General features: G+C 44.4%; 2 protein-coding genes across 4 annotated transcripts; one reads left to right on the top strand and one right to left on the bottom strand.

Moving 5' to 3' along the window:
- Positions 1 to 3,237: 3,237 nt before the first annotated feature.
- Positions 3,238 to 8,796, top strand: LOC138383157 (putative ankyrin repeat domain-containing protein 19). Its single transcript, XM_069467834.1, has 3 exons — positions 3,238 to 3,295; positions 3,689 to 4,328; positions 8,667 to 8,796. The coding sequence occupies exons 1-3, from the start codon at positions 3,238 to 3,240 to the stop codon at positions 8,794 to 8,796; spliced, it is 828 nt and encodes a 275-aa protein (XP_069323935.1).
- Positions 8,797 to 57,359: 48,563 nt separating this feature from the next.
- Positions 57,360 to 125,142, bottom strand: RNF152 (ring finger protein 152). 3 transcript variants are annotated; one of them, XM_069467928.1, is made up of 2 exons: positions 125,033 to 125,142; positions 57,360 to 59,474 (listed from the first exon to the last, which is right to left on the bottom strand). In XM_069467928.1, the coding sequence occupies exon 2, from the start codon at positions 59,350 to 59,352 to the stop codon at positions 58,741 to 58,743; it is 612 nt and encodes a 203-aa protein (XP_069324029.1). In that variant the 5' UTR covers positions 59,353 to 59,474; positions 125,033 to 125,142; the 3' UTR covers positions 57,360 to 58,740. The 3 variants fall into 3 exon arrangements, with proteins under 3 accessions (XP_069324029.1, XP_069324030.1, XP_069324031.1); XM_069467929.1 differs by lacking the exon at positions 125,033 to 125,142 and adding an exon at positions 123,739 to 123,776; XM_069467930.1 differs by lacking the exon at positions 125,033 to 125,142 and adding an exon at positions 110,941 to 111,080.
- Positions 125,143 to 144,179: the final 19,037 nt, after the last annotated feature.

Genomic DNA, 144,179 nt, shown 5'->3' with positions numbered 1-144,179 from the left:
AAAAACATAAAGACTTTAAGGAATTGGAGACACATCTGTATCCATTCTGCCAAGACTTTCACGTGAAACATTTCCCAAAGCACATGTGAGCCCAGGCCCCCAAGTCGTCAGCCTACAGTGTGTACATCTGCCTCAGTGCCCCGTGCCCTCCCCACAGCCAGGCAAAGCTGCTGAAGAGCCGGTGGCTTTCCAGCTGCCAACCACCTGCCGGGCTGCCTTTCTTTCCCAAACATCATTCTCTCTTTCTTTCCCAAACATCATTCTCTCTTTCTTTCCCAGTTTCAGGAGAGGATCTAATATACTCATTCACGCTGAGGTGTAAGGGCCTCAGAAGACTGACACAGCCCACCCAGGGATATTGATATTTACGTTTCACCTGGAAGCTAATTTTTTAGCAAGAAGAATTAAAATACAGAAATGGGAATAGAGTTTGCAACCTCTCCATCTCTTTTCTCCAAGCTGCATTTTTCAGGGCTCAAAAGCACGTAAGGCTTCTAATCAGATCCTGCCTGCGCTTTTCAGACAAACTTAGAAATTTCTTTCCCAAAGTCTCTTCCCCTGGTCAGTTTCTCCATCATGCACCGCTTTCAGAAGCCCAGACCTGACTCTTGCCCAGAGTCCCATGCCAAGTTAAGTTATTCCTTGGGCACAGAAATGTCTCCAAGGCACCTTCTAAATCTGTCAAGGCCAATTTAAGAACAGAAGGCTGAAGCCAAACGGAGAAGTTGGGGAAGCGCTGATGGGGAACAGAGCTAGCCCAGGCCTGAAGGCAAATTGTTACAAATCTGATGAGTGACTCCAACCAAAAGAGACCACGTGGACGTTGGCAAAGGGCACAAGGAAAGTTCTATCTTCACTCAAGCCTGTAGCCTGTCCTAGAACAAAGGAGCAAAGGTTCCTTAAACATAAACACAGCCGGCTCTCTGGAGGAAAACAGTCTCTCTTTTATATTATCTACAAAATCAGAACCAGCAGGGGCCAGACCCAGGAATCTGTATTTTAAAAAGGCTCCCAGGAGGTTGGGAACCAGTGGTCTAAATTAAAAAGTGGTAACAAATAAAAAGCCAATGTAGAGTGTTTTGTGTTAGCTTTTGTTCTACGCTGTTGTGGACATCAACAGAGAATGTGATATTTATCTTATTTACTTATTTTTCAAAACAGCAGAAAGACGCTGAGATAGGAGATTATGCTCAACAAGGCAGCTCTAATGACCATAAAGGGTCTGTAGTATCACACTCAGATGAATCACCAAGTGTCAGCAGTGACAAACCCGGCAGAAATATGTTCCGTGCCTTTGGTTTTCTTCTTCTCCTGGACGCATGAAAACTCTTTTTCCCAAGCTGAGTTTAGGGGCAAGAGGTCCTTTTTCTTTCTGAATGGGGGCAGTTTGGGGGCGACACAGGGGGCCCCAAACAGAAGGGAGGGCCCAAGGAAGTCTGCTATCTAGAGGATGAGCCATAGTGGCACCATGGACTCCTGTGCAGAACTGTCCTCAGATTGAGGGAACAGCCAGGCGAGGCTGACTCTCAGCGCACAGGGAAGCTGTGCCTCTCTCATGGGGAGTCGACGTCAGCACCCACACGTGGGGGAAGGGGCACATCCTTCCTCCATCTGAGGGAGCTACCCCACCATCTCCCACAGCCTGCTTCCTCCCACTGCTCCCCTGTGCCTTGGCCTCAGTTCTCTTTGCTCCCTCTCCCAACCTCTCTGTTTCTCCCAGTCATCCAGCCTTGAAATCTTTGCATCTGGGAGGTATAAGGAAAAGAGAGATGGACTCGGGGCCTGAAAATCTGAGTCCAGATCCCAACACTCTGACTTCTTCTTGGTCATCTGACTTTGAGCACATCACCAACACTTTTGTATAGCTCTGTACCTCTGTTCCTAATAACAATCCACCCCGGGGCTGTTGTGAGGCTCAGATAAGCTATGCGGAGTATACTTAGTAAGTGTATCAATCTCTACACAGATGCACACATATGTCTTGGTTTGGACAGATCCTCTTGCTTGCCGCCATATAATCAGCCCCCAGATCTTGCTGACTCTGGTCTCCTTTGGGTCCTTCCCACCCATTCCGGCTTTTCCTTATTCATTCATTGCTACCACTGTCCTCCAAACCTACTCCCTCCAGTTGGCCTGCACTGGGTGTTCACTGTTACAGGATGAGCTTGTTAATCTTCTGGTAGCCATCAGCGGCCAGAGGGGTCTCCTCTCCCACCGCTCACCCAGGCAGCCCATTACAATGAAAGCAAGTCTCAGACCGAATTCGGACACACAGACGTGCCTGTCAGCCGGCAGGAACGAAAACTTCAGACCACCTGCTTTGTAAGCTCAGCAAACATCAGACCACCTGGTTTGTCCCCGCTCTCTGTCCTTTCACTTGAAGCAGATGTGACAAGGAGCTAGCAGCAGGATTCAGTTAATTGGTCAAATGACAGAATTCTCCTTAAGCAGATGGACACAGAATCTAATGGAATTCTAAGGCCCCGGACCCTGCTCAGCAGGCTACCTCCACTCATCCTCAGGGCTTCTGCAGTGGACCAAAGTTGATTCTCCCTTTTATTTTTAAGGGGTGAGGAGGTGAAGGGGGAATTTCATACAAGCTTTTCTCCCACAGTCAAGCTTTAAAAAACACCGCCACACCCACGCTCCAGCCGCAGGCCAAGGAGGAGCGAGCCAGGGACCAGACGCTGGGCGACCCTAGGGACCACAGCAACCAGCCCCGGTAGCCCGCGCTGGAGCCAGAGCTGCAGGCAGGACCCGCAGGTTGAGCGCGAGCAGCGGAGGCTTGGAACTCCCAATGTCCTGTGACCCCCAGCAGCCTGGACCCCGGGATCAGGGGCCCCAGCTTTGGCCAAGCCAGGGTTGGCAGCGGCACACAGGGGCAGGAAGCGGCTGTTCAGCCTAGATAGCAGGAGGGCCAGCACCTGTGAACCTCGCGCTCCACGTGCGAGTGAAGAGCAGACGCTGACCTGCGTCGTCCGCCCGCCCCGCCCGTCCGCGCCCGGGGCCGCTCCTCCCGGTGCAGACAGAGCGAGCGTGGAGAGGCGCCTGCCTGCGCTGAGGGTGGAGAAGGACTTCCCGGAACCCTCCTCGCGTGCCCTGCGGCTGGTGTCTCGGGCCTGGAGGGCAGCGCGTGGGGGACCCCGAGGCAGCAAGCGGAGAGCCCGGCAATCCCGCGCTGCAGCCGCCACCTGCTCGCGCCGCCACCTGCCAAAGAGAATTCCTTAGCCTCGGTGCATGGATCTCTGTGCCAACCTCAGCCGCTGCGCGTGGGTCTCTGCCGGCACGCACAGTGGTAACGCGGGCTGGGGTGCCCACGCGCACTAACGGTTGGCTGTGCCTTTACCGGTGTGACTGGAGGGAAGGCGCGGAGCTTGCTCCTTGGAGGTTTCGGCCAGACCGGGTTGGCCAGCCAGCCTTGGGCTGTGGAGGCGGAGAACAAGTGAGGAGGAGCTGAGGTGTCCACGGACCCGGAAGGCTCTACCCGAAAGAAGCTTTTGGCTTGAGCGGCCAGATGGGGTCCACCCCCTCTGCCCCTTCTACGACAACACAAACTCCCCTGCGTGAGAAAGGCGGCAACTTGTACCGACCCCGGGGATATGTCGTCCTGGGGGAAGATCTGGGGAAGTTCCACAGAGCTGTCTAGGGGGGGCAAACTGGAAATGCAGAAGATCTTTTACTGTAACAGGGCTGCTGAATAAGACAGACAAGAACAGGACTGCTCTCCATTTGGCCTGTGCCAAAGGCTATGCACAGGTGGTAACTTTCCTTCTGGACAGAAAATGTGAGCTTAACCCCTGTGACGGCGACAACAGGACACCTCTGAAGAAGGCCGTACTGGCAAAGGAATGTGTCATTATGCTCTTAGAACGCGGTGCCGATCCCCATGTGGTGGATGCCTGCAGCAACACCGCTCGCCACTGTGCTGCGTTTAATAGTGATTTATCAATAGCAGCAAAGCTACGCTCTCATGGTGCCACTATGGAAACAACAAACAAGGCAAAAATCACACCACCTTTGTTTGTTAAAGTGGCAGAATTTTTAATAAAGGAAAAAGCAAATGTAAATGTAGTTGATGGCATGCAAAGAACACCACTCATGCTTGCTATACGTTGTGGATCAAGTATAGTCAGTCTTATTGTCCAGCAAAATATTGATATCTTTGTTAAAGATTACCTTGACCAGACTGCAGAAGATTATACTGTTACTACTAGTTATCATATGTTTCACAAGCAAATTTTGGAATATAAAGAAAAAATGAAAGCTACAAATCCTCCTCAAAATAGCGATCCAGGGTCTCACCATATTGCCCAGGCTGGAGTGCAGTGGTGTGATCATAGCTCACTGCAGCCTCAAACTCCTGGGCTCAAGCCATCCTCCTGCGTCTGCCTCCCAAAGTGCTGGCATTACAGCCGTGAGCTGCCACGCCCAGCCTGTTTTTTGTAAATAAAGTGTTATTGGTACAGGGCCACATGCATTCATTTAAAAAAAAAAAAAAACAGTAGATGGATGCTGGGAATTTTGTAAATGAAAGAATGTTTTTAGCTTTCCAGTTTTGTTGTGTGTTCCAGTGCTTTTCCATTCATTTATTCAGCAAACACTCAAACTCCTAACACAATCAAACATTGTGTAAGCCAGGAAGAAAGTAAGTTAAATGGTGTCGTGACTTCAGGGACTCTCCGTCTGGAGAAGAGGACCTAGCATCAGAACTGACAATAATAACTCAAGGACGTATGTGCAGAGGCTACAGTGGAAGCACAGGAGAGGCCTTCCTGAGAGGGAAACTATCCAAAGATGCTTCATTCTAGAGGATAGTATTGTGCCAGCCAGACTGAGCCCTGGGGGATGAGTGGCGAGTTAGGCTGTGGTAGAGGGAGCATTCCAGACAGAGAAGACAAAAAAAAAATATATATATATATATATATATATATATCTCCAACAATAATAGCTAAATCTATTAAACTCCTACTCTGTTCTAGGCCCTTTTTGAGAAATGCCATGTATGTGATAAATGAAATCTGAAATCATGTACATTATTTCTTTCTCCCTCATAACCACACCCTGAGATAGATACTATTATTATCTTACATTTTACAGAAAAACTGAGCCCGAGAGCATTCAAGAGGACTTGCCTAAGACCACACTGCTAGGAAGTGGCAGAGCCAGGATTTGAACTCAGGTCTCTCTGATTCCTAAGCTGTTAAATTATAGTCTTTTCAGCTATGCCATACAAACAGCTGAATTGGGCTGAGGCTGAAGTTCAGTTGAAGACAGAATGGTGTGCAGTCAGGTTGCAGAGGTAGGTCAGCCCGAACGTGGGTTCATGGTTCATTTTCTCATCCCGAGCGTGACTACCTGAATCCATCACATTGCTCTGTTTTTACCATGGGATTAAATATACCATAGGGGCTTGATAGAATTGAGTTACTGAGTTTAGAGGGAAAGAAGTTCCAAAAAAGATGATTGAGCCAACTACTACCTGGGTGGGTAGTGATTCATCCCTTCTTTATAAAATGAGCTGATTTCCCTTTTAAAATAGGGTTTCCAACATACCCAACATCAACAGATATTTGAGCATCTTCCATGAGGCACACACTGTTACGGGCAGTGGGAATTCAGCAGGGAAGAAAATAGACAAGGTCTCTTCTGTTAAAGAGCTTAAAACAACCTTCCCCTGAGGTGACCTCTTATTCTGAAAAAACACCAGGGAAGTAACAAGCAACCAATGACCCTCGCAATGGGCATATCTAGAGGTGGGCCCTGCATTCGCAAGGTTTCCCCATGCTTGGGCCCACCTGGCCACGGCCAATCCCGCAGCCCGATCATCACTGCAAGATCCGCACCCCCCAGGGGCCCAGGCTCTTATGTGGCCACCAAAAACTTCTTCAGGGGACATCTTGTGACTCTCTGAGGAGGCCCAGAGCAAGCAGGACCTGCTGGGTCAGCTCTGCCCCCCAGAGCTCTGCATGCTTTGGCCTAAGAGCCCAGCCTCAGGCCAGGCCGGGGATTTTTCCCCTAAGAAGAATGTACCTCTGTTCGAACTCCACTCTGCAGGAATGCCCATGGTGCCAAAAAGGAACAGGAAAAAAAAAAAAAAAAAGGATTCAAAACAAAGCGTGTGATGTGGAGTCTAATTTTCAGATCTCATTTTCTTTCTTACTCTGAACCCAAACATGCTGAATGGGGCGCCTAGAAACATCTGGTTGTATCTGAACAGAGGTGGCAGGGGGATGGCAGGCCCCCGAGGCTGGCTGGGCAAAGGGTGGGGTGGGGGGAGGTAAGCCAGGCGCTCAGGCGGAAGGTGGGGCAGAGGTCGCTTGCGCGGTGTCTCCCGTGGCAGATTGCAGGATCGTCCTGACCGGAAGCTCAGGTTTCCTCAGGGAGTAGCCCCTCTTCTCAGTGCCTCTGAGGGACCAGCTTGTTGAGTTGACAGAGGCCTGGCCCCCTGCACCAAGCTCTCCTCGGAGTCCTCTCCCACCCTGACCCTGTTCCCACCTCCTGCCTCCCTCACAGACTGTGACCTTGTCCCCAAGTTGCCCCACTCATGCCCCGCCCCCAGGGCTGAAACAACTGACCCTGCCAGAGGCTCCCTCCTGGGGCTTCTGGGGGCAGCGGAGGTTGTGTATCTGCAGCGTCAGCGTCTCCCAGCCTCCGCCCTGAGCCCTGGGGCATGAGGCATGTTTCGAGAAGCATTAGTGTACACTTACCTACCTTTTCCTCAGTCACAAGTTGCCCTGCCCGTATACAAGGTTGGGAAACAGACATTTCAATTTTCTTAGGAAGTTCTTGTATATATCAAAATTGAAAATGATCATTTCTTTGGCAACTAGAAACCTTTAATATAAAGCCTGGAATCAGAAAATTCTCAGCTTCTACTGGGAACAATTGGCTCAAGCACCTGTATCTCTTCCTATATAAAAAAATTTTAACACACACATTGAGACATACAGTTGACCCTTGAACACCACGAGTTTAAACTTATATGCTGACTTTTTTCCACCTCTGCCACCTGAGACAGCAAGACCAAGCCCTCCTCTTCCTCTTCTTCCTCAGCCTACTCAACCTGAAGATGAGGATAAAGACCTTTATGATGGTCCACTTCCACTTAATGAACAGTAAATATATTTTCTCTTCCTTATGATTTTCTTAACATTTTCTTTTTTCTAGCTTACTTTATTGTAAGACTACAGTATATAATACATATACAAAATATGTGTTATACTTAACAGAATTTCAATCCAAAACTTTCTAAGAAGCTCAGAACAGATGCAGAGAATGTTCAGAGTTCATGTTCTAGTTCCTACTCAAGAAAGCATGTGTAGCAATATGTTTCCTTACCCAAAAATATGCTGGGGTCCACCTGGAAGTCAAATGCTTCTTTGGCTTTCTGGGCAGATTATTGCATGGTCTTTATCTAGGTCTACTTAACAACCAGTGCAAAGGCACAGATTTTGCAAAACCCTGACAATAGTCATTCGTTCTGAATAGAAGACAAATGTCTTTGCCTGAGTAATAATTTTCTAGCATCTGTGGGAAAGTCTTACATTCAGAGAAACGCCACAGTTCTGGCACCAAAAGAGAAGGAGCCATCTGGCCCCTCTTGGGTTCCTTGGCTTGAGTTCCCGGGGCCATTGTTACTCTCGTTTGGGAGGCCTAATGCAAAGGCGTTTCCTAAGTGAATGGGGACAAGAGGAGACAGGTAATAAGCTGGAGCTTGTGACAGGAGGAAACACGTGAGCATTGAAAACCCTCCCTTTGAAAGAACTGACTACAGCTGTGCACCACCAGTGCCAGGGGATGTAGAAGGTGGGGAGGTAGGAAATCTGGTCATTGTCGTGCGGTGGGGAAACTGCAGTGTTTATATAAAGATTGCTCTGTGTGCTCTCTTGACAAATGGTGGCCCACGTGCAAGTTTTAGGAGCTATATTTAACACATTAACTGCCATGTGTGTTGTATTTAACTCATGCTGGTTTTGAGCCCGGGGCCTCATGAAGCATATGTAACTCACACGTCTCTTCACCTTGGGAGCTGCGTGAACTAATTTTCAAGTTGCATATAACTCATGCACAGAAAACAATAAACAATAACAAACTTTTCATTAAATTAGAAAGGATCGTTTTGTTTTCAAAGTCTTTATTCTATTTTCATAATAAAACACAGTGGACCCAAAGGAAAAAAATTTTTTTCTAGTGCAGCAGTCACGGTGTTAAAGAGGCAACTTTTTTCCCAATAGGGGAAGCAGAGAATAAATTTCTATGAGAAAGAGGCAGAAAAGACATTTTTGGAAAAAAATGCTTTTGTAGAAGCCAGGTCCTCTGGGGCGGGGTGTCCACAGATAATTGGTTTAGTGCCTCAGTAATTAGCCACTACAGAAAAACACTGCTGTAGGGGACGGCATTCCACAGCACACGTAAGTGGTGCAGTTTCGGGGTGTCAGTTCTACGTTCCTTGAACCCTGGGAACCCCCTGTGTGCCTTGACAGCTGGGGTCCCAAGCAGTAGAGAGACGAAGCCCCTCCTCCCAGTAACGCCTGGAGTGCAGGGAAACCAGTGTAGACTTTTCTTCCATTTGCTTTCTTTTGGTTTTTTCTTTTTTTCCCCCAACACTAAGTTGGTACCAGAATTTTTCCATTTTCTTTGATGAGGTTTGTCCGTGGGCTTTCCAGCCTCGGCTCTGGCGAGGCCTCGGTGGCTCCAGGCAGAAGTAATAACAAGCAGACGGCGTCTGCTGTGCCCCTGGGACAAGCAGCCACCGGAGCCAAAGGCGCCTCCCGATCCAGGGTGTTGGACACCTGACGGGGCAACTTCTTGAAGCAAAGAGAACTGGCAAAGAGAAAATTCTCTGCCCGAGGACACGGTTCTGGAACATGGACAATGAATGAAACATTTCTTAGCCTCGGTGGTCTAATTTTATTTATGAAATCGTATCATGTGCAGTTCCCTCCTCGTCGCTCATTGACTGAACTTATAAACAGTTGCCATCATGGCAGGGCACAGAGGGGGAAGCCCTGCCACAGCTGTAGGAACAGTCAAGGCTGGTAAACAGGTCGGAAGAGCAACGGATGGGAACATAGCTCTATGGAGCATCTGGAATATGCCGGGTGAGCACTTTATGAGCATGATGTCATTGAATCCTCAGCACAACCCCTCGCACCCCCACAACACAGGCACAAATTCAAGGACACCCAGGAATAAGAACGGAGGAAACAGAATTCCAGTCCCCTTTCTGGACAGATAGAAAAATACCTTTGCCAAATGTACTGTAAAAGCACTTATCAGTTCCTGCATTCTCAGAAAGTTTACAATGGAGCAGGAGGTATTTAGAAAGAAGAACAAAAAATGTGCAAACATTTATGAAAAGAAGTTCCTTAAACGTCATTCTGTGGGCATGGCAGATGGCAGGTGGGGACTGCAGACCAAACCACGCTTTGTTCCTCTGACAATAGTGACTTCTCCAGCTATTTGCCAAAAGTGACTTTAAAAGCAGGAAAGGATGACAAATACTTGGAAAACATGAACTGAAATAAAGCTAATACTTCTCAAGTACTTACAATGTTCCCAGCACAACTCCAAGCACGTGGCATTGTTGACTCATTGAACCTTTGCAACAAGGCTATGAGGTAAGTGCTCCTAACAGTCCTATTTCACAGTTGAGGAAACTGAGGCACAGAGAGTTAGGCAGCTGCCAGAGCTCCTAAGGCCAGTGAGCACAACAGTCAGGATTCAAACCCAATCTGACTCTAGGGTCCCTACTCTTAGTAATTACACTGCTTTGCCCTGGGACATAACTAAGCAATTACACCACACAGAAACACAAAGCTCACGCGACAGGCCAAAGGGCTAGAAAAGGCAGATTTGGCTTCATTCACTGCCCATGTCATGGCCAAGAAAACCTACAGTGACTGCTGTCAGCACCAGGCGACATGGGAGACATATGTCTAATTAAAACAAAACATATCTTGTAAACCCAGCACACAATTCTCTTTGAGTTCTAAATATAGCTGGGCAAGGGTTCAGATTTTAGTTGGAAATGGCCAGAGGCGAAGCAACTGTTAAAAGTAGCTTGAATGGGGCAAGTTGGTGTTCTGGTTTCTGTTTCGGTGGTATTTCCCCTTTTAAGTAATACAAGAGACATGCCTGAAGTCAAGTGTTTGAGTAAACGTTGATGATATTTGCTCACCCTCCCTTGTCAAGGGGAGGGTGCCCACGTGGAGCACGAGGCATCCTTAGCAAGACACTGAGCACCCAGGGGGGTCCAAGGGTGTTTCCTCGAGACTGGAGACTTGATCCAGAGATGGAGGCTCGCTGCCTGGCCGTGGCGCCCCCTGGAGTCTGGGCCTGCATATGCAGGGGTGACTGGCAGCCAGCCCAGAGGAGGGCCTGGCAATTCTAACGCATCCCCACTCCACCACCCTGCTAACCTGTAACCTGGAATGATCTCCCTTCTTTCCATCTTGGGCAGGGCAGTGGGTTTGAGTGAGCCCTGGAAGATGCTTCAAGAGGGGGTACTCAGGGAAGACTCGGGGTGTTTCACTCATTCCTTGTCTTTTTCCTCCCTCTCTGAGGTAGGTGCAAGCTCCTGACATAGACAGCAGAGGCCTCCTTGCCACAGATCACCTCGTCACACTGCTGGGGCCACCCAGCAGCTGCCACGGGGCGGAAGGCAGATGCTCAGAGCAGTGGCCAGTGGGCTGTCACTGCCCAGAAGCCGCTGCCCCTCTCTGCAGGCTCCTCTTCCTCCCTCCTTCCCTGTTCTCCCTGCAGGGAACTTCCAGCCATGCCACACGCTGACATGGATGCAGCTTCTGCCCCAGTTAATTTTACAACCATGTTCAGCAGCATCTCTGCCCAGGTGCCCAGAAAGGGGTCCTGGGAAGGCCTCTCGGAGCCTAAGGCTTTGGGGCAACATCCAGTGTCATCCACGAGGTTCCCATCAAAAGGAAGCACAGAATAACCAAGCTGTCAACATATCCCTTCCACCGCCTGCTACTGTCCCCAAATCCTCCACATGGGAAGGCTTAGACCATCTATAGGACAAAGCTGTCTAAAGTCTGAGGACCACTCACACAAAAACATTGAAAAGCTGGTTAAAAAAGGCAAATCCCAGGCCATACCCCGGATCCCCTGAAGCAGAATCCCTGGGGGTAGGCCTCAGGAATCTGCAATTTTAGTAAAAAGTCCCACTAAACTTGGAGAACCACTACTCTAAACAGCCTCGATCCCAGCAGGAGCATCTTACAGAGCAGGTGACACAGTGATGGAGGTGGGAACTGAGGGGTAGGACCTACCCCAGGGTGGCCTGTGAGGGGAGCAGGAAGCCCAGCCCCGCCCCTAGGGAGCTGCTGTGCCCTGAGGACCCAGGGGCCTCTGCCTGGAGCCCCGGCTCCTGGGAGCACATCAGGAGGTGAAACCCCTCGCCCTCCATCCAGCCTCCTCAGTGCAGGGCCTTGCTGGTGTCAAGGACAGAGGCCTCCAGGGTATGTGCATTCAGGTGCCCTTGGTGGCGAGTGCCAGGATTGTACATTCAGAAGAGGACGTCTTGCTGGACTCCTTCCAGATGGGTCACATGGGGCCAGATGGAGGGGGGCGCCGTGGGTGGCAATGAAGGACTAGGCAGGGACAGGCTGGGCTCCTGCAAGGGCACAGACCTGTCCCGGAGGTGGAAGGAGGGGAGACGCCTGGGGCATCTGCATGATCCCCTGCAGTCTACCAGGGTAGGCTCAGAGAGCGTCATGGGGCAGAGCCCCTGTGAGTTTAGGATGTTGCACCATGGGGCAACCCCGAGCCAGGACTCAGGCCGGAACAGCTTCAGGCCCCATACGGGGGGCAGCCACAGCACCCGGCCCGATCCTGCTCCTCTACCCTGTCCCCCGGAGTCCCCTGGCACCTCTCCACATTTGCTCAGGCCTCACAGTTAACCTAGCACGTGTAGAAGGTGAACCCGTCTGTGGATCCAGGCTCTACGGGGAGCCAGCCAGTGTGGCCGTGGACGCCGCCGTATTTCTAGGGAGGTTCTATGCTTGGCACGTGCCTGCTCCCCTCAGCCTGCTGCAGGAGTCTGCTAGAGCTGCTGTACCAAGTGTGAGGCTGAAACAACAGCACTGTGTTCTCTCACAGCTCCGGAGGCCAAAATGTTGGCAGGGGTGGTTCCTTCTGGAGGCTCTGAGGGAGTCTGTTCCCTGCCTCCTCCAGCTTCTGGTGGCTGCTGGCAGTTGCTGGCAGTTGCTGGCGCTCCCTGGCTCACAAACGCATCACTCCATCTCTGCCTCTGTCGGCTTGTGGGCTCCCTCCCTGTGTGACTGTGGCTCTTGTCCTCTTCTTCTAAGGACACCGGTCATTGGATTAGGGACCCAGCTACTCCAGGATGACCTCATCTTAACTCAATTGCATCTACAAAGACCCCATTTCCAAACAAGGTCGCATTCACGGGTACCTATATTTGTCTGGTGGGGGCGGGTGGGGGGGCACCCACAACACTAGGTTTGGAGAAGACTCAGTGACCTAAGATGTCATTTAACCTCCCTGGGCTGCAGCTCGCTCACTTGTGAAGGAAGGGGTTAAATTAGACTGTGCCTTCCAGGTTTAATGGTCTCTGAACCTGCCTTCTCCTGCTTACTCTGCTTCCCCCTCGGATTGGGAACGGGCTGGTGTCCGTCACCTGCCCTCCCCTCCCTCTCAGTCCCACTTGCGAGTCTTATGATACCACAGGCCCGACACTCAGTTTCTGGTGCGACAACAGAGTAAGAGGTTTTCACGTGCACACAAATCCCCGCAGCTCCCTCCTGGCCTGGGGGCCACTCACCAACCAGCTCGTAGCAGGCCCTCCCGCAGGCTCCTGTGGCTGGTTCCTTTCATTTGTTTTCGTTCCCCACTCTCATCCCTTGCCTACACAGCCCCGTTCCAGGCTCTCTTTCCGCCCATTGTTTAGCTGCCAGCCAGCCTGAGCGCTCTGTTTGCCGCCTTTCTCCCCACAAGCACCTTTGTTTATACAGAACACGGAGTTTGGCATCTTGTCTACAAACTGTCCACGGCCGCAGGTGCAGTGGGGCCAGCTCCAGGCCGAGACAGCAGGCCCGTGTTTTTACCAAGATGTGCTGCTAACTGGCCTGGTGTGATTCCCTCCCCCGCCCCGTGCCTCAGTTTCTCTCATGGATAATGAAGGAGTGAGACTCTCTGGGACTAACAGGCTCCAAGAGCATGAATGAGGGTGAGCAGGGGACCCCAAACGCACCCTCTTTCCAGCTCGTGTTTGACCCACTCAACTCCAAAACAACAGACACAACTTTCCCAAATCTGTGGCTCCTCGAGCTGCGAGGATAAGGCCAGGGCTGGCTTCTGCTCGTGCAGCCCACCCCCCAGGTATTGAGATAAAAGCTGCTCAGGATGGCCCCCTAAAATACGGTTCTAGGGATCAAAACCCCAGGCTTCAGGGGCTCTGAGTAAGCACAGATGCCTGCATTAAAGGCAGAGCCCTGGTCATCTATTTTGAGTCTAAATGTTCAGAGGAATGCAGTGAGCTGTTTTGTAAACTGCGCTGACGCAAAGCTGTGTCATGGCAACTGGTGCAGGCAAGCTCTCTGGGGAGAGGCCGTGTTTACCCTCATCACAGAGACTAGAGGTCAACAAAAATGTTACAGAGACTGAAGGTCAAGAGCAGGAGCAGCAAGTGGAGGGGGGGGGGGAAGGTGGCAGGTTCCACCACTTTTCAACAAAGGAGGCCATGAAATGAGGAATCCTCGGGACCTCCCTGTTCTTTGCCACGTCCTTTGCTGGGCACTTGCATGCACGACTTCCTTTCAGCTTCATAACTCTCGCAGCATGGCGACCACCGTTCACCGTTTCTGTTGCTGTTTTAGCTGAGGGGAGGGAGGGTAAATCATCCCCCAGATACACACAGTGAAAGAGAAAGTGAAGATTTGGGCCGACATGCCTCGCTCTCCGTGTGGTGTGAGGGGAGGGGCGGCAATACGGCTGTCCTGAAGGAGTAACAGGTTTCAGGAAATGATTTTTTTTATGTTAGGTGAGAGGCACGCATGCTTGTCAAGGGGGAAAAGGAGCTAGCAGCAAGGGCAAGAGGAAGGACTCCAAGACCAAAATGAAGGTCAAAGCCAAGAGGAGGGTTGTTCATCCCTTCTTCCCAGAGTTGAGGAGGGGAGGTTGGGAGGGAGGTAAAAATCAGAGATCTTTCTCCATTTGAAACAGTTTGCAAATAGCCTCACACTTGCACCTTCCCACTGCCTCGGACAGGCCTCTTCACTAACAGGGGTAAACCAGCAAGGGCTTCCTGTGGCATCTTTGCTGAGTCATGGCCAAGTTTGCCTAGAAAAGCTCGGATATTTCTGATTCGGTATTCAGTCCTCTTACTTCTGGCCTTCAATACCCCGGATGAGGTCTTCAGTAGGAAAGGGCGGAGACCAACAACGTGAAAACAGAGAGAGGGCATCACCTGGGTCAAGTCTGGTATTTAAAAACCTAGAAAAAAATGACATTTTTAATTTCTCTGTCATCAGAGTGAGTCTTTGTTATTATTACAGAACTTTAGCACTCCAAGATGACACCTTTTATTCCTAAGTCTCCTACACACAATGCTAGAACCTGGCTGAACACCACAAGCTCCACTTCAGAGGGGGAGAAACTGAGTCAGAGAGCGAGCACCAGACCTGTCCGAGCTCAGCGGAGTCAGAGACTCAATTGAATAACAGTCTCAGAGAAAGGGTGAAGTTCAGTCTTCCAGCAATGGGCTAAGGTGTCTTATTTTGTGTCAAGTAATAAAAATTCAGGATTTTAAAGTACATTCCCTTACTTACCCTGCAGGGCTCAAGCACTCTATCTTCTCACTTTTTATGACTCTGTTTTACCTATAGACGTAAGTGGCACTATAAATCCTGAATAGCTTCCTACCTGCTGTTCCCTAGCGAGGCTTGCAGTGATTACTAGATATAGTTCCAGGCTCTGCAAAATGATAGGAAACTTAGAGAGTTTGCTTTCTGCTCAGGTTTACCAGGAGGAGAGGGTAATTTAAACAGCATTTCATTATCTCAGAAGAGGTGGCAGTAAATATGTTCTTCTGTTACCGAGGACAGGTACTTAACTAATTGCTATTACTAGAAATGTTTACATTGGAATTAGAGTAAAACTTTCAAGTTCGAACACTTTGCCTTTCCTTATTAGACAATCCTGTACTAAAATGTCACTCTTTAAGACCAGTTGCAGTTGGAACTCAGCATTTCCTTGAACAATGGGGGGAAATAGGGAAGGGAGGATTGCAGCATCTCACCTGCTCCAACTCCCATGAGGCCCCACGGCCCCACTCACGCTGGACCACTATCCAAACTGCCTCCTCGCTTCCAGATGGGAAGAAATTGGTTGACAATCTGCAAGTTGTCTTTTAAAGAGGACAACACCTGCTCCAGGCCCCAAGTTATTAAGAAGTACACATTAAACCAGAATCTCATTACAGCTGTCAGAATTGCAATGATTGACAGCTGGGAAATCTCATTATGCATTTCCGCAGGATTGCAGCAAAGCTTTGATTAGTACTTAGGTATTCACACTTGCAAAAGCAGTTCTTTTATTTGCTCTTAAAGAATTGTTGGTAATGCTCAGGCCCAGCGTTGAAACTCTACAGTGTGCTGAGGAGGAGGCCGGTGATGCACAAAAAACCAAGATGTGTTTTGTTTTGTTTCTCAATTTTAACCTGGCTGGCTCACCTCTGATTTTCCCTCTCTTGCACAAAGAAGGAGCTGAACAGAAGTTATTCAGTCTGTGATTTGTGCCAGGAGATGACACAGACTTGCTCTTGACCTCTGAAAATCATTTCCAAATTTCTATATGTAAGGAATGAATGGCCAAGCAGGCCATTTGAAGATGAATAAATCGAAGTGCCATCTTTATCTGCAACCAAGAAGGATCACATCCATACATTTGGTTAAATAAAACTCCACAGTTACAAGAAAATTAGCATGTGGTCAGTAAAGATATTTTCACAGAACCTTGACTTAATATTTAAAGTCATTGGTGACTAATGGTGAAAAATGAGATTTTCACTATTCCTACCCCTTTTGGCAGAGCGTATGGCACTGTTGTACCATAAGGGTTGTAAGTTCCACTTACTGGAATAGTTTTTGGAAACAGTGATTGTGTTGGTTTTTGAGCTGTCGTTTCTCCACCCCACATCCACTATTCCATGCTCTGCTTTGCGATTCTGGAGTTGGGATGCTGTAAATCTCATTTCTACTTTTTACTGCTCTGTTAAAATAACCGTTATCTGATGTAGAGAGTTTTATTTTACTAAACCTATTCCGAATAAAAAGAAATTTTTGAAATCCAATATTCAGAGCGTTTCATTCCCATCACAACTCTCCCACCTGGGGCGCTTTATGGAAATGGAAGGCTTGCTGAGGCTTCTAGGGTCAGGGACCGCCCGGTAGATTAGACTCTCATCAGCAATAAGGAGCCCAGACCAGATGTGCTCGCCGCAGCTCTATCCGAGAAAGACCTGCTCATCCTACGAATCTTGTCATACACAGATCATTACAGAAAACCGTAGCAAATTGCCAAGGCCACATGAGACTCTCTATCCCCTGCAATACCCACCCCAGCTAACTAACCACTCTGAACATGGAAGAAGTAACCACTGGGAGCAGTGGAGCCTGCAGGGCCCTGAGCTGTCTGTGTGTAGGTCTTGCACAACAGGACACAATCACTCAAGTTCCCTTGCAAAGCACCACAAACCCAAGCCCTGTGCAGCCTTCCTGCCCAGCGGGAAGGGCAGAAAAGAGGCTCTGATGAGCCGAGCGGCCAAGGAGTTCTCACCAGGAACATCAAATTCCACCTCCGAATCCCCAAACCGAACTTAATAATTTCCATGGTAGCCATTTGTAATATATTGACAGCCAGTCTCTGGACAACTCCAGAGACTTTCTCTTGAAATTTCAATATTCATAAACGCTATTGATAACTGTAGCATTTTCCCTGTAAAACACATAAAACAAAACACGATGCAACAGTTGCAGACGCTAGGTAAGTCACTACGAATGTGAGTGACCGGCCCCCGCTCCCCGGCCCAGCCTCTTAGGGCAAGAGATTCAGATCATGTCTCAGGAAATTAAATTCCTAAGTCACGGCTCTTCTAGGTCATTTGCTAATGGTGCCCAAGAATAGTCTAGCAAATAGCCAAAGCCGGGAAAGTTAAATCTACAAATGCCAGGGGTCTAGTCTGTGTATTTACATTAGTTGGTCTATTTTGATTAAAATCTAGTAACTAAAGCTCATATGAAGTGAGCATGCAGCACGATGCATTGAAAATAGAAGGAAATTTGGAGGTAAGCTTTACATATAAGTCCTTTGGCACAGGGTTTGACCTCCCAAAGCCTTGGTTCCTTCATCAGTAAAATAATGGTATCTACTTCCACATGCTGTCGTGAGGAGAAATGCAACATTTTATGCTGAAACACTCTACCACAAGGAGAACCGCTAAGTCCAGGAACCACTTTATGGCCCCGGATACCTCCATGGCTAACACAGTGTCAGGCATGTAACACATGTTCAATAAATGTTTGGTGATTGACTGACTGACTGAATGACATGATTTACTGAAATGTCCTGACAGCATTGTTGTGCTCTGAAGGAGTTTGCATTGATCTTAAAGGAGCCGCTGTCAGGAGAGAAGCAACCCAGACACTGGAAGGAGTTGAACCACTTAGAGTCTTAGACTGTGTTGTAATTCGTTTCAATATGATCTTTCTCCTGAGAAGCCTTAAAGAATTTTCCAGGAATTATATCATTAATCATGAGTCCTGATAAGAAAGAGAGCAAGAAAACAGCATCCCAGCTACAGCAGCTGCGTTGCAGGGAAAGAAACCAAGGGACAAGCCGGCTTATCTTGATCCACTGTCCCCTGCCCTTGGCCTCGTGGGACTCAGAGGTTGGTGGCTGTTTCCAGAAGTCAGGGAAAAAGAACGGCAAACACCTGTCTTTGGGCTAGAAGTAACCCACCTGCATTTCTGCTGGCAGACTATAGTCTTGTTTCTTCTTCACTCTTCTGGAATGGAGAAAAGCCATGGATGTTCCCCACTGACCCTTGATATGGTGTAGCCCAATGGTGGAATTTGCTCAGTAAATATCGTTGCAGGTTCTGGTTTCTCTATAAAATAGACTCAGTACGAGATGAAACAGGGCGTGGAGATCATTTGGCCAATACCCATTCGATCCTCTTATTAACATGTCTGGCCTCAGCTTCATGCTTCTGATGAAAACAAGACCCCACAGCTTACACTGCGGCAAGGGAAGGTGCTGTCCCCTGTCCCCCGCCAGCACTGTTTCACGGCCACTGCAAATCTGTCACAGGCCAGATGAATTTCCCAAACACTATCAGTAAAAATGTTGTTGCTTCAAGGAATCCAAAGATGCTGTTTATGTTGCTCAGAGCACTGGGCATTACACTTAAATGTTAGGCAAAGCTATAAATAAAACTCAGGCCTGTTCACATGTGGCCATATTCCTTCCAAATCTCCTCAGTAAGACACCAAAGATAACAGCAAGGATAGAGGCCCCTAACAGCACCCTGAAAGGGCAATCCGGTAGCACCACCACCAGCAGCTACTTAGGAGCATGGAATGTCATATCAAGGTGATTAGTTATTGGAAACAAAAAGCAGTAACCTGTGATAAATGGCAAAAAACAATTTTTTTTCCCAGAGCAGTCAGACATCAGGGATGTCAAAAAAAATAGTTTGGGAGTTAAGTTCTGTAATCTTAAGAGATTCTACCAATGTTCAATGGTTCTAAATAACATACTAAATCTGTGGCTGAATGTACTTTGTAAGGCACATTTCAGTGAATTGTCTAGAAGCCTGTCCTTTCCCCTTGACCATGAGTTCCTTGGAGGCCTCACATAGAGTAGATACAGGAAGAATAAAAGGAAGGAAAGGAAAATGTGAGTCACTGCTGAAAGGGGCATACTACAGAAGACCCCAGAAATCTCCATAGGAGCCCCTCTTCTGAGGATATAAAGGGCCATCTGACAGATGGGAGGAGAGGACTCTGGGAGGGACAAAGCAGAGCCATGGATGGGATACATTTTCAAAGTTGACCAGCTCCTTGAGTTGAGCTCAGAGGTCTCCCCAAGCAGAGGCAATACATGACAACAAATACATATTTATGTTCACCTAACATCACTTTCACCATCTTTTCAGGACTTGCCCATTGATAACCAATTTCCTCGGGCTTTCTGGATGCTTCTTTCAGTCCCTGTTAGGCAGAGCCCTGGAGGACGGAATCCCAGATCTGCCATTTGCTAACTCTTGGCATCTCCTTAAACTACAGTTCTTCAACTGAAAATAAAGATAATAAAAACTACCTGGGAATACTGTGAAGATTAAGTGTCCAAGGAAGTAACTATCATAGTTTGTGATAGCACTTGATTGAAAAAAAAAAAAAAACTACTGGATATGTGCTATGTTCTAGCAACCTCCTATTGCTATGGGCTGACAGCTGTCAGATTCTATAACACACTTGGGAGGAGTGAGAAGATGGGTGGCCCAGAAGCGTTAAACAGTAGGGATTATTACAGGAGAGTACTCATCCAAATACCCACACAGCACCATCGTTATCGCTCCATGAATATTATTGCTCCTTCTTCAATTACAATAAATGATTGTTGTCAACTATGACTTTTCAGAGTCACAGAGTGGAGATTCAACAGAGCAGAAGACTTATGGGCACACAAAGACCCTGTCTCTCCTGTGATAATTCAGACCAAAACATCACCAGCTTCATCTTGGATAGGCAAATAAAAAACTATATGCACAGGAAGCCTTTCTCATCTGTATGTTCATCACTTAACTGAATCATCTCAGAGGCCTGTTCAGGAGCACTGGGAAAGCACAGCAAGGATATGAATTCTTATGTCGGAAGCAGCGGAAGCAGTGTGGTACAGCCGCATGGGCGCTGGAGAGCCAGCAAGGCGGGTCTTAGTCTTACTGGTCACATAGCTGTAGGCAGGTTCCTTAACTTCGCCAAGACTTGGTTTCTGTCTCTGTAAAATGGGGCCATTAATGTATACTTTGCAAGGTTGCTGGGAGAATTAAATGAAATGAGGTCTACCAAGCCTATGGCACATAAATATTCATTTTTCCTCCTCTTGAATTCCTCTTAAAATGACATATCAGGTTTATACCATATCATCAATCATTAGCTTATTCCGTTCATTATAATATAGGCTGACAATCTGTATTCTTACTTAAGGGCACATATATCATCATAAAGTAAGTACTTTGCCTAAGAGAATTAAAGAGATCTGGCAGCAGTTTCAATTACCCTTCTGTGATGCAAGCTTCCGGTGGACAAGGAATGTGTCTTACTCATCTTTTTATCCCACAAGGTGTCAGACACAGTGCTGGTCACATAGCACTGCTCAGTAAATATTTGTGGAAAGTGCACCATTTGTCTCAAAATATTTAGATGTTCCATTTTATTGGTTCTACATGGCATTTCCAAAATAAACCACGGAGAACCTCAAGACACATCTTATTCAGTGGTTCGTTTCCACCTTGAGTTTTTCAACTCTTGGGTTTCCAAAGAGACCTATAGAGTTGAGAAATTTGGGAATCATGTCATTTATTCATTCATATTTTCCTTTCTCCCTGTTGGGCAAGGCAGTGAGTAGAGCCACCAGCTAGGGTGATAGGATCCCAGATCTGTTGTTGGCTCCTCGTGGGACTGCAGACAAACTTCGTCACCTCCTCAAAACTAGATTATTATTCTGATCGTACCTGAATTTATTTAAATGAAACAAAAGGGATGGATCTATTATTCCAGGGATAACTATTGTAGCTTCTGCTTCTGGTTATATTCAGCCTGGCAGAACCATTTATAATTGCAGATAGAAAAAGTGGTGACCACAGGTATTTGAAGTGTTCCCCCCAATTCAACTCACAAAAAGAATTTTTTTTTTATTCTCACTAGCTTGCCCAGGCTACCAAAATCCCCTGTACTAGAGAGAGATTCATTCTCTGGGGTTAAGGCATTGTCCATCTGCCATCCTCTTTCTCAAAGTCAACAGTCAGACTATTTGCTTATGAGTTTAAAAATAAGAGGCTGATTCCTCAAAAGATTAAACATAGAATTACCATATGATCCAGCAATTCCACTCCTAGATTTATACCCAAAGAATTGAAAGCAGGGATTCAAACAGATACCTTTACACTAATGTTCATAGCAGCATTATTCACAATAGCCAAAAGGTGGAAACAACCCAAGTGTCCATCAACAGATGGATGGATAAAAATGTGGTATATACATACAATTCAATATTATCTATCCATAAAAAGGAATGAAATTCTGATGCATGCTACAATAAGGATGAACCTTCAAAACATTATGCTAAGGGAAATAAGCCAAACACAAAGGACAAATATTACATGATCCCATTTAAGTGAGGCACCTAGAATAGTCAAATTCATGGAAAGAAAGTAGAATGGTGTTGCCAGGGACTGGGAGGAGAGGGAATGAGGAGTTATTGTTTAGTAGGCACAGAGATTCTGTTTGGAATGATGAAAAAGTTCTGGAAATAGTGGAAATCGTTGCAAAACATCATAAATGTACTTAATGCCACCGAATTGATACAGTTCCATTGTATTTTACTCTCTAAATTCTTGAAGTATGGCAATTGCTATTATACCACAATGAAATTATTTTTGGTTGATTGATGGTAATGATTAAATTTCAAATTCTAATAAGAGAAAAAAAAGGAAACTGGATTCACCCACTAAGTTCACCTCAACCTCAAAAAGGGAGGGGTGGGAAATGAAGTCAGATGACCGAGACAAAATGATTCTGACCCTCAGAAGCCACAGCTGTCTCAGAGCACTTTAATTTCTCCATTGATTGATTGACTGCAAACCACAGCTAAATGTCTGAGGTGCAACTTCTCATCCAGAAAGTTCAATTATATAGTGTGAAGTTAAGGGAAGGAGTGTTTTCTGTTGGGGGGATGATGGCGAGAAGAATCGGTTTTAAATGGGGTTTTGGAAGGAGGAAGAGCACGAGGAGTGAGGCTCACAGACTGAAACACTGAGACTGCCACTGAGCAGCCACCTCGGATCTGGGGGACCTGGAAGATGAAAGGGTCATTTTATTTTGAAGGCACTTTCAGCAGACAATGGAAATGACATCAGAGGCCTAACCACAGGAACTTGAGGTTTTACTGCCCAGATAATGTAGGCAACCAGCTGCTGAGATGACCTTAACACTGAATATTTCACAAGTCTCATTTCAACACCTAAGTGTGTTAAGGTCATGATCTTGTGAAATGTCACACCTTCGCTCCTTAGCACAAAGTTTAGAAGAGGTGGTTATTGGAAGTCAGATGGGCCACAGAGGGAGAGTAAAAACTGTAGACGTCTGACAATGGTTCGTATAGAATGAGGCCTGTCCATAGGAAAGAGTATTTGCTGTGTTTTTAGTAAACACACCATAACAGAAATCTCTGCTTCTTGCTAAATTCTTGAGCCCTAAATCGCCTCTGCGAAGTTGTTTTCATCCCGGCTCACTATTGAAAGATGAAATTCTGAGAAAAGGTTTTCTTCTCCATGAGTCATGTTAATTGGCCTCCTCTGAAAGTAAGGGGGCGCCTGCGTTGATGAACAGCCTTATCTGCGCAGAGCAGCCTCGCAGGACAGCAGGCAGAATTTGTGGTCGGTGCGTTTGCAGCGTCAGCTGGGCTTCGCCTGGTACTGAGTCCGGCACCTCGCACGGGCCGTGCAAACGGCCTTCCCCACCATCGCTCACCGTGGAAGCTTCCCATCGCCCTTTTGTTTTCACGTCCACTTCCACGCCTGCGGACCGTGCTGTAGTCTATTCATATTTTCCACAGGTTCTCTTCTCGGGGCTGCATGTACCTTTTGGGACTGAAATGGCTCCGTTTTCCTGACTCCTGTCTTCTGTCTCCCTTGGCAACCTGCCGTTTGCGGCGGCTGCGGTGACGGGGTTTATGTCGGGCCTCTCTGTTGATAAAAAGAGGCCCCGGTTCCAGCCTGCCGAAAGGAGAGCCAAATCTCAATTTTCCCCACCTGACTTAGCCTTTAATAAGATTTTGGAACACACATTTGGAGTAAAAGAGAGTTGGATTTGAATTCCCATTCCATCATTTACGACTTACCTCGGTCAAGTTCCTTAACCTCACTATGCTTCAATGTCCCTTTTCTATAAAATAGGGCTAATAAGGCCTATCTCAAGGGATTTTTGTAAGAACTTAATAAAATGTCATATGTCAAAATGCAAAACTAGCTGAATACCTAAGTGGTAGTTCAACCTCCTCATTAGTTGGAGCCTGCTGGTATGATATATTGCCTGCCTTAGCAGTTATTTCAAAGATTTTACTCTTGTTGTTTATTGTTTGGTTTTTCATTGTTTTTAGTTGTTTAATTAAATATACATATTTTTGGTATACGCAAGATATGTTTAAGGTATAAATAATAACACAATAACCCATGAACCTGCTTTAGAAAAACAGTGTTGCTAGTACCTATGACACAACTGAGTCCCCCCATCTCGTCCCCTCTCTCAGATAAACAACTATTTTTAATTTGAGGATCACTCCCTTGCTTTTTTGTTTATGGTTTTAACTTCATATTTGTATCCTTATTATTTTGTAATTTTTGACTGTGCACTCGTGTTCCTTAGGACTGTATCTTGGGGATTTTTTTCAGATCTGCACGAAAGACAGTTTTCTCCAGAGAGGATTTCTATTTCTTTTGCCAGATGCCTGGGGCACCAATTGACCCTGGCCTACTCTTGCCTTAAGGTTCAAGGAGTCACCAAATGTTGTAAATTTTTGGCAACAAATATGTATGAAAGTAGGCTTATAATTCTGAATTCTCAAGAAAGATTCATTTTCCCTGTACTCAGCTCCAAGATTCCAGACGGGCAGTTTCCTGGTAGCTTCCCCTCCTCCTTCAGCGCAGGTGTAGATTTATTTCCAGTTCACCCTTTGAGTCTCAGCTTTATGCACAAGACCTTTAATCAGACACACCATAGGTGGGTCCTGGGTTTTGTCAAATGTTCCCGTCCCTACTAGGCTTTGAAAGCCAAGCTCGAGTTGACTGGGTTTCAGTAAATACACTCACGGTGAGAGGCCGATCCAGTGCTCTATCTACCTCCATAGGTTAAAGCTTTACTTGGCTTTTGATATCCGAGTATCTCTACCTATCTTGCTCGCCCATTGATGCATTTGAAAATAATTTTTCAATAATTTCAGGGGCAGAGTCAGTATGGTATCCAGCCTAGCATGTTACCAGAAATGGAAAGATACCTTTAATTTTGGCAGGTTTCTAATGAAGTGTGAATTAATTTGACAATGTCCAACCACATGTCCAGTAAAATAATTTAAAAGGCTTATTTTTTTCCCAACATTTATATGGCTTGATGTGAAGCAGCTGCATGTGTAGCTTTAAGTCAAGGAGATGGGAAGGGCAGTAGGGAGGTCGTGTACTTTCTTGTCACCTCAAGTAAACTTTCAGCAAGATAATTTGTCCTACTCCTCACACCTCGTCTCATGTCCATCTCCACACAGATGGACTAGTAAAATATTTTCAGACACCCCTAATGGAGATGAAATGACTTGGAATCCCTCTGCTTTGCTAAAGCTGAATGTACCTAGGAAAATATAAAAATATTAGCCTAGATATTTTTAGGCAACTTTTCAAGACGCCTGGCTATGCACATCATCCTCATAACCCTCATAGGTTATAGAATCAGGGGGGTTTAGAGCTGGAGGTCATTACTCCAACATCATGTTCACTAGCTAAAGAAGTGAGGTCCAAAGACCTCAGCTAGAGCTAAACCTGCACCTTATACATTGTCTAGCTCATAGGAAACAACTGGGTTTAACTCAAGTGGCCTGAATCCCAATCCAGTTCTCCCTCCACGCAGCCCCACTGCTAACGGCGCTATTCATACAACCCAAGTCTTGTTCTCCAAAACAATCTTAGGGGTTTTGTAGTGTACACGTTCACCTAGAGAAACTTTTTCCATAGCCTAATAAAGCACACAGAAGTATGGTTAATTTATGATTTAAAGTGAATTTCAGCTTCTATTTTAGGTCACATCTTTGATTTGGCCACTCATAATTTTTAAGTGCTTCTCATGCACTTTATAGCCCATTGGGAGCCTCTTATATAACGTGCATAGTACATTCATGACCAATTTATAGGGATTACTACTTTAATTAATTGAAGAGGTTAACAGTTTTGTATATTTGATTTTATGGCACATATTTCACATAGCCATTATTTATTTGATCTTGCATTCTGGATCAGAACTGCAACCGCCAGCCATAGCACAGTTCCCATGGGAAAATATAGCTTGCTTTATGACAGTCACTTTGTGACAACATTTTCTGGAAATGAATGATGGTCTACATATAATTTGTAGCATTAAATTTATGGGTAATGGGATTAGAGCGCGTGGTCCGTGTGTTATAATTTGAGGGGTAGTGTGAATAGCACAGAATTTTGACAATTTTCCATGGGAAAGTCAAGATTTGATAACTTGGTGGAGGAGAGGGAAGTAAAGCATTTAAAGAAAGATTACACATTAACTAATGTGACATACAATGATCTCATGCCACTAGACAAGAATGCTGAATTTGTTATTTTATAGCAGGCTGTCTCCAGGTATATTGGTTATATACTTTTCATGGCTGGATGGAAAATTTTGCTTACATGTATGATTTGCGATGTTACTTTAGACAAGGAACAATAATGACTCAGATGTGAATTGGTTTTGACAGTTTTAAGAGAAGGTACAGTAGAGATTTAGGGTGTTGGAAAATGTCAGACATGAGTTATGGTGGGAAAGGAGGCAACATGAACATAAGGAGAATCATTTGTTCGAGGGAATTAAGTTAAATGTTGACTCAGCATTAAATACTTCCAGAGGTTCGCATTGATTTTGTGTCTTTTATAGTATTCACAATGGTGACTTCTGTCACCATTTACTGTTAACAAATCATTGGACACACATAGTGACCTGCTATGGGAGCTCAGGTTTGCTCCATCACTGCAAACTCCTTCCCTCACGGCGTCACCAAGAGCACGAGGTTGTGGGTGAGCTCTGTCCCATGAGGAACAACGTGGCTTCCAATAGCGATCAGCTATTCAGCAATGGGTATTCATCTCAGCATGAATGATTAAAACCTAGTCTCATTATCTAATGATCACTTAATCTGACTATCTCTGCTCACCACACTCTTAAAACAAGTCCTATGAGACTTTCTAATTTAAACCCAGTTGGTAACTAACATTATTCATAAGGTGGCCACGTAGGTTTATCTGCCTTCTTAAGACCATAGGCTTCCCAGCAATGGGGGTTTCCAAGAAGAAGCTGGAGGATCTCTAGGGCCACTTTCAAGACTGTGCTTCCCATTTCCCGAAGGAAGGTGAACATGACCATAAGGGAGAGTTGGAGGTGCTCAGATGCCTGGGGAACGTGGGACACAAAGAGCAGTTGTGAACTTGCCACTTCAAGTTAAAGCAAATTCAGCCTGAAATTCGCCTGTGCAAAACATTTACCCATGTGGTATAAGGAGAAAAGTATGTGTCCGAAAGTCAGGAATTCTAAGTTAAAGTCCTAGCTGTGTCACCGAATAAGTGTATGATCTTACGCGAGCTTCCTCACCTTTCTGGGCTGACACAAGACTGAGTAATCCCTTCCAACTCAACCTTCTGCCCATTACCTGTTTGGACTGAACTAATCCATTTTCCATTTCTCAAGGAGATATTTGTCCACATCAAGGTTCCGCATCTCTCTCGGCTGCCCCAGGGATGGCCAGGAATGCAGGAGAGGCATCAAGAGACACGGGACCTGCCCTCAAGGACTTTATAATCTACCCTAGATCAGACGGTTCTCACCCCTAGCAAAGCAGGAATTAACCTGTGCAGTGCTAGGTGTAATAGATACCAGAGAAAAGAACGTGGCGAAATCTTGGGACAACTTCATGCAAGTGCAGAAGAAACAGGGCTTGGATAACGCTTGAGTTGGGCCGCCTAGGCCGGGCAGGGTTTGTTGGGGCCGGGGACACAAGGGAGGTTATTTCAAAGTGAGAGAGCAGCATGAATGGAGTCAGAGCGGTAGGATGTGCAGGGCTTCTGGAGGGAACAGTGACTCACTCGTATGGGGGCAAAGGTGAACGCTGGGGTGTAAGACTGACTGGAAAGTTAGTAATGAATCTGATAATGAAGACGTTGAAAATATTAATAACGCAAAGAGTTCACACTCAATGCAGGAAGAACGCGGGCATTGGGAAAGCTTGAGTAGGTGGGTATGGCAGGGATTGGTGTATGGTGAGCTCTGCCAGGGGAAGGTTAGACAGGTATCCCTTTGTAAACTGGAGTTACTAATAGAAGGGGAGGGGAACAATAAGAAAAAACAAGATCAGAAGAGCAGAGGGGAAGGAGAAGAGGAGGAGGGAAAGAGGAGGCCTCTTGGCAAACACCCAGGTGGTTCCTTAAGTGAGGCCGGAGTGCAGGAGAGTTGTCAGGCTGAGCCTGGACATGGGAGGAAACTGTTTTTCTTTTGTTTTGTTTGTTTTTGTTTTTAGAAATAAGGTCTCTCTTTGTTGCCCTGGCTAGAGTGCAGTGGTGTCATCATAGCTCACTGCAACCTTGAACTCCTGGGCTCAAACGATCTTCCTGCCTCCGCCTCCCGAGTAGCTGGGACTACAGACGTGCACCACCACACCTGGCTCGTTTTTCTATTTTTAGTAGAGATGGGGTCTCACTTTTCCTGAGGCTGGTCTTGAACTCTTGAGCTCAAGCGATCTTCCCCCCTTTGCCTCCCAGAGTGCTAGCATTACAAGCCTCAGTCACTGTACCTGACCCGGGAGGTGCCTTTTCATGAAAATAAGAAGTGCCCTTCCTTGGTCCAAGGCATTGGATCCCAACAGTTCTTGGGAACTTCGCTCCACTTCTCATCCTGTCCCTTTCTCTCTCCTAGACCCCCGAGCCTGCCTTTTCTCCTGGTTTTCTCCCATCTGCACGTGAACATGCTTAAGCCTCAACCATCTAAGAGAAAACAAAAAATTCTACATCCACTTCCAGCAACTGCTCTCTCTCTTTCTTTCTCTTACCCCTTTGCAGCCGATTTTCTATACTTTGTGTAATCTATTTCTTCATCTCTCAGCCATTGCCTTCAGACTTGCATTCTTTCCACTCTACCAACCACCCCGTTCTCCTAAAATTCAACAGATGCTTTTTAGTGCTTATCCTGCCGGACAACCCAGCAGCAGTTTATCCTGCGGACAACCCAGCCCTTTTTCAAATAGGCAATTTTCTCTGTCCCTCTCCTGTCACACCAGGCTCCATGTTCACCTCCCACCACTCTGTCCCTGCCGTCCCCGCCCCACCGGCTTCCTCCCGGCTGCTCCCCTCCCACACCCGCTTCCGTCCTGGCTCCAACTTAGTTCTCGCTCCGCACACGCTCTGCGTGCCCAGACCCACCCCTTGGCCTCACGGACGGGCATAAGCTGATGATCCCGAGTTAACACCCACGGGAGAGGTCCCACTGCAGAACTTTAGACCCACAGAGCCACTGGTCCCCTGGGCACCTCCCCTGGGTGTCCCACATACATTTCAAACTCTACATGTTCAAGTCTGAACTCATTTTGGCCTCTCCACACCTGTGATGATCTGCTCTATAGACAATGGTTTCGCCCAGGGTTCCCAGCTCCTAATTCCCATGGCCCTCATTAGAGTGACTAAAACAATAAGCGTACCTTTGGTTAAAGCATTTGGCCTTGTGTCCCTCGTTCCTGAAGCAGCTTCTGAAGGGCCTCAGACAGCAGAATCTCTCCCTCTCTGACCTTCTCCTGCCCTCCTTTCACCTGTTCCCTTTTCTCCCCAAACAGATCACAGAAACTAAAATATGCTTTACTCTTCCCCTGCCTTTCTGTCTTGGAGCAGGCCATAAAAGAAAGTCTCTGATCTGCCCTGTCTGACTGTAGGTCACAGGACGCTCGTTTCAGAGGGGTCCTGCCCCACACCCTGGAGGAAGCACGCAGCACAGAGAGGCCAAGAGGAATCTGAACACACAGGCCCTGCGCTCAGTCCATTCGCGTTAGATCACAGCCTTTTCATCCAGCCACAGCGCTGTGCACTGTGTGCCTCCAGCAGTCCCACCCAGTGAAGTCTCCACAACAGGCCCAAGAGGACCAGGTGTGGAGAGCTGGACACGTGGGGGCTCCTGGTGGGTGGCATTTCGGGGTGGGGGGCACGGTGCCCCTTCACATGCCTTGCCCTGTGCATCTCTTCCTCTGTATCCTTTGTCAGATCCTTTGTAATAAACTGGTGAACGTAAGTGTTTCCCTGAATTCTGTGAGCCTCTCTAGCAAATTAACTGAACCCAAGACGGGTTCAGTCAGTCAGAAACTCAGGTGACAGCCTGGGGCTTGGGATTGGCATCTCCAGGGAGATAGTGTCGGAACCGCGCAAGAGGGCCCAGCTGGAATCTGCTGCAGCAATGATTGCTTGCTTGGTGTGTGGGGGGAACTCCCTACGCATTGTGTAGTGAGAGCAGAGGAAAACAGTTTGCTTTCTCCACACACCGTCACACGCAGACCAACTCCTCCTCCAATGTGCCATTTGTTGAAATGGCAGAAATGTCATAAAATACCCACACCAGGAAGTTCCCCCTTTCATGCCCACTTCCCATCAGTAACAATCATGTTGATTATAGCCCTCCTGGGGCCTTAACAAATCCTCAGGTAGGCCAGTGCCCCCGAGAAGAAACTTGGTAACGTTCTGCCCGTCTGGGAGGCCACTGACAAGCTCAGTAGTGTGCAAAAAGGAAAATGTTTAATGGTGGTCTGATCTTTGTATTAGGAAAAATAATTTGAATATTCAAACGAATTGCCATTCACCCGTAATAAAGAAATACTTAGGGATGATGTCGTTACTCTGGTGTTGAGCATGTTCTTGGAAGTCTGCTTTGGAAGCATTTGAATTATATTTGTTATAAAAGTGTATGTTTAACATTAGTGAATGTGATAAGTCACTTCTAGAAGTCCCAAGAATAACACCTGTTGTTAGGTGACAAGGCATCGGTTTGAGAGCCTCAGAGCCCTGATAAGGAGGCCAGGTCAGCTGGCGCTGGCCTGTGAGGGCTGGTTAAGGGCGGGCCGTGTCTGTCGCCTCCTCCAGAGCCTGTGGGAGGCTGATGTAGGTTTACAGCCTCCCTCTGATGCTCAGACACTTGGCTAACCTGGAGGGAGTGCAAATCCCAAGGAGGGTTGCGTAGTCTTACCTGCCAAGACCCTCCTTCCCAGCCTACGTGGGGCAGAGAAGGTATCTGGAGGGTGGTGGCAATAAAACCATGCCAGTGGCTGCTGAATTGTCTTTGTTGTGACCAAAACCTCTTAAGGGGTATTGTAGGCAAGTTGACCGTGTCCCTGTCCCACCCCCCAAAAATGTTCAAGTCCTAACCTCCAGGTCCTGTGAATGTGACCTTATTTGGAAAAAGGGTCTCCGCAGATGTAATCAAGTTAAGATGAGGTTATATTGGAGTAGGGTACGTCTAATCCAATGCCTTGTGTCCTTATCAGAAGAGAGAAGTCTGGACCCAGAGACACACAGGGAAGGAGGCCAAGTGACGATAGAGGCAGAGACTGCAGTGATACATCTCCAAGCCAAAGGATGCCACGTATTGCCAGAAGATACCAGAAGCTAGGAGAGAAGTAAGGGACAGATTTTTCCCTGGAACCTCACAGGGAGCCTTGATTTCAGACTTCTGGCCTCCAGAACTGTGAGACAATACATTTCTGTTGTTCTAAGCCACGGGGTCCACAGTGCTGTGTTGTAGCAGCTCAACGAAACAAGCACAATGGGTCATCCCTAGAGGGGCAGAAACAGGAGCCAAAAGGGACGCCCAGACACCTCCGCCCTGGATTAACCGGCAGCTGAAGCAACACACCGCATTTCAAACGGCTCTGAGGTCCACCTACTTCTCTGAATGAGGCCTCCGTGCATCTTGCCTGGTTCTGTAACCGTCCCCTAACTGGTCTCCCTACTCCAGTACCAAGGGAAGGGGAAAGCTTAACAGTCACAATAGTCACTGTCATACGGCGTTCGCATAGTATGCAAAGTGCAGGCAGAATCCTAATGAGGATGCTCCTCTACCTTAACATTCTGCAACAGCCCTGTGCAATGAGTAGCAGGATAAACCTCATTTTGGGCCATGGGGGGACCGAAGCCCAGGGGAGTTGAGTCATTAGCCTGAGGCCGCACAGCTGGAATCTGAACCCTGGCCAGTACTACCTGGGGGCAAGCACTATCTGGGGCTTGAAAGAGCATTTGATGCCTGTGAAAGAGACAGAGACCCCCTCTCAAGACAATCCTTTGGAGCTGGGAAGAAGCAGCATTATCCTTACTTCTCAATGGAGATGCTGGAATCTGAGATTTACCTACGATCTCAATGTGAGCCAGAAGGTCTGGTGACCAGAAACACCACATTCTGCACTTTCTCTTCCCCGCCTAACCACTGCTGTTCCTCCCTCCAGCCTCCTGCAGGCCAGCGGTGAGCGGAAACATCCCAGCGCCAGCGGCAAGCAGCCAGATCTCGGGAGTGATCCCAGGCTAGAGCTTTCACGTGTTATCAGTAACTTTCCCAAGAGTGCAGTGAGAGCTAATGTTTATAAAGTGCTCTGAGAGCCACTGATAAAAGATGTTAACTGGCATTAATAGAACACCTTCTGCGGGCCCCAAGTCTCCTGCGGGATTGATGGATACGCGTCTCTCCTGCACAGTAGGTGGGCTCTTTGCTTCAGATGAATGGAGCTCATTAATTAGGATCCTGCCTGCAGTTTATCTCCAAGGATGCTCGGTTATTACCATAATTAGGACCCTGAGCCAACCCTGAGACTATCTCACTGTAAACATATGAGCAGAGGGGGGCTGTCTCCTTGAACCCATTGTGCTCACAGTCGCTGAATTCAAGCCCACTGTCTTGCATGGACAGGCAGCAGAGGTTGTCATACAGTAAGGAGAGCGCTGATTTCAACGTGGCTTCTTCTTAGATGATTCCTTAGTGATCAATGCATTGCTTAATAGTGCTTTCCTATTTCCAGACATGAGCACAACTCTGGACCTGTAGCACTTCTATACGTCATTTCCGCTAGCATTTAATAGACATTTTAAGGCATAATCAAACTCCTTTACCCATTTGCCATCAAGGGGCTACTTCCATTAGCCAGAAAAGCTGCAGCACCTTTAAGGTAATCCTGCTCAAACCTGGATGCACATTCAAAGCCACTGGGGAGCATTAAAAAATTCTGATGCCCAGACCCCAGCCTCAGAAATTTGGATTCATTTGGTTTGGAGTGGGGACCAGGCATTAGCATTTATGTGTGTGTATGTGTTGGCATCTTTCTTTTTTCTTTTTCTCTCTCTTTTTTTTAATTAGTAGACTTTATTCTTTACAGCAGTTTTAGGTTCACATAAAAATTGACAGAGAATATACAGAGTTCCTATGTACCCATACCCATGTATCACATAGAATATTTTTAAAAATACCCTGAGTCATTCAAGTGTGCAGGCAGAGCTAAGAACTCAGTTTTAGTGCAACCATTGCCTACACTGCTGGAATCCACCAGCCTTTGTTTTGTTCTGTTTTCAAGACAAGGTCTTGCTATGATGCCCAGGCTGGTCTGGAACTCCTGGGCTCAAGCGATCCTTCCGCCCCAGCCTTGGGAGTAGCTGAGATCACAGGTGCACGCCACTGTGCCCAGCTCAGTAGCCTTTTTAAAAATAATATCTGATTAAACTACAGCCCAAACTCTTCTAGGCTTTCTCAATAGTTTTGCTTAATGTAACAGCTCAGGCTTGAGAACAGAACATGATTGGCATTCATTCAAATGAAAATGACTCCGCTCACCATCGCGGTTCGTGCCTTCGAATTGCGTAATGAATGGTCTTATCAATTATTACAGGTCATGGAGAGTTCTCTTCCTTATTAGATTAAAAGGAATATAAATAGAGATAATACAAACAGTAGCAGTGTAGAGCTCTTTCGGAATGATTGATCATTTGCAGAACTTAAGGAAAATTAACATATTACTTCCAAAAAGGAATTATTGGAATTTTTTTAACATTAGGAATCATGTTGGAAAGATAATTAAACAGAGTGAAGGCAGCAATCCAGCTGATAAAATAATAGAACATGTGAACAAATGTTTTATAGTATCCCAAAGGAGCTATACACTTAACCAAGTCTTTTGAGTCCATAATCATCGTTCATTCATTAACCAAATATTTATTGAGCACCTACTATGTTCCAGATTCTAGGTGCTGTGGAAAAACAATAAACCAAATAGACAATAGGGCTGCTCTTATAAAGCTTATATTCTGGTGGCATATTAGAATATATACTCTCCCACTTATCAAAATACTGCTGGAATTGCCTAACAACAGTTGGGTGTTTTGAAAAATGTAAACTACCATGTCAATTCTAAACATTATTAACGTTAACATCACCATGGCCTTTCATCACACCAACATCAAGGTACAAAAGAAACTCCATAATTCACTATGAAACAACCACCCTTAATTGTTGAATTTTGACTTTGGAGAAAGTTAGCATGCTTTGATATTAGTGTGTTATAACAACTGGATTGTTAAACATAAATCATATAAATATACAAAAGAAATAAATTCAAGTTCCTTTCATAGGTGAACAGCTTGTGGGTATGTTGGGTCTATTTAAGTTGATAGACGTCCATTTTAGAAACTTGCTGGGAGGAAACGGTATCTTTATTTAGTGAAGAGTGGTGGTGTTTATCAGCTAGCTTTTGCTGCATAACAAATCTCTGTTAAATGAAGTAGCTTAAAACAACTACCATTTTATTTAGCTCGCAATTCTGTAGGTCAGTTGGGAGTTTCTTCTGGAATGGCTAAGCTAGTCTCTGCCAAGCATTCTCATGTGCTATGGTCAAATGATGGGAAGGCCCCACTTGTATGACTGGCAGTTGGCAGAGTGACTGGTCCAGGGCCCTCACTGAGATGAACCATCTCTGTTCCACGTGGCCTCCCATCCTCCAGTAGGCTAGCCTGGGCCTCTTCACATGTTGGTCTCAGGGTTCCAAAAAACAGACAGAGCAAGAGTCCCAGTGCTCATTTATTTTTCAAGTCTCTGATTATGTCACATTTGCTATTATCTTGTTGACCAAAGCAACTCGCACGGCCAAGCCCAGTGTCAGTGTGAGAGGGGACTACCCCAGGGCAGAGAAGGAAATTACTGTGGCCATTTGTGCAAACAATTTACCCCCGTATCCCCTTGCTAGGGTACAGGTTTTTAGGGAAGAATCTCCCAGGAGTTGCTATTTTATAAGAGAAGTTCCCACCTTGGTCTGGGCCCTGTATCTACTCAGTTCTAATGGTTCCCAGTGAATATAGCCCAAGGAAGGTGGCACCTCGCTGCATCACTGCCCTTCGTGCCGTTCTAGGATCTGGAGGTGCACGCCTCCTGCATTCCCTAGACAGTGCTACGTTCCAACCCAGGAGGTGAGGCTTTCCTAACTTAAAATGGCTTTATAAATGTCATACACACTCCTGATCTCCAAGGGGAGACCAAGCCCCTGTGTCTTTAACATAAGAGAAAGATGTTTGTGATACTGCTGTGAATGTCTCTCTCCCAGGACTCAAACCCAAACTGTCTTCCTCTTTCTTTAGCCAAAAGTCTGAGTCACTGTTAGAACCACCTGTAGGGGACAGAACATGCAGAATTCACAGGGACCGCGCCAAGCGAGAGGCTTGGAAAAAAGAGAAGACCACACCTCTTGGCAGACTGAGATTGGCGGTCTCCCCTCCAGGAGGAAGCATAGTCAGGAGAAGCAGCCCAGAAGAGTCTCCTCTAGCATCTACATCTTCTTATTTGGAATTTAATAGAATTCATTTAAAAATTTGCTTTGTCTGGGATTTGGATATCAAGTTTGAATATAATAGCCACGAGTCACTCGCTTTCCTTGTGCAGGAGGTAGCACAGTCTAGCAGCGAGGAGACCAGGCTCTCGCAAACAAGTCCCTCAAGTCCTGCTGCCACCACTTATGACCTGTGTGACCTTGAACAAGGTAGCCTGTGCAGGCCTCAGTTTCCTCATCTGTACTAGTCAGGGTTCTCCAGAGAAACAGAACCAATAGAAGACAGATAGATGGATGGACAGGTACACACACAGCGGGGTGGGGGGGAGAGGGAGGGAGAGAGAGAGATTCGTTTCAAGGAATTGGCTTACATAACTACGGGACCTGGCAAGTCTAAAATCTGTAGGACAGACTAGCAGGTGAGAAATTCAGGTAACAGTTGATGTTGCAGTCTTCTAGAGTCTGAGTTCCTCAAGACAGCAGGTTGGAACCTCAAGGCAGGGTTTCTATGTTGCAGTCTTGAGGAGAATTCTTTCTTTTTCGAGAAACTTTAATCTCTGCTCTTAGGGCCTTCAGCTGGTTGCGTGAGACCCACCCACATTATGGAGAGTAATCTGCTTTACTCAAAGGTTACTGATTTAAATTTTGTTTCTTTTTTTTGTTTTTTTGGAGACAAAGTCTCTCTCTGTTGCTGGAGCTGGAGTGCAGTGGCATCAGCCTAGCTCACAGCAACCTCAAATTGTTGGGCTCAAGTGATCGTCCTGCCTCAGCCTCCCAATGAGCTGGGACTACAGGAGTGCATCACCACACCTGGCTAATTTTTTCCATTTTTAGTTATCCAGCTAATTTCTTTCTATTTTTAGTAGAGATGGGGTCTCACTCTTGCTGAGGCTGGTCTCAAACTCCTGAGCTCAAGGGATCTTCCCACCTTGGCCTCCCAGAGTGCTAGGATTATAGGCGTGAGCCACCGCGCCAGGCCTGATTTAAATGTTACACCCATAACGTGCCTCCTCAGCAGTATCTAGACTAGCGTTTGACCAAACAACTGGGTACCATAGTCTAGCCAAGTTGACACATAAAATTAACTATCATACTATCATTAAAGGGAAGAAAAATAGTACCTATGCCATAGAATTGTGATGCAACAACACACACAAAGCAACGAGAATGGCTCCTAGCATTAATCTAAGTTGTCATTGTTATTGCCTGTCCCCTATAGATACAGTAAGTGCTGCTTGTCCATGTAAATTTGGGGTGAGCAGGTTCGGTAGACCCATGGCAGGGAAGCTGTCTTATTCCCTTATAGAACCAGAACTGAGCATTTGGGGTTGGTTTTAAACGGATGTTTGTTTTCGAAAGAAAAGGAATTTTAAAAGAGGTCTGATCCTTTAAGACTGAACGATTGCTTTAGAGACCCATCACCTAGCAACAGGAAGATAATAGGTCTCTCTTCCAACAGGTAAACCTCTGGCTTATCTAATTGAAATTTCAGGCTTCCTGCCACACTCCTGAAAAACTATCGCTTTAAAGGGATCAAACCGTACAAGCCAAAGTCCTATCTGAATGTGCTAGGTTTCCAATGGTAGGCTAATAAGATTTTCATTGAAAGAATAGATTTGAAGTTTTACAGCTCATAATTTAAGTAGCTTTGTTCCATTGGTATTCACTGACTCTCTCAAAAGGAATCTGCAGTAAAATTCCTATTTGGCTCCTGCCTGGGGATCAAAGATAAATGTTAAAGCAGAAACAAAGTGTAAATTGCAAGAAAATGAAGAAGTATCTAGACTTTTCACCAGGTTATCTTTTAGTCCTCCTCCCCCTCCCCGGGCCCCTCGCCTCCCGCCTCCCGCAGTCCATCACAAATGCTACATCACAAATGCTACCTGTTCTGCTGCCCAGCGACGGCTCATTTCATGCCTGCCGTCCCCCTGCCACTGCCCTTTTCAGAGCTGCTAACTGGTCTCCGACCAGACCGTCCTGATCTAATCCACCTTTCACATACTTGGCCCATTTACTCATTACCAGACACAGCTTTTCCTCATACAACTTCTCTGCTCAAAGATTTCAAAAGCTACTATTGCTTTTCTCCAACCAAGCTCAAACTGGTTTGGCATTTAAGCCTTCTTGTGATCTGACCTCAAATTTTCTTTCCAACCTTACTTCCATCTTTACTGGTCACCAATTCCAGCCAAAAACAAATTTCTTGTCCTCCCCAAACACACTCAGCTTTCTTGATTCCTGCCTCTGTTTATACTAGAACCTCTTCAAACGTCCTCTCCTCAAATCCTAGTAATTCATCTAGGTCGAGGTCAAATGCCACTTCCTCCAAGAAGCCTTAATTTCTTGTCTCCTAAGTACAAGTAGACTCTTGTCTTTCAGTTATACTTATGTTGTGAGGTTCGAGACCCAGTTCTGCTGCTTTCTAGCTGTGTTACTTTGGACAAATCACTTACCATCTCTGAGTCACAGCTTGTGTTGGTCTGTTTTGCAAAATGAGGTACCCAGTGATTGTGAAAGTTAAATAAGTTCAATCCTGGAAAGCGCTTAGCCCAGCGCCTGGCACATAGCTGATAGTCAGTAAATATTAACTCATTTAAAAAAAAATCATATTTAACGTGTATTATAGTCCTTTTGTATAGTTGCCATCTTGTTTCTCCATTGTAAAATCCTTTGGGGGCAGAATCTACTATCGTAATCCCACCTGTTCCTACTCTCCACAGTGCCTTCCACACATTGGATCTCAAAAACATTTTGAATGAAAAAAAAAATTTTTTTCGAAATCACATTCATCATGGCCACGCAAAGCAAGCATTGCCTGCATTTGATTTTACTAGAAAATATTAAACTACGCAGAAGCAAGACATTGAAACTCAATTTCCCAACCATTTGTCTTAGTCCATTTGCATTACTATAAAGGAACGCCTGAGGCTGTAATTTATAAAGAAAAGAGGTTTGTGTGGCTCACAGTTTTGCAGGCTGTGTGAGAAGCACGGCCCAGCATCTGCTTCTGGTGAGGGCCTCAGGAAGCTTCCAGTCATGGTGGAAGGTGAAGGGGGAGCAGGTGTGCCACCCAGCGAGACAGGAAGCAAGAGAGGAGGCGAGGAGGTGCCAGGCTTTTTAAACGATCAGATCTCGCGGGAACTCATAGAGCAAGAACTCACTCATTACCTACCACAGGAGGGCACCAAGCCATTCACGAGGGATCTGCCCCCATGACCCAAACACCTCCCGTTAGGCCCCACCTCTGACATTGGGGATCAAATTTCAACATGCGATTTGGAGGGGACAACTATCCAAACTATAGCACCATTTTCTTTGGTTTCTTTTTTTTCTCTCCTTTAAAGATCAAGAATGTTTTTTCTATAAATGACTGTGACTTCTCAATAACAAAGAACTTCTTTCAGTCTGTCTTAACATTGCCGGTTGTCATGGTCTTCTTTCTTTGTCTCCAAAGCACCACTCTTCCTAACACATAAGCCACATCAGTTATTGAGTTTTAATCTTTAATTCAACATCAGTTCACACAAAACACCGTAGCACGAATCTAAAAAGAAACAGCTGATTTGTTTTGGTAAAAATGCCTTTGCCATCTTGGGTACAGCCTCCTTGTGCAAAGATAATCAAACCAATGCAGGAGCCATGAATTCCTCCCCAGGGCTGAGAGGTAGATTTGCACGAGTCTGTCACACCTTCTGCCCTTTGAGCAAGGACAGGTACTGGCCAGAGGATGAGACATGGTCCAATGCAACAGGATATGGCAAACGCTTCGACTTTCCAAGGGATGAAGTCCATTTCTTGGCTGTGTTCGCACGATGCTCTAACCAACTGGATTCATGAGTCAGTTTTGTTCTCGATGGGACTCCCTCTTTGTAGCTCTGACCTCCGTTGGACAAACAAACTGCCGGAGGAAAGTTCTTCCTTTTCCTCTCACACCCAGCTCTTTGCATTTCAAATGACCCTAGTTCTACTGTGTGCAGAATTAGTTACATTGATATTAGATATCGTGCATTTACTTTGCATAATTCCTTAATTTTGCAGAGGAAATCTAAGAGATTTGTCTCCTCTCCAGATAATTTTGCTCTGTCAACAGTGGTTGTCCTGAGCCTCTGGGTGCAGGGGAGAGCCGTTGCAGGAGGGTGGCCCTGATTAATTAAACTCTGTTTGCTGAGAGCCAGGGGCAGCCCCCACGCGCTCCCCGCCCCCTCGGCCAATGCAGGAGGCAGCGCTGGTCTGGGATTACGACATTGCGAGCCTTCCTGTCCATTCACTTTTTTAATTTTAATTTTTACTTTTTTATTGGGAAAAAATACATCTAATATTTTCCACTTTAACCATTTCTGAGTGTACAAATCAGTGGCATTAAGTATTCACAGTGCTGTGTAACCATCACCACCATCTATTTCCAGAACATTCCAAACAGACACTTGGCACCCATTATACAGTGACTCCCCAATCCCCCCCCTAGGTAACATCTATGCTGCATTCTGTCTCTATGAATTTGCTGACTCTAGACACCTCATAAAGGTGGAATCGTTCAAATTTGTCCTTCTGTCTGGCCGATCCCACGAAGCATGACGTCCTCAAGGTCATCCATGTTGTAGCTCGCGTCCCATTTATTTTTTATTTTGTTCCTTTCCCCCATGCTTCCCTCAGCCTGTGTGCTATTTTAGTTATAAATATATACAAAAGGGATAATGCTTTTCACATTAAAACTGCCTAATTATACATCATTCGAAGCTTCAATTCTCTTAAAAGGAAAGGATCCCGATACATCAAAATCCATGACTTTCACACTGCTTAGATTTTAACCCTCCCACCACTAACTGCCTGTGTGCCCTGAGAAAGTTACCTAACGTGTCTGTGCCTCAGCATCCTTATCACAGCTAACGGGTCTTAGGGACGCTCATGTCTGATGTTCTTATAACATGCATATACATGAACAGCATAGCACCCATTTATTCAGAAAACGGTTAGTAATTTCATTCCATGTCAGGGACTGGTTGTAGATAAAGGACTATCTACCTTTTTAAGTATGTAAGTATGTTTACGTAATCTAAACAACTTATTTAAGTTAGTCCTCGTTCGCTAACCCAGACTGTTGACTGGCCAGGGACTGATCGCTGGTGAAGGACTGTCCGCGGTCAGAAAGGGCCGCCCTGAGCCCACCATGTTCCCCTGCGAGACACACAACGGCCTCCGCCTCAGCCTCCACGCAAGTCGGAACCGAGAGCACACTACACAACAGGACCACAGTGACAACGCTCAGTGGGGAAGCTGAAAGAAATATCTGGAAAGAAAGCAGAAAAGGAAGAGGAAGGAACAGGGAGGAAGAGGGGATAAAAGAAGTAATCCCAGCAGAACAACGTGGGCCATCTGGTGGAGGCCCAGGAATCCTGACATTCCTTTCAGTGACCCCTGAGAGCAGCAACCTTTTTGTTTTTTGAGACAAGGTCTCACTCTGTCACCCTGGCTAGAAGGCAGTGGCGTCATCATAGCTCACCACAGCCTCAAACTCCTGGGCTCAAGTGATCCTCCTGCCTCAGCCTCCCAAGTAGCTGGGACTACAGGCATGCGCCAGGCTGATTTTCCTGTTTTTAGTAGAGACGTGGGCTCACTCTTGCTCAGGCTAGTCTTGAACTCCTGACCTCAAGCAAACTTCCTGCCTCTGCCTCCAACAGTGCTAGGATTACAGGCGTGAGCCACCGCGCCCGGCCAGTGTAAACACTTTTGATAGGCAAACACTGTAAAAGGTGGTACAAGTAGGAAAAGATATATAAGTTCAGATCCTGGCCTTGTACAGGCAGATCACAATCTCGTAGGGGCTGGAGGCACATAAGCCATTGAGTGTGATAAGACAAGAAGCACAAGAATAGATGTCCTTACAATACGGGGCACCACAGGGAAGGGACGGCTGAGCCTCTTCTCGTAGGGTCCTGAGAAGCTTCCCAGTGTATAATAAATAAACACAGTGCTTCTCTGATTAGTCTTTATGGTCATTCATTCAACAGGTATTTAATGAGCATCTACTGTTAACTGAAATGCTTCCCTAACCCTAACCCTAACCCTTCCCAGACACGGGCACTGGATTTTTGAAAACTGAGTGGCAGTTTCCCAGTTAGACTGGGCTGACAGGGAGGGAGAGATAGCGTGCGTGGACAAATGCATCCAGGGAACATTTAGCGTCATTTAACACTGCTGGGGCTCAGAAATAGACTGGAGAGGTAGGTGGGGGGGCTCCCGAGAAGCCCAGGGCGTTGTGCTCAGCTACCGGGACCAGGGTCTTATTGACAAGAAGGAGCCAGAAAAGCGAGTAATGAGGAGAGGGCATGCTCAGAGGCCTGTGGTTTTGAAAGAAGGCCCTCACTGGCTTTGGTAAAAAGCAGATGGTAGAGAGAGAGCAGAAGTCAGGGACATTAGTGAAGAAGTGATTAGAACCTCCTGAGAAGCATCTAAATCAAGGCAGTGGCCATAAGGAAATTGCAGAAAAATAAATGAAAACAGGGCTTCTTCTATTAGTCTTTACAGTCATTCATTCAACAGGTATTTAATGAGCGTTCACTGTTAGCTGAAGCGTTTCGTTAATGTGCGTTAGACTTTTAAGCTTTTTGAAGCATTTTCATAAGCTTCATTACCTGGCTTGATTCCCAGAGTTATTATGTGAGGCAGGTAGAGCAGGTTTTATCATGCCCATTTTGCAGATGAAGAAACTGAGATTCAGAGAGATGAGCTCATTTCTCCTGAGGCGATACAGACAGCAAGGCGCAAGGCCCGGGTCAGACTCAAATCTGCTCATTCTGCGTACCTTCCACTCCCACCCTATGGTCCCATCAGCTCAAAACCATTTCCCTATTTATGCAAGCCTGGGACATAAAAGTTTGCTCAACAATCGACTCTCAGTCATAAAAATGAAAAATTTCAAAGAAAGCTGAAGCTCTTAGCAGATTGTAGAATTCTCGGAGTTACTGATCTGGACACAAATGGCCTGGCACGTGGGAAGAAATGCAGAACTGGCTTTGGTTTGATTTTTTTGCTTTTTTCTTAAAAATAAGCAGCGAATCCACTTGTATCTACACATGGCGCAGTGACTAAGGAGGATTTATGAGGTGCTGACAGGATGCTTTTGTCTCCTCTCTGCTGCCAGGGCACCATCTCTACATGAGATGGAAAGGCTAGCAGGGCCGTGAAGATCCGTCTCCATCAGTAAGAAAACCCAAAAGTGCTTGCTGACCTATTTAGGCTTAATTTGCTTTTAGGCGACTCGGCCATCCATGGGAGCTGAGAGGGGCACTGTCGTTCAGCCCGTTAACATGCACTAATTTTGTTTGCTGTCCCCATTCTCCTGCGCCCCAAACACGAGTGTCTTCAAAAAGCCAAGGCCACATCTTCCACCTCTTGCTAAGCACATCGCTTATTTGTTGCTCCCAGACCTGCTTGTCGGAAAACATTTTCCATTCAGTTAAACCTAGCCGATTTCACTAATGTATTAACATGACTGGGTCTGTGTTTTATTGCCGTGAAAAGAGATTAGTCCTGCTGTGATAAAATTTTCCATTTACAGAGAACTTTGGGCTAAGAGGACCATTCAAAGTTTTGAAGCTGCCTTTTAAAAATCAGGCACCATATCCCCTCAGACTTGGCGAAGGCATCAAAGGGGATCTGGCCCACCTGGTAGAGGGAACAGCCTTAAAAAGAAAGAAGGGCTGTGTCGCCAACTTGTTTCCCGGACCCTCATGAGGGAGGCTGCCAAAACCCTTGAAAATGTTTACTACAGGGCAGTTCCTCATCTTTCAGATAAGAAAACAGAGGTCTGGAGAGTTAGGTGACTAGCTTAGAGGCCAAGAGCAAGTGACAGGGACAGCAAGTGTCCCCACAGGTCTGCTCAGCCCAGGAAGAAGCATTCCAGTTTGCTTTTGATTGTTTTGGTGTCAGTGCTTTTCTCCAGAGTGGGAATCTCCAGAGGATCTTCAACTCTGGTTCCTCTGTTTTGTTCCTTCCTGCCCCGCCCCGCATCAGTGAGGACTAGCATCATTTCTTTTTTTCTCCTTGAACCCAGGTTGAAATTACCAGAGACTTTCCGTGGACACAAGAGCATCAGCCTTAGAGACTTCTCCTTATTGGATCATAACATAAAGAGCCCTCGGGGGAAAGAACCCAGGCCTCTGCAGAGGTCACCTCCCAGGTCCCCTGCACGGACCCCTCTCTGAGAGCTCCACCCTTATCCTGGGGCTTAGCCACACTTTCCTTGTTGTGTATATCAATACAAAGACAAGCGGTGTGAGCCTAAAATGCCAAGATCCAAGGAAACTGCAAGACCGGCTTGCTCACCCAAGCATTTCTAGAAGGGAAGAGCCCTTTTGACTGCTGTTTCAGACTGTTTGCTACCCACCTATCACCCGCGCTTGCTTGCCAATCTCCGGCAGATCATTTATATGTGCCCAGAATCCGTGGGTAATGGGCGTGTGATAAAAATAAATGGAATAAATAAATTAGTTCCTGAGCTTCTCAAATAAATCCAGTTGAATTAGATGTATCTAAAATCACTCAGTCTTGAAGAGTAAAGTCGAGACGGTAATGAAATGAGAAACAGGCTTTTTATTTGAAGAAAAGAGAGAAAAGGGGGGAAAACTCTCAAAAGGCATGAACAATTCAAAAAAGAGAGTCTTATTTGCACAGAGAATCAGTCATTGTTATTTGGTGGGAGGGGTTTAGAGCCCTCCGTTGAGATTTGAATGCAGGTCTTTTCAAGTGGAATCAGTAAGAGTTTGCTACTCGACAAATACTGTGCATGCTCAGAGAGAAGGTAAGTTTCCTTCCCCTCAAAATATTACGCTTCAGAAAGGAGGAAGTAGCCTGGATTCACTTTGTTATCACCTTTTCTATTATGAGGTTCAGATACTAGGACTAGGATGTATAACCCAAGTATTAATAGAACAACGAAGTTCTACTTGGGTTACACACATGGGCTAGGAACAAACCACACACACACACACACACACACACACACACACTGTAGCAATCCTTTGCTGAGACCTCACAATATACCCGGCACTGTCCTAAGTCCTTTATTTGCATTAACTGCTTTATTCCTCACAACAATCCTATAAATCAGTTATTATCAATATTATTATCCCCATCGTGATATGAGGAAATTGCTGGTTTTAGATCCTTATAGAGGTCACCTGATAGAATTGGGTTTTTTTAAAGAGGCAAATAGAAAAAAAAATAAGATTTAAAATGTATTGCATAATTAAGGTGAATTCTATTCAAACTAGACATTTCACCTCTACGTCTATAAAAGTTTATATATTCAAGTTGGCCTAAATCTCATTTTTCCTTTTTAGATCTTCTCACTGGGAAGATAAGGTATCGCTTTGTAATTTGGATTATTTGATGCTCTGGCATGTGCAGTATTTACTGAGCACCTACTATGTATGGAAGACTGCTTTGGCAACTGCTGGGGAAACCAATGATGTGTGTTTGATCTTACCTTCCATCCAGTTACGGTGAAGACTAACACACGCTCACACTCACTCATGTCCTCCCTCCCCCTCCCAGAGCCAGGATGGGGGTTAGGCAAGGGGGGCTTGAGCGCCCCCTATAATATTCTACCCCAGGCGCCTTCCCTGCCCCACAGCCCTGCCGCCTCCCTCCGAAACCCACACCACACACCACAACTAAACACAACAGAATGGTGTGTGATAATGTATTCAGAGTAATGAACTATGGCGAGAACACTCAATATCTGCAGTGGTCGAAGTAGGAGGGGCTGGTGGAGACCTGACATTAGTTAATTCTGATTAACAATCGAAGTTGCCAAGCTGGTCAGCCTTGGGCATGAACATTTTGAGGAAAAGGAAATGACTTTATTGCAAGAAGACAGGTGAACAGGAATAGCTCATTAAAATGGGTTTGATGGGCAGGAAGGAGAAAGTGAACTATTCCCCACAGCAATAGCAAGAATCTAAGTGCAGAAAATGATGAGATCCGCAAAGAAGAGAGTCCCAACCACCCGAGTGTTCCAAAACTGTCAGTGCCTCCAAAGCCTGATGTTACTCGGTTGTCTCAGCAGACAAGATGACTCACACACTGGTTCATTCAGCAAATGCTTACTGAGCAGCGATTCCTCTCCTGGGCGTGTGGGGGACGCCATGGCGAGTGCCAAGCATGGGCAGGGCTACCCCAGGCTGCAGCAACATGCTCTCCTCTGTCAGTGGTGCCTAGTTCAGAATCTCTCAAAGAAATCTGCCCCATCGGACCCCACATTTATTAATTCTGCTTCTCTGCAAAATTTACATATTCAGCCTATCCTATTTTTTTTAAGCCAAACACCATTTTCCATTTTATATAAACAGAAGTCATTGTAAAACAATAGCTATCTCCATATAAATCAAAACCATCAATGTCTTCTTTGAGAAAGGTTGGAGGAGGTGGGCTGAGGCTTAAAGAGATGCAAACATTTCACTTAGGAATGAATTTTACCTTGCCGGATGTTAGGTGATAAGGCAGAACGGTATGGGATAAACTCTGAACTATTTCTTGGTGTCTGACATAAAGCTAGGAAGGAGGTGTGATTTGTCCTAAATGGTCAGAGTGGGGGGATGTAATTTAATAGGGAACTTAACCCATACACGATCGGAGCTCCTGTGTTTAAAGTACATAAAAACCAATAGAAATTTATGGAAGCACAGATAGTCCTTGTCTTGCCTATATATTGAGCATATTTGAAAGTAAATATTATAACCATTGACTTCATTCCATGAAATTTATATTTCTATTAAATTGTTTTATGATATGGAAAATTGCTTTATTTTTCATTTATGTGTCTTGTCCATGTTCATAAATTCCTTTATTTATTTGCCTAATCCTCTAGACAGTGGTTCTCAAAGCATGGCCTTCTACCCACAGAGGGCCAACAGGTTTTCTTAGCAGGTGGCCCACCAAGCCCAAAGCTTTTTCTTAAATGCCTGAATGAGATCAACTCATTAATAACTGCCTACAGATGTTTTGCTAAATGTGGCATTTTAAAACTTAAATGAGTGTTTTTCAGAGCTTAGAGAGGTTCCAATTCAGTATTTTACTAATTCAGAATTTTACTAACATTGCAAGGCTCCTACTGCACAAGTGCATGTGCAAAAGAGTTGAAATTCCTACAATTTGGGGGCAGGATACTTATTATCAGTACTGCCTTAAATTGATCATGTTTTTAAATTGCTGTTCTGCTGGCTTCTTAATAGCAAATTATTGTCAGTTTTGCTCATCATTATCAATTTAGTTTGTTGTGGGCTGTTTTCAACCCCACAATATGTAGTAATGAATATTTATGAATTTTTAGCCTATAATTTTCCACAACTAGATTCTGATATGTATGCACTGCATTCAAGGATGATTCATCCGTACCCTTGCTGCTAAAGCGGATGTACACATATTTCCCCCAAAATCTGTTCATTGGTGATGTGTGTAGTACGTGATTTTAGCATGCAAATTACTTAAACTATACATATCATCAAGGTAAGTCTAATATAATTATTGGGTTTTTTTTTGTTTTTTTTTTTTATTGGAGACAGAGTCTCGCTCTGTTGCCTGGGCTAGAGTGCCATGGCGTCAGCCTGGCTCACAGCAACCTCAAACTCCTGGGCTCAAGCAATCCTTCTGCCTCAGCCTCCCGAGTAGCTGGGACTACAGGCATGTGCCACCATGCCTGGCTAATTTTTTTCTATATAGATTTTTTAGCTGTCCAGATAGTTTCTTTCTATTTTTAGTAGAGACGGGGTCTCCCTCTTGCTCAGGCTGGTCTAGAACTCCTGACCTCAAGCGACCCTCCCGCCTCGGCCTCCCAGAGTGCTAGGATTACAGGCGTGAGCCACCGCGCCCAGCCCAATTATTGGGTTTCTTTATGTTTGCATGGTATTATTTTAAAATAAAAAAGCAAACATGAGCTAATGGTTTAATCTTCTAACATAAATAATAGGCACTTAACGTATAGTGTTTTTTTATTTGTTTGTTTTGGGCCAGTTTTTATCACTTCAACACAGAAATGAATGGGGTAAATGAAAATCTTGAATCATTTTTCAAGGCCAGCATTCCCCTGTGTTCTACCAGAGGTTAACAGACATTCTGGAAATGATGGGTTCTCTACCCAAATGAACTGGGAGAAAGGGACCCAGATTATGTCCCCCTTTTAGACAGTCACAAGGTCCTTTAGCATATTGTGATGGTTAATTTTACGTGTCAACTTGGCTAGACAATGATACCACAATATTTGGTCAAATACTTGTCCGAATGTTGTTGTGAAGGCATTCTTTAGATGAGATTTACATTTAAATCAGTAGACTTTGAGTAAAATAGATTGTCCTCCAGAGTGTGGGTGGGCCTCATCCAACCAGTTGATGGCCTTAAAAGTAAAAAGACTGACATACCCTGAGGAAAAGGGAATTCCTCCAGAGGACTGCCTTTGAACTCAAGCTGTGGCATCATTTTTCCCTGAGTCACCAGCCTGCGGACCTACCCTGCAGACTTTGGACTTGCCAGGCTCTTGTCTCTCTCTATCTCAACACCCACCCTCGCCCCCCCACACACACACACCTTATTGGTTCTGTTTCTCTAGAGAACCCTAAAACACATATTAAAGGTTCTGAAAAGTTCTGTAATTTAAAAATCCTGTTTAACCCAGTATTTCCCCCAGTTCATTTAACCACAAAACACTTCTTCATGTAACACCTGTTAATACTAATATCTCAAAACATAACTTGGAAAATGCTTTTCTCAAGATTATACCTTAGACAGAGGTTTATCGGTAGCCTGTCAGCAATATTGGATTCTAAATCTGAGTCATAAACTAACAGCACAAGTGTTGGAACAAAAGATTCCACACATATTTTCTTCTGCACAGGGCACAGGCAGAAGAAAATAACTACATGTTATATGAACACAATGAGGCAAATGTCCATTGTAGATCCAGTTTCACATATAATTATGTCTTATGAAAAAATATATACCTGTGAGACAGACCCCATAGCTGTGCTTTCATAGAATGCTCTTTTATCGATGTCTTGGTCTGTTTGGGCTGCTATAACAAAATACTATAGACTGGTGTCTTATAAACAAAAATTTATTTCTGACAATTCTAGAGGCTGGGAAGTCCAAGGTGTAGGCCTAGGCAGAGGCGGTGTCTGGTGAGGCCCATTTCCTGGTTCACAGATGATACCTTCCAGCTGTGTCCTCACTTGGTGGAAGAGGCAAGGCCTTTATAGAATAGACTCTTGGGTCTATTTTATAAGGTCACTAATCCCATTCATAAGGGCTCCACCCCCATGACCTAACCACCTTCCAAATGCCTTCCCTTTCTGATATTATATCACTTTGGGGGTTAGGATTTCAGCACATAAATTTGGGGAGGACACAAACATGCAGATCACAGCAATGGATATTTCTGGGGCCTGGGGAGTCACACTGAACTATTGGCAATTGCAGCGTAACTGGCACACTGGCACAGACGATGCCATGGAGAAGTCCCCATGGAGAAGTTTCCTCTTTTTCCTCTCTTGTCCCTTCTTGAGTATGTTCCCAGAAATGGCCCTCACTAACCCCAGTTCATCCTTCAGATCTTATCCGAGAAGCCACTTCCTCCAGGAACCCTTCTACTATATCCCCACCCCAAACCCGCCAGGCAAGGCTGCTCTCTTCCCTGTCACATGCAAACACCCACACCCCTGCACTAGACTTAAACATTATTGATGATCAATGTCTATCTTTCCCGTAAGACTGTAAGATCCACATGAATGTTGGGGCTCAGAACATCATATCCCAAAATATGGCACCTTGGATACTGAGTATTTTAAGCAGAAGGAAATTAAGAAAACTGCAGAAGCAGGAAGGTCTCTCTGACCTTCTCCCCACCTCCTCTCTCCTGAAGTGGGCCACAGAAACCAGAAATCCCCTCGCTCCTTCCCTGAAGCAGGCCTTAGAACCTAGGAAGGTCACACTCTGGCTTTCTCCCTCCTTTCTCCCCTGCAGACCCTGCAGCGACACATGTCCTGCCCAGTACCCAGAGGGAATAAATGCCACTCGGAGACTCCAGGAGGAATCGGATCAAACAGGCCGTGCGAAGTTCCCCCAGTTCATCCCCATCAGAGCACATCCTTCCATCTCCAGCCCTGCGTCCGCATGACTGTCCGTCAAAATACAGCTGCCCCTGGGTCTGTGGGTCTTCATTTCTGAAGGCTCCTGGGTCACGTAAAGCTTATATTAAATACATTTGCCATGCTTTTCTGTTGTGAATCTGTCTCTGGTTGCAGGGGTGTCAGCCATGAGCTGTGGGCCGGGTGAGGGAAGACACTATTTATCTCCCCTCCGTGGACAAGCTGCTCCTGTCTCGCTCATCTCAGCAGCCCCTGAACCTGGCAGCCAGTGGGGACTCCAAGGGAAGGGACAAAGGACTGAAAGGAGCGTCCTTCTGCCTAATTTTCCTCATACTTCCATAGAAATAGCTTTCTTTAGAGCTAAATCAGAATGTTTTACCATTACTCTGATCTTTTCTTAAAGATCTTCAGTCTCCTAACCTTAAAAGAAAAATCTCTGCCAAGAGTCCATGAAATGTTCATGGGTGTGTATGTGTGTATACATGCACACACCTATACACATCCACATGCATGTGTCCACACACACACATCCACACATTCCCTTACTCTTGCAAAGAATAATAACAAAAACAAATAATCATGCACCAAGCACAACAGTGTGAAGAGAGACGGGGACACAGGGAGCGGTAGGTTTGGACAGTGAGAGAGGCTGAATCCAACCGTAGCTGTATCATTTTCTGGGTCAAACAAAATTGTGCGGAAGTTTTCAAACCTATAAAAAGAAAAGCAGAGGCTCGGTCTTCACTCTAGAATTGCTTCCTCTTCCCGCCTCTGCCACTCACCCAGCCTAGTGCTACATTGTGTACACGGAAAGTGGGTTTCTCTTCCAAGAATTATCACTGGAAACAAAAGCATTAAGAAAAATAATGCATTGGCAGATAGACAGGCTTTTGCTTCAGGAAATTTGGCCTAGTACTGGAGGGCTTGAGTGTGTGTGGAAGGACCTAGGGTGAGGGTGGCATGCAGTGAATGCCCGTCCTGGGGACACACGCTGTGTCCCTCTGCCAGACCTGCAGCTACTCCTCACACACACTCCTCCTCTGCAGGCAGGGCCAGAACTGGAGCTGACACGGCCTCAACCTCTCCTTCCAGCCCTAGAGGCAGAAAACCTGTGCCACCAACAGTGTCATCTGAGGAGGTTGCCAATGTGGGCATCTCCAGGCCAGATGCAAATGTAGGGCTCCCCCGTGGTCCCTGCTCCTTCCCCCTGCCCCACTCAGGTCTACAGATGGGTCTCTGGATAAGGCTATAGACACCATCACTCCTGCACGGGGGATCTGGGAGGAGCTAAGCCCCGGAGAAGGCCGTTCTGCCTTCTTCCAGGAAAGCCCTTCTCTAGGGTAGAGAAGAGCACACACGAGCAAGCAGCTGTAACAAAACGGGAATTCCTACCCACCCGCCCACCTCTGCCCTACGCTACTTGCGACCAGGGAAATTCACACAAGAAGTGTTTAAATATGCTAGATATGCAGAACCATCTTTAAGCCAGGAAAAAATAGAAAAACAGGAAAGAAGAAAAATAAATGAATCTGCTAAATAAATTTCACACTTTCAAAAATCTAGACTCCCTAATACAATACTTCTTGCTTTTGTGGTTCAAGAAGTGGGTATCGAATCACAGTAACATCTCATTTTTAAAACTATGGAGATTATTTTTTCATTTCCCAGAGAGCGCCAGAGCATGCCTACGCCAGCACCCTTGCATGTCACATCACTGACAACCCTTAATTAGGATTAGGCCACCTGCTAAACTGAATTGAAAGTCATTGATGTGATCCAGTTATCGAAGGCCAAGATGCTTTTTAGCAAAAAAGGCTCTCGGAGATGCCTTCTTCCTGTTGATGAAAATATTTATTGAACGATAGCTTTCAGGACCCAGAGCCAAGAGGCCAGGCCAGTCTGCCTCAGACTGCAGAGAGGCTGCATGATGTGGTTCTCTACACAGTACAGAGTGGTGGCCCACCTGCAGCCTGAGGCCTGCCATGTCATTTCTAAACAATGGAGGAAAAAGGGAGGGGCACCAGAAGCCATGCAAACCCAAGCTGCAAAAACAAGCTTGGCTTACTCATTAAAGATGCGTTCTCCCACCTCTCAGAGGAGCCACTTGAAAGTCACCTCCACTTAAAATCCTTGGCTCAGGAACACCTTATTGGGTAACTTGCTTTGTTACCCAAATCTATAAAACTCTTAGAATAACTGATGATGAAAATCCTAGCCAATTTTTTTTTCTCTTTATGGGGTAGGAGAGAAAAAAACCCAATGCATGAGTCTATTTGAAATCATTTTATGAATTTTAATCATAGCAAATGTGTTTTAACAGTAGTCATAAAATCAACATTACCACATATACAAAGGACAAGACACCAGTTTGGCATACAAAAATACCATATATTAAAATTGGGTTCATTGGAAAAAACTCAGGACTGGCTAAGACACCATCTATAACAGAGAGAGCAAGCAAGGATGCTTTTAAGACATTCAGATTTATAAACAGCAGCTTGATATCCCCTTTACGAAGTCAATATTTGGCAACATTTGGACAATATTTTCTACACAGCCCAGCAGCTCATTTATCTGTAGGGCTATTTGGCCCTTAAAAAAAAAAAAAGCTCCTAAAATAAATAATCCACATAATTGTAAATGAAACATGTCAAGGACTCGAGTTAACAGCCTCTGAGCAGCATTCATCTAGCCATTTGACTGGAGTATTTGTTGTCAAGAGGGCAAGGAACCCACCAGTGGAGCTGTCCGCATGGAAGGAACCTGGGCAGCAGCTACAAGGCTTAGGTTGGGAGTTTGTAACCGCCCTAAGCTGAAACCAGCTTCCACACCTGTAACTGTCAAGTGAGGCAAACACGAACAAGGGGGTGGAATAAAAACAAATAATAATAATAAATGACAACAACCAGGATATTTTCCCAGCAGTATTAACACACTCAAGTCAGGATAGATCCACACACCGAAAAGGCATCGCATCCCACAGTTAAGAGGACGCTGGAGTTTGTACCAACTCGGCAACCAACGCTAGAGCAAGCTCTGAAATTGTCCAGTGTGCCGACGACCCAAGCCAAGAGCATAGCATAGGATGGTGGGAAAAACGGGGCCCCCTTGGACCTTCTCGTCAGCCTAGCACATTCCCCAGGTCTTCAGCTTAAGCGCCCTGACTTGCAATTGGTAGTCCACACCGGAATGACAGGGTTTGCTTGACTAAGTTACTCCAGCTGTCCTGTGCTTCTTGTTCCAGCTGGTTTCTGCCAGCTCCTATGCTGCTATAATCCCATCTGCAGCTATAATCCCGTTACAGATTTTCCTTCCTTTATTACGTAGTTCCTTACTCTCTGGGCACGTCTGCCTGTCTGTGGCTACAGACCCAGGGCTGTATCTACCTCTCCCACAGGTCTACTTAATGGCTGGGTTGTCTCTCAGTGTAAGATGTCCACTTGCTGTTCTCCCACTATTTAAATAGAGGTAACCAAGAGATCAATTTGTTCCTTTTTAAAAGGCCTCTGCTGTACCTATTTCCTTCGTTCTACAGCCTATATTCCTCCACCACCATCCTATTCAACCATCTACTTCTGGATTCTCAAAAAGCAAATGTTGAATTAAAAACTGACCATCCCTTTGGAAAACTCTTGTTAGAATAACCCAATAACTAACACCCAGGGAGATGACAGAAGACTTCACATGGGCTACTAGCCCTTCATCCTGTAGTGCTGAATTTTGTTCTAGAAGAACAAAGACAGTTACAGGGGACACCCCTACAAAAACAAAGAAAATGCATGCTGTTTCAGACTTCAAGAGGCCCCTCAGCACTGTGCCCCAAATATTACTCACTGTCCCTAAAAATATCGTAATATTAGTATCAAAACCCTTAGATCAGAATAATAAAATCCAGCTAACGAGATGAGTGTTTTAAGCACCACTACATCATAAGTGAGATATACACAGTGGGATACCCCAGGCAGTGAATCCTGAAAATAAAAAAATCATTGGCTCGACTAAGCAAGGAAACGTGTGCAGAAAAACGGGAACCACACTGCAGGAGTTCAGGAATAATGGTGCACTATCCCTGACCATTGAGCAGAGCCAAAAAAATAAAGATATTTGGAAGAAATTAAATGCCCCACCTGCATATATTCCTCAATGGTCAATGGCTTTCCAATAAAGTGTATACAGTAGAACCCACTTCTTCATATATTTGAAAACTCTCAAGTGTTTATACAGACACTCCCAAAGGTAGCTGGTTTGACATAATATATGCAGCCCATAGCAACTGTTAAGAAATTAACATCTAAATTCAACATTGTATAACTACAAACTGAAACATGACTGACATTTTTTTACTTTATTTTTAATTCCAATTATAGCTAAATCGTGTATGTGTGTAGCTAATCGTAGTGTGTGTGTGTGTGTGTGTGTATGTGTGTAGTAAGTCAATTTTGTCAGAAGAATCAATGGCTTGAATTTCCACTTTTTTTTTAGAAGTGTTTCATGTTGAACAAAATCCAGCAACTGATCATAATTGCTTTTGAAACAGACCACTACCTTCAAAACAGTTGCAGAATCATCTTGGCTATCCCATTCTTCCCTAGAGTTTCTGTTTTGGTAAGGACTACCTTGTGGTTGACAATTTACTGAGAATGATGGCAATGTCAAGGAACAGCTTCTCCATCTAGGTCAAGGATGACAGATCTACTGATAGATACTTCTCAAGTGGAAACAAAATGCTGACTGGTTGGTAGCATCATTTTTCTAAGGGAAGATACAAATTGAAGTCTTTTGCATATCACTCCTCTTTTAACAATTACCTTTGGACCACTAACTTCCTTTGACATCTAAAGAAAAACTACCATTTTGGAAAAACTTTTAAAATAATTTTTGAAGCTAAAAACAACAGTCTTGCCCATTGATGAGTCCTAGGGGGAAAAAAAAAAAACAATCCCAATCCTGCTAAATTGAAGTAAATGCATTTGGTTTACATTCCATTTGGAAAACAAAGAAAAACCAGACTAACCAATTTTGACACAGGATAGGTTTTCAGATCAAGGGATGGGAAACTCTACAAATCAAAATCTACACTGGAATAAATGCCAGACTATCGGTAAGAGTCTGATCTCTACACAAACATGTCTGACGGTGAATTTTCTGCTTCCTTTTATTCACTTAAAAAGTAATTCTAATAGCTTTAGTAACCTTCAAATCTTTAAATTTCATGGACAATGTTTTTCACTGTTAAAAAAAGTGCTTTTGTGCAAAGCTTCAAATCTTTTAGTTATTACTAAAATTAAAAAAAAAGAGAGAGAGACTAAAACAATGTCAAATCTGGCTCTAAAAATAGTACCTCCATTTCAGTCTGGCATCTGAAAAATGACGCCCACATATGCCCACACCAAATAGAATGACAAGCTGGCAGACTTCAAGGGCACACAAAAACACTCTGCACCACGCAAAACATGCTTGCTCTTGTGTTCCGCACCTTACTAATGCAGCAGTGACGTTCGGGTGCGATACTGGAAGTGAATGGGGATTTCATTCGGCTTTTTTTTTTTCTGTAACATTTACTTTTTGGCCACAAGACCCTAAACACAATTTTCACGGAACAGATCATGCATAGCTTGCAAGACAAACATTTTACAGCTACTTTCTAACTACTATTTTTGGACAATAGCTTCACATGCAGCTAATGATCCCAGAAAAGGGGCTTAATAAAGCACTCTTTTAGCTTCTCTGATCATTCCTTGGCCCAAAGTATTTAACATATCAGTAAGTAACCCCGAAGGGCAGTCAATACATTTTTACTGTCATACTTGAGATCACACACTTTTTAAGGCCAGAAAGAAATTTTTTTCTTTTTGCCAACTGCATGTTACTAGCCCACAAACTCCCCTCTCAGCCTCACTGTTACTCCATTAATACCTTGATGCTGGATCCCCATGCAAACCATTCAGACTGTGCTGTTCAGTATGGTAGCCACTAGCCACATTGGGCTATTTAAATTACTTAAAATTAAATAAAATTTAAAATCCAGTTCCTCCCTCATACAAACCCCATTTTAACTGCCTAACAGCCAATGTGGCCAGTGGCTACTGTAGTGGACAGCACAGGTTATAGAGTTTTTCCAGCATCACAGAAAGTTCTATTAAACAGTGTCGATCTAGAAGATCCCATGGGCTGTACCTGCACGTAGTTTAACCTTCCAGGGACCCGCTCTGTAAGCCATGTACAACATTAAATTTAATTATATTTTTAAAGAAAATACCTTAGAGCTTGCTGATCATTAAGTATGACTGGAACTGAAACCAATTTGCCTTTTCATCACAACTTATGCCCCAGGTCATTACACAAAAAATTTTCCAAAGACAATGCTTTTTGGTAGCAAACTTGGCTCTACTTAACATGTTAAGCATTCTCTTGCTTATGTCAAGATCATTAATAAAGATGAAAATTCATGCTTCTTATAGATTACTATTTACACAACACTCATTGTCCTTTACACATAAAGGGGGAGGGTGTGGACACCAACGTTTTGCAATTTTAAAAATTCAGATCACACGGTTTGATAGTTTTCTTTCAATGTCTATACTCATCCCTAAGTCAACCCTCCTTTCCTTTTCCAGAGAGGTAGATGCTAACTGAAATGAATACATAAACCTACAAAATATCCCTTAAAGCAATAGTTGAGCTAGTAAAGGGTATTCATCAACCCCGAAAAAGGTCAGAGCCAGGCAGAGATATCAACAGATCTAGGAAGGAACGAGAGGACATTGCAAGGCGAAGTTCTCCTCCCACTTTTGCTGCAGAATTACAAGCTGCCACTCACCTCTGCGGGCCTTGGTGGACTCATCTGTACAATGAAGCCATGAGAGGTTACTTCAGCTCTAACTTTCTGTGCTTTCTAGTTGTGACTTTTCATTGATGTGCAAATATGAATTCTGGCTGCTTGTGTCACTGGACTTGCATCACATGGGGTAGATGGTTTGTTAGTGTCATTGGTAAAAGCCAGAAGAGGCCAGAGCAATGGGATTGCAAATCACATTAAAACATCGTTCGGCCTATAAAAATTCTATCTGGCAGGCTGAGACATCTCTCTCTCTCTCTCTCTCTCTCACACACACACACACACACACACACACACGAATGCACATCCTAACAAGCAAGTACACAAATAACTGCAGGCAGAATCCATTTAAACAATGTGTCTTATGTCAGTAAGACTCACATAAAAAATTCTGATTTTGGTCGTTATTGTTAAGATAAATTGTAAGGTCAAGAATCTACCATACAGCTGATTAATTCTGCACTGCTTAATTGCAGTTCTAGCACAGGACTGGTTTTTAGGTAAAAGTTCTGTGGACATTTTTACTCTACAGTTTTGCACTAAGAAACACAGGACTGTATCATCACACACATTAGTGTCTATATATAACCTACTTTAACAAGTAGAACTCTATCACATACTACACTACAGGGTCGGTCATTTCATACTATACACAAACGTATGCAGATATCACTCATAAAATTAGTTTGACTATGGCACAGCTTAAAATTGCAAGGGTAAAGTCCGTTTGAAATGTAGCATTCTTCATACAACATTTCTGTGTGTGTGGTTTTTTTTTTTTCCTCCAAGAGAAATAGAAATTAGGTCAGACATGCATTACAGCAGCCTGGGAGAGTTTGAGAAATTGACACTAACCCAACAGTATATTATGTTACATAATAGAGGATAGTATTCAGCTAATATGATACCTAAATTATTAATACCAAATAAATCCTAGATTATTGTTGTATAATGCCCAATAGCTTACACAATAAAATGGCATTTTAACCTAATTTCTAGTTTGAGCTTTCAAATACATTTCCTAAAGGTCTTATTTGACAAATCTGAAAACTTTGAAAAACCAGAGCTCATAATTTTATATTGAGTTCTCATGCCAATTAACAGTGTTAGCTTTGTATTCTAGCCACTATATTTTTGTTTTATTTCACATTAATTCCATCATTTTAATATGACTATTTTGTGCTGCTTGAAGATAACAGTTAGCATGTAAGGAAATGAAACTGTCTCGATCTCACAGGGCTACTTTCTAGCCTTGCTTTTTGGAACCAGTAACACTATTTATCTTGCCTTCACTTCCCCTCGCCCTCCCCACCATTTTCATGGAATCAATGACACATAAAAACAGTTATATTTCGGTGGAGTCCTTGTCACATACCACTTGTTTCACGAATTCCACAAAATGAAAACTGTAAAGCTCACGGCTTGTTGTGAATTGCATGTGCAATTTCTGGATGCACATGCACCCAGACATATGAATTTATCACTTAATACTAGCAGATCTTTCTTCATGATCATCTATAAACCGTTGCACATTTAAGAATATTTGACAGTTGATGAGGAACTGGTCCACTTACATTGGGAACGTGAGTTGTCAGTTTACCTTACCACTGTTCTCAATAAAAACACATCTTGAAATATAAGAGATTTTCTCACGTAGTCCCACAAGAGAAAAACTGGAATTCTAGCTGGTTTAAATCACATGGAAAAACATCTTCCAAGAAATAATCACAGACCATCTATTAAAATGCTCATCTAGTTTTGCCATCAATTAATGACACTCATGGCCATTCTAGTACTCCAAAACTAGGAGAAAAGAGAGACTCTTCCGTTATCCTCCATTTATGTGTTACACAATACAAGACTTAAATACACAGAAGAGGAGCAAGTGTTGGAGGGAACAGGTAGGGACCCCTCACTGGGAGGGTTCAGGTGTCCATGAGAGGGCCACCATAGCAGAGACACGATTCATTCATGCCCACGACGTCTTAATCCGAGGATTCTTCTGAAAAGACTCAACAACCTGAGGTAAATCAAATTAGACACACACACACACACACACACACAAATACACAATATTTACATTTTAAATTCTCATTTTGTGAGATGGCTTGAGAAAAATTGGCATACAGGTTTCCTGTGGGATTAGGCATTTCTCATTATTTCTCTGTTTATTGCTCCCCTGTTGGGCTTTCTGTTCAAGAAACACGTAGCGAGCTCTAATTACAAGTGAGGAGAAACGAAGGTGCATGACAAAATACAACACATTGGAGACATTTGCTCAAATATTTTCTCTAAAAAATGATTGTCCACTTAACTTATTTTGATCTTGGTGCCATTTAAAGTGTATAAAAAGCCTCAGCAACTAAATGAAGACTGGATTTCATTTAAAAAAAAAAAAAAGTAAAGAAGCCAGCACTGCATGTCTTCACTGAATTTTTACATGGATTCGCAGGTTTGATTCTACTTGTATACACAGCATCTTTGTTTTAATCTACCACATTTAGAGAAGATCACATTGTATGCACTTGTACAGTTTGACGTCTAAGTAGAATATGTCTATCTTGTAACATGATTTTGAAAAATCATAAATTACAGTCCATTTAATACATGATTATGAGGATGCATGCAATCATCTTCAAAGCTGTTGCCATTAAAACTCAGCACAATTCTCCTGGCGTCTTGCTGAAACCTCACCTTCCGCCCTTCGTGTCTGTCTTGGGGTGAATCAAGTGGCAACCCAGAGGCCAGCACTCGGCACCAAATGGTCAGTGTCGCCCCCCAACTTCTCCCCGGGATCCCGTCACCAACACCTGCTCAACCCTAAGTTGGCACCCACAAGAGACTTCCCGGTGGCCCTCTTCAGCCACAGGATATCACAGTGAAGCGCTTAGAAATGCAAGACATGTTGTGGAGCACGATGCCCAGAAGGAAAACCAAGACGCAGGCCACCAAGATGACAGTGCACACCCCCGACCAGGTGGAGCTTTTCACCACGCCCCGCCGGTCCTGCTCCTCCTCCACTGCCTCGGGGGCGGCCCCGCCCTGCAGAGGCTGCTGGTCAGCGGGGATGGTCACCACGGTGACAGGCTTCTGCTGGCTCCCAGGCAGCAGGCGGCAGCCCATGTCTCCGGGCAGCAGCGCGCGCTCCTTGGAGATGGGCAAGGGCAGCATGTAGCACCCATTGCTGGGAAGTTTGATGAAGACCGGGGTGTGCTCAGAAGTGTGCGGAATGGCGATGACCGCCAGGACCTCGGGGTCGTCAGGGAGCTGTGACACGGAGAAGCCCGGGGGCAGCTTGGTGATGCCGCGGCACCAGGGGCACCTCACGTCCTTCTGGCTTGTCCTCATCTGCTGGAGGCACACGGAGCAGCAGGTGTGCTTGCAATCCAGCAACTTGGGCCTTCGCCGGGGGCTGTAGTAATTGAAACAGATCTGACATTCCAGCAAGGAGTCCTGGGAGAGCGTCTCCATGGCGGACTGCGAGCTGAAGGGCAAGGTCAAGGTGAAGGAGCTGGTCCTTGGAGGCCACCGCTCTGCGCCTTCCCGATGCCGGCAAGCTTACAGGCTTCTAGCATTCACAGGTGCATTCATGTCTAAGGGAGACAAAGAATGCAAACAAAATTAATTATTTCAAATAAGCTGAGATGTCAACACATCCCAATTGCTCAAAAGTCTTGACACTGGGGTCAAAAGCATAAAAATTTCCCACTCATGAGGCCGTAGGATTCCTGCAATGTCCGGAGAAAGGTGAATGAAAATTGTCTTGGATAGCAAACAAATATTTTGCTCAATGATAAAGAAATAAATATCTCCAACAGGTGCAGATGATGCTTCCATATTTCATACAGAGGGAATCAGTTGTCTCTGTTTTGTACATTTCACCAAAGCCCTGGCTGTCCTTCTAAAATAGACTGGAGAACGTCTCTTGCTTCCATTGAGTCTGTAGCATTTGCTAGAAGTAAATTTCTTTCCTTAGATCGTCTGACCTTCTTTCCCTGTCTCTACTTACCCTCCTGTAACCTTAATTGCCAGATTCAGACGACTTCACAAACCTAAATACAACTTGTAACTAGCGTGCTCGTTTTACATAGATGGGTTAGGACTGTTCATCTCTCATAAGTAATTCAAACAACTTCATATGCATGAGAAGCACATGAAGGCATCTTTTACCTTCCCCATCAAATCATTTGAACCAAGGTAATTTGTATCTATTGGTTTTAAAAGAGACAAAAACAGAACAAAACAAAAAACCCAAAACAACAACAAAACCAGCAGCAGTGAACCTTAAGGCAGCGAGGGTCCCACAGGCCCACTCATCACAAAAACGTCACGAATATTTTCCAGTCATTACTATTTAAGCTCACTCCAAGGAACGTGACTAAAAGCTGGTACAGCTGACCCTTGAACACCACTGCTTTGAACTGTGCAGGTCCACTTAAACGCAGATTTTCAAAATAAATACAGTCGGCCCTCCCTACTGGTGGGTTCCACATCTGCAACTAAAGGCAGATCAAAAATACAGTATGCATGAGACGTGAAGTCCACGTACATGGGAAATTGACTTTTTATATGCTCAGGTTCGGCAGAGCCAAGTGGAGACTTAGGTATTTGCAGATTTTGGTATTCACAGGCCGTTCTGAAACCATTCCCCCAGAGATACAGAAGGACGACTGTACTATTGATTCACTAATCGAAATCAGAAATTATATAGTGAAAGGTTGTCAAGGAAGACTGGCAAACAGCCCTCACTGTGAAAAATATGAGCAGTGTTAGCTTGGGGCAGAGGCAGAGTCACTTAGCCCCACTTAACTGAGGTGTGGGAACCCCCCTGCCACTCTAGTGGCCTTTCAATAAAGGGTGCCCAGCTCTGTTTCCTATTGAAAGCATCCAAGTCATGTGTCTCTGGATAGAGCCACGATGACTTTGGGAAGAACTATTCAACCACTGCTGTAGAAATAATTGCTAGTCCTAGAACCACACCTATACCCAGAGGTGGAGCTAATAACCAATAGAAAAGCTCCTTCACAGTTTTCTTAAAAATGAACCTTCTTTTTTCTTTCTAACTTTCTTTGTGAAGTTAAGGAAGCACCTCCTCCCCATGATATACAATTTGTCAAAATAAAAATTAAGAATGCAAAAAATGCAAACCAGTTTAAAGACAAAAAAATAATCACTGATAAAAACTAGGTGACCATCAAAAGATCTACATATCTTAAAATATTTCAGCTGTATTCAAAGCACCCAAATTAAGTTATTGAGAGTAAAATATGGTAATGTAGCATTCAGAAAGTTCATATCAGAATCAGCTACATCTCTATCCACCAATTCAAGAACTGTTTATTATCTATCATGCACAAAGGACAATGCTAAATACTGTGGGGCAGTGATCCCCAACCTTACTGGCACCAGGGACTGGTTTCATGGAAGACAATTTTTCCATGGATGGGGCGGCGGGGGGAAGGAGGCAGAGCTTAGGCAGTGATGCGAGTGATGGGGAGCTCACTTGCCCGCCGCTTGCCTCCTGCTGTGTTAGGGGAGGGAGGCCCTTTCCTAAGTTTCATGGAAGACAATTCATGGACATGGGGTGGGAGCAGCAAAGCTCTGCGGCCCAGTCCCTAACAGGCAGTCTGCAGCCTGGGGGTTGGGGACTGCAGCTGTAGGATAGAACTCAGACCCTGATTCTACTCAGAAACAATTTAAAGTTAGGTAAGAATGAACATGAGAATATATTGTCATTACATTCATTTATTCATTCAAATTCTCACTGAATATCTACTATGTGTCAAGAATTATAGTATTTATTTTTGTCCCTTGTAACTAAACCTTGTCACTGCCCATAAGAAAGTCCCAGCCTTGAGATTGGACCTCTAAGTACTTAAGCAATTGTCACATAAACACACAGTGTCCCAAAGGAGCTGGAGGAATCTGGGATGGTTTAGAAAAAATCTGGATTATGGACAGGAATTAGACATGTAAAATCAAGGGACAGGCTATTCAGGTTAAGAAATCAGCATGGGCAAAGGAAAAGAGGTGAGCGGCTACAGAATTATTTCTATACTCTAGCTGTGACACTGGCTTGAGGACTTTTTTCTAACACTAGAGTAACGTATAGATGTCTTCTCTAAGAGTTTCCTATTTTTAGGCCTTATGTTTAGGTCTTTGATACAGATGTCTTTCAAAGAAATAAAACTCTCAGAGAACCTATAAGCACACTCCCCACCCAGCCAGGGACAGCAGATTCTACAGGGAGGGAAAAAATGAGCTTAGTCAGGCGCAGTCCATGATCTGGGGAGCATGGACAGCCTCGAATGCCAGGCCAAAGGGACTTTAGCATGGGCAAGGGAAAACACCAGAAAGGTTAAGAGTAGGAGAACGATTTATTCAGGATATTCTGGAAAGACCTGTTGGGAGTCCATTATAACACTGGCCAAGAGGTAAAGAGCCGGAGGGAATACTAGCTCTCAGGATGAGCAGATGAGACCCGAGGAGAGGTCTCTAGGGGATGGAGTGTGGTGTAAAGAGTAGGATGGTCACTCAGAGGGAGGAGAATCAAGGCGCACTTCTTTTTACTTTTAGAATAGAGAAATTTGAGTAAAGAGGGGTAGAGGAGGTGAGTTGAGGTGCTCAAAGCCAGAGAGCCTGGTCTGTGCCGTCCAGTACGGTGACCACTAGGCACGGGTGCAGGCGGAAGTTAGCGTGCAGGGCTTAGACAGGGGAGAGCGTAGGGATCGCTACCCAGGGGAATGTGGCATGGCGGCAGAAATCCCCAACGTGCCAGTGAATAGGGTGGCAGTCTTCTAACTGTATACCCAAGATCAAGATAGTGCATTTATTTTTTTCTTAAAAACAAAAACAAAACACAGGGTTTGTTGATGAATCTTGCTCTCCTTAGTGTTCAAGCTCATTGGCAGAGGTCAGGTGATCATACAGACTCTTGGGAGATGTGCATGTGTAGGGTGGGGGGAAGGTAGCAGAAACAACAAAATTGGGGATGGGTATGAAAGAAAGTACAGATTCTTGCAGTCTTATGAATTTGGAGAGACCTTTCCTCAACAATCACGCCCAGTACAAATTATTCTCAATGTAAATGCAGTCAGGGACAAAAATGTTTCATCACATCAATATCAAAACAGTGACCACCAGTTTATATATTAACCTTCCTTCCATATTACTTATCTTGCCTTCTGTATAACAATGTGGGAAGCAGCGTAGCAGAGTGGGAAGAAAAGGGGTTCTGGCCACAAAGAATACTGGGCTCAAATCCTAGCTGTCACTAACCAGCCGTGACACCAGAGCAAGTCAATTAACTGCTCTGAGCCTGCTTCCTCACCGGCGAAGCAGGGATGACAGACGGAGTTGTGGCTGAAGGTCAAGTGGGTTCGGAGAGTCCACGAGACACAGTGAAGGGCTCAGGAGGGCAGTACTGGCCCTCCCCTTCCTCTCCACTGGTACAGCGCTGTGTGCGATCTGCCCGGCGGCACTTCTTGGCTATCAAAGAGCTGCCACTTGGAACAGCTTGGGAGGAGGGACGCAAGTGTTCTTGGCCCTGCCCCAAGACCTACGCACCATCATTTTTTCACCAAAACCAACAAGCAATTTTATTCATGAATTTATGTTCCAAGTAATGTCTTCTTAATTTGTGTTAAGCTCCCTTAAAATTAGATTATATGACTCAATTCCCAACTCCATTCAAGTAAGTTCTAGGCCTTACGACACAGGCTGAGCATAAAGGCAGAATGGGAAAACAGTTCCTATTTTCAATGCCTAGCCACTCAAGCCATTTTGACAGCAGCGTCTCTGATTTATACACTGATTTGTTTTACACGAAGCCAGCCTGTACTGCATTCTAGTTTATTTTCTGGAGCATAATTAGTAATGATGATGATTAGTTAGGTAAAGAAGTGGAAAATTTATGAGGCTATGGACCGAAGCTAATGATGAATCATTCTTTTCCCCTCTCATCAGAAAGTCTGAAGATGTGAGTCAAAAACAGAAGAATGGGAATGGAAACAAAGTCCACGTAAGCCAGAAAAGGAATTCAGAGTTCTCTGTCAAGCGTGTTATACACAAACTCATGCTGGTTATTGCTTTAGGAACCTGAGTTTGGCATTGCTTTCCTTACAGGAAGAGCAAGATGTGATACTCAAATAAAATACTCATTAAGTTTTAAAAGGAAAGAGTACTTTGGTAGAATGTATAAGCACAAGTATATACGGAAATATATGCGAGCAATTTTTAAATGTCATTACAATTTATTTTAAAAGAACCTAAAGTAAAGATCAAAGAGAAAAACATCACAAGGAGAGGAACAGAGAGGCCCAGGGAGGGCATTCTCCAAAAAATTATGGCTCACAAGGTAGAACTTATTTTCAAACCCACCTTTATAAAACAGTACTTAGTTACATAAATAATATCAACTGTACAATATTTAGATAAACCAAAGCAGGGTATGTCTGTGTTACTGTTGTTTTGGGTCCATGGTCGTTTGGTGTTTTGGAGATACTTTACAGTATCAATATATTTTCATACAATAAAATTTCTTCTTTAAATTATATATAATTTTATGCATCTTCATAAATGATGTAGGTGTGGTGAACTGCTCCCATAAATACGGTGGGTGGTAAAACAGCTACGGTCTACAACATTGAATTTTTATAATCCCAGTTGCTTTTAGAAGTCCAGGCATATGAGCCTGAGGATAAAAAAGCCAGTGAAGTAAATAATCCAGATAGTTTTACTCCGCTTATGCTGTTAAGAATGTTCATACATTCTGCGACAGCGGGATTAATTATGAAGCCTCTCTGTGAGACTGTGGCATGATCTTGTATTGATTACATCTGGCTGACCTTGAATTGTTCCATTCCATGGTCTCTATGAGGACCTTAAATTCAATGGTTGTGTTGAGAAAAATCTCCAATTCAGAGATTAAACCAGGAAGTATACTCCTTTTCTCTTTCCACTGAAATAGCCCATCTTTCTGATATAGGCCATCCATTTAAATCCTCAAGAAAATATAAATATTTGAAATGAGATTAAACAAAATAATGACAATTCCATTTCATCCATTATTTCAGCTGGCAAGACCACTTAGTTATATTGGATCTTAGCAAACACTCCAATTAGTGGCAAGAATGGGAATGCCCGGTGACAGATGTGTCATTGACTTTTAGTCCTCTGGGAGCAGAGAGCAGTCCTCCCAGGACACAATTGCTGTGCCCACGTAGAATCCAACTGGTGTAACTACAGTCGCTTTGACGGAACAGGACAGTGGATTCCAGGACTTTGACAAATCTCAACTGAGAATTCCATCGGCCCGAGCTCCGCTACTTGCGCCATTTTCTCCTATGTGCATCCTGGCTTGCTGTATGTGACAAAGCAAAGAATCCAGAAAGTGAAAACTGTGATTTAAACACCTTGGATGTCCAAGGCAGGGGCTGACACTGCTGGAGGCCGCCTGGATGAAAAGAAGAAAGCAGCAGACCAGCCAGAATGCAAAAGTCACCCCAGGGACTCACCACGCAGTCGAAGGCCCGGCCCTGCCAGCACTGCCCAGTGGGACAACTGCGGGCCCGACAGGCCTGACCACAGCCTAGGTGCTGTCCCCATCTGCACGGGCCACGGAGCCGTGGGCATGCCACGCCAGAAGACGCTGCTGGGGTGCCTGCCAATTCTGTCGTCACAAACACAACCGACTAACCAAGCAGTCACGGTCGCCAGAGAGGCGGTTACTCAGCCACAGGTGCATTTATTTCATTCAGGTCAAGTTAGCAAAAGATGAATGACTTGGACCCCGCCACAGTTTGGAGGGGTGTATTTAAAATCAAAGTATACTGGAATCAAGACACTTTTAGGAATTAAAGCCACATGTCGGTATTGTAATGAGTGATGATAACCACTGATTTCCGTTTGAATATCTACCAACCATTACTACTAGGGATCGGGAGACACGGCTTTGGGCTCTTGCCCTGTCCTGACGTAGGTGGGTTGCCTTAAGCAAACGACCTCTCCATGAGCCGCCCGTGTCCTCACCTGCAAAATTAGGACTCTGGACTAGATGGTCCCCTCAAGTACCTTCTAGTAAAAATATTCTATGACCTAAATAATTGCTGAATACACGGGCGAGTTTCCAACTGCATGATGGCACTGCCAGGCTGCTGGTTCTGGGCTTCTCATACCTCAGAAATAATTTACAAATATTGCCTGCCAATGATCTCGCGAGAATGCATTTACATGACATAGGGGGAGTGGGCATCTAAACTATTCTAAATGGGCAGCAGCTCACATTAGAAAGTTCTTCTTTTGTGCCTTTGGTTTAATGAAAGTGTCTAGTTAGAGCTAATGCCCTAACAGAAGCAGCCGTAGCTTCGATTTTTAGCAACAACCAAAAGAAGAATTCTTTTATGTCTAATCAATATCCTTCCCAGATCAAGTAAGATATCCCTATCACTCAAACTTGTTACCAGATGAAGGTGGTCCCAACCCTCCCTTGAAAAGGAGCCGCACAGCTGTCCAGCCCACGCAGGAGGCCAAGGTTAACTCTGGCATCCATCAAACACGCTGCTTTATCTTCACTTGTTCCGACCACCCAGCGACAGCCTAGAAAAACCTGCTGATGCTCGTTTTAAAGCAGAGAAGAGCTACACAAGACTGTGGGGGAGTCACCGGCTCCCTGGAGAGACGGAGTGATAAAAGATGCCATCAGACAGACAGACAGGCAGAGCAAATAAAAATGATCGACTACCACGCCTGCTAGGATTCTGTGTAGAGTTGAAGTAACTGACAAGTCAGGCACACAGGTGAAGCCAAAGAGATGAAAAACAAACCTAAGTCTTACCAACAGTTGTACATCTATAAGACACGAGGTGGTGAGTAAACAAATATTTACTGGGAACCCACCGTGTACATTATTCAAGGTACTGGGGATACCATGAAAAACAACAGTCCTGTTACAGAAAGTTCGGTACTTGTCACCAAGGCTGCGTCAGAAGAGGACAAGTGGGTTGAGGAGAAGGAAAGAGGAGTTTATAATTTGCCGGCAAATGAGGAGGTTGGCAGACTCCTGTCTCAAAGTACCAACCTCTCGTTTCCGAGCAGAAGTACTGAGTTTTTAAAGGTTCTGATCAATCCCATAATCCCATTTCAGGCTAAGGTGATCTCCTGACCTCTGCCGGGGCAATTCCCTTGAGCCACTAAAAAGAACAAAGGACACTCTCCTGCCTCTTCCGAGCGCTGGCCTGAGGCAGGGATGTAGGTTTTAGTTCTCAAAAAGGGTGAGGGGGGTTGGAAAAGACAGAAACCATTTTTGCCCTTTTTCAGGCCATTCTTTCTGTCACCGTCCTGCCCTCAAACAACCAGAAGAGAAGAACGATGCAAAGAGAGCCACGGAGAAGGGGGAGGGTAGACAGAGCACTGAAAAGAGACGCTTCCTCAGCTGATCGTGTGTCATCAATCGATCATGCATAGGGATTAGACAAACCACCAAAGAACCATCACTGCCTGCCGGAACCCGCCGGACACTGGAATTCAAGGAGCCTACAGGCCCACTGTTCTTTCCATTCCAGAGACAATAGAAAGAGCAAGAAAAGTCAAGGGAAGGACACTGAAATTTCCTTTATTTGATTAAACATCACAGCTGACCTTGTCTGCATCCCCCGGGAGCAAAACAGGCTGTGAGCCTGTCAGATGCAAGAGTTTAAGGTGTTATCTCAAGGTGGGTCTAAAGACAGCCCGGGCAAGGGGAGCAGCTAGTCATTGCTGGGCGCTAAGGGCGGAGGGCTAGGAGCTGTGCATGCAGGACAGCAGGGGCAGGCAAGCCCCCTGGAGAGCAAGGCCTCTCTCTGCTGCAGACCTCCAGTGCCCCCACTCTCCATGCGCAGGACACAGAGGCCCAAACAACTTCCCATACATCAATTCACATTTTTATAAAATGAACCATACATGTGCATTCCCCCCTCCTAATTTTTTTCCCCCAATCACAAATTCCAGAACAAACTGAAACCTTAAGTCAGTATTTTTTTTAAATGTTTTCCCATTATATTTTATTTACATCAGGGACCCACAGCCTTTTCCTATAAAGGGGCAGGTAGCAATTTCAGCTTCTAAACATTGAGGATGGTACAGTTTTCTTTTGTAGATACTCAGCTCTGCCACGGAAGTGTGAGAGCAGTCACGATAAGCCAAGGAATGGGCAGGCAAGGCTCTGTTCCGTGGGGACCCACTGGGAACCCCAGAGCTGACACAAAGATTATTTTAATCCAAAGACATTTGAGATTCAATAGATACAGAAAGAGCTTCCCTTACTTGACTAAAAGAAGAAACATCCGAGAAATGAGACCATCACCAGGGCCCTTTTGTTAGGACAGGGGAGGGCACGTTCATCGTCTGTGGTAAACGTATCTTGCTCTTGCTCTGCAAACCTGTTTTGTCCTTCCTCAATCAACTTCGTTTCATGCTTAACCTTGCCTTTGGTGTGTCTGGTCATTCTTCGGCTGAGAGCACACCAAGAACCAAGAACAGACAACTATGACCCGGCAATTATAATAGCTCCAGATTAAAGGCAAGTCCTTATTTGATGGAACTTCACAAAGACATGATGATAAATTACTCCGGATAGCCTGAACTTTGGACACAATTCTGATGTTCATTTGCAGCTGAACACATTAGATTCAGCCAGGTTAATCTCAGCTCTGCACAGCAGTATTTTAGGGTGGTTCACCTTTACCATCTAGAAGGGACATTAGGTGAACCCTCCCAACACATGGAGCATGCCTTCGGAGTGCCAAAGTTCACGTGTGATTTATGATGGGTGGAGCGCCATTAATTTGAGGCGTCTGCGGCTGAAAGGAGCTGCAGGGAAGGATAGTCTTGTCTCATTTAAAAAACAAACGACAAAAACAAAAACACCTAATTGCTAAGACTTATTTACTTTCACACATTACAAAAATATATACTTCTTAAAATTTCTATCAATGACTCAGAGAACATTCTATACTCAACATTTGAAAACGATGGCAAATTAAAAAGCTGGTGGGTTTTACAGAGATTTTCTTAAATAAGTCTATTATTCCAAAGCCATTCATAACATTATTTTCTTTGAGCAGAGAGTGTTTATTGCTGCAATCTCCTTACCTACTCTCAATATTGATGATTCATCCCCTGAGTTAAGCCTCACACTGAAGTTGCAAAGAATTCCTACAGGCATGGGCACTAAAATTAAGCACCACAGGGAGTCAGCCGTCAGTCTGCTCATTACTTCTGCTTTTTCTTACTTCCAGCTGCAGTAACTCAATGAAGGTTGATTTTCCATTTAGGCAAGGTAAGGAAGAAAGAATAAAGAACAAGCCCCGAAACTAGATACTGAACGGTGGTGCAACCAAACGCCATCCATCATTAATCCATCTTTCCTAATCTAACAATAAATCCAGATTCCTCCTCTTGCTTTCTTAAATTTATTTTTAAGTTAACTTGGAGGCAAAGTCTATCAACAATAAAATGCATATATTTTAAGTGCACAGTTCAATGAGCTTTGACAAATGTACTCCCGTGTAACCAGTATGCCAAGCAAGATATTTCTACCACCCCAAAGGGTCGCCATGTGCCTCCTCCAGTTCATCCATCCTTCTTGCCCGACTTCTGTCCCACCCCTGCCCTACTCCTGCTCCCAGAAGCCACTGCTCTGCTCTCCACCTTGGATTTGTGCATTTAAAACCCAATCTAGGCTAGGCATGGTGGCTCACACCTATATTCCCAGCATTGTGGGAGGCTTAGGTGGGAGAATTGCTTGAGGACAAGAGTTCAAGAACAGCCTGGGCAACATAGCAAGATCCTCCGTGTTTACAAAAAAAAATTTTTTTAATTAGCTGGGCATGGTAGCCCACAACTATAGTCCTAGCTACTCAAGAGGTTGAGGTGGGAGGATCACTGGAGCCCAGGACTTGGAGGCTGCAGTGAGCTATCACTGTGCCACTGTACTCCAGCCTGGGCAACAGAGCAAGACTCCATCAAAAAAACAAACAACAACAACAACAACAAAACCCCACCCAATCCATAGGTATTGGTCTAGGAAAAAATGGTAATATTAATATTCTGAGTGTACTTTTAGATGACAGCACTGTTTTTGGAAATAGCGTCTTCATTTAACTTCACAGTCATATTTGCCAGAGAAAACCCTAGAGTAACAAATACTATTAATGCATTCATTCAAATACATATTGAGGATGCAGCACTATTCTAGGTTTGGGGGATCTAAAGAGAAAAAGTTGGGGTCCTCCCCTGCTAAGGCCAGTGGGGAACACAGATGTCCCTGTGAGACATGAAGACAACTGCAGTTTAATGTGACCTCGGCTTCAGGTAGGAGTATCAGGTAGAGCTGGAAGAGGAACCTGTGTCTGTCTGGGGCAGCCAGGAAAGGTTTTTCAAGAAAATACATAATTTTAACTTCAAGGATGAGAGCTCAGCACGTGCAAAGGCACAGGGCCCAAATTAGGCAGGTCAGCCTGGTGGATACAAAGAGGGACCAGGCCTGTGGCCTCCAGGAGGCAACGCAAATATCTCCGCACCAGGGCAATGATAGCAGCTTCTGCTCCACAGGCTGTCAAGGCAAACGTGTGGGACCACATGGTAAGCACCCAGACAGGACCCAGCACGTGGTTAGCTCATCCTGGTAAAACCGCTATTAGGTGAGGTGGAAAAGGGATGTCTGGGCAGAGCAGAAGGACGGTCTGCCCAGCAGGGTGGGCTTCAAGCAGTCCTAACTGCATTATTATTTTTTTTTTTTTTTTGAGACAGAGTCTCACTCTGTTGCCCAGGCTAGAGTGAGTGCCGTGGCGTCAGCCTAGCTCACAGCAACCTCAAACTCCTGGGCTCAAGCGATCCTCCTGTCTCAGCCTCCCGAGTAGCTGGGACTACAGGCATGCACCACCATGCCCGGCTAATTTTTTCTATATATATTTTTAGCTGTCCATATAATTTCTTTCTATTTTTAGTAGAGATGGGGTCTCACTCTTGCTCAGGCTGGTCTCGAACTCCTGAGCTCAAACGATCCGCCCACCTCGGCCTCCCAGAGTGCTAGGATTACAGGCGTGAGCCACCGCGCCCGGCCCTAACTGCATTATTATGACCACTATGGTTAGTACCATTTTAACCCTTTGGAAGTGTCCAATTCAGTGGCATTAAGTAACTGTACTGTGTAACCATCACCACTATGTATCTCCAGAGCTTTGTCATCATCCCCAGCAGAGCTCTGTCCCCACTCAACACTAACCCCCTGTCCCCTTCCTCTGGCCCCTGGGAACCTCTATTCTACTTTCTGTCTCTATGAATTTGCCTACTCTAGGGACCTCGTAAAAGCAGAGCCATACAATATTAGTCCTTCTATCATTGTCCTAATATTTGCCCGGCTTATTTGATTAGGCATGTCATCAAGGTCCACGCATGCTGTAGCATGTATCAGAACGGCCTTCCTTTTTATGGCTGAGTAATAGTCGTGCGTTATTCAGAGCTCCTCTGACGGCAGAGTGGGCACGCACTGGGTGCCACTGACGGGAGAGACATCGAGGCTGGAAGGAAGCGTAGGGACGGAGGGAAGGGGAAGAGCAAACCAAGAGGGTTTGGAGAGCGAGGGAGGAACGCGGCAAGATCCCCAGGTTTCTCCTTGAGGCAAGTGGACGGAGGTGGCATTTTTGAGGGGCACAGCTCTGACAAAATGCAGTGAGGAGAAGGGTCTGAAGGTGACTGAGATGGCCAATGTGCTCTGGATCTTGAAATTTTGAAACTACCGAAGTCCTGACTTCTACATGAAATTTAGACAACTATGGAGACACTAACTTCACCACATGATTTTACTTATAAGAAGTTTATATTTCATCAAGTCGATTATTAGGCAATAAAGAAATAGATATCATCATTAAGAGGCCTTCTATAATAGGAAAAAAAAAAAACCGGGGGAGGCAGAAGAGACGATGAATCACAAATGTTTAAGTTTATAGAGATTAAACTTTAATAGCATTCGGATTCTTCTCATCTCTGAAAAGCTGCAGCAAAACACTCGTGAGAGGTTCTGTGTACCAGGCCGGAGCCCGGAAACTCAACCAAGCTCAGGCTGCCGACTAACGGCTGGCTCTAGGCCACAGCCCTTTCTGGTCTTGCAAATTCCTTTCTCTCTCAACAGCGGGCTGTGATTACAGAATCGACGGGGGAAATGCTAGGATCATTCTCTCTCCCTTCGTGAGCTCCTGCTTCCTCTTCAGGCAGACACGTCTTCACAGATGAATGAAGCTTACCTCATTTATCAAATAGTGCCAGGATGAAAGAGCATGCCTGGCTCTCAAGTACTCTCTTATCACAAATAATAAGAATATTCAACTTTTTAAGGAGCGAGAAATGGAAATGTGAGTTTAATGAATTATTCAAATTTTTATATCCAGGGCCACATGCAAAGTATTTAAACTGTAAGAAAAAAAAATGAAGCAATTTAGGACACAAGGCTCACCCTCTACTGGCACCACCTACCCTCAAAGCAAAAAACATTGTAAAAATACAATTTCTATGTCAGATAGATAGCAATGAATCATTTTACTCAAAACCTTTACACGTAAATGACTTCTATAAAGAAGTAGTTGTCCTGTTAAATGAGAAAGAAACAATTGACTTCCAAAACATTTTTTAAAATTATGTAACCTACTTAGAATGTAAATAATATTCTAAACATAGTAAGTATGTGTGGGTATACATGTGTCATGATCTATAAGTATATTTATCTATATTTATACTACTTATAGATCATTTTCTTGAAACTAAGAGACACAATTCCTAAGCCTTAAGCTGGTTTTGTTAAAGTCATTACAATTATCCTTCATAACATCAAATGTATTCAATTTTAGGGGAAGTAAAACATTCAAGTCATGTTTTTAAACTATAAGACTCACTCAAACATCTGAATTAATTGGTAATGATCAACAACTTAATAATAAAATTTCTATCAACACAAAAGGATTTTTGTTGTTGTCGTTAGAGTGAATTCATGCTAAAGCATTTTGGATTCCTACAAGTAGGAAAGTCTGTATTATTTGTTCACATTAAATGAATATTTTATTTTTGCTTTCTGTGCATATGTATACATATACTACTTAGCTAAAACTACTTAAAACATAAAAATATCTATTTTTACAGAACAAAATATTTATTTGCCCTAGGCTAATAATGTTAGTTAAGAAATTGAGTCTCATTTGGTGAAAACTGCTATCCCATTCAGTAAAGCAAAAAATATTTCCCACATAGTCATGCATACCCTCTTGAATTAATCTTGCTTAATCTACCAATAACTTATTGAGTTTCAGCTTTCATTTGTGAAAAATATTCTAACTTATCTTTCTCGGAACAGTCACAAAAAGTATCTAAAAACAGTAAGTTAATGTTTTTTAAATTACTCAAATTCTACCTATGAATTTAAAAAAACAGCCTGACTTAACAAGCATGTATTTTGTAAGTAGAAAATCATTTAAAAAAATTGATAGGATTTTAGAAGCCACCCTATATTTAGAGGCCACCTGTATCATTAGGTCTTGCCAGATACCAAGAGTGTGTTTTTAATCACCAAATAGTAATCTGATGATAATACTTTTTGCCACTTGGTATATCATTACCTTCACTCCATACGGAGATATTGCTGTGGCTTTTGTCAGCTGTTCCCATTTTATGAGTATCTGTAACAACATGATACATCTATATCTGCTTAATTCAAGATACTTATCAAAGCAGAAGAAATGGTAAGGCATGTTTTCTGTCACTGCAATTAAGCAATGACAGCATACTTCTTCCCATTCCTGAGTCTATGCTTCTACCAACAGAGAAAATAATTATTTCCCTGCTTTATGCATATTCTGCTGCCTTTCATAGAGATGTGGCAATAATGGAAGTAAAAACAACAAACACAGATTTAAATGAAAATAGATTTCTCACAAACCATTAGCTGATGTAGGTCACAAGAATGAGATTAAATTGGTTTATCGAGACAGCCAGTCTATTTCAGAAAATAATTCTCTAATGCTCTCAAGTTATTGAGTAATGTAAAATAAAACAAGGTCAAATTTAACCTGCATCAAAAAGAGGGAGGAGGTCGCAAAGCCTCAAAGAGATTCAAACCTAAGGTGATTGACAGTGCCCCATTGCTAGGGCTGCAAATCCAATTCCAGCTTCCGCCAAGAAGCCCTGCCCTTCAAATGATCATTTTAATTGTTGAAACGCCTCTGTATTTCCATCTAATGAAATATCAATGAGACCGCAGAGCCACAGACACACACACAAACACGGTTTCCGAGGAAGTGATTCTGGAGCTAGTATAACTGAACACCAGGGTCGTCTGTTAGTCTCATCTGTTTGTTTTTCTTTAGCTGATGGGAATCATCACGAGGGCTCTCAGGGCCAAAGGGACTATGCATTTTTAAAATGTCATCTATCCCTGAAGCTGGATTATAATAAGCAGATAAACAGACAAGAACATCGTGACAACAATTTGAAGAGATTTTTCTTTCTGTGCCTAAATCTAGAATGGGGCAATACAACACTGAAGGTCACCTCTCTCAATTACAGCTACTTTCATAATCTGATTGTGTAAAAAAAAAAAAAAAATCAGTTTTATCCACAAGATAAAATTATCAAATACACTGGGAACACCAACTTCTTTAATTAGGAGTGTGGTCAGCAAACAGCTAATGCAAAACTGCTCTATTCCACAGATCAGCAAGTCATCATTCATTCAATCAACCGCCCAATGATTTATGGAGTCCCTAGCAGGCACCAGACAGTGGAGCAAAAGATGAGGCCACTGGTTAGTTGTCCAGTCTTATTTTTGTTATGTCCTGGCTTGAATCCCACACTCCAGGCACTCTGAATCGCTTGCACTCTCTAAAAGCAACATGCCTCTCTCATCCCTAAGCTTTTCATTCTCTTAGCTTGGGATGCTGTCCTTCCCTTCTTTGGTCTAGAGAAATTCAGCCCCAGTGTCTTATCACCTCCTCCAAGAAGCCTTCCTTTGTCCCTCCAGCCGGGTTAGATGTTGCTTCCATGTTCTCCTAAGACTCGGATTGCTTATTAAATGATAAAGAGAAAAGTTATCTTTAAAATGGAGGGATCTGGCAGAGATCACCTTAACCCAAGATCAAGTTTAGCATCCTCAACAGTGTAAGAGACTGACGTCATACTTCGTGAGATGATGCAACGGGAAGAACACAACATCCCTTACGAGGTATCATGTCTGAATATTTATCTTGCATCGAGTCATGAGGGGATGAGACATGTCAGACTGTTGTTGGCTCCTCAAAACTGTCAACGTCATGGAAAGGAAAACAAAAAGCAAAAGATTTGTTGTAGATTATGAGAGACTAAAGAGACAAGGAAACCAAAAGTAATGCACAAACCACAATGAGATCCAGGATTGGGTGGCGGGGCAGGGGCGGGGGGTGGGGGGAAGCCCACAGCAAAAGACATTTTAAAAGACATTTTTGAATACGAACTGTATATCAGCTGATATTATTGAATTAATGGTGAATTTCCTGGGTGTGATAATGATGTTGTGATCACATAGGAGAATGTTCTTGTTCTCAGGAGATACATGCTGGACATATTCCGGGATGAAGTGCCATGATGTCTGAAAATGTGGCAAAATGTTAAGACTGATGACTTCGTACCACTCTCTCCACTTTTGTGTAGATTTACTACAGGCTCATCTGCATTCCCACATAACAAAATAACCCAGACAGCTCTCCATCCCACCTGCTCAGTTGTTCCTTTTATTTCTAAGATTCTTGGTTGGAGAAAGCCTCAAAACAGGGTTAGTAAGCCTCTCACATTTCTAGAAAAGCTGCCAATCACCCTTTAAACAACATGTGTGAGGATCCACAAAAATAAAGCTTCCTAACTTTGTGCTTTTCTTGATTAAAATTCTATTTTGCACAAGTGAAGTGTCTAGCAGACGTCCTGGCTCACAGCACGCAAACACTCTTTCCTCCAGAATTTTCGGGGGTGGCACACAGGGTCCTTGGAGATCTGGCCCTGACAGTACGCAAGCCCCTTCTCCCACTCCCACGTGCTCCAGGCTCTGCACACCCTCCAACCTCTGGTTCCTCCCCTCTGTGCCTGTCTTTGAAGGAACGCGTACACAGTTCCTTCGACTTGAAGGCTTCCCTCCCCGCTATACAAAGTTGGAGGCTCCTTCTTCACCCACAAATTCCCCAGCCCTTCATCAGCCCCTATTAAACGATTCCCATGCTGCCTTATAATTACTTGTTCATTCGCAATTCTCATCCCCACCAGACTTTGTTTCCTCTAGAACAGGAAACACATGTTCTTTATCTTTGTAAACTGCAGCATCTAAGCACATGCTAGGCATTCATATCCTTTGGTGAATTAAATTAATATGAAACACAAACAATCCTATAATTCAATTTTAGACTCCTCTTTCGGCTTCTCATTTGCTTTGGCGTGCTCAAGGGACCAGAGCAGCAATCACAAAAGACTCCAAAGATCAGCCTTATAGCCAACGACAGAGGAGTCATACTTAAATCCTCACATTTTGGACCTGTACTTGGAGCCAGCCTGATTTGCATTAGCAGAAATGAATCACAGAGAACCAAGATTCAATGAAATGGACCTCACTGTGAGCTTAAACCAATCTCCCTTTTTACAATGAACTGTTGTAATCCTTCTGAAGTCCCTGGCAGCCACCCCCAACGTGGCCCCAAAGCATCTCCAAATAGCCACAGAGTGTCTCCAGGTAGCACTGGCATCCACGCTGGGAAGAGAGGGAAGAGCTGCCGCTCACCTGGATGGCACTGGAGGGCCGGCAAAGGGCAGAGCACGATCAATCGATGCACGTCTGCCTTTCCAGCCCCACCCGAGGCCCAGCTTGCACCTCCACATTCAGATCTGTCAAAGTCTTCCCCAGCCTTTTCTCACGACTCCACTTCTGGACTCCCAGGTACTCCTTCCTTTTGTGGGTTGATGCTCCTTTACCCTATGCTGATGACAGCACATCCCATCTGTTCTCTCTCCCTCCTTGTCCCTACTGGAACCTGCTTCTCTGCAAAATATATTACAATCTGCCAGGTCACTCTCACCTTCCTCATACTTATCCAACCTGAGCAGAACTTTGCCGTCATCACCGAGACTTCCATAAACATAATGATTACCCACTGGACCCCACTTTGTTGCAAAAAACAAATAACTTTCCCCCTCCAACCATTCGATAGGAAGCTGCAGATCCGAGGTCCCATTACCTCCATATGCTAAGAGTATTTCCTACATAACTGCAGTACGACCATTAAAATGAGGAAATTAACCTTGGTGCACCACAGATCCCATCCAAATTTCACTAAATGTCCTTCTCATCATGCAATGGAACAGTCCAAGATCAGATCACATGTTGCATTTACTAGTTACGTTCCTTTAGTCTTCTGCAATCTGAGTTACTTAGCCTTTCCTTGACTTTTATAACCTTGATAGTTGTGAGGATTACCAGAAGTTATTTCATAAACTATCCCTCAATGTCTGTGTGTTTGATGTTTTCACATGAATAGTTTCAGGTTATACTTTGGTGTTTTTTGGGTGGGGGGTGGGGGGAAAGGGAGGAAGATATTACAGAAGCGATGTTGTAATTTTCCCATTCCATCCTAGCAGGTGGTTGTGTTAACTTTGATCATTGTGGCTCTTTGGTTTCTCCTCTTCCCTTTGTATTTTATAAGTATTTTGTGGAGTAATATCCTGAGCTATATAAATATCCTATTCCTCATCAAACTTTTGCCCACTAATTTTAGCATTCTTCAAAATTTCTTGCCTGTGATGATTGCCAAATGATGATTTTTTTTAAGTTAAAATTCTCCATATCTTCATTAACCTGTTTGCTAAAGTTACATAAGGTCTAACTCTCTTTTTTTGAGACAAAGTCTCACTCTGTCACCCTGAGTAGAGTGCAGTGGCATCATCATAGCTCACTGCATCCTCAAACTCCTGGGCTCCAGTGATCCTCCTGGCTCAGCCTCCCCAGTAACTGGGACTACAGGCATGTGCCACCTTGCCCAGCTAATTTTTCTATTTTTAGTGGAGACTGGGTCTCGCTCTTGCTCAGGCTGGTTTTGAACTCCTGAGCTCCAGCGATCCTCCTACCTCGGCCTCTCTGAGTGCTTGGATTACAGGCATGAGCCACCGTGCCCAGACAATGATTTTTCTTTAAATCCCATTCTTTCCTCTACATTTATTAGTTGGCATTCTTTTAAAGGTAGAATATTCTCATTTATTTATTTATCATTTGTTCACAGTGACATGGACTCATGGATTTTATATTGCTCAGGGAGTTATAACCTAGGATCCTGGTCTGTCTTTTCCTCATATCCCCCAACCGCAGGGCTGTGGCTACAGAGCAGGGGAGGGGGGAGGGGTGCTCTGGCTCTCAGAGGTCCTTCTCTTCTTCCAAAGCCTAGTTCCATCCGAGTGCGTCATCCTTGCCATACCACTCTGTGTGTCTGCTTCTAACTTGGGGCTTCATAGATGGCCTTTCAGAGTCCCTGGGCCCCAGGCAGCCTGAGAAGCATCCTGCCCCCTGCACAATTCTATTCCAGCTCCCAGGACCCGGGACCCAGAACGACACAGCCTTAGCGCCCAGGGACCTATCTGTTTCAACCTATTTGTTTTAGAGGAGAATTCTCCCATTGGAAAATAGCACCAAAAACGATTTACATTTTTAATAGTGACAGTCCATCTTTCCCTACATTAATCTCTAATAGATAGTACAGCAAAGTGACATGTACCTTTTTAGGTTTGTGGGGGTGACATTTTGATCCCAAGGTCCGTTCTCCTCAGTTAGTCCTCCGTTTCTGAGCTTCTTTCCTTTCTCTACCTCTCAAACCCCAGTTTCCTAAAAGCACCGTTGTTACTCCTCCCTCTATTGTTCTGCGCAGCTTCCATCTCCAGAAGCACCTGTCCACCTGGGTAACATGAGATCACATATAAATCTTCCGGTTCCTACTACCTCCTGCAGGACACTGGTGAGGGGTGAGAAAGACCCATGGGGTACATGGAACAGACACTCATGGGAAAGGTGATCAGAAGTCACACTCAACCCGTTTTAGATTCTGTCTTCTGCTTTTTAGAAATTCCTACGCAGTTCCATACACGATGGATGTTTAATAATATTGTCAGGCTAACTAGCGGTGATTTCTAGTTTCCCATAAAAAGACACCACAAGGCCTAAAACTTTGGCTATCACAGCGTTCACTTTTCCAAGGTGGGAGAGGCACATAATAAATATCTCCAGGCCCGCGATGTGATTTGACACTAGCTATTAAGGCTCAAGGAACCAATATCCATGAAATAGTCCTTTATCCATTAATAATAGTTACAAAGTGACACATTCCACCACTGTGCTGTGCTGCAAATCCATATTCTTTATTTAAGAATAATAAATAAATGAGCTTGAGCTGGCTCTGACTATTTTTGGCACAGAGAAGCGAGGTCTTCGTGACCGTTGTTTCAGACATGAATCCATTCTCAGTCAGAGCTTCCCTTTCTAGCCTAGTAATTCTTAACTCTTTGAAATTACGAATCACTCTTGAGACAGTGATGAGTGGTACAGACCCCTCTCCCCCTGAGGGGGTAGAGCTGCAGAGAAATACACATTTGTGCACAAACAGAATTGTGTACATAATTTCACGAAGTCCAATCACTGAAGCCCCAGGTGAAGAACTGGTCTTAGGCCAATGTGCCAATGAATCACCAATGCTGTTTTTAGTGGCAAGGTTCTAAAATGGGGTCAACCACTTTTTTATATAGAAACAGATGGTTGGCCGGGCGCGGTGGCTCACGCCTGTAATCCTAGCACTCTGGGAGGCCGAGGCGGGTGGATCGCTGGAGGTCAGGAGTTCGAGACCAGCCTGAGCAAGAGCGAGACCCCGTCTCTACTAAAAAAACAGAAAGAAATTATATGGACAACTAAAATATATATATACAAAAAATTAGCCGGGCATGGTGGCGCATGCCTGTAGTCCCAGCTACTCGGGAGGCTGAGGCAGTAGGATCGCTTAAGCCCAGGAGTTTGAGGTTGTTGTGAGCTAGGCTGACGCCACGGCACTCACTCTAGCCTGGGCAACAGAGTGAGACTCTGTCTCAAAAAAAAAAAAAAAAAAAAAAAAAGATGGTAATATTTTAGGATTCTGTGGGCCATACAGTTATCTGTTACACCTACCCAACTCTGCCATTATAGCAGGGTGCAGCTTAGACAATACATAATAAATGGACACGCTTATATTCCAATAAAAACTTATTTATAAAAACAAGAGGTGGGTTGCATTTGACTCCACGGCTACACTAAAGATTTCACCTTAAAGCTAGCACAAGGAATATGATAGCCAATCACAAAACTAAAGTCAGTTCTGAATTTTTTAAGGATGCACATTTATTTTCACCACAAGTTTATAGCATTCACTTTGTTATTTTCTTAACCAGCAATTTCACTTACTACATTTTTTCCTACTGAACAATTTGTTATCAACAACCCCTTGTTCCATTTTCCAGCCAACACGAGAGTCAGAATAATTCCACATTATACACATTTCCTGAAAGACCCTTTGTGGCCTACTTTTCTAACTCGCAGTTCTATTAATTGACAACTGACCACATACCACATACCACAAAGCTGAACACATTCTTTTGCATCCCCAGTGGCCCATTTCTCTTCTGGAGGCCGCTGTCATTGCTTGAACAAGCCTGGCAGCTGTCACACTCATGCCAATAGTCATAAGGGCTTTGTTTCCCTGGAGACTTGTTTTCACAGAAATTAGGACCCGCACAAGGCTCTTCTCTGGCCTCTCCCTTCATGGCAAGAGGTCAAATGCTTGACTACTGAGCGCCGTCGCGGATGAGCTTCGCCGAGTCTCTTCCTGTTTCATGACTGGGGTTGGCAACCCCTTCAACCACAGCAACCCGACCCACAGAATGGAAGCGGTTTACCTGGAGTTCCTTCCCCAGCGTCCTGAATTTGAAAGTTCAGACCTGCCCAGGTGCTTGCCAACCTACTCTGGGGGAAAGATTTGAGCATGCCGCTCAGGTACCAAGAGTACCTCAACAACCGTTGCTGAGTGACTGAGAAAACCATTTTCTTTTCTAATCACGGGCACCCTACAGAAAAGCCAGCTCTCACCAGAAATGACTTAGGTCGATAGTGTGTTTCTAGCCACTTTCACTGGTTTCTCAAAGCTCACCAAATTAGATATTAACATTTTTTAGGATTGTTGACTATTGTTTAAACACCTGTAGTACCAACCATTGTGGAAAACAGTATGGCGGTTCCTCAAAAAATTAAAAAGAGAATTACCACGTGATCCAGCAATTCCACTTCTGGGTTTATACCCAAAAGAATTGAAAGCAGGGTCTTGAAGAGATATTTGTACATCCACGTTCATAGGAACATTATTTATAATAGCAAAAACATGAAGACACACAAGTATCCACAGGTAAGTGAATGGATAAGCAAAATGTTGTATTATCCATATAATGGAATATTATTCAGCCTTAAAACAGCAGAAAATTTTGACACATTACAACATGGATGAATCTTGAGGGCATTATGCTAAGTGAAACAAGCCAGTCACAAAAAGTCAAATACTTTATGAATCCACTTATATGAGGTACGGAGTCACGATCATAGAGACAGAAAATAGAACGATAGTTGCAGCGGCTGGGGGTGGGGGGATAATGAGGAATTATTATTTAATGTGTATGGAGTTTAAATTTTACAAGATGAAAACGTTATGGAGATGGATGGTAGTGATGGTTGTACAACATTATGAAAGTATTTACTACCATGAACTGTGTACTTAAAAGTGGTTAAGATGTCTAATTTTATGTTGTATGTATTTTACCACAATAAATAAACAAGGAAAAAAATAAACAATAAAGAGAAAAAAACTCTATAGCATCTAGGTGGCTAAAAAGCAAAAGTTTAAAACTCTGCAAGGCACAAATGATGCTCATCATTTTATATGAAAGCCAAAGTCAAATTCATGAACAAATCTCCTTGATAAAATCTCACACAACTAACCTGAGAGGAGTTATGAGAAACAGAATTTTGGGGACTCATAAAAACCAAACCCTACTGCCATCCTTGGCCATGGCCAAAGGGAACCATTCATTCCCTCCACCTGGGAGGACGAGTGCACCGGCTTTGGTGCTTTCATGTGCTTGCTGGTGTCATTTGTGTGCAAGAAACATATCTGGGACTATGGGATACTCACAGTAGCATTTCTGATCTAAAAGATAAGCTTACTTTTTGAAATCATGAGCACAAATAGGCTAATGTATTATTCACCTTTTATCTACTCAATAACTCCAGGGGTTATGAGAGAGTAAAAGCAATAAGAACATGGGTCTATAGGTCGTACGTGCTGAAAATCTGTATTTATAATGAGGGCAATAAGATGCAATGAAACCTGATTTATCAAGGGAATGTGCAAAATGCATTTTAATCTAGTTTTTAAAGGCTCTGATGACCTTTGGATATTCACGATGGCCTTGCAAAAAAGGCGTTTATTCACCTATTCACCCTAGTGATTAACAATTTATGTAGGGCAAGTAACAAAGAGCATATTTCACTCACTCTATTCCCTCTCTTCCTCCGCAGGGCCATAAGTAGACATTGGTGCCACTGTAGGATTTTTATACAAGTAGGGAGGCTGGGTTAGGATGATTTTCTTATTCACCTGCAGAGGTGACAGTTTTGGCTGTGCTAGATAAGAAGGGAAATGCTAGGGATCTCAGATAAAACCTCTATAAAACAATGAAGACAGCTCGGAGTGCCAGACCTCTCGCCAAGCCCACACGCTGGCCCGTGCCCGCGGGGCATGTGGCACCCACCACTCAGGCCACCGCTCAGACGCACTTGGACCCCCAGGACCTTTTGTGCTAGAAGACATCAATCTTTCTTCTACTTAGGCGTGGAAGTCTGAAGTTTATAGTCAAAAAGTTTGCTTCCTTGAAAGCAGGTTTTGAAAAGTTTTTATATCATTTCATTTTAAATGGGTAGCTACACTCCTACCTTAAGACATCCCTGAGTTTATGTGAAGTCAATCCTCCACCAAAACAAGGTTATGGATGACTACCCTACAATACACTCACAATCTCCACTTTTCCATGGGTAGACTTCCCTCAGCAGAGGCAGCCAGAATGACAATACTCCCGATTAAAACCTTCCTCACAATAATCACTTTCATTTGATGAACTTGAGCCAAAAATTTAGCCAATGCTCACTGCTATGGCCTCAGCATGCACGTCCCCCCGAAATGCATATGTTGAAACCTCATCACCAATGCGAAGGTATTAGGAGGTGGGGCTTTGGGGAGGTGACTAGGTCACCAGGGCTGAGCCCTCATGAATGGGGTTAGTGCCCTTATAAAATAAACCCAAGGGAGCTCATTCACCTCTTTCCACCATATGAGGACACAGCTAGAAGGTGCCATTTATGAACCAGGAAACAGGCCCTCACCGGACACCAAATCTGCTTTGATCTTGGACTTCCCAGCATCCAGAACTGTGAGAAATAAATTTGTTGTTTATAAGCCAAGCAGCCTGTGGGATTTTGTTATAGCAGCCTCAAAGAACAAAGACACACACTTTATGATTCTTGTTACAATCATGCTCTCTCTTGTTCTTGTCTTTTCCCAATCTTTCTTTCAAAAAAAAAAAAAAAAGGAATCCCCAAAAAACTATCTTGGAGAGCTGTAATGGTATCATGAAATATGGAGTCAAAGGCACAAGAGTCAGTTATTACTAAATAGTAGGCTCCCTGCTCATCTCCCCCTACCCACAGTGCCTGTGTGATCTCGTCCATTCCAATCTCGTTGCCACTTCAGGCCTCTGTTCATGCTTCCTCTGCTGCCGAGACTTTCTTCCTCACCTCCCTCCACCACGGCCTGGACAATTCTGTGGCTTAGAGGTTGAGGTGAGGGGGAGAGGTGGTGGTCCCAAACTCACTGATGCACGCTCGCTGACACCTCCTCCTTCCTTTCTTCGCAGTCTTCTCCCACGTATATCCTTACTGAATGCTTGCTAGAGACTAAGCCCCATGAGTACTTGCTGCCACCTACCCTGTGCTGAGAAAACACTTGGCACACGACAGGTGTTCTGCACATTCCAGTGAACTGGTAGAAACATTTATGAAAGAAGCACCAGGCACAGAAATATTAATACTGCTCCCCTCTCTTCAACAGTGAGAAGGCCAGACAAAGCGATGCGCTGATGTCTAGGAGCACTAAACTGCCCGAAGAGGGAGCTCTGCTTGAGCAGATCCGAGGCCCAAACTGGAATTCTCTAGTCCAAATTATAACATCAGTTCGTGTTACCGACTAGCTACACAGCCTTATGCAAGTCAGTTAACCTTACTGAGTATCTGTTTCTGCATCTGTAATTCAAGGACAATCACGTCTACCTCAAAATATTGTTTTTAGGATTAAATGGTGGTAACTAGAAAGGTATCCAGCCCAGTGGTGTACACAATAGATGCTCAATAAACTCTGGTGTTCTTTCCCCATACTTAGAGTCTACTTCACTATTAGGAGCAACTGTAATAATGCTAATAAGAAAACAGAACTTTCAGAAATAAATCAATAGAAAGAAATGGAGAGAAAGGCAAAGAAAGAGGTACCAGAGTAACATTTAAAAGCAAAAACATAACTAAAAGGGCAGCAAAACTTTATCATACAAGCAAATCAGGGCTTTGGGAAATGTGCTATTTCCATTTGCATGGGGTCTGCTTTCTGTGGCTGACTTGAAACTTTCATTGCATAACACACACCTCTGCTCTGAAAAAGGTTTGGTATTGTTAACAATCAGAGCTGGCAAAACTGTGGCAAACGTCTCTCGGCTCAGGAAAAATTCCCATGAGTGCCCCTGAATCTGATAACAATGCAGAAGTGGTTCTGAATCAGTGAAAAATACAGGCATTGCATATTCTGCCCCGAGGCTTCCTCTGAAAATCACTACCAAAACCATGGTGTAAACATTTATTTTACTTAAAACGCACCTCAGAGAAAGTGAACCACCAAGGGTGATGTAATTCGAAACTTGAAACTACCAAACATGGACAATAGCCACGCATCAGAGATCACCGCCAGGGTTTCCCACAGATGTCGTGAAGTTAATGTGCCCAAAGTGGAATTCTTGGTCTCCCCTCACCCAGCCCCTCCATCCACTCCCAAACCTGCTCCTTGCACGGTCGACCCCCTCAGCGAATGGCCTGGCCTCCCCACTCACTCTCCCTCTGCCTGGAATCTCCTCTCAGATACTGATGTGCTTTACCTCTTCATTCCCTTAAGACTGTGCTCAAATGGCACGCTCTGAAGAAGACCTTCCTTGACTGCCTATTTACAAATTGCAGCATCTCCCAACACTCTCTTCTCCCCTTTCTTTGATTATTTCTCTCCAGACACAGATCATCTAACATTTTGGAAAATCCAGTCTACTTATTTGATTTTGCTTGGAGTCACCAGCTATCTCCCCAGAACATAAGCCCCCTGTATGTTTCATTCAGTGCCACGTTCCCAACACTAGAACTGTGTACCTGGCACATACATGCCTCAATTTCAAAACTGCCTGTGGGTTTCTCTCATACCAGCCTGACGTAGCAGGAGGAATGGGCTCTTGCTAACTCTGTCTTGTCTCTCTCTCTCTCTCTCTCTCTCTGACCCACCACACCAGCTACAGTTTTCCAGGTTTCTCAATATTTTTGCAAGAGATGTCATTGCTTCCACAATTTTTCTAACCATTAATGATTACATTACATGTGTAAACAATTCCATATCGTAAGTGAGAAGCTCTAAGTTTATGTGTCAGATATAGTCAAAGAAAAAAAAATTAATACCACTCCACTACCATAGCCTTCCCCTAAGTAAAACTGGAAGTCAGTCAACAGATCAGCAAGCAACATCCACAGGCTGACCACACAGGGCACCCCGGTCTGTGCGTGGCCTAAGCTGGACACAGCTATGTTCCCAAGGAGTCTTTGAAAAGAGGCTACAGGTGGAACTGTATGTAGGTCTGTGCAGGGTTAAGGGTCCTATCAAGGTGCCCAGGGAAAGCCCCTACCCACTCCCAGGGCTGAGGGGGCAACACAAACTGTGACCAGAATCAGTAGAAACTGGTAGCCATGGAAGAGGCCCTGCCCAGCAGCAGCTGATGTACAGATGGACAAATGGGGCTCAGGCCGGGAGGGGCGCAGAAGGTGCCGGGGTGGGGAGGGAAGTCCTCTGAACTCTCATCTCGTCCTTCGGTCTCCTGCCAGTGGCCTAACCAAACCTGAAGCCAGAGGTCAAGAAGGCTGGGGTGCTGCTCAGAGGTCTGGGAAAATGGGGAAATGCCCAGCACACTCCTGTGAGCCAACGGAGACCCTGGACTCCTGCCCAGCCCAGGGCAAGGGAGCCCGGAGAGAGGCCGTGGGCATTCCTCCCTTCCTTCCTTTTCATTGCCAGCGGTTAATCCCCTGGCATTTGGGAGCCAAGTCTGGGCCCACCTGTGCTACGGTCCCCTCACTCTGTTGAGGGAAGATCTATGGAACATCAGGGGAGTTCTGCCCTAGAGGGGGTTAACAGCTCATAATCTAAGCACTAAAGTCCCTTGGCCAAAGCAAATGGTCTCCAGTGTTCAATACATAAAAACCAAGACCCAATTACTATGTGGTATGGCCAGAGAGTTTCCTTTTCAGAAAACCTTCATTTTTGCTACCTTGAGGTTGACCCTGAAGAATTTGCCTGAACGCATAATTATACTTTTGACAACTTGGCTTTCTTTCCTAAAGTTATGTCAAAATCACCCTAAGCGGCAGTCACTAAGCACTTTCGGCTAATACCTGCAAAGCTTTGTAGGTGCCATTAGCACCCATTCCTCCCTGCAGCCACAAGGAGGGTGAAGCAACCTGTCCAAAGTGACCACTGAGCTGATGCCAAAGCCTGGACAGTCTTTTTTTTTTTTTTTTTTTTTTTTTTTTGAGACAGCATCTTACTCTGTCGTCTGAGCTAGAGTGCCATGGCATCATCATAGCTCACAGCAACCTCACACTCCTGGTCTCAAGCAATCCTCCTGCCTCAGCCTCCTGAGTAGCTGGGAGTACAGGCACATGCCACCAGGCCTGGCTTATTTTTTTTTTCTATTTTTTGTAGAGACGGGGTTTTGCTCTTGCTCAGGCTGGTCTCCAACTCCTGAGCTCAAGTGATCCTCCCACCTCAGCCTCCCAGAGTGCTAGGATTACAGGCGTGAGCCACCGCACCCAGCCTGAAAATTCTTAAACCTATAATTTCAGATTACCCAAAACAAAATGGATCTCTCTACCATCAATTAATTTGAAAGCGTGCAATTGTGTGGACTGCATCTTCACCCAATGGGGTGGAGGAGCACCTGGCTTCCAGGTTAAGTTCTGTTAGGTAGTTTGTGACCTGAGGCAATTCTTCTCAGCACTCAGTGTTTCTCTCTGTAAGGTATCTAAATATGATGCCTCCTCATCCAAACCTGTCAGGGACAAATTGGGGTGAACTAGCTAAGATTTTGCCCAAGGCAATAACGCAATAGTGTGGAAAGCATTCGTGAGTCAGACCCATCTGGAATCAAATGGTGGACCTTCCACTGAAAGGTGTTTGAATTTAGAAAAGTTATCTAACCTTATTATTCCTTAATGCCCCTCATCTGTAAAAGGAGAAAACTAAGAAAGCGCCAGCTCAGACGGTTGCCTGGTGATGATGTGAGACTGTGCGCAAAGCCCTTGTCTGGTACAGAATAACCACTTGAAAGCAGAATGCTACCATTATCATCATCATCATGCTCATCATTTCTCATATGTGGTTTTAAGTAAAACTGGTGAAAGAACAAAATTTCTCTGAGCATTCTCTAGAATTATTCTATATCCTTAAAATAATTCCTTTCTACTCTTGGAAATTAGAGTTAAAACTAACACAAGTGGCTATTATGATCACCACCAAACTTGGTTAATAGCTCTAATCATTAAAAAAATTCAAGTTACTAACAGGCAGATGCAGGCTATATATACTTGGTTAGAGCATAAGAATTTTGTACTAGGGGAATCTTGGAAAAAGAGAATTTTAGTTGGGACCTTTTTTTTATGAAAAAGGTATAAATTCATGACAACAAAGTAAAGCTGTTTGTGAATACTACCCTAAAAACAGGGGGTTAAAAGTGCACGATTTTATAGTTTATCCAAAGTGCTTTTTTGAGCTCAGGGATCTGATGAAAGCTTACTCAGGCTCCTACCCAGCATTTGCACTGTACGTACCTTGCCCTGAGGCTGTGAGGTCTCCTGAGACTCAGGAGGCTGCACCCAGGCAGGGACCATGTACCCGACAGCTGGCACAGCACCGGGCATACAGAAATGTCCAATCACCAGGTTTGCTTTGATACATGATTGACTGTGCTGCCCATCAGACCAGAGAACCATGACCCGTCTCCCCAGGGGACCACTGGGTGCATCAGCTTGGTACCCAAGATCATCCACTGATACCCACAATTATAAGAAACATGTTAGGACATGACTCTGGTTGGTGCAAATAACTGTTTGAGGTCTTACACTTCTGACATATCAGCAACAGGCTTTACTCACCCAATCCCTCCCTCCCCATCCCTACCTTGTGTCGATAACTTAAATCAAACTTTAAATCTTTCAAGTTCTTGACAAGAGTGTCTACTTTGCATAAACATTGTATCTACAGTGTATCTCCTACCAATAGTAGGTGCCCAACAGATGTTTACTGAAGGGAGGAGGGAGGAAGGAAAAGAGGAGAAAACACTTAGCAAACTCCTGAGCTGCCCCTTCAGGGTGAGGCTATGGAGAGAAACCCAGGAACTGTGCCCAGCTTTCTATGCCCTGTCTAATCCTTACGACAGCCCCATGGGAGGATATCTCATTAGTCCATTTTACAGATGAGGAAATGAAGGTACAGATAAGTTAAATAACTTCCGGAGTGTCCCTCGGACAGTAAGTTTCAGAGCCAAGATTTAAACCGAGACAATATAATCCAGACTGTCGACTAGTCACCCAAATTCACCTAAGGCAACCTTGAGAAAACCAAGTATTAATGTTTCCATTTATAGTTAAGAACATTAAACCCAATTGGTTAAGTAGCCAGTGAGAAGTTGTATGGTACTAGAGCCAGTGCCTCTACTTGGTCATTAGGGAATCCTTAGAATCCTAGAAAAATCAAACCCCATCTGTTCTTATACAGTAGTACCTGAACATAACAAGCTTATTCTGTGGGCTTTCTGTTATCTTTCCACCTCCACCCAGCAGCCTCATGGAAAACATAACAGCAACATCTGCACAGCACCTTGTGATTTATGAAAACAATTTTATCTATAATAGCATCCCTGTGACATACAGAAGGCAGATGACGTCACTGGCTGTCGAAGGCCAGGGCACACTCAGTGACAGGCAGCCCAGATCCTGCCACAGCGGCACATCTCTGCCCGGAACACCCAGGAACACAAGGAAGGCAGCAATGGCAATTTTCAAAGACCGTGGCTTCTGGAAACAGTGGTTCCAGAGGAAGAAATTTCAAAATGATTATTTCCTCGTCCAAACTGGAGACATAAGGACATAGGACATAAGTAAAAACAACATTTATCAATTCTCAAGGGACTCACCCTTTGAGGAGAACGCCTAGATGTCTTCCTTTTCTCTCCCTCACTATTGCTTGTTTAAAACCTCCGGAGAATTAAAGGAGAAGAGTCTTGGCTGACTGAAATCGTGTCTGCCATCAGGGCGCACCAGTCTGTTTGTTACACACGCTCGGGAGGGCTGGGTAACTAATAGTTTTGCATTTCTTGCCGGAATTACACCATAGCTCACAAACTGATCTGTGCGTATCGTTGAAAGATACGAGACAGAATCCTGGACAGACCATTTCCCCTCCCAAACTCAAAAGAACATCTAGATTGCCAGTCTTCAAAGAGAACTGATTTATAATCTTAGTCAGCAGACACAGCACCTCTGCGGTGGTCTCAACCTCAGCAGCACACTGCAGTCACCCGGGAAGCTTTAAAAAAATTCCAGCCGTCCAGTAGGTCTGACTTTCAGGGGTTCTGATTTAATCGTACGGCGGCACAGCCTGGGCATCAGAACCTTTAAAAGTCCTCCAGGTGCCTCTACTGAGCACGCAGGGTTGAGACCCACAGGTGCGGACGGTGAGGCACACACCTGCCTGCTCACCTAAAAAGGGCCTCACAGGTGCTAATGACCAGGAATAATTTCACAAGTAAGAATTATTCCACAACATGGGTTTAAAATTTTCAGACACAATCTGTTCACTGTCTAATTACGAAGTCTTTATTATTCTCCTGGTCGTCCTGACTTACTTTAACCACCTTAACCTGGAAATTGGGATGAATATTTAAAAAAAAAAAAATCCATTTTGAAAGTAATAACATCTCTATAGCACTTTGAGATTTATAAATATATAAGATACAATGTCACAGTTAGCCATTACAGGATAGGTAAGTGTATTAGTTTCCTATCGCTGCTGTAACAAATTACCAGGAACAGCCGGCTTAAAACAACATGAACTTATTATCTCACAGGTCTGGAGGCCAGATGGCTGAACTTAGTCCCCTGAGGCTATAGCGGAAGGTGCTGGCAGGGCTGGTTCCTTCTGTAGGCTCTGAAGGGAGAGTCTGTTTCCTTGCCTCTTTTAGCAGCTAGTGGCCGCCTGCATTCCCTGCCTTATGGGCCCCTCCTCACATTACTTCAGCCTCTGGCTTCTCTCATCACAGCTCCCACTACTAACTCGGTCTCTTCTACATCTTTTTTATAAAGACCCTTGTGATTACATTGGGCCCACCCAGATAATGCAGGACAGTCTCACCATTTCAAGATCCTTAACCTAACATCCCTTCTGCCATGTTAGGTAACATATCACAGGTTCCAGGGATGCAGACAAAATTCAGCCTACTGCAGAGTAAGGCAGACGTCCCCACCATTACTGCTGTGCCCATGTCCCCTGCTCACCATACCCATTTTTTAACTGAAGAAACTTATGCCCAGGGTTGCATGACTTGCCCAGGTCCCACGTCTGGGACAGGGCCAAACTCATACCTGAGCTCATAACCACAAACCCCACTTTTCTTCCTGCCACTCCTGGTAGCCTCCCCACAGTAAGGTGGTGTTTGCAATATTGTTTTCTTTTCCAGGCTTTCACCATTTTGCTAACAAGAAGGGTTTTCATTCTGCCTCAGTTGTTATCTCTGTGCTTCGGGCAATACAGGGCAAACGGAAACTAGCCAAGCCCTTCCCTATGGTCCTACAGAACCAGCAAGCCCAATGAGGCAGTCGTGATACAGACTACGATGTCACAACCATCTGAGAGATCAGTCACGCAAGAGGGTATATCGGGAAAAAAGCAGCGAGCTCTCAGTTTTTGGAGAGCAAAATAATCTGAACTTCCTAAGACATACCCGTGCACAGCGACAATCTTGGGGGGAATGTATAAAAGGTGACACCATGTCTTCCATGTTTGACACAATGTATTCAGAATTAAACAGAAAACCATCATCTCAGTGATTTTCTATGGTTCATGTCTGTCTTCCTCTCAACGGAGGGAGCTAAGAGGGTTAGGGGCTGGTATCTGGAGTCTCAGCTAGTCGTCTTCTGGAGTGGGGTGTTATGTTAGCTGGGGTAACCAGGAGGGAGTGACTAAGATTTTCTGCATGAGGCTATTCTACTATGATGGTCATACTTCTACAAATAACTTGGAATTTCATCTCCCTCTCCTACCACTAACGCAACAGGGAGCAAAGAACCCAGTGCTGGATCATAGCCTCTTTAACAATGGGAGAAAGTAAACAGCCAAGCAAAGCTCACTGCCAAGCATACATTTTGCCTATGTCTGTGATCAATCTGATGTGAAAATAGAGGGGAAGAAAAAAAAAAATCAATGCTGCATCAGAATGCAACTAGTATAAAAGCAGCATGTTACATGACTTTCCAGGACTACACAAAATTCATCAACTCTGTCTCAAAAACTATAAAGCAACAACAAATAGGGCTTTCAAAGTTCATGCGGAAGAATTCAAACAACCAGAATATTGCCAAATCCATGCTCTGAAGCTGTCATCTCATACAGCTGTAACCAACGTGTGGAATTATTTTAAGGGGCAGCAAGATTTCCTGACATCTAAGAAAGAGTCAGTTGTGGTCACTGACTGAGAAAAGTAAACCAATGCATTTTGTGAAGCTTTTCAATAGGGTGGCATCAGAAGGGAATTCTGGTTTACCAGGAGTCAACCATAAAAATGCAATAAAATTAGGATGTTTTGGTCCATGCAACTCGTTATTTTGACAATATTATACCCTTAAAAATAAACTGGTTAAACTAAAAGAAAGTACATCTACTAAGTATTCATGACTCCACATACTTTAACATGACCACTCAATGTTTCCCTACATCCAGGTATTTAAAGAGCCCTGGCTCTGCCATGAGCTCTCTGTGTAACCCTGGACCAGGCGCTCAGCTTCTCTGGGTGTCGGGATTCTCATCTGGAAGGTGAGAGGGCTGGACAAGACGACCTTCCAAGGTCTTTTCCAATTCTGACTCTAAAAGCTTCCAAAAGATCCATTAACAAAATTCACGGGCTGATTTCTGTCTGAAATTAGATTCTAATTGAGTTGGTGAGTAAAGTGACGACAATGAAGCCAATGTTGAAGACTCTTAAAAACTAAATGCTGGAGAACACACGTAAGCTGGAAAACAACACGGTGAAACACACAACAGGTTCCTCTCCCAGGAAAGCTACAAAGCCTGGGCACTCCAAGAGTTTATTTCAAAGATGCCTGTTGGGTGCATGTCTGCAGGAGAGGCCTCTGCTTTCACGCCACCTCCTGCACTCGGAGCCCCCAAGTACAGGCACAGAAGGGAAGGGTGGAGTGGGGGGCCCCCCTGGCCACCGAGGATCCAGTACTACCTTCCAGGTCATTCTCTTCCAGGGACAGCTAGTCCTTGGAGTTGGAAACTGCAGCATTCAGATGTGCTGCCCCTTCCTCCTGCTGTCTTCAGTCATTCCCATCCTTTCTGGGGGGAGTGGAGGAGGCGGCAGAGCAATCTTTGCACTCTTGAGGGGTCTGCAAAGTTAGCCACAGAGAAGGAAAAGTGGAATCACAGAGCTATTGACTTCTCTTGGCATTTAGTTCCCTGAACAGCTAGCTCTACGTAACAAATGTGTTTGCTTAAGTGGGACAGCCCAGGAAAAAACTGACAGGAAAATTGAGGACCAGCTATAAAACTCATCTTCAAAAAGCCATAATTATCACAATAGTGTCACCTAAGCATTATTTACAAACATCCTTACGCACAATCCCTCCTCTTCTAACAGCCCTCATCCGGATACGGTGCTATTACTCAGGACAACATTTTAAATTAATTAAGTAGTAAAACAAGGAGAAACCACCATTTTTCAATCAAAACTCTGGAGTGAATATAATTAAAATAGATGCAGGGGAGTAGGCATAAAAGAGAGAGAATCTGATTTTTTGCCTTTGTGCTGACAATTCCTAGTTAATGCTTGTATAATACGCCAGTTCTCAAGCATTATCACCATTACCCCTGACCCTGTAAGAGGGAGAAAGTGGAGAAATTCTTATATTTTGCAGATGAGAAAGCCAAGACTTCAGGAAATTAAATAATTTGTCTAAAGTCGAGTCACAACAAAAACCCAGATCACCAAATCCCTTATTTCAATGCCTGCTCCAGACACCACACACTACGTCCACATGCTTTTATTTTCATGGTAACTAAAATAATTTTTATATTAATCCTGCCACATATTTTGCCTGGAACTCATTTTTGAACCATTAGGGCCTTAGAATACTCTGGTCTGAATCGCAACAAAATAAAGCAATTTTCAATAGCCACAAAAATGGCTTTTTCTCCATAAGCAGCAACAGGCAAGAGAAGGCTCCCCGCAGCCTGGCGCTATTGCTGTAATTCCTCTCCGAACCTACTGTTACTTCCTTTAAATGACAAACCTTCTGTTTTGTGGCCGTGTTCTGCTCACACTGGGGCACAAAACTAGCAGACAACCCCACACCACAGTACCATGTCTTTCGATCACCTGGCCAGACCCCAAACACCACCGTGGTCTCTTTCCTCCTGGTTGTGGACGACAGCCTATCACAAAACACCTTTCAGCCTCAGCCCTGTTAATCAATAGTCATTTAAAGTAAATTTGTCATGGAAGTGTATGAACACCCACCTTCAAGAGCGTTTTCCAAAATGACACATTTGTCCTGTGATTATGCATAATCAGACACTTAAACAGCAGCAGCAGCAGCAGCAGCAAAAAACAACCCTAGTCAATGCTGAGGCAGTGGGAATGGGTTTATCTGTATTTCGGAGTCTTCTCTGCTATCATCTATTGAAATAAATGAAGCAGGGCCACCCCCGGCAGGGGCTGGGAAAGGCAATTGTCGGTCCCACCTGGAGCCCACAACTCTCTTCTCACAACAGCTGGCTTCCCCCTCCCCAGCCTCACATAGGCCCGCCCACTCCAGTTTCCCGGCCCAGCCCTAACCTTGGAAGACACATCTACGTGGTGGTCCGGTGCAACCCTCTGGGACTCCACCCAGGTCCCTCTGACTGCAGGCTTCACTGTGACCTCCTGCCCGGGGCTCCTGGACACTCGAGTCCTTTCTTGTTTCCTTAGCTCCCTAGGCCTGACACTGCTAGACTCCTGCCAAGCCCCCCTACCCCAAGCCCCCTGGACCTGATCCCCTGCAACTCTGTACACTCAGATGGGGCATCTATCCCTGACATCCAGCCACCTCTGGAAATATTCCCCTGATATGGTCTCCCTAGATTTCCCATCACAACCCAACATGCCAAAGGATGCCCCAGGCCCCCAACTCGCCTGCAGCCCCAGGGATCCCACCAGGCAAGTCCACGGTACCCATCCCTAGGTCTGGCAGGGCCTGACAACAAGACCAGCAGTTCCTCAACTGACCCTGTGCCTTATAGACCTTGCTGTTACTGAAATCCGCCTGTCTTAGCCTAAAATCTCTTTACTCCATGGAGACAAAGCTAGAGAGTGGCTGTCCTCATCATCACCCCTCGCTATTTACTTGAGGTCTGCCAGCGGCCTGCACACAGCAACCTATTAATTGACTTGCAGACATCATGATGCAGCAAATTCCACTATTTTCACAGAAATGAGAAAATCAAAATCCTATTTTAGTAAGAAATGTGCTGAAGTTCAGTCAGCAAGACTGGGGCAAAACGAGGACTAAAGTCCGATCTCCTGGCTTCGTTCTTACTGTATGAATCATATTTGGGGAAACTCCATGGTTTTTATGCACCAGGTGACATCAATTACTGACTACGGGAGGGCACAGGAGGCACCTTCCAACCCGGACGGGCCCATCCGATGTCCCTCAGCCACGTCCATATGACGGACAAGGGCTGGTGGCTCCAAACCAGTCATCCTGGCCACTCAGAAGCCACCGTGCACTCATTCCACCTCGCAGAATGGGACAGAGTATGCCTTTGCTCAAATTCCCACCTCAGCACTTCTGATAAAACCAATTGTTTCAAATAAAACTGGAAGGACTTTTGTACTTCCCACCGGTACCATCTAAGCCTCCCGGTTTCAGGCTTAGTTGACTTAAGTGAAATAGGCAACGGAGCATCAGAGGGCCGTTGTGGCGCAAATTCAAACTCAAAGTTGCCTCAGAAATGCTGAATAACTGTCACACACCATGCTCCCAGGGGCTCCGTGACACACTCAGGAGAGACGTAATGACGTGGCTAAGCGTTCTGGAGAGACGCAGGGGAGCCGAGTTGCTGTCCAGGGCGGCACATGCTGCCTTCTGGGGAAGGGCTGGAGGCTGCAGTGTGAGGAGGATGGGTTGAACTGTGTCCCCCAAAAAGGTATGTTGAAATCCCCACCCCCAGTACCTCAGAATGTCACCTTACTTGGAAATCAGGTCATTGCAGACGAAATTAATTAAGATGAGATCACCGTGGAGTAGGATGGGCCCTTACTCCAATATGAGTGGTGTCCTTAAAAACAGAAGAGACACATGCAGAGAGAAGGCCATGCGACAACAGAGGCAGAGAGCAGAGTGACGCGCCTGTGAGCTGGGAGTGCCCGAGGATAACCAATGGCACCGGAAGCTAGACAGGCCGGGAAGGGTTAGCCCTCCGAGTTTCAGATACCTTGACTGGGGACTTTCAGCCTCCAGAGCTATAAGACAATGAGGTTCTATTATTTTAAGTCACCTAATTTGCAGTACTTTGTTAAGGCACAAAGTAGTTACACAGTTTCCTAGGATACCAACATAAGGAGGAAACAAGCAACTGAGGACTCATAAAAACCTCTCGATTTAGAAGCAGCACCAAATAGGAAAGGGAAAGTACAGCCATGATGACGTTTCGGTCAGCGACAGACTGCATATACAATGGTTCCAAAAGATTTTAATGGAGCTGAAAAATTCCTATTGCCTAGTGACATCGTAATCATCACAACATCATAGCACAATTACTCATACGTTTGTGGCGATGCTGGGGTAAACAGACCTACTGCACTGCCAGCTGTGTCAAAGTTTAGCACATACAATTGTGTATAGCACATAAAACTTGATGATGATAATAAACAACTGTTACTGGTTTATGTATTTACTATACTATACTTTTTATCATTATTTTAGAGTGTACGCCTCCTACTTATAAAGAAGAAAGTTAGCTGAAAAACAGCCTCAGGCAGGCCCCCAGAAGGCATTCCAGAGGAAGGCGCTATCACAGGAGATGACAGCTCCAAGCGTGTCACTGCCCCTGAAGACTCTCTAGTGGGACAGGATGTGCTGGTGATGACAGTGATATTGATGATCCTGATCCTGTGTAGGCCTAGGCTAATGTGTGTGTTTGTGTCTTAATGTTTAACCAAAATATTTTAAAAGTAAAAAAAAAAAAAAAAAAAATTCAAATTTTAAAAATAGGAAGAAAAAAAAAGCTTACAGAATAAGGATGTAAAGAAAGAAACTATTTTTGTGCAGTTGTAAAATGTGTTTGTGTTTTAAGCTGTATTATTATAAAAGAGTCAAAAAGATTTAAAAAGTTGAAAAGTAAAAAATTTACAGTAAGCTAAGGTGAATTTCTTATTGAACAAACAAATTTTTTAACAAACTTAGTGTGGCCCAAGGGTACGGTGTTTACGAAGTCTATGGTAGTTGCAGGAGTGGCCCAGGCCTTCACATTCACTCACCACTCACGCACCGACGCACTGAGCAACTCCAGTCCTGCAGGCTCCACTCCTGGCAAGTGCCGTTACAGGGGTACCATTTTCTTTTCCCTTCCGTACTGTATTTTTGCAGTACCTTTTCTACACTTAGACAGATTTAGATACACAAATGTTGATCACTGTGGTATAACTGCCTACAGTGTTGAGTACAGTAACATGCTGTACAGGCTTACAGCCACCACGCACCTAGGTCTGTGTAAGTACACTCTGTAATGTTCACACAATGATAAAATCACCTAACGACACGTTTCTCAGAACGCATTCCCGTCGTTAAGAGATGCATGACTATACAAGTTATGCTCAATGTCTTAATCTATTTAGTGCTGCTATAAAGGAATACCTGAGGCTGGGTAAGTTATAAAGAAAAGAGGTTTATTTGGCTCATGGTTCCGCAGGCTGTACAAGAAGTGTGGCGCTAGCATCTGCGCCTGGTGAGGGCCTCGGACAGCTTCCACCCGTGGCAGCAGGCGAAGGGGGGCCCGTGTGTGCAGAGATCACATGGCGAGAGAGGGAGCCAGAGAGAGTGAGGGGAGGTGCCAGGCTCTTCTTAACAGCCAGCTCTCATGGAAACTAACTGAGGGAGAACTCATCCACCCCAGCCCCAGCATTAATCTATTCACAATAGATCTGCCCTTGTGACCCATTAGGTCCCAACGCCAACTTTGGGCATCAAATTCCCAACTGAGATTTCCAGAAGACAAACATTCAAACTCTCCCACTCAGGAACATCTTTCACACCAGTGGCCACCTACTTGGTTGAATTGGAGTAAAGAATACAAGGCCCTGAGCCCCTCAGAAGAACCTTCCCTCCCCAAAGGAGCTGGACGAGTTCTCTTATTCAGGTCCTCAGTAGGGGAAAGACCAGGTCTGGGGACAGTAGGAATTGAGGCTTTCTTCTCCCTATTTGCACACAGAGTTCCGCCTCCTCCATCAGACTCTCCTCTCTCCTCTCTGCCTCATATGCTACGTTCACATCCATCATCTCATTTAATCTTCACGGCAATGCGTGTGGCAGGGAAGGAGGCAAGATTATCATTCCCACTGCACACACAAGGAAACCAAGGCTCGGACGGGATCAGAGACTGCCCACAGAGATGGCTCTCCCGAAAAGAACTTCAGTTCACAAAGCAAGACCAAAAGGCTTTTTAGAAAGGTGGGAGTGGAGGGGTAAGAAACAGTCCTAAGTATTATCTTAAAAAATTAAAAAGGACAGGCTAACCAAAAGTTCTAGAGGCTGTCCGTGTCCAAAACAAACCAAGTTTCTTGGCCTTAAAACATCTGCATTTGAAAAGCAGCCCCTTGACCGTTTTCAGTTGTTGAGGTAACAGTGCTGTAGACAGAATCTGCCAATTGTCCTACCAACTTTTTACATGGAAGTATCTTTGGGGAAAAGACAGAGCATACATTTTACAAACTTGAAATGTAAGGACCTTGGCCTTTGCTTTCTATCTCATTTTGTGCCCCCAAGTCTTCAAGCAATCCTGCACGTTACCACGTGGTCCATCCACAACTGGTACGATGCACGAGGGTGCGTTTTCCTGATGCCGGGCTTCAGAGAGTGTTTGAGAGGCCGGAGCATTGACCCACTAGTGCTCGACTCACCTGACGACCGGATGAATCCTTTCCCCAAAGCAACAGACAAAGGAGAGAAGGCAGCGCCAGGGTGGAGTGGCAGGTGTCCCAGGAAAGGGCGGGACTGAACGGGTTAAGCTGAAAAGCACTGGAGATAAGAAACCTGGGTGGAGAGCTCTGGCTCTAATCAGCTGCCTTTTCCAGATATTCTAATCTTTCCCTTTCTGAAAAACACCAGGAGAACTTGACATCACCCACAGAACACTTCTGACATCAAACGCGTGGGTTTTTTCCACATCAACAACCAATTCTCCAACTTTCCAGATACCAGTCAGGTGCCCAGTGATTCAATTCAATTGTGACACTAACTACCCAGAGTTTCAGATCACACAGGTGAAGGGCTCCGTCCCACAAGACTGTCCCCACCTCAGATGCCAATCTCAGGTCCCAGGCCTCCCGTACTTCGGACTGATTGGCTAAATCAGGGGTTCCCACGACCCCCTCCTCAGGTTTGGTAACTTGTTAGAATGGCTAGCAGAGCTCAGAAACAGTTGATTTACTATGACAAGTTTATTATAAAGGATACAACTCGGAACAGCCAAATGGAAGAGGTACATAGGGCAAGGCACCGGCACAGGGGTGCGCGGGGCTTCTGTGCCCTCTCAGGAACATGCCACCCTCAGCGCCCCTCCACCTGCTCACCAACTGGAATTCTGTCATTTAAGGGTTTATGGAGGCTCCATTAAGTAGGCACAACTGATTAAACCACTGGCCACTGGTGACTGACTCAGCCTTCAGCCGCTCTTCCCTACCAGAAGGTCCAGGGCTGAAGCCGAACGTCCCCACCCTCCAATCACAGGGTCTGTTCCTTTGGCGACCAGCCCCGACCCTGTAGCTAGCTAAGAGCCCACCAAGAGTCACTTCACTGGCATAACTCAGGTATAGTCAAAAGGAATTTATGATGCACAAATAACAAAAGATGCTCCTCTCACCCCTATAACTCAGGAAATTCCAACGGTTTTAGAAGCTCTTGTGTCCGGAACCAGGAACAAAGACCAAATATGATATGCTCTCATGACCCCTGTCCCTCAGGAAATTACAAAGGTTTTAGGAGCTCTGTGCCAGGAACTGGAAGATGAAGACTAAATATATACATTTCTTATTATATCAGAATATCACACCCCCAAAACTTGCAGCCGAGTTGTCCGGCACATACTATATATACCCCGATACCTACCAGTATCGTTCTGGGGAACCACATCTACAAAATGCCATCCCATGTGGTGTCAGCTTGAAAATATTAAACAACACTGAAAAAATTTAAGGTTTCTTTTTCAGATTTAAATGTCTGCTTATTTCAAAATGAATTAGTGGTTCTCTGGGTTTCATAATGTTTAATTCATTAATGATAACGACAGTTCTAGAATTTGAAAGGAAATTGCTTCCAGGATAAAATTAAATGCGAAACTCTAAGCAGTGATTCATGGCTGCTCCTATCTAAATTACTAATCCATGTGACAAACCTGGTTGGCAGCACAAAAAAGCAATACTCTTTCCCCCCATTGCCTTTATATACTTTGCTGAATTGTTTTGCAAACTGCCTAAACCCAAGTCCTAGATAATCCCCTGCTAGCAGCTTCCATTCCGTTGTGGAATTTAGTACTTAGAGTCCCTATTGCCACAAAGAGGTTCATAATGGACTAATACTTTCGTGGCTCAGAAAAGAGTTTTCTCAACCTTAGAGATTAGACATATAGCCCAATGGACTTCAAGGAAACTCATTTTAAGTTGAAGGCAAATACTTCCATGATATCTGTCCCAAGCCCCAAAGAAACCTACAAAAAAACCTGCCAAAAAACTCTTAAAAATGGCTATTTTCTTTTAGAAAATAGAAGGCTAGCCAGCTGAGGTTGCATATCTCCCCGTTAGGACAATTGGGCACTAGAGTAACCATGTTGTCCTGCAGACAACGACCGTGTTGTCCAAAGACAATATAATGCTTCCTGAAGTTCACCAAGCCCAGGTTACCCTGCCTCCTAAAATCTCTCAGGTCTATTCCTACCTCTGCCTGTGTTTGCATCCTACGTTAGGTGGGGGAACAGGCAGGGATATTCCTGGCCATGCACCCCACCCCACCTCCAATGGAGCTCGAAGGGCCAATGTTGCACAGAGCTCACCTTGATGCCTAGATCACACAGAAGCCCTGCAAACTAGTCTCTCCCCCTAGTTTGTCTGCAGTCTGTCCCCCGTGCCAACTCTCCTGTCTACAGCTCCTAGACGGCAAGTCAGATGGCTCCTAGATGGATCTGTCCAGGGCGACCCTCATGGAGGGCTATTCCACACCAGGTGCTTTACATATGGTGACTCCTTTATCCTCAGGGCCAAGCCAGGATTCACCCCCACACTCCCAGCCCACTTTTCCGTGCTTTGAACCATCTGATGATTCCAGACCACAGCTCCCAACAGAGTGAAACCCACACAACCCAGCGGGGTCTGGTTGCATTTCCAGCCTCATCTGACCCACACCCTCCATCTCCACCCTCCACTCCAGCTTTTTCAAACTATTTGCACATGCTGTTCACTCTGTCTCCCCTCCTGGGAGGTCCCCATGGGCCCCCTCAGGTTTCTTTTCTCCTCTCCCCCACTGTGTGCTCCTATAGTGCCATGTTCATCCTTTATCAACCACTCACTACTTTGTGCTGACATTGGAGGTGACAGTCCTGGGGTGTGACCTTCTCCAAGGCAACAGCTCTGGCTGTCCCAGGAGCTGCCCCTCTGTCCCCATTGCTCAGCAGAGCATAGCAAGATGGTCCACACACCTTTAACACTAATGAATGTGCTGTGGCAAATCATCCGTGAAACTTTAAAAGGCAAACACAAAAACAAAAAACAGACTTAGAGGCTTGTCCCAAAACGACTCAGTTAGGTCCCTTATGGGTACAGGTGGGGATGGGAAGGGGTTTAAGGGACTTTTTAAAGGTTCTGCCCATCAAGGATTTGTTTTTCCCCATCAAGCATCAAACATTGCAACCAAGTGAGGAGGAGAACACGCAGATGCTCGCTGGCTAATGGGTTTACGAAGCAAGCCCGTTTCAGATTTAAATTTGGCAAGAGATGATCCTCAGAGTGGGAACTCAAGAGTCACCAATGCATTATAAAAGCAAAGAGATGACAAACTGAATCTTTAACTCAGTCTGGTTTTGATCCTTATTTTCTAGGAATATAGGGAGGGGAAGAGGGAGCAAAGAGATAATTGAAAGAAAGTTCAGTTTTTTCATTTTAAGAAGGGAGTGCACCCACCATTGCTGCAACCGTTCTGGCCACCCCTGTGACAGGGAGAACCGTGTGTAAACCCGGCTGCACTCCACACAGCGCTAGTCTTACCATTCAAGATACATTTCTGTGGCATTAAATAAACCCAGATATCACTAGCAATGCAGCAGGCAAAACAAAGATAACAACTGAGTCCATAGCAATCATTTAAAATGTAAAATACCATTCCTAAATCCCATAAAATGGCCACAGATGTCGGGTGCACACTAATCTATGAGGAACCCCACGGTACTATAAAAATACACAAAACGCACATATAAATACAACTCTACTGTTATGTAAATTTAACCTTAAACTAATATGCTACCTAACACAAACAATGTATTAAATCAATTTTGCTCACCTTCTTAGAACTTAATGAGCCTCTCAGGGGCGATTTGGATACCCCGGCTCCTCATTTACAAAGCTGTCCGAGGAGACGCGTGTTAATGCTCTTCCTGTCTCTCTCCCCTCACTTTGCTCGCGGCCAGCGCCGGCAGGCAGAGCCCGCTGTACAGAGGCTGGCCTTCGAGTGTTGTTGTAGGATTACAACACATACCTGTGCTATGTTCAGGGAAAAGCATTTTTAAAATATTTGCCAATATTCCTCTATTCCTCCCAGTATTCAAAGTCTCGAGAGCAGCTGTACCTGCTCAGTATGCTTCAACGTCATCCAGTCCATGAATGAGAAGCATAAATCAACATTTTGCCCTGTAGGGATGCGGGAAAGACGCAGAGCAGAAGAGTGTGTAGGCAAGTCAGGAATGGGCATCACAAAGGCAGCTTCATGGAAAGATCGACAACATACACAAACCTCCCCACGTGACTCAAAATCAGGTTGACAATAAATTGCCTAGATTTGAGGCTCTTAGGGGTTCCCACTTTAATGATTAGATAGAATAACTAAAAAGCGTTCCTCATTTATATGAACACAGGTTTTCCATAAGCATTTGAGGTTTTGAGAAAAGATTTTTAGAACATTCTAACATCTTGCAGGTCATCTCATTTGTTCTATGAATGTCCTAAGTTCACCATTTCTTTTAAGACAAGCTAAAGGAAAGCCTAGTCTTAACGATTTGTGACCACAAAAATCCTAATTAGCGAAACCCAAAGAAATGGGAAACTTCTGCCCTCAAATTTCAACTGCTAACTCTACAAACAATTACTAGGTGGGGCCCAAAAGTGTCAGGGGCCTTCATCTATTCACACTTCCAAGTAACTTAAGTGTTAGAGGAAAAGTGGTCCCCAGGAAAGATTCATCTTTTGGGATACAGAAAAACAACCCCTACTTCCAAACAAATGTGGCCCACGGAGATCTTGTCCCCCATCCCTGACCAGAGATTCCATCACTGGAAGGAACTAAATGTAGAATGTCCCTGTCACCCCATGGCAGCACTAGAGGTGAACACCTAGGGACTCACTTTAGAAAGAAACACAAATTAGTCTGTCTTATTCCCATTTGTGTAGGTTCCCTTTACGTACACACCTTCAATAAAGAACACAGCAAAGTTTAGCACCAAGAACTTTCTCAAGAGAGGAAAACTCCGCCCCCTCGCCACACCTCTGAAAGCATGTCACCTTTTTGACCTCTGAGAAGCCACTTAACCACCAACTACCTCAGCTTCCACGCATCCATGAACTTGGCACAACAATGGTAAAAAGACAAAATGAGAAAGTTTATAAGCAGATGTAATTTGGACGAGAAACCATGAGAGAAATGGTGTAATTAGGATTTACTAGAAGCCTTTGTAGTTTCTGATATAGGTTTGTTGGCTGACTCTGACTTCAATCCATGGAGGAAACGATGAGCATGCGTCCCCACTCCAGGGCGGCATCACTATATATCCTGTTACACCTAGGAAAGCACTTCCATGGCTTCCAAATCTCGCCTTCTCTTGCAAAGAAATAATTCGAAAATATGAAAATATTATTTTACTGTACTCATATTTATCACTAATCCCCTGCTTTAGGATGATAAGAAACTTCAGTGGGGGCAGGGATATAGAAAGCACAGACAGCAGGAAGCCTCTGGTGGCCAAATTCCGCTGCAGCTGTGACATGGCCTGTGTGCTCCAAAGAGAAACAGGCTTCACCGATCAATGAGGATGGGATTCATTGCTGTAAACATACACGAGCACGGCATTTTGGCAAATCTTCATGTCTGACACATTTCCTGTCCTTATCTCCCACATGGCTTTTTTTTCCCTCTGGGCTCCCAGCTGCTCCATTTTTCTTCCACCCCTGGAAGAAAGGGAAGACAGCGCCTTTCACCCCACCCCCTGGCTTGCCATCCTTCGAGAAGAGACTTCAAATCCCTGCCAACTCTGTGGCTCCAAAACCCACTACCATGTTGGCATCTTGGCCAAGTATGAACCCCAAGTGCTACCCCCTTTAGGTTTTGCTTCAGGACATTATCTCTCCTTTTTTAGGATAAGGAGAGAAGAGTTCTTTAAAGGCTAACCAAGAAAGAAAAAGGATCAAAGTCCTTTTTTCCTACCATGGTTTGTAGACCTCACTTCTTCAGGTCCAACCAAAAAGAAGTGAAACTCAACTCAGGTGCCAGCTTCAGTCCAGGGCAAAATCGTCCAGGTGAAGTTGAGTGCCGGACCTTCCTCCTGTGCCCCTGCCTCTTTCCTGACTTCTGATGCTCACCTGGCTCCTCACCTAACCCCTCCCTGGACATCCCACCCACACGCCATCCCCAGGTGTTAGGACAGCCCATCTGTCTAGACAATGTGCAAACTGGTGGACTTCTTTCTCACATTCCCTCCTTCCCCCCAGACACCCTACCTTGTATTCCACCACCCCAAGGCCCTGCACCTGCTTTCCAGAGGGCTGTCTGGCACCTGATTCACAAAATTGGCTACTACAACCTTATGGAGGTGAATGTGTTACCCTTCACAAGGGCATTGTCATTTTCGCATAGGACTCACAGACATAAAACCCAAATGAAAAAAAAAGGCAAATGATTTATACCGAATTGTCTGCATACCAGCTTCTGACCTCAGACACATCATTTAATTTCTCTGGGCCTGCCTCTAGGTCCTACCTCAGACTATTGTTCTGAGAATTAAATGACACATACACAATACTTACGCAGCACCCAGTACCTTGCAAGTGCTCCGGCAGGTCAGTTATCAGCATTAACCTTCCCCACGACCTGCCGGGATAGGTATTGCTGGGCTCATCTTAAATCAGAACATAGACGCTCGGCAAGACAGAGTAATTTGCTCAGGATCACAGGGCTGATAAGAAGCAGAGAAGGGATATCACCTCAGCCTATCAAGGGACCAAAAATCCATGCTGTTTTCACCACACCATTAAGAAATGAAACTCTAATGGTAAAACCGTGGCTACCCTGCAGGCTGTGGGGTTGCACTGCAGGGTCTGTGGTCTGAGGATTTCCTCAACTATAAAATGGGAACAATGTACTTGGTGATAAGCTGCTGACAGCTAAATGTGTTCACGGCAAAAGCTACAGTCTCTTGTGAGGGAGGCTTCCAGAAAGGATCCTATATTCAGAAGGGCAGCAAACCTAATGGTCGAAGTTCCCTCTGCTATTAGAGGTGGAGACTTAATAGAATATTCATTGTCAGGCTAGAGACTAACAATGCCTGTTTAAGAAACCTACTATCGGAGCCAAAAATATTGCTAATGACCTTGCTAATGTCTAGTTAAAAATTCTGAATTAACTCTTGGTAGTCCAGTTTTTAATCTCCAAAATATTCCTGCAAACCTAGCCACTTTCATGATATATTAATATTACAAATCTAAAGTTAGACCTCCTTCCTTTCTGGCTTGCCCTACATTTGAAAAGCATTCACTATTCTACCGAAGCAGACTTCCCTCAAAATAACCTCATTATTCTCTACTTCCACAATTATGTCATTGATATAATTACCACCATCATGACTTTAGCAGCTATTTGTTGTGCTATAATTTCCAGATGAATCTCTGGTGTAGAAACAAAATAGCCACTATAAGATAATTAATTACAACTCTATTATTACTAAAGCAGAGTGGCAGGAATTAAAACTAAAATTTTTAGTATTTCATTTTTGATACCATGTTCATCGTTGTAGTGAGCAAATAATTACCATAAAGGTGCTTATTGTTAGTTTATTTTGTTTCTGATAGCAGCTTCTTTTTATTAGTACTTTTCAATAAGTACTATTCCAAAGTTTCGAAAGACCACTGTATTGTAACGGACTGCGTATCGATGCTACTACTGATCAGACTTCAGGTTTCCGTCCTGGTTCTGCCACTTACTAGCACAATCTTGAACAGGCTACTAAACTTCGTTGCGCCTTCTGTCTGCTCACCAAAAAACGGGAATAAAAACAGAACCTACTCCTAAACTATTGTGAGAATTAAATTGGGTAACTTTAACGTAGAGTTTCACAGAACACCTGGGATTTAGTGATTGCCAAGTATATTAGCAATTATTTTTTTAACTTATAAAAGCACAAATATCTCAGGGGTTTAATATTTAAAATTTTACTCAAAAGTCTGCAATCTCCACACTCAAAAACAGACAGACCTCACATCTTACATCAGCAAAGCTCCTGCCACCAGCTGCTTCTTTCTCTGCAGACACACTCCAACTAGTAAAAAGGCAGTTACAAACATCCACCGAACACGTTTTCTGGGGAAATAAAACTTCTTTCTCCACAACCCAAGGAAAGTGGACTTGTTTTCTGAGAAAATGCAACAGTCTGAGCCCAGGACAGCAGATCCTAACTAATTGGTACTAATTACTGGGCGTTTTTTGAGGCTGAAGAAGCTGAGATTTTATTAGTAAACAAACTTCACAAAGGAAAAGTACAGCCCCTGCCTCCCCCATTCCTCATACCATACTAAGTGAATTTTGTCTAATTAATTTAATTTGAGAAATATAATAACTAATTTCAGACTTCCATTACTGTTTTACTCCATTTGGGCCTCAGTGTATTTTGGTTCTTGAAAAACCAACCCTAACACCTTAAATGAAACCAAAGGCAAAGGCACGCAGTAATTTGCCCCAAAACTACTTCCTCGCTGCCACAGTTTGACAGCGCATTAACTGACCAAAGATAAGAACGAATCAAGATGTCAATATACCCTTGGAATAGTAAACAAATATAAATAGCAGACAAATATAAGCCAATGGTGACAACCAACATATTACACTTCTGATGAAAGATCTAGGATTCAGCTACCAAATTGCAGTGAGTGTGCACAGAGACGAAAGAATATTCTTGCTGACGCATCCCTCAATCAACCAACCAGGACCACTGAAGATACCATATTCAAAACTGTGTGGAAGGTATTTTAAAAAGCTTTAGATCACTGCAGTCCTTAGGAGACAAAGAACTAGTGAGAGACATAAGATAACAGTTCACACCAACATTTACTGGAGAAAAAAATAAGCCTACTGCCTGAGACACAAAGATGAATCAGAAGGACCCAGTCTTCACAGACCCGCCTCCATCAGCAGGGCAATGCAAGATGCTGGAGGCAGCAAAGGTCATTTTCAGCTGGGATCATCAGGGATTGAGAGGTGGGATGTGAACAGGTTATTGAAGGAAGAGCTAGGACTTGGACAGAAGGACAGAGGAAGGAAGGGAAGGAAGGTGTTCTACATCGCTCGACAACCTGGGCAATGTCTGGGAGCTGATGAGTTCACCGGTTTGAATGAGGAGGGACTCTTCCCACCAGATTCCCAATATTCCAGGCAGGGCCCCATATGGAACAGTCCTTATACACAGTCTGTAAAATATTGTTAATATTTTAAATCCAGGAGAAATCATAACCAATTTGGGAATAATAAATATAAATTAAGCTATACTATAACTCTAAGTAACACATCACGTAATTCTCAATGCATGCCAGTGTCCTCTGTTCCAGAAAACAATTTTATTTTCTCTGTTCCTGCCATCTTTCTGACCTGTGCCCTTTCGTGGCCAGCTCTCTAGAGGGTTTCTCTCCTTGTTGGCAACACGGTTCAGCCTCAGATTCATAATGACCCTTTGGGTGTGGATGACTCTTAAAGGTACAGCTCTGACCTCTCTACTCAATGTCATTTCCAAAGTGAACTTCTGATTTCTCACAAATCTGATTTTTCCCCTACAATTTTATATTTGTTACCATTATTTACCCAGTACCTTTGACTTGAAAACCTCTATATCTCCCGCCCCTCATTCAGTCGGTCCCCCAAATTCTCCTAATTTTGTCTTGAGATGTCTCCTGCATTCACCCACCCTTCCCCTTCCTGCTGCCCCCCCATTTCCCTTCCCACCAACCTTTCCAATCCTTTTTCATACTGCCCCACCCCCACATTTCATGCTCCTGTCCTAAAGCATTATTTATTGTCTAGGAGACAAGATCCATCCTCCCCTACCACCGTGCTGTTGCTGACCTGGTTACCATACTGGAATGCCAAACACCCTGCCCACACGTCCAGATAATTCCTACCTAACCTTCAAGGGCACTGTCAGTTGCTACCTTTTCCATGAAGCCATTCTAAAATCCTCTGAACTCCAACACCACTTCATCCAGTACCACCTGGCATTTGCATCCCTTGTATATGTGTTCTTACTCCTACAGGGTAACCTCCTAAAGGAGCATCTCAGTAAAAAAAAATAATCAAATCAACATGCTAATGAAGTACCTTCTGCCATGGAAGCATTATGCCAAGAGTTATGGAAGATACAAGAGCATCGGCCGACAGCAAAGTTGGAAAATTATGCTCAGTCCATACAAAAATAAAGCAATAATGCCAATAACTCTTTTTAAGCATCATATGCAGATGTTAGCTGAAGTCATGAAAATATAGAAGATCTCAGAAAAAGTGGGTATCCTTAACAGAATGAAAGGGCGGAGGCAGCACACCGCCACGTTTGTGCCGGGTTCTAATCCTAGCTCTGGCTTTGTGACCTTGGGGAAGTCATTGAGCCTCTGTGTGCCTCAATTCCTCACCTGTATATTAAAGGTAGTAATAGTACCTTTGACCCTACTCTGTGGGATTGTCGTGAGGATTACGCACACACTGTAAGTAGAACAACTAGTCCTGGCATACAATTAGTGCCATAAATGTTAGCTAGTCTTATTTTTACTGTTGTGTAAATGTTTTATATGAGGGGGGAACAACACTAGGCAGCTATTTGGTAGTAAAGATGCCTAGAAGGATTTTTACTAGAAAGAGAGACTTACCATTTTATGGTCAAGCCGGATTTACTACCTTTCCCGACAGGGACTCTGACTGACTGACAGGTAGGGTGAAACCCACTGGGGGCGGCTCTCTGTGCGGTAATTGGGTCCCCTGCAGACACAACAGGCACAAGGACCACTGAACCAAGCACAAAGCTTCCAGCCAGCAAAGCACTCATCCACAAGCCACAAACAACTCCACTATTGTCATCCAGATGGGCACCGAATGAAACCTTTTGACTTACGCATTTTGGTCGGTGGTTCTGTGTAGACACAACCACAAATACAATTAATTGCTGCAAAAAAATATCTAGAATTGTGTGCTAAATTTAGTCTGATAAGCAAGCTTTTGGGTTCAGCTTTTTAAAAGACACTAATCCATGACATTCAGCTGAACTAAGCATATAAGAGTCCTTTTCAAAGACCGTCATATCATACAGTGATTTATTTAATAATGGTGTGGGAAACAGCTGTGACCACAGGGTATTGACATCTGTCATTTTTCCCTGCAAAAAGTTAAAATGTATTAAACATAAATTGCCACAAATATCTCAACTTAAACTTGTGTTGCCGACACATATACATACACAGTGAAATGAAAACTGCTAGTATACTTGATGTTTTATTACTTTTTACTAAAAGTATTTATAGCTCAAAGCTGCTTGGTATTTACACATCAAAATTATTAGAGTGGTAGGAATAACAAATTCTGTCATCTGATTTTCTGATAAAATATTAAAATTACAGGAATTATAGTAATAAGGCTGATGCTATACAAGAACAAATGAATTGAAAAATATCCCTTTTTCCACGGTTGGAATCTCTATCTTTACTCACTACCTATAATACTGGCACAGCTACTTCAGCAAGGTCTCTTCATTCCAGTGTCAGGGAAGGTTAGGAGGGTAGGCTGCCAAAATGAACACCCCAAAATCTCGGTGGCCTGATGCAATAATGGCTTATCTCTTCTTCACACTGCATTCCCGTGCAGGTTGGTAAGGGTGGTTCTGCTCCACAGGGTCACTTAGGGACCCAGGCTCTTTCCATCCTGTGGCTCCATCATCATACCCTAGGGCTTCAGAGTTCTCCCATGGACCTCCTGAAGTCAGCCAGCAGGTCAGAAAGAGAACAAATGTGGAAATGCACCCCCATCCTGAACTGCCACTCCTTCCCACACACATCCCATCAGTGAGAACCAGCCACGTGGCCACATCTAGATATAGAAGCTGGTATAGTACAGCAATTGTCAACTGGGACATTTGGCAATGTCTGGAGACATCTTTGATTGAACTAGCCAACTGGCACCTAGTGGGTGGAGTCCAGGGATGCTACTAAACATCCCACAGTGCAAGGACAGTCTCCCCACCACAAAGAATTATCCAGCCCCCAAGGTCAAAATGCTGAGCATTTGGTGAGCACCTAGCCCCGCTGCTGCAGTCACAGAACATATTCATGCTCAGGCCTACCGTCATTTCCCACTAATGCACACTCTAATCCATCCCACAAACCCACGTGTTAATCATTTGCTCATGCATTCGCTTGTTTGCACCTCCATTCATTCATCCAAACACTTGAACAAGACAAGCTTTCTGTCTTAGTCCATTTGTGCTGCTATAACAAAATACCTTAGATTGAGTAATTTATAAACAGTAGAAATTTATTTCTCACAGTTCTGAAGGCTGGGAAGTCCAAGATAATGGCGCTGGCAGATTCAGTGTCCGGTGAGGAATCTCTGCTTCCAAGATAGCACCTTGTTGTTGCGTCCTCACATGGCCGAAGAGATGGAAGATTCAGGCAGCTCTCTGAAGCCTCTTTTATAAAGCCGTTAATCCCATTCACAAGGGCAGGTCCCTCATGGCCTGATCACCTCTCACAGGTCACACCGCTTAATACCATCACCCTGGGGTTTAAGTTCCAACATGAATTTTGGAGGGACACATACATTCAAATGCTGGCTGTCCCTACAGTCATAGAATTCACAACGGAGCAGCAGAGGCAACCATAGCAGAATTATCACACGCGGGGGTAAGTGGGATTAAAAAGAGCAAACAGAAGGAAAATTAACTGCCTGAGGGAGTTGCAGGAGGATCCATAGGGCAGGTGAAACGGAAACGGAGTCTTGAAGGAAGTACCGTTGCCCCTCCAACCCATGGGTTTCACATCCCCGGATTCAACCAACTGGGGATTGGTTGAATAGTCAGGAAAAAAAAAAGAAAAGAATGGTTGTGTCTGTACTGAACATGTCTTTTTCCTGTCATTATTCCCTGAACGATGCAGTATAACACTTACGTTTACACTGTGTTTACATTTACATTGCATTCCCATTATATCTGAATAATATTTATATTGAATTAGTATTATAAGTAAGCTAAAGATGATTTGAAGTATAAGGCAGGATGCGCAGAGGTTATATGCAAATACTACTCCATTTTATATAAGGAGCTTGAGCATCCATGGATTTTGGTATCTGAGGGGGGTCCTAGAACCAATCCCCCATGGATACTGAGGACAATTGCACATACAGTACTTAAGGCTTTTCGTCAAGATGTTGTGTTTTAGGGGAGGGGGGAGAGGAAGGGCAGGGAGAAAGGGTGTTCCAGGAAAAGGGAACTACATGAACAAAGGAATGGAAATATGAAAAAATGTGATTTTTTCCACTTACCTAGGGGAACAAGATTGTAAAAACATTTTCTGTTCATAGTTTCTTGGTAGTGTACTCACAAAAGTCATAAGCTCCCAGCATCTGTTTGAATCTCTCGTGCCACTACATACACTGGTTTGCAGTCAAGTGATCCTTCAAGAAACAATTCACAGCACCAGACTTCACAGAAACCTGCATTAGCACAGGGCAAAGCTCGGGTAATAACCAGAAATCTCACTGCAAATTCCCCAACAGAACTTGCACCCACTGTTTCAAACAGTATTGCCTTTAAGTCAACATCAAATTGATCCGGACAGATGGGCAACCAAATTGTCCATCTTTATTCCCAAAGCCAGGCCAGTGTAGAAGTCAGATCTCTTCCTAGATTGTTACACTGAACCAATCTTCAAAATTCTTTTGATCCCTAATCCCAGTCATGAGTATGGCTCCCAGGCTCCCAGGCTCCCAGGCAGTTAAGAGGAAAGACTCCACAGACAAGCTTCCAATGGTCAGATCCCAGCTCTGGTGTAAACACACCATAGACAAGTCACCTCCCCTTCCCAGGTTCTACTGCCTCCCAAATAACATGCTTAAAACACTTCAAACTTAAGGCACCCGAAACACATAATAAACACTATCTGCTATTATATTTGTACTACACTTATCACCCCAACCCCTAAAATTGTCTTTCAGTTGTCATGAAATACATTGTAGAATCCAACATAGTTCGGGAAGGAAAATATCTGACAAACATCCACGTCGTCTTGTAGAATATTATTAATAACAACTTCAATTTGCTTTGGGCAAGATGCTCTTAATTATGAAGCCAACACTACCACGTAAACAACAGTTGTTCTCGATTTTGAGGCTAAAATTGAATTTAAAAAATACCATACGCCTACACAATTCTTTACCCCCGTTCATCTCTTTACTCACTCTTCCTCCCTCAAACTGTTGTCTCTCTCTCCTTTTCTTATTTTCACTGTGATCAGCTTTGGGAAAACAAAGTGTATTTAGCTGTTAAGTACTATAGATTATATCGAACGACACTCAGTCACCTCGCACTAAAAAGCCTCATAAAAACAAGAAATTTGTCTCTTTACAAGTCGGAATCTCTAGGGAGAAATAAAAACGAGGGAAGAAGACTCCAGAACCCACAGGACAATGAACCTGTTCAGAACTGCTTCCTCGATGGCGAGGGGAGAATTCCAGGTTGCCAGAAAACAATCTGCTTCTAAGGTTTTAGTGGAAGTGACACCACGCTCACCTTTCCTAAAAGTGGTAACAGAATCTAACGGCATTGCCCCTTGCAAGTCAAAGACAGGGAATCAAATGAAAGCTGAGGCAGCCAGAAGAACTAGCCTGAATCAGGTTTGGAATTCAAAATTGATTACCACTGCCCTCCTGGTTTACAAGGAATTTTAGATTGCTCGCATGACCTCCCTTTCCCAAGTCCCATTGCAGACTGGACTCGACTCCAAGGGAATGTTATCTTAAGGAGCAATAAAGAAAGGGCTTGGCATCTCCATGGAGAGGCTCTACAAATAAAGTGAAATGAACTTGGGGTAAAATCTGACATATCCTTATTTCCTACTTAGTGAAGACATACATCCTTGAAAATTAACAAACTTCTTATAGGACGGTGTGACTGCCTTGCAGACGCAATTCTCAAGTATCTTACAAGCCCAAGGGTGCGTGCACAATTAATTTTTAATAGATTTGACTCCACTGTTGAAGAAAAGAGAGTAAACTACCGGGTTAGCATCCAAAATCTTTAAATCCGAAATGCTGCAAAATCTGAAACTCTTTGAGCACCAACATGATGCTCAAAGGAAATGCCCATTTTGGATTTTCAGATCTGGGATGCTCAACCAGTAAACACAATGTTTGAATGTTAAGTATAATGCAAATATTACAAAATCAAAACAAAAAACCTGACATCCAAAACACTTCTGGTCCCAAGCATTTCAGATAAGGGATTCTCAACCTGTACTGACTCTGCAGGGAAACACTCTCTGAACTAATATTTAGCACATTGTGTGTAGAAATGAAGGCAATTTACCAAACGTATTCTGTTTGCCTAAAAGATTCCCCTTCCATAGACAAGCTATTTATCTTACTATTAGGTGAAGTAATAGACTATGAAGAAATCTGGCTTATCAGTAATGCAGTGAATATAAGCGCATATCTTGGTGTGTATAAGGATTACATAGGAAAGAGTCATACAAGTGTCTGGCAACTGCCTTCAGGTGCTATGTGCATGAGATTTACAGAAATGGCAACCAATAAATTAACTACCATTTCTGGCAATTTTCTGCAGGTCCCAAGGAGAAGCATAACACAAAGCGTTATCAGTTGAGCCATCAGCTAAATACTGGAAGAATCTGTGGCCTTATCAGTTTCCACCAATCCCACGTGTTGGTAATGGAGATTCAGAGAGAGGGAATTCCAGCTGGCAAATTGGAGCCCAGCTCCCAAGCTCTCTGCTCTGTGGTGGAGCCAGGCCTGGTTCCCTTCCCAACCCCACCTGGCATTACAGACTCATCATGACATCCCTGTGGCATCTTTGGGAGGGGGACCGTGTACACAGCACCCCCTGCCCAGCCCATGCTACCATCATGTTTACAACATGGGCATGTTCCAGAAGCACCCATCCTAGCTTTGAACAAAAGACTGGGTAGCATCACGTGGTTTTACCAAGAAGGAAAAAAAAGCAGTCAAGAAGAACATAAACTCATGCATAAATACACTCCAGATATCAGCACAAGAAACCCAGAGTGTATTTGAATGCATGCATTTTCAAATTAGCTACTGAAGGGCCCAGAGAGACCAAGGCACAGACTGGTTCAAATCTTACAATGATCAGCACCTCGGCCTGAATTGGAATGCAGGCCTCAGAGTCCCCTCACACTTCTCCGTGCAGCCCTCAAGGTTATTTCTGAAGAATAAACTGTTTCCACCATTGCAACAATTATTGAGTGCCTACTGTGTACCAAGCCCTGGGCAACAACACTACCAGGCATGGCAGCTACCACTGTTTAGGGGACTTTCTAAAGATCTTACTAACTTTATATTTAGATTGTATCGTCTAGTTTCCTTGTCTTTATTTAAAAAGCTCTCCTCTTCTTAACTATAATAATAAAGATTTTATTCCAAAACGCAGATTCCTAAATAAAGGAATTAACAAAGCCACGATGGCTGCTCCCCTCTCATTCTGCCCCATTTTCTCTCTTAGGATGGCTGTATCTCTGACCATGTTAGCTGTCCACAAACCTGCTTCAGGATGCCCACCCACTCTCACAGAACAAGACAGAAGGGTCACCAACTTGTTCCAATTCTCCTGGGACTGTTCTGGTTTTAAAATGGAAAATTGTATGATGCAAGTATGCTCTTGGGGCAAACTTAGGAGTCACCCCACCCCCAAGAAACCGGATCCTAGGAAAGAGGAAGTCCATTGCAGGATGTCCTTCACTGCACCTGGGAAGGGTGAGGCCACAGGGAAAGGAAACAGGGATCCTTTAAGGATGGCTCGGGTTGCCTGTGGGCTAGCTCAGGACCTCTTCCCAGCCACCCTGCCGTGCCTTCAGCTCCTTCCAGTTTTCTCCAGTCTCCTGAGAAGGCCAATCATTTAACCTCCAGACCATTTAAGCAAAGCTTTACAAAGACTTTCCAATGACAAGACTCCAATGATAATGACATGCAAAAGAAAATCTTATGTAAATGCTGAAGGCTGTAGTTCCTTAAACATAGTCATCTCCTTAGCTAGCTTAAGGGCTTCTTCAGGTCAGAGGATGCCTATTCCTCCCGATACTTCCAGAATTGAGCATAAGACTGGTAGATGCCGAATAAAATGGACATTAATAACAGCTACCATGTGTTTAGAGCTTATGATGTGCAGGGCGGCACACTAAGCACTTTATATAAGTCTCTCTTACTCTCCCAATAACTCAATGAGGCTGATCCTCTCCCATTTTGCAGCTGAAGAAACCAAGGCTCAGTCAGACCTTGCTTATTCAAGGTCATATGGCAAAGCTGAAATTTAAACTCAAACCCTTTAAGAATTCCATGTTTTAACCTCTCATCTGAATGAAGGTCATGTAAGGTGGGCATATAGGAAGGATGAAGAATTGAGGGAAGAGTTTCAGATACATCTTTTTTATTGTCTACTCTTTTAGCTTTGTCATTCCAGAAAAAGAAAGCAGAAAACCAAATCAATTTTGAGTTAAGTATTAATACATTCCTGAAGCTAGGCAGTGGAGATTTTTGTTAGAATTGTGTCAGGCAAAAAGTAGATACTAAATATTTGAATAAATTTAATGAATACAATTGTTTACCCAATAGGTGGTTTAAATCATTGACAGTCAGTGTTTTAAATGCTATTTTACACACCACGACAGGTGACTAGATGGATCGCTACCTTAGGTTTCTGAAGTATCAGTGTGAAGGAGTGGATGGGAGGTATTTATCTCAGTTTAGGACCGCTCTCCACCCACACGGCTGAATTAGTTACTACTCACCTAAAATGAAAGGAATTCTATGTCTCATGCAATAAAGGGGCAAATTGTCCAAAGCACAGAGATTTATCCATGTGTCCTCCAGCCACTTTTAACCTCATATTATTAATCTACAAGGAAGCAATTTGCAAGCCTACCCAATTTTGCAAGCAGCACAACTGCAAAAGAGCATCACAGCAAATGCTTTGTTTCTGGGACATGCACCTTAGCTCCATTCATGACCCTTCCAACTGACAAGCGTTATTTTAATGTTAGTGTATTCCTGGCCATTTTCTCCAAGTAGCTGAACATATTTCCCTCTTTTATAATAACACTTTCTATAATGATCCAGTGTTTTGAGTGTCAAAGAGTTTCTATCATGTGAATAAATATTCCAAATCAAAAGAGCTGAGGTGAAGCAGATGTATGTGTATCACAAAGGTAGTGATGCCTTGAGTTAATTATGAAGGGAAATGGGGTCGTCAGTTATGGGGAACCATCACCCCATCACGTCAAATACAGACATCACAGCCTGCTCCCTTAGCCTGTGCAGTGGCCTGATGGTTTATAAAGTCCTAATGCTGCTTGTCACCAAAGAGAGCTTTCTTTTCTTACTTTCTTTTTTTTATGGGGGATGGTGGGGGAGAGTAGAAGGCAAATAGAAGTTAAAAAACAGACTGCTAATGACAACTAGTTTCGTTAGAAAGATGACCATCAATGAAAACATCCACTTCCCAAACATTGGTATGCACACCGCACCCTGGTAATTCTAATTTGATTCAACATTTAATCATCATTAATGCAAGTAAGAGAAGCTCTTAAAAACAAGTTTCTCTCTTCTGAACTTCCTTTAAGAGTTCAGGCCAAAAGTGTCTATAATTCCTTCACCACAGTGTGTCAAAATCATTTTCTGTGTTGTCAAAGATTTACCAATGATTATTTTATTAAGCCCGAGTACAAACGTGGTAGCAAATACAAAATGGGGTCAAATCTCATCAAGTACTCATCTTTAAGGAGCTTGCAAGAGAACTGAGATCCTGCAGGTCACAATTGCTATATATGCCAGCTCTGGGGGCCCCCTTGGAGGGAACTGCAGCTCCTAACCTCTCCCCCAGCTAGGCAGGTCCCCAGGGTAAGCAAATGGCTGGAAGGGTCCCCTTCACTGGGACTCTTGGAATATGAGGCTTGATGACAAAAGACATCCTGGTGTGTCTTTTCAAAACACCTCCCTTTATGTGAACTAGCTTGAGTCGGATTCCTGTTCCTTCCAATTAAACAGAAAGAAAAAGACACTTCAATCTTAGGCGATGATACAAGACAATCTATGACAAGTGCGCTTTGTAGAATGAATGAGTGAATGCTAAAAGAAATAAGAGATGGAGGCAATTTTGCCAGAGAACTTTGGAGTAGTAAAACACTGCTGAGGACTAAAGTGATTGAGTTAAACTTTTTAGAAGAGCTAAGAACTTAATTGAGCTTTTAGTGACAGGACGGAGAGAGAGGAAGAGAGAGGACATTTTAGGCCACAGAATGTGCTAGAACTAAGAAAAAGGCTATGCAAAGCATTCTGGGGGAACAGTGGAGTTTTAAAGTCAGGCAGAGCAAAAGTCAATGTTGGAAAGGAAGTTTGGAGTCAAGCTGGGGATACCTCTAAAACAAAGACTAAAGAATATGTATGAGCTTCCTCTCACAAAAAAACAGCAGCCACTGAAGGTCATTAAGTGAGGGAATGAAGGATTTAACGGCCTACTGGTCTAAGGGTGACAGTATTTTATAATATGGATCAGGGGTGGGAAGGTCAGGAAGTGAGGGTGACCACTGTGATAGCCCAGAGAGAAATAAGTTCTAGCTAAGATGCGGCAGGGGCATAGGAATTAAGGGAGACGCAGAAACTGTAACTGAGGAAGGACAGTTATCTGCAATATTAATAATAATGCTCCCTATTTCCACAGGATCTGTCGAAGCTTTCACCAAAATCCCATCAATTCTTGTCAAACCTCAGTGAGGAGTGCAGTAAGTGTGATTATCTGAATTTATAAATCTGAGCTAAGCCAGAAAAGTTATATTTCTTTGGTAGGTGGGAATGAGATAGTGGGGATGAGGGGAGCAGAGAGAAAATGTACGCAGAGAACACAGCATTTGTGGATTCCACTTCATCATAACTTTGCACCTATCAGTAACACATCTTCATTTGATCAACTTCTTCTTTGCATAAAGGTCTGATACTGCAGGAAGCCAGTGTGATGTGAGAATAAGTTTCATCACACAGACTGTTTGCAATGAGTTTTATTTATGCAGGAATTAATACATCAAGTGGTAAATGAGGCACCTTTTCTGACTCATCCCTTCCACTCCCAGCAGATCACAGCAGCCCCCGCAGCTCCATGAAAGATACACTCCGGGCCTAGGCAACCACAGATGCCTGGGCCTGGCCACCAGGGGCCTCAAGAACCAGAGGACATGCAGGTCACATATGCATGACTGAGGCCTCTCTCTTTAAATCTTACAATGACAGTGAGGCAACTAGAAAAAGAAAATCCTCAAACATAAAAGAAGTACAGGCAGTCCCCAACTTAACAATGGTTCAACTTAGGATTTTCTGACTTTACAATGACGCAAAAGCAATAGGCATTCAGCAGAAATTCTACTTCGAGTACCCTCCAACCATTCTGTTTTTCACTTTCAGTATACCATTCAATAAATTATGTGAGATATTCAACACTTTATTATAAAATAGGCTTTGTGTTAGATGATTTTGCCCAACTGTAGGCTCATGGAAGTGTTCTGGGCACATCTAAGGTAGGCTAGGCTATGCTGTGATGTTCAGCGGTTGGGTGTATTTGGCGTATTTTTGACTTACAGTATTTTTAACTGAGGATGGGTTTATTGGGACGTAACCCCACGGTGAGTCGAGGAGCATCTGTACTTATTCTATCCCAACTGTGATTTCAATCATGGAGGCAGACTGACAGCTGGAACACACAGTGGAACTCTTGAGGCCTCAGGGGAAGGAGCAGGAAAACCAACGCCTTCCTCCTTTCCGGTTTCCATGACATCATGGAGATGGGCAGTGCCAGAAACCACTTTCACGCCACAAGTGTCCTGTACCTAACCTAGCCGACTTTGGTTCAAAATTAAAGTGGTAGGGATGCAGAAGCAAAACAAAATATAGAAATGCATTTTGGAGCTTCCCAAATATAGCTCAAGACTAGTCCCACAGGACCTCACCTTCCTTCTCTCTCTGTCTATGCCTGGGCCTCAGCCCGACCCGAGGCACCCTGAATGGGTTCCCGGATGGTCTATAGCTGCTTCTTCCTGCTGGTCTCCCAGCTGCTCGTCTCCCAGTTCAAAACCCCTTAGGCTGAAAAACCTGGTCACTCGAGTGAAGCTGGACCAGAGGGTAGCCTCTAATCCTTAGGTCAATACCGATGTCCCCTCAGTCACTGTGACTTGGGGACTAACACAGTTTACCGTATCACTTGTACACGTGGAGGGCTGTCTTTATAAAAATGACTTTGCCAAGGTGATTACTGAGCCAGAAGCAATACTATTTTGTTAAATTCCATGCTTGTGCTTAGGATACTTATCAAGTCTTAACAATTCTAATGCACGCATGCAGTTATCACAATGTGAACAAACATACATGAGTGACCAGCTCTTCCCAAAGCAAAATCTCTCTACAAGCCACAACTGCTCAATCCAGAGCCTCTTACAATGCCTATTCCACAGCACCCAACTCTTTTTAGGGAGAGTAAGGCAAGGAAGGCTTTAAAACTTGCCACCCTCCCAGTCAACACAGTTGCTGATGGAAGCACAAATGCCCCAGAACTCTCTGGGTGTTCTGTTAGTCTTGTGACCAGAAAAAGCCTCTTATCCAAATTGCTTTTTCTAAATATCAAAGTAATAAGAAGGTGACCCAAGGTTACCCTAAACACATTCCTGCCCCCCTTTAGATCTTATCTGCTGCCCTGCGGTTTTGCTGCGGGAGGCCACCTCCCGGGTGACTCCAGGCCCACTGCCACTCTTTTTCTACCCTAGGTTGTTCCAAACAAACTCAGGAAGTCTTAGACAAGAGGCAGATGGTGAGGAAGAGAAAGTCTGTAAGTAACACCTCTCTGTTACATAATGCTAAGCACACAGCCTCCTAAAACCAGCCTTGAAAATACCGAATGGCCTTTCACTTCAGAGTAAACAAGTATTCAAAACAGGCAAAGAAAGAGGATTATAATTCCTTTATTTGATGACTGAGGACCAGTGTACAATCATGTTAGTAAATATCACATCAACCTATTAGTGAGTAACAGGTTGGGCTAGGACCGGACCCTTTATAGGATATCTATCACTCATTTATTCAATCAATATTCATGTAACACCCAGTACCTACCAAGCACCAAACCAGGTCCCACAGGACACACTTTCTACCCTCACCTAGGCCAGATCACTATGGAAGTCATTAGTGCTACTCACCTGGATCCACTTCTCCCTTTTTCAGCACAAGAAATATTGAATTGTGATGAAATGGGATCATATGCCTAGTTCTGCCAAAGTGGTAGAACCCACCTCTGGGTGGGATCACACAATGCTAGAGCAAGAGCCTGTGGCATTTCCATCCCACTGCTGCAGTGATCTTACAAGCCCACGTGTAGACGGAGCTAGTCCCTGAGTAACTACAATGAGCAGAGCCTGCCTACCATCCCCGCTGGACACAGCATGGGAAAGAGAGAAATTGTATTTAGCCACTGAGATTTGGAGGTATTTGTTACTGCAGTGTAACCTAACCTATCTTGCTGATACATACATCCCTGTTTAAAAAAGAGAGAGAAAGCACCCCCTCCCATCTGTTTTCTAAATCAGATAATGCAGAAAAGCAGAATTTGTTTCAAAATTCAGGTGCAGCAGGGGCTGAACACTATCTTGAAAAGCAGAGGGTGCCAACAGTATAGGACAGGTACAAACAACTCTGAGGGAATACGGGATGAAAACAGAATGACCGCTCAACAGTGGTAGAATCTAACCATATGGGATCTAGCTTAAGAGTTTAAAGACTACAAAGAAAAGGCCACCTTCTGACAACAGGCCCAACTATTTAGGAAGCAGTGAGCCCCCTAATGAATGAGGCATTCAAGTAGAGGCTGGATGGTCATATTCTTCCTCTTCACAAATCCAATCCCACTCTTTTCATCTCTCTCTAGCTTCTACTGAACTTAATTAGAAAGAGGTCTTCATTTCTCCATCTTCCTATAAGCTCCCTGAAGGCAGCTTATTTCGTGTCTCCATCTCACCCCCATCCACCCTTGGCACCTATCACAGAGCCCCTTATCTCTCAGGTGCTGATAAAGAGCTGCTGAATGAATGAATGCTGCAGAAAGGACCAGAGGCAAAGGTCAGTCCAATAACCTCTAGGGCTCCTCCAGCCCAAAGCTAAACATACTATTTTTTTTTTTTTTTTTTTTGAGACAGAGTCTCGCTCTGTTGCCCGGGCTAGAGTGAGTGCCGTGGCATCAGCTTAGCTCACAGCAACCTCAAACTCCTGAGCTTAAGCAATCCTTCTGCCTCAGCCTCCCGAGTAGCTGGGACTACAGGCATGTGCCACCATGCCCGGCTAATTTTTTTTCTATACATATTTTTAGTTGGCCAGATAATTTCTTTCTATTTTTTTTTAGTAGAGACGGGGTCTCGCTCTTGCTCAGGCTGGTCTCGAACTCCTGAGCTCCAGCGATCCGCCCACCTCGGCCTCCCAGAGTGCTAGGATTACAGGCGTGAGCCACCGTGCCCGGCCTAAACATACTATTGCACACATCTGGGGGTGGGGAGCCTCTGTCTTAAAAAAAAAAAGGGGGACAACAACACAACACTTTATTATGATTTATTACTGTACACAATTTAAAATCACAATGAAATCTAACGTTGCACTGTGGCTATCTTTGTTCTTGGACATGCATTTACATGTGCAGGCAGCTGTTTTCCCATGTGGAATTTTGTGTGTGAGGTATTTATTCTATTAAAAAAAAACCACACCCTTATTTCTGTTGCATTATTACATTCCCTATTATCCCGTCACGTGGTTTTTCTTCTTACGGCAACACGGTACACACCCTGCATTATTGCTGACATAAAAATCACTTGTCAAAATACCTCTGTCCTAGCACCATGCTACTAATCTGATCTTTCCAAAGCATTGGCCTTTGTCTTAGCTGGAACTAGATAACTCATCTACTTTTCCTAGTGATTCCTGAATGCTTTCAGTAGAAGGATAAATGCTAGGGTCACTTATGTTTTTAAAGTCACATTTTAAAACAAAACTACCCTAGAGGTGAATGACAGATCTTTCAAGTTTTTTAACTTTATTTTTCAAGGGGTTGCGGGGGAATGGTGAAGAGAAAATCTGCCACAGACGCCACAGTGGTGCAGCTGCTGCAGTGTACAAGAGAGCACCAGTAGCCTCTGGTCTTCAGCAATCTGTCTTCCTACAAGAAAAACCCCGAGTCCATTTCCATAACCATTCGTATCCCCTGCTACTGGCGTAGGATGCGCAGGACTCTGCCCTCTAGGAGAAAATGCCAATGCCGAAGTGTCCTGAGAAGTCTGAAGGTTACATTTTCATGGCACTCTTATCAAGATAACCCCACATCTGGTTAGGCTAACATCAAAACAGAACTATCCTTGGAAAGAAAAGAACAGGCCAGAGTTTTTGGAAAAGAACCAATCACCTAAAGATAAAATGCAGAATGAGAGTCTAATGGTTCATGGCTATATAAATGGAAACTTCACCCCAGCTCCGTTTTCCCTTTCTGCTCCCCACAACAGTCCTCTCCCCTACCTCCCAGCACTCACTGCTAGCTCGGCTCTCTTGATGTTGCAAGCACTGTTACAATGAAGGGATGGGAGAAAGACGTGGCTTCCTGAGAAGGTCACTGCATTTGACCAATGCCCTCACTGAACACTGATCAAATGTATATCAGTTTACAATGATACCTTTTCAACAAAGGATACCACACCTATAGACTGAAGCCAAAATATATTATTACAGATAAGAAAGCAGGCATATATCCAAAGACCACATTCAGATACAGCTGCCCATGCATTGATTATATCAACCAAGTGGAATTTCTACAATCCCAAATTCACCTTGCCCCCCGTGACTTCTTCAAAAGGAAGGTATAAAGTCATTTGCAATTCCTTTCTCTGAACCAGGAGTTTCAGCAGCTCCCACCTCTTCTCACAGATAGGAACGATGTTGATGCAGAAACCACCCAAACAGCCCTGTGCTAGCACTGACGGCCCAAATGACCCAGAGACACCCAGGCGGCTACCCAGATTGTTAGGGGTTACCTGAATCTGTCACCGAGTCCCTTTCACCCCCTTCTGCGTGATGACATCAAGTGGAAATGGTACGCATTTGGGAGGCAAGAGGCTGACAAGCAGGAAGCACAATTGAGACTGAGCTTTGTTCAGCCTGCAGTGAAATACATGCAGGAAGGGTTAGATACAGAGAAGGAAATCCGAGCGCCCCCCAACCCCATTCTGGGCCAGCAGGGCCGGAGTGGGTGCACTGGGGGAGGTGGAGCAAGGCGGCTGAGGTGTGGAGGGCTGGCGGGCCTAGAAGGGGGTGTCACGACTCCTAATTGTCTCTATAGGACAAATAACCACCTCCCCCTCCTCCGCAGTCTCCCCCGCCCCCAAGTTCCCCTCTGGTGGTAAAGCCTCCACTAGCAACAGTAATCTCTCAGAAAGAAACCGAGAGGGTGGAGAATAACGTCTTGGGGCAAAGATACACTGGCAAAATACATTAGGTAAAGCCGGTCTTATGGGAATGCGGGGCGCCTAGTCACCCTCCCAGACAGACACACCGGCGCTGCATTCGCGAGCATCCTTCTTTCGTTTGCCCCTGTCCGCCACCTCATCAAGTCACTGTCACTCTGTTTTGCCGATTTCTCTACTCTTTCCAAAACCGTGAAGCGCTCCCCCACCACACCCCTACCCTAGGCGGGATCCCGAGCAGCGCCCCACGAGTCCAGCCTGCTTTGTCCTGCCTCTGTCCTTCCCGGAGCAGGCGCCCGAGGCGCGTGTGTCCGCACAAAAGACCCCCAACATCTGGCCCGCCACTGCGCCCTCTCCTCCCGGGAGGGGCTCCAGGGCAACTTCTAGGGGTGAGGAGGGAGCAGGTCGAGGGGACCGAGAGGGGGCGAGCGGGGGGTGTGAGGGCTGGGGGCGCAGCTGGGGCGACCGTGCACGCACGTGCACCCCCAGAGGCGCGCGCGGCGCGGGCACGAGGCGAGCTCCCTCGGACCGGAGCTCCAGGGGGCATCCGAGGACTCGGCGGAGCCGCTGACCGCGCCGCCCGCCCAACTCCGCCAACGCTTGGGAGAAACGCAACTCCTGGGACCGTCTCCCCCGCGCCCCGGGCCGCCCCGCCCCGCCAGACCCCGGCCTCCCCTCTCCGGGACCCCTGCGGCCCCGCCGCCCCCATCCACAGATGCCCCCAGTTACACCCCGCGGCCGCTGTCCTTTCCCGCTCGCTCGGCTCCCGGGGCGGCCACCGTGCGGGCGCAGACATCCCTGCGCGCCCCTCTGCGCCCCCGACCCGGCGGGGCCACAGCAGAGAAACAAACCGAAACTCACTGACCTTCCTCTGCTGCGGGCTTGGGCGATCGCTACAGCGGCGGCCGCGGCAGCATCGCGGGGTGGTCCTGGCGCGCCCGCCCCGCTCAGCCACTGCCAGACGCGCGCCGCGGGCCGGCGACCGCCGCTCCTCCCGCCGCGAGCCACGAGCCGTGGGGCGGCGCTTGCAGCCCCAGCTCACCGCCCGGCCCTTCGGGCGGCGCCCCCACCTGCCCCGCCGCCCTCCGCCTTCCCGGTCGGACCCCGCCGCCAAGAGCGGGGCACCGAGCGGGAGCTTTTTGTGTCACCAAGACTGAAGCACCGAAGGGGGTGGTGGCGGGAGGCTGGGCTCTGTGACCCGCGGCACCGCCCCTCCGGCGGCTCCACCTCCTTCTCTCTCCCCAACCCCGGCTCCGGCTGGTCCCGGACGTCTGTCTGTCGGTCCCGAGTTGCCGACCTCCCCCGGGAGGAGAAGCTGCCCACCCTCCTTGGCGCGCTCCCTCGGCCTTGTCCCCAGTGCCCACCCTCGACCAGGACCTCGACGTTGTCCTTTCCACCGCACGGGAGCAGGACCTGAGCAGGAATCAGGTGTGAAAGGAGGCCGAGCCCGGCTGGGAGCAGGGGCGGGGCCGAGCTGGGGGCCGAGGCTGGCAGGGAGGGCGCAGTCTGCAGCTCGCGACCCGGGACAGTGAGAGGGAGGAGTTTAGGTCGTCAGGTTTCCAGAAACTGCCCTTGGATTCGCGTCATCGCAGATAGTTTTTGGCTGCCCCTAAAAAGTTCACATAGTCTAGCCAGGGTGGGAGCCTGCCCTCCTATGAAGCTCGAACTACCCGAACAGCCCACTACCTGATCCCTCGGATGGGGGACGGGGAGAGGGGAGCAAGGAGATGCAAGACCTAGGGGTTATATGGAAGCGCGAATGAACCACCAGGACGTCGGGGCCCACCCTGTTGCTCACCGTAAACCTAACTTCCACCTTAGGGACATGTGAGCGTGTCTTGTCCCTCCAAGAAAATCTAAAGATATGGTCTGTCTCTTGTATTAACTGCAAAATGGGAGAATGGAGGAGGAAGGTTGCTGGCGGAAAGATGATTTCCATATCCTTTGGTGCCTTTTTTAAAGGATTTCCTTGCAGAATGAAAACCTAAAACTCCGGTGAAGTTCAGCCAGCCAACCTTCCTGGGTCTCCAGCAGCAAAGCTCAAAGGAATGATCCCCTCCAGCCGCTGGGATGGAGCCCTCTTTCCTAGGGTCTTACCCACAAAGAAAGAACTCCCCATTCTCTCTCCCCCAAGGAGCTGCTTAAAATGCTTCTGCCAAGATAATTTTTTAAAAGGGAGGGTGGGCACTATGAACTAATGCTAGCTCTGTCTACGTGATCTACTAAAATTCATAGGGTACTCAGGTGACCCTTGTCCTGTCCCCAAAATACAACCTGTTGATGGAGTTTCCAAACGTGCTGTCATTAAGCACATACAGATAATCAGTCACTGGGACACAGATAAAGCTTGATGGGTATCAGTTGTCTCTGGGGTCCCAATTAAAATGTTTTTTCCTGAGGTCACCTGACTGACTGATCCTTGTCCCTTTGTTCCACCAAGTTATAACCCCTATTGTACACCTGAAAGGAGTGAAAGCTTTACGCATGTTTTAGAACCCTAAGGTAATCTCAAAGTAGGAGATTTCAAGAGTCTTTATTTTAAGCCTCCACTTTAGGGCAGAAAAAAGAAATCTTTTTAAGGAGAAGCTAATGAGAGCATTGAAAACTCTGTTGTTGGCCAGGAGCTTGCAATAAGGAAGGTGAGTTATAACACTCCAAGATTTTACTAGGAAAGTTGAACCTAGAAATATTATGAGTATACAAGAGTGACTTTAAAGACTACTTTGAAGAAGCTAATTTCAGGGATCAATAATGGTTCCAAAATGTTTCAAGTCTTTTTATCAGCTGCTTTCGAAACAATTCTTTAGGGGGCATTCAAGCATTCAGCATAGTGAGGGGTAAACTCATTCATCCTTAGGCATTCATTTCCACTGGCTGGTATTTTAATTCACAGAGCATCATGGGTGTTCTGCCTTCTGTCCAGTCTTGTAAAGCTGTCACACCGAGAAGGTTAATTAACTGGGGCAGACTGGGATAGGCCAGTTCTGAAGACTAGTCAGAGGCCAGCGCCGGGGCACGCAGCAACAGTTTGAGTCAGTGGAGGAACAGGCAACAACATGTCAGAGCAGATTCTTCAGTGAGAATTCCAGGAGCAGGGCAGCCAGGACCAGGCTGTGTTCAGAGCTGCAAGCTGGCAGGCAGCGTGGTCAGAGAACCTGGCATCACCCTGGTGGCCCGTGTGTGGGAAAGAGAGAACGAAGGCAGAGTCCCAGGTCTGGAAGAACTAGTTATCAGGATGGGGCCCCAGCACGGGGGACCAAGATAAAGATCCAAATATCCATGAATTCACATAACCAGTATTCATTGAGTATAGACTATGTACCAGCAACCTGGCCCGAGGGCTAGGACAGAGAAGAAAACACCTCCAAATTCCTGCCTTCATAGAACTTAACATTCTACTGGAGGAAGCAGACAATACATACCGTAATAAATAAATAAAATAAATTGTATGTTGGAGAGTGAAAAAGGCAAGGAGGAAAAATAAAGCAGGGAAGGAGGTTATGATGTCTGTGTGCTGGGGGAAATTTAAGGTGCCTTCTGAGCTGAGACCCAGAGGTGAGAAAGCAGGCAGTCCTCTTTCAGTGGGAAGAGCCCGTTCCTGTTACCAGAAAGGGCACGAAGGCAGGGCCGGGGCGGGGGTGCTGGGGGGGTCTGCACTTCACCATGGGCAAAGGTCGAGATACTGGAGCTGGGTCACAAGGTCAGTCGGACCTATAGCACTGATTGATGCTGAATGCCCTGAGGTTGAATTAAAGCTGCTTACACAGGGGCAGGGATGAGTTCTTATTCATCTTTGTACCTGCAGCCTGGAGCACAGGTGCCCAATAAATGTTTATTGAGCTGAACCCTTAAATCTCCAAGAACTTGGCATGGGGCTGAGATAAATGTGATCCCATAATACTCAGAGCAGCCCTTCTATCAGGGCTGACACTATCACAAAAGAATGTGATGATATCTTTAATCGCTTTTCATGACTGTCTTCCTGACCTGGGAGGGCAGACATCGTCTTTCAACTTGTATCCTCAGCACCTAACACGCTCAGAAGGAGGGAGAGGAACTGAGACAAGGAAACAGGCAAACCCCATTCAGTGCTTGATACCCCGAAAGATCCTAATCCAGCCCAGGACTGAGGTTGAGTTTTCTGTTCAACATGTTTGAATTTTACATGTTAAAATTGCATCTTGAAACTGAATTAGGGTTACAGTTGCACAACCCAGTAAATCTAAAAATCATTGAATTCTACACTTAAAATAAGTGGATTTTGTGGCGTGTAAATTATACCTCAATAAAGTTGGTTAAAAATATGGAAGTGGGATTCCGTGTTTAGACAACATTCACGAGCTGTCAATGATAAGCCAAGGAGGCATCTTTAACCAAACACATTATCATCCTTCCTAATGGATGTTTGAACCAAATTGATCTGCAAACTTACTTTTCCCTATGGGATATTATTAGCCACCTTAAAGTAAATATAGTCTTTAAAAAGTCTAAAATGTCTTAAAGTATATTTATTGTAAAATAGCTTATTAACAAAGATTGTTAAACATCGTGCATATTTCAAAACTGGTTTTTATGAAAACTAGTCCCAACAGACTTATTATTCTGGTATTCAGAATGAGAAAGATACTACTATGTCTAACGTACTGTCTACTCTCTTAACTATTTAGAACCCAGTGCTATCTAAGGGCAATGACGCCTCATCTACAACAAAATACTGAAATATTTTGAAAACTCCAAAGGATTTTAATAGGAAATGTATCCAGATTGCTTTTCTAAAAGTAGAGATGGGTTGAAGAGAGAGCCATCCCTATTTTTTGTAACCTTGTCTTTGACATGCACAACACACATTCCAAAACACCTGAATAGAATTATGTGACCACAGTCAGGAGTGACAGTCCACACATTTAACAACCTGTAGGCACAGGCCTCCACCAATCAGTTTGACGATGACCATAAACAATCAGTGTGCCCATTATGGTGTGTCCTGGTTGAATGTCAACTTAGACTTGATGCCAAAGTCCTCTGGACACCCTCCTCAACAATAGGTATCTGCTGTTTTCTTATCATGTTTGTATGTTTTGGGGTTAAGCAAGATCCTTAAATCCACTAGTAAATTGCTGGTGTCTCTGCTATAGGTATGGTAGGGGGAAATCATCATAAACTGAACTCCATTCCTTGTACAATCAACATTAAGACACTGTTGTCACTCCCTAATGAATTATAGTGACCACATGTGATCAGCCAGGGAAGGGCTAGGATGTTTAGCCCCCTCTCTCCCCACTGTCCTCACCTCCATCTTCTGTTCTAGTCTCCTTGCCCCAGGTGTACCCTGACCTTCTGCCACCCACGAGGTTCTCACTGTCCTCCTTATCTTTCCTTTCCATTGGTTGCCAAGTTCCTGGCATCCACTCGGCTTCTTCCCTCATCTGGCCACTAAACCTGCTGCCAGACAGCGGAATGGTGCCCCTTTGAGCCACGAGAAAAGGAACAAAAGAACCATGAGGTTCCACCACCATTTTTCAAGACCCAAGTCTGAGTCCAATGCCTTGCCCTGCTGGCCTCCAGGAGCTGGCTCCAGTCCCCACAGGATCCATTCTTCTGTCCTCCACCCCTAAGCTGCACCTCCCCTATGTGGACCTGGCACCCCTGCACCTGATCCAGGTCAGGATCTAGCTTTACCCAGCCCCTTCACTGGACTGTCTCTCTCTTGGCCAACACTTGCCTTCATCATTCAAACTCAAGGAATCCAAGCGTCTGTTTCTGCTGCACCTGGATCTAGAGGATCAAGTCAGGGCACCCTCTAGTGGCCAGGAGGAGAAGTGGCAACCTGTGCAAGGTGTCCAGAGGTCAGACCTTGGTAGAGGTCAGCCCGGAACAATGCTAATAGGACGTTTTCCGTGTAGCTCCTACCTCTTCTCGCTTTAATGTTTTTCCTCTGCTATTCCTTCCCAGTGGGTAGAGTGTGCTGGGAGAGGGGATGGAGTAAACACCACTCGATTTTCAACATTTTTCCTTCTAGTTTTTCATAACTCCTTATTAAGATTGTTCACAGCCATTTGGAATGTCCACTTATTTGATTGTTTTAACAGACACAGATTATTCTGCTATAGGACAAGGGAACTTCAGGATATCAACTATGTCCAAAATCAATAAATTATAATAATTCCTCTTTTATCGGTGAACAATTATGGAGTCTGTGTACCAGACTACATTTCTGAACATTACCTACAGCATTTCCATGCACATCCTTGCATAAACCCTAGAAGTAATATGATCATCCCCACTTTACAGATGAGGAAACTGATGCCTAGAGACTTTTAGCAACTTTCCCAATGTCGCATGACCAGTAAATGGTGACCATGGACTTGCGCAGGTTTGCCCAACACAAAGCGCTTCCCATTAATTGCCGCACTAAGATTCCTCCCATAGACCACAGTACCAGGCAATTGTGTTTGACTGGCCTTCAAGTGCATCTCAGTCTCTCTCAAGCCATTCCTATTTTAGCTAAGGGTCAGCAAATGGCTTCTAAACCTGACATTGTGGCTCACAGTATGCAGGACCCCAAATCTCCCCCCAAGATTTCAAGTGCATCTGCTCTTCTTTATCCTCATTCTTGTGGTTTCTTTGTACCTTTCCTCATGCAGCTACATAAACTCCATTTATATTTGTCAAGCCCCAAAGATTCAGTACTTTCAAAGTTTCCCAGGGCATCTACATGTCTGCCTCTCACCCCAACCTTCTCTTCACGTGCCCTTGCCCTGCACACAGTCAGTGCTTAATAAATGTTCATTTGACATGACCAATCACAACTTTCTATTCTCCCTTCCAGGGTCATGCTTCCTACAGCCCCTCTCAGGGAATTATTTCTAAGTTGTTTCTTCATAAATCTATTACAACCCAGTTTCTCGAGCTCAGCCAGAGTGGGATTTAGAATTATTTCCAAATATATTTAAAAGAAAGAGGTTCTGGAGGGGAGTAAGTGTGGGTAGGATACAGGGTTATAACACAACATGAGAATTCTCACTCTTGGTTTTACAGGAATATGGATTTCCCAATGTCACTCCTTACCCAAGGGGTCCTGACCTTATCTTATGGGTTGAATCGTGTCCCTCAAAGTGCTCATGGTAGAGTCCTAACCCCCAGTGCTTCGGAATGTGAGCATATTTGGAGACAGGGTCTTTACAGAGGTAACGAAGTTAAAATGATGCCACTAGGGTGGGCCCAAATCCAGTAGGACTGGTGTCTGGATAAGAAGGAGAAATTATGAACACAAACACAGAGGGAAGATGATGTGAAGACACGAGAGCAGACCGCTATCTACAAGACAAGGAGAGAGGCCTGGCACAGCCCTCAGAAGGAACCAACGCTTCCAAAAACTTGCTCTCAAACTTCTGGCCTCCAGAACTGTGACACAATAAATTTCTGCTATTTAAGCCACCCAGTCTGTGGCGTTTTGTTATGGCAATCCTAGCAAACAAATACATCCTAGGACTCTTGTTCATATAGAATTGGATTCCGCAACTCCTGGTGGTTCACTATCTAGGTGCCATTTATTTCTTGAGTGTTTACCTGCATAGATAAGGTAAAGAAGATAACTGAGCAATTGTGCATTCACACATTTGGGAGAAGAAAAATAGTAATAATATCTATCATTTATGAGACATTTATTGTATATGTCAGTAATGAGATAATTTCAGTATAATAATGTGTATAAACCACTAACCTTGGTGCTTTGCAAACATTATCTTACTTAATCCTCCCAGCTACCCATTTGAGGTGGATATTGTTACTCGCAGTTCACAGTTGCAGAAATTGAGGCTCAGAGATATTTGTGTAACTTACCCACGACTGTACTTCTAATAAGATTCAAGGCGTGGCTATGACCTGTTGGTTGTCTACGTTGCTCTTCCCTTCTTTGTTCCAGCATCCTTCCCCACCTCAGTGCCTTTGACAATCCTAACTTGCCATGCCATCACTCAGGGTGGTGCTATTTCTCTTGCCAGTGATTGTTTTCGGGATGAGAACGTAACCCAGTTCTGGACAATGAGACATGAGAGGAAGTAAGCTGAAAGGCTTCTAGAAAAGTATTCTTCACTATCAAAAAGAGATGCACAAAGCAGCAGCTCCTTTCCTGCGGCAGGGTGTTATCTAATCTGCATGTGAGGGCAGGACGTTGGCAACCACCTTGTAGCAACGAGGGCAATTTCCCTGAGGAGAACACTCTTAGCGGGTGGGGGTGCAGGGTGGAGGACCCAGGACTGATGACATCACTTTGCCTGACTTAATAACCCTGCAAGTTTCTCCCTCCATGTTTCTCATTTTGTGGGACAGTAAATCCCTTAGTGTCTAAGTCATCTTGTGTTGCTTTCTGTTCTTTCCAGCTGAAATCATCTCAATATGCCACTTCTTAAACATGTTTTGATTTTCCATAGTAAGAGCAGCTTTTAGATATCATATTATTAGAACAATATGATAATAGCATCAAATTCACTGTCATGCAGAGAGAGTTTCAAAGGCCCAAGAAAAAGAATTTGCCATTTTAACCATTTTCAAGTGTACATTTTAGTAGCATTAAGTACATTCACATTGTTATACAACCATCACCACCATCCATATCCAGAACTTTTTCATCATACCAAACCGAAATTCTCTACTCATTAAACAATAACTCTCTATTCTATATCCCTCCAGCCCTGGCAACCACCATTCACCTTCTTTCTCTGTGAATTTGAGGTACTTCTCTACGTACTTCACCTAAGTGGAATCATACAATATCTGTTCTTTTGTGTGTGGTTCATTTCATTTAGCCTCATGTCTTCCAGGTTCATCCATGTTGTAGTATGTATTAGAATTCCCTTCTTTTTAAGGCTGAATAATATTCCATTGTATTTATATACTACATTTTGTTTATCCATCCGTCAATGGATGTTTTGCTTATTTCCACTTTTTGGCATTTGGGAACATGGATGTACAAATATCTGGTCGAATCCCTGCTTTCAATTCTTTGGGGTATATACCCAGAAATGGAATTACTGGATCATATGGGAATTATATTTTTGAATTTTTGAGGACTTATCATACTGTTTTGCACAGCAGCAATACCATTTTCCATTCCCACCAACAGTGCATAAGGGTTCCAATTTCGCCACATCCTTGCCAACACTTGTTATTTTTTTTTTTTTTTTTTGTTATACAATAACCATCCTAATAGGTGTGAAATGGTATCTCAGTGTGGGTTTTGATTTGCATTTCTCTAATGGTTAGTGATGTTAAGTATCTTTTCGTGTGTTTATTGGTCATTTGTATATCTTCTTTGGAGAAATGTCTATTCAAGTTCTTCGCCAGTTTTTGAATTGAGTTGTTTGTTTTTTTGTTGTTGAGTTTTAGTCATTCTTCATGTATTCTGGATTTCTATCCCTTATCAGATAGGTGATTTGCAAATATTTTTTCCCATTCTTTGGGTGCCTTTTTACTATACTGATAGTGTCCTCTGATGCACAAAATATAAATAGCACTTCTTTTGGAGGATTCTCTAAAGAATATGGAGCCCATCCATTTTCCAAAATACTCTAAAAGATTTTAGAGTATTTCCTGAATTAAGTCAGACCACCAGAGATAGACACCTATTCTGATTCATGCCATCCCTTCATATTCACTCACTCATTGGCCACATATGTACTGAACCCCTCCCATGTGCAAGGCTGTGCTAAGCAATTTTACTACATTGTGTGTTACCACTGGTATGAGGAACTTTAAAAGAACTGGCCCCGGACACTCGTTGCTGGGTTCACAGTGTGTTTGTTGCCAGTGGTGTTCTAATTATGAAGACCCACAGAAAAAGTCCCCTCTGGTCTCCCATCAAGGATTTATGTGCTTCTCCCTTAGCCACTGATGCCAGATAACGTACATCTTAAAACTGATCATTCCTTCCTTCTCACTGTGGCTGCTAGAAAGCCTAAAACCACATTTGTGGGCAACTTCTTGCAGGCAAATTGGACATCCTGATACACTTTCTAATGGAGTGAACTCAGTCCCAGCTCCATCTTGAATTCCTAATTTTGTTTTTCCTTTGCCTCTTAAAAAGCTACTTTTAAGTTTTGTCTTCCCTCATTTTAGTCATCTTTTATGCTGCCTTAAATGCTTTAAAAAAGAAAAAGTAAAACAAAAATAAAATACATGACTAATCAAGCATTATTACTCACTATCATTGTGTAGGCCCCAATACAAAGTGGAAATGTGGAGCCCCTACACAAAAGTTATTAAGAATTTCAAGGTGGCAATGGTAGAGCATTAAATCATGTGCTGGACCCTTCTGAGTGTGGGGCTCTGGGGGATTCTGCAGGTCACGCACTCATGAAGCCAGCTCTGTCAACTGTCGTAACCCTCAAAACCCTGGGAAATAAACACCTGTTACTCTACCATTTGGTAATGACATTATGTTCATTCATCTTTTAAAGATTTTTCAAGAACTAATTAAGGACCAATGTGCATTGTGCACATCTTTACATTAGAGAATACAGAGGCAGAGAGTTGGGAAAATTAAAGATGACTTCAGGGATTACACTGAACTAAAACTAAGCATTTTTATGAGCTTCTAGATAGTCAATTTCTTGGTTTACGTGCCTCTAGCTCATCTTGCACTTTTCACCAGTTCCACCACTGGGCTCTCATATGATAGGAGCTCAAAGGTTTATGGGCTGGCTGGCTGGGTGGTGGTTAGATGCATTTGGGCCATGTTTAGGAAATAGAAGAGATGGCTAAAAACATTGGGTTTCTACACCTTGAGAAGGTGTAGAGTGGTGGACTTAGTTTGACAAAGCTGAAAAGGAGGACTTTAGAGCAAAAGGGTGGTTTAGAAAAGCTGATCTGACCCTAGGGTGGAGGATGAACTGGAGGGCAGAGATGCTGCAGACAGAACCGCAGCTAGAAAGTCACTTCCCCAGCTCCTGCAAAGGTGATTAGTTCTAGAATTAGACTGAGCAGCAAGAGGGTGATAATTACAATAACAGTACCCAGTTCTTTTACATTTGTCACGTATTTTTGCACTGTTTCATTTGCTCTTCCAATAATCCTGTTTGGAAAGTATTATCACATTTTATAGAATTGCAAATTGATTCTCGGAAAGTGTGAATGATTTCCCAGGTGGGAGTAATTAAAGAGCACAGCAAGGTCAGGTCTGCATGGGCAGGTCTTTTTCTCTTCCACCCTGACTCCCTCCACGTGAGAGTTGCTGGATGAACTTTCAAACAATGAAATGTCCAGGCTCCGCCCAGGGATCTGATTTAATTGGTCTTGGGCGAGGCCCAGGCAAGCGAGTTTCTCAAAGCTCCCAGGATTCTAATTTGCAGCCAGGTTGAGAACCTCTGGGCTGCAGCACAGCCTGGCCATAAGGCAGGGCCCGAAAACAAGAGATTATGGGGAGGCAGAATTGATGAGACTTGACAACCAACTGCAGAGAGATGCCAAAGCGATGACAGGGTTTTTCACCTGAGGGAATAACCTTCTCTTTAACCTCATCTCTAACAGGTCCAGAATGGATACACGCACACCTGGGAACAGCTGCATTCAGGATTAGAATAAAAGGAAAATTGCAGCTTTTGATGTGATCAAAAATAGTCATCCCGTGGATGGTAACTGGCGTGGGTGTGTGCATGACAAATGGGTTTCTTCAGGGGGGCCGAGGATGGCTAACTGCAAAGGTAGTGATATGGACAACGCTCCTCTAATTGTCCCGAGGACTTCCATTCGATGGTACTAAATCCTGTCCTTGGAAACATTCCACGAGATTGTTTGCCTCCTGGATTTCCACAACTATATCCAGATTAGTGGCTCATGGGAAAGCAAGCTGGGCAATGCCAACCATAGCAGGGCCATCCTTAAGATTTAAGGCAGGCAGGCAGTTCAGGGAGGATGAAGGAGGGGAAGATGATTTTAAGAAACAAAGTGTTTGTAGCATGTCCAGGTGGAGAAGATCAGTGAGCAGTTGGAGATGTGAGACTGAATCACTGGAGCTGGTCTGGGCTGGATCTTAAACAATCCAGTAGAAATTGGCCAATATCCTAGATGTGGGTGAGATCAATAAAGAACTCAGTAATGAAAGAGAAAAGTCCAAGGACCAAACGGTGGAGAATGGCTATCCTTAGGGGTTTGGGTGAGAAAGAGGATGCACACGGGGTGCTTTACTTTTGAGTGCCACTACCTTTCCTTACCACGTCCCACTGGTTTCTTGCTTGCACCTTAGAGGCACATCACTGAAATTGTCCCTAGACCCTGAACATAACTTTCACTTTTCCATCTCCTTGTTCTTTTTCCTGAACTGCTCCTTGTCTTCTCCATATGCACGTATTTGCCCAGTCCCCCGAAAGACCCATCTCCAATGCCAGCCTCGCCTTTGGAGACTTTCCTGCTATCTGCCCCACCACGTGGATGGCACCTCTCCTTCCTTTAACACTCATTGCACTTCCTTGTAAAGCTCTCAGGCACTGTAACAATTACCTATTGCTCCATAACAAACTACACCCAAATTTATCAGCTAAAAAAATCAAACATTTATTATCTCTCCCAGTTCCCGGGCCTTAGGAATGCAGGAGTGGCTTATCTAGTTCGTTCTGACTCAGGGCCTTTCCTGAGGCTGCCCTCCTCTGAAGGCTCAGGGGGGACTGGATCATCTGCCTTCCAGATGGCTCCCTCACATGGTGCTGGCAGGAATGCCACTGCTCCTTGCCACATGAACCCCTCCACAGGGTTACCTGAGTGTCCTCACAACATGGCAGCTGGCTTCCCCAAGGGCATGTGATCTGAGAGAGAGAGTGCAGCAAGCCACTTGCCTTTTATGACCTACTCTCCCAGGTTGCACACCATTATTTCCTCTTTATTCTATTTGCTAGATGTGTGCCCACATTCAAGAAAAGGGAAATCAGGCTCCAGCTTTTGAAGGGAAGACTGTTAAAGAATTTGTGGCCATACAGATGGTTTTTGACTTTATGATTTTTCAACTTTACAATGGGTTTATTGGGATATTAAATGCATTTTCAACTTATGATATTTTCAACTTGCAGTGGATTTATTGGGATGAGTAAATAGGCGTTGCTGTACAAGTGCAGTAAGTGCTGTAACAGAGAAATGAAGAAAGTCCAAGGTGAGAACAGAGACGAGAGTGACTCAATGTCAGGGAGTCAGGAAAGGTTTTCCTGTCTTATTTTTTATCTAACACAGTGCAATGCACATGATAGGTGCTCTGTAAAGGCTTACCGAATAAACAAATGAATTAAAAGGCAAGAGTTTGAATGCAGGAAAGATTATGGTAAGTGCACATGGTGGTTTTAAATACAGATGATTTTCGATTTACGATGGGGTTTTGTCCCGATAAATCCACTGTGTTGAAAATACATAAGTTGAGATCCTATCTCAGACAAAAAACAAAAAGAGGCCCTACTACTAGAGGAAGTTATACAGAGCTTGCTCTCACAGATCCAGCAGAAGATTGTCAGATGGAGACATAGGCAGGCTTCAAGGGCATGTCAGAGAGAAAGAAGACAACGTGCAAATACATAGTCATGTGTCCTAGAGCCAGGAGAAGTCCCGCACGGCTACAGCAGAGGCTGCCCTGGCTAGACAGGTGACAATGAAGATGCTGGACAGTGAAGGGCCTTGAACTCCAAACATGGGAAGGTCAAGTGTTGGGATGGGATTCATAAGAGGAACACTACTGTTTCTAGTAGTTTCTAATATTCCAGTATCCTAGAATATTCCAACTCTACTTCAGGAGGGCAGGATAAATAAGTAAGTATCATATAGATAGACTGCTGTGTATGCCGATTTTAAGTTAGGAAGCTCTTTAGATTACAGAGAGCAGAGTAATGCAGTAGCTTAAAATATTTGGAGTCACAGGAGGGCTGGGATAGTGCCCTGAAAAACATTATCTGTAACATCAGATAAGAATCATCTATTAAGGTGAGAGGCCCAGAGTACATAAAAAGGGTGCCATGTCCCCACAAGTAGATGGAGAGGAAGTAGGACCTCCACCCTGAGTGGAAGACCTGACAGCTACAAATTATCAGCCAAATCTCTGGATATCTTTCTCCGGATCTCAATTACTCCTAGCTAAAGAGACAAAAGCACTCAGCAGCTTGGTGGATGGCTTCCACCTTCCCCACCTTAGGGGGACTGGTCCTGCTCTCCAAGCTTCTGTCCTCAAGGCCAGAGGGGCTCAAACCTGCCTGGCTGCCCCTTTGCACGCACTCTAGATGCTTGATGGAAGACATGACCCAACTTTTCATTCCTCAGGCCTGGAACAGTACCTACCACATAGTTTACATTTAATAAATGTTATTTGAAACTAAATCAAATCACATTGACTTGAATATAACTAAAATGAAAGTATAAAGAAAAAGCTATGAAAGCAACAGAGGAAAGCAGTTTCTAACTCTGCCTGGGGGAATTAGGAAAAGATGAAACAAAAATAACACAAAATGTGTTTTGAGTTATAAGAACCATTTTCAGAATACAATTTAATTGCATGGAGCAAACATGTATTTAATCGTAATAATAAATATTTACACATTTTTACACAGCATTTTAATCTTCAAAACCCTTCCAGGCACTAAATAATTGAATTTTCTAGATTACATTCTTCCAAAATCATCCACATTGATTTAATGTTCCCAACAGAGTAGTTAAATGGAAATGTAAGCAAATTAAAATAGAGACAACACAAAGCTCAGGACTCCTCCTCCACATTATTCCGACCACCCACTGCCCAGGAGGTGGTACCATAAGGATACTGATGGCCCCAGTTCTGTCTCTGACAAATGAGAGCCACCCGTGTCAATGTGGACACCAGCATCATCTTACCATGTTCATGCTGGAGACAACCTAACAAGACATTCAGATCTTCCACACCCTAAAGTGAAAAATATCAGTATTCAAAGCTTGATGCTGGCAATTCTTTCCTACTCACTTTCTATAGTCTCTTCTTTCCTAGTAAAGAAAATAACTTCTAGAAATAATGTTTGTCTCTGAAGAACCCTCTGATCACATGAAGTGAAGATTCTACACTGGAACCCTAACCCTAACCCTAATCCTAAACCTGTGCTGTGATATATATACCTGTCAAAAGATGTTTAATGGGACTTATCTTGTTGTCATATGAGTATAGCTCCAATTCTGAGAACAATCAGAGAAAAACCCCCAAAGTCCACGACCAGCTTATTTAAGAAAGGCTAGAAATGGGAAAAAGTAACTAGAGAAAGTTACCAAGTGGCAATGCAAGAGCTTCCTCCCACTCTGCACCAGAAGTGGAAGGCCCCAAAAGACCCCATCCCAAAGGCAGGGGTGTCTTCAAGAAAACAGTAGAAGACCAGAACATGGGGAGAAGAGTGAAGGAACTGGCTCTTTCTGCTGCATCTCTAAGCCAAGGTGAGGCCAGAGGTAAGGAAGGAAGAAGCTCTGGGTGGAATGGGAGACTGAAGATTTGATTTAAACTCGAGGAGATATTTTAACTCCTGAAAGTGAGTCACAACTACCTAAGTAAGATTATTCCTATAACTGAAAGTCATTCAAAAGCAATAAGACCTGCCCAAGGTGCTGTCACGGGTCAGGGAACAGAGATCTGACAAAGCCATGAAGGAAAAATAAGTAATTCCATGTCCTGCTTGTTTCCACTGAGCTTATCCCATTTAATAAACTATTTACATTTCCTTAAAATACAGCCTCATTTGCCCTAATGTGGCCAAAATAAATATGCTGCTATGTAGGCTATTCTGTTAGCCGTCTTAATGACTGAATTGGCTTAACCACATGGTAATCCAAGTAATTGTGTAAAAATCAGCCGTAATTACTGCTGAAAAGTCTAAACAGCCACACAGAGACTGACTGAATGGCCATGTATACCTGCAGCGTTAAACCTGTCTCCCTTCTTTCTCATAGTATAACTCTCAATAAAACTGAATAATGGCTTGTAGTTCCTGCTGTCATTAACCTGACAGACATTATAACTTGTCTGAATTATCAAATCCTGGGACATGTTCAGTGTCGTTGTTGTTTTAAACAAATACTTTCAATTTTCCACTTAGAAACAGGCCAAGGCACTAACCTCAAAGATTAATAAGACAAAGTTTAGCCGGAGAAACAAATTGCAGCCAACACTTCAAATGACCCAACCTTAAACTATTTTTTGAAGGGACAAGCTGCTTAAGTGATATATTCCGATCCCTCAGGTGATTGTGGAAATGGCCTCTTGATTTTGACTCACTCAGACCTCCAGATTCATTCATCACCTGCAAGGAACCCGGAAGCCATTTCTTTCACTACCAACTGCTTTCATTTTCACCTGTTAATCCTAACCAAAAGAAAAAAACACACTGCTCAGGAGATGGCTAAACAGATTAATAAAATTGGAGTGTTTTGTAATTGTATGGTATCGACCATATTTACAATAAAAGGGTTCACAATTTGAGTTTACAACTCCTAGTTACTTCAGAAAGCACTAGTATTCTAGAAGCAAGATTATCTATTCACAGAGCTTCTGCCCATCTTGTGTATGACGATTCTATTATGGGTAAACTGGAGATAAAATGGGAGTTGTAATATGATTATAGGTCAGTGGTTTTTGAATTGTTAATGTACAAAAGACCCCAGAGGCATATGCTGAATATATAGTCCGTGAAAGACACAATTAAATAAACAAAAAGCAATTTACAAGCTGGAAAACATTTTCAGTTCTCGTGGAGCGGTATAACACACGTCCTCCAGCATCCAACTCAACGGGGCTGAGCTGATGCCACAGAAAAGAGGCAGGGAAATTAATTTCGCTTCATAGGCCCAGAGCCTGAAAGGAAATGGCTTGTGGGAAAGGATTTCAAAATGGAAAACATGACCCACAGGACCAGACACAGGATTCTTGAGGGCATAGAAGCTCCTTAGAAAGTGATTCATCCTAGTGATACTATAATGAAGATGAGATATATTTATTTTATCTGTTTGTTTATACATGTGCTATCCCTAGTCCACTTCCAAAAAGGATTAACGGTGAATAAGAAAATCCTAGGAGAGAGGGAGAATATTTTCACTCTGCATGGAGTAGTGTTTTTTGTGTTGTTTTGTTTTGTTGTGTTTCAGAATATTATGGGGATACAATTGTTTAGGTTGCCTTTGCCTCACCTGAGTCAGAGCTGCAAGCGTGTCCATCCCCCAGATGGAGCGCACCGCACCCATTAGGTGTGAATATACCCATCCCCCTGCCCGACACCCGATGAATGTTACTACCATATGTGCACATAAATGGTGATCAATTAGTACCAATTTGAACATACCTGAAAATCTGTCGTATTAGTACTGGACCTGTGGCCGTGTGAGGTGTCTGACACACAGCTTCCCTTCTGCAGTTCAAGGACGGCCTTGGCAATGGTAACCAACCTACTCGTCCCTATAGTTGCTCATCTAGGCCGTTTCTCACCCTGAAATGCCCAACTGGCAGCAGCAATCCAGGGAGAAAGATGGCCCCCATTAGCACATACACTGTGGAAACCCCCAGAAAAAATACACACACCTCTCCCTGGCACCAGCCTAGATGTGATGCAGTGCAAAACTTATCAGAAATAAACATTATAGGTTCTCAGATTCTCTGATTTTCCAATACCAAGTGGGTGTCCAACAATCCAATTCAATTCTGACACTAACTACCCAGGGGTTATCATCAGACTCACAGATTGAGAGGTTCAGTCCCTAAAGCCGGTCCTCACCTCAAACGCCAATCACAAATGGGATGTCCAGGCTACTGGCACTTCTGTCTAATGTGACTACAGATTTGCGGGGTTCTCACATGGCTCCTCCTTTCAACAATTTGCTAGAACAACTCACAGAACTCGGGAAATGCTACACTTACTGATAATGGCTTATTATAAAAGATACGAATGCACAGCCAGATGAAGAGGTACGTAAGGTGAGGTCTGAAAGGGTCCCCCATGGGAGCCTCTGTCCCCATGGAATTGGGAGGCACCATCCTCCCTGCATGGGGATGTGTTTGCCAACTTGGAAGTTCCTAGAACTCCACTGTTTAGGGGTTTTAATGGAGGTTTCATTAAGCAGGTGTGATTAATTCATTCATTGGCCCTTGGTGATTGAATTCAATTTCCAGCCCCTTTCCTCTCCTGGACATCAAGGAATGGGGCTGAAATTTCCAACCTTCTAATGGAGGCTTGGTCTTTCTGGCCACCAGTCCTCTCCTGAAGCTATCTAGGGACCTGCCAAGGGTTGCCTTATTAGCATAAACTCAGATATGGTTGAAAGACACCAATAATGAATAACCAAAGATGTTCCCGTCACCTCTATCACTCAGGAAAGTCCAAGAGTTTTAGGAGCTTTGTGCCAGGAAGCTGGGGCAAATACCAAAACATATATTTCTTATTGTACCACACAGGTTCATCTAGCATTAAACCTAAAGGGGCTGTGACATCATCTAATCCCATCCAACTCTCCCACAGTAAGATACAATGAGGCCCATTTCCTTTTTACCTCCACAAACCATCTCAACACATATAGTGGCGATTCAATTGTGTTCAGTCAACATTTCCTAAGCCAATTACATGTGCTGGACACTGCCAGGGGTAGAAGGGAAAAACCTGGAGCTAGCTAATCCTGGTGGCTAACAATTACACCGTACATTAAAGAGCATATCTCTGCCTTATCTCATTCAATCTTGTTAACTATCCTATGAAGTTGGACCCATTTTACAGATCAGAAACCTGAGCCTTAGAGAAGTTAAGGAAGGCCAAGGCTACGTGCTGGTAACCAGCCATGGAAATAGCATTTGAACTCAGGTCTAGGTTCAGGGTATGAGCTCTTCACCCTGCACCATTCTACCTTCCAGCTATCATGCAGGAGCAGACTGCTGTGGAATGAACCACTGATTTAAGATTAAAATAACCTACAACAATCACAAATAATATGAGAGTCAAGTATGTCTTAAAAAGTTATGTCCCTGATATTATGATCTCAGAGTAATATCGCTGATTACTGTGAGTGAGCATTTTCAATTATCAGACACATAACTGGATACAACCACCAAAAAAACTAATATAATTGAAACAAATTTTTAAACAAATAAAGTTTCACTTGAAACAAAACCTCATTAATTCAGATGCCACTAATTTATAATCAGTGTTAAATTAATAAAAACCATGCTGCATTTTACCTTTCCAAACCCTTTCATAATAAACCAAGAAATTAATTACACAGTTGTGCGATTTATTCATTACTTGCTTCCAAAGCATTTTATTATTCTCAATTAAAATTTGGCATTTCTATTTTGATTATTATTATAATTATGTTAAGCCATACTTGAAAAACTTAATAGAAAGGCAAAATATAGTTCTTACTATATGTATTATAGCATAGAGTTATAGTTATACAGCACAGTCTTTTGATTTGGTTATTTTTCAAAATTTACAAAATCAATTTGGTGTGAGTTTATGTTGTTTAATGCCTATATAACAGAAAAATCTACACTTCTGTGGTGTACTCAATATAATCCTTACAAAGAATGCAATTCTTGTGGTTATTTCCTAGGTAATGACATTATTCATAATAAAAATTGCAACTTCTAAGACTCCAACAGCATTGGGATCTAAAAGTTATTTAACAACAAAGCTCTAGGGAGACCCTAAGGGCTCCTGTAGGCTATAAGATATGTTCAATTGCTTTATAAGTATGAAACAAATATTGTTCTTTGTGGTGATTTGCTAGACTAAAATATTTTTTCTTTATTTAAGGTTCACATGAGATATGAATCTCTAGGTCCATTTTTAGTCAATGAACCACATAGACACCACTGGTCCCACCGAAGTGTTGGGCTCCGAAAGACTTGAGATGAATTCAAACATACTCTGAGTCTCCTATGTGGGCTTTCCAGCTAAACACAAAAAAGCTGTGTGTTTTATCCTGGCTCTTAACAGTGTTCAAAAATTGCCAATAGTAGTGATTGAAATGAAGCTGAACCCTATAGCAATCTGCTA

Source organism: Eulemur rufifrons, chromosome 5 (genome assembly GCF_041146395.1).
Source record: "Eulemur rufifrons isolate Redbay chromosome 5, OSU_ERuf_1, whole genome shotgun sequence".
NCBI lineage: Eukaryota > Metazoa > Chordata > Mammalia > Primates > Lemuridae > Eulemur > Eulemur rufifrons.
Note: the sequence above shows the minus strand (reverse complement) of the source record. Positions and strands in the feature narration are given on the sequence as shown.

Bases quoted from the DNA above. Each gene is read 5' to 3' on its own strand.
- LOC138383157 (XM_069467834.1), top strand. From the start codon at position 3,238: ATGGATCTCTGTGCCAACCTCAGCCGCTGCGCGTGGGTCTCTGCCGGC. The intron at 3,296-3,688 runs GTAACGCGGGCT...TTACTGTAACAG, and splicing joins CTCTGCCGGCACGCACAGTG to GGCTGCTGAATAAGACAGAC. The intron at 4,329-8,666 runs GTGTGATCATAG...TGGGCTTTCCAG, and splicing joins GCCCAGGCTGGAGTGCAGTG to CCTCGGCTCTGGCGAGGCCT.
- RNF152 (XM_069467928.1), bottom strand. From the start codon at position 59,352: ATGGAGACGCTCTCCCAGGACTCCTTGCTGGAATGTCAGATCTGTTTC.